The following is a 144,179-nucleotide window of genomic DNA, read 5'->3' as shown; positions in this document are numbered from 1 at the left end:
GTGTTTATTTAAGACACTGACAAACTGTTTTACAAATTATTTGTACCACTTTTCATTCTTGTAAGCAACGTATGAAAGTTGATTTCATCCGCATCCTCAGCAACATTTGGTTTTGTCAGTGTTTTTAATTTTAGCCATTTTAATAGGTGTATAGTGGTACCTCATGGTTTTAATTTGCATTTCCCTAATGACTAATAATGTTAAGCATCTTTTCTTGTGCTTTATTTACCACCATATATCTTCCTTACTGATGTATTTGTTCAACTCCTCTGCCTGTTTTACAAATGATATTTTTGTTTTCTAATTGTGTGTGTTCTTTACATATTCTTGATACAAGTCCTTTATCAGACATGATTTGCAAATATTTTCTCTCAGTCTGTGGCTTGTCTTTCATTCTTTTAAAAGTGTCTTTCAAAGAGAAGTTTTAACTTTGTTAAAGTCCAATTGATCAGTTTTGCCTTTTCTGAACCATGCTTTTGGTGTCATATTTAAGAAATTTTTGCCCAACTCAAGGTCATGACAGTTTTCTCCTAAGTTTTTCTCCTAGGAGTTATATAGTTGTAGATTTTGCATTTGGTTTTATGATCCATTTTAAGTTAATTTTTGTATATGATACAAGGTATGGTTTGAAGTTCTTTTTTTGGTTTGTTTATTTTTTTGTTTTTTTTGGCACATGCCTATCCTGTTATGCCAGCACCACTTGTTGAAAAGGCTATCCTTTATCCACTAAATTGTCTTTACACCTTTGTCAAAAATCAGTTGTCCATATATGTGTGCCATATGTGTGCGGGTTTGTTTCTGGACTTGCTATTCTATTCCACTGATCTATTTGTCTGTCTTTGCACCAGTACCATACTCTCTTGATTACTTAGCTTTACAGAAAGTCCTGAAATCAGGTAATGTTAGTCCTTCAACTTTGTTTTCCTTACTTTTTTTTTTTTTAATTAATTAATTTATTTATTTTTGGCTGTGTTTGGGTCTTTGTTGCTGCACACCGGCTTTCTCTAGTTGCGGCGAGTGGGGGCTACTCTTCATTGCGGTGCGCAGGCTTCTCATTGCAGTGGCTTCTCTTGTTGCAGAGCACAGGCTCTAGGTGCACAGGCTTCAGTAGTTGTGGCACGTGGGCTCAGTAGATGTGGCTCGCGGGCTCTAGAGCTCAGGCTCAGTAGTTGTGGTGCACGGGCTTAGTTGCTCTGCTGCATGTGGGATCTTCCCGGACCAGGGCTCGAACCTGTGTCCCTTGCATTGGCAGGCAGATTCTTAACCACTGCACCACCAGGGAAGCCCTGTTTTCCTTTTTAAAGTTTGATATACAACTTTGGCTATTCTAGGTCCTTTTCCTTTCCATATGAATTTAAAAATCAGATCATCAATGTCTATCCAAAAAAATAAAATCTTGCTGAACTTTTATTGGGATTTCATTAAATCTGTAGATCAATTTTGGAAAAATTTACATCCTAACAATAGTGAGTCTTCCAATCCATAAAAAGAGTATATTTACTTAGGTCTTTAATTTCTTTAATTTGCAGATCTCAGTGTACAGATATCGCATATCTTTTAACATATTTATTCCTAGGTATCATATATTTTTGATGGTATTATAAATAGTATTGCTTACTTAATTTCAATTTCTAATTGTGATCAAAGTATATAGGAATACAACTGGTATTTTATCTTGCATATGAGGTAAAGTTACCTAATAGTTCTACATTTTGGGGTTTTTTAGCTTTCATTAAATTTTTTACTCTCAGAAAACATGGGAATTCTACTTCTTTTTTGCCATTAGGATGTTTTTCTCCCCCTTGCTTTATTGCATTGGCTAGAACCTCTCCTATAATGTTGAATAGAAGTGATGAGAGCACATTCCTTGTCTTTTTGCTGATCTTGCAGAGAAAAAATTCACTCTTATGTTTGATGTTATATGTAAGTTTTTTGGCAGCGCCCTTTATCAGATTAAGGAAATTTTATTTATTCCTGTTTTAGTGAGTTAGCAGAGATGTTAAATTTTATCAAATAATTTTTCTGCATCTATTGAGATAATCATATGGATTTACTTTTCAAATTTGTTAATATGGTAATTTAATTGATTTGGGGATGTTAAACCAACTTTGCATACTAGGATAAACTCACTTGATCATGCATACACTTATGCTACATTTTTTGGATTTAGCTTGTTTTTGTTTAGAATTTTTGCATCTATGTTAATGAGGGATATTAGCCTATAGTTTTCTTTTCTTGTATTGTCCTTATCTTGTTTTGGTACCTAGTTATGATGACCTCATAGAAAGAGTTAGGAAGTACTATCTTTTCAATTTTCTGCATGAGCTTGTGAAAAATTAGTACTATTTCTTCCTTAGAAGTTTTGTAGGATGCATCCATAGAAAAGTAGACAAATAAAAATAAAAATTACTCCAACTCTGTCACCCAGAGACAATCACTGTGCCTACGCCTGTGTAATATTTTGAGATTATACACTATACTATGTTAAAATAATGGAAAATTACAAGTTATCTAAATGTGCAACCATAGAGAAATGATTCCATGAATGTGGTTCATCTATACGATGGAATATTATGCAGTCAATAAAAATATTGTTTCAAGTACTTTCAATTATATCTAAGTTTAGTTAACGGGATGGGAAGGTGGGCTTTCGATTGTTGTTTTAGGGGACTTGTTTTTGTTTTGCTATTGTTGCTTTGTTTGTTTTTGTTTAATAAAACCATAACGATACAATCTAGTAAAATAGCCTTTTAAAGATACAACAGTGTTCTGCCTCCCCAGGATTGAGAATTCAGTTTACCTTTGGATTAAATTTGGGGTTTTTTATGTTGAACATGACCTTCAGTTTCATAAATGTGAAGAAAGTATTCACTGAATAGCCTTGAAGAAAATTGTGACACTGTGACATTACCTGCATTCAGCTGTTTTTTACTTAGAATAATTTTTTTTTTTTATTTTGGTGGCTATGATTGAACCACAGCTGTCTCTATCTCTTTATTGTGTTTATACAAGGAGGAAAGGAAAAAGATTTATCTCTGTATAGCTTCGTCTTATCTCTCTATGTATAACTCAGGTGTTGCAAATTGCTAGCTGCTTTTGTCAGGATGTGTATTGAACAATTTCTTATGAGTGTTGTAGGATAAGAACCACAGGACTGCAGCAAAGACATATATGAATAATATTTGATGCAAGAAAAACAGAAAGTAAAACTAAACTGGACTTTGGATGTCCTTTATGTAGTATTACTGAAGATTAAATCACCCCAGATTAGCTGATGTTTGATATTCTGTTCTAATGTAATTTTCCTACAGTAGTTTTCACACTGTTGTGGATGGGAATAGAGTCTCCTCTGGATGAAGTAGATATTCCCTCTCCAGTCATGCTGGGGAAATGCCACTTAGGATGGAAAGTAAGAATTAGGAACTTAGCTCAGACTGAGACAAGTACCTGAACTTGAAGACACAGATGTTCTCGAAGTTGATGCCTGTCCAATGGAACACACAGTGGGAGGCAGCCTATTAAAGTATTTTCAAGTATATCTAAGTTTAGTTAATGGGATGGGATGGTGGGCTTTCGATTGTTGTTTTAGGGGACTTGTTTTTGTTTTGCTATTGTTGCTTTGTTTGTTTTTGTTTAATAAAACCATAATGATACAATCTAGTAGAATAGCCTTTTAAAGATACAGAGTAGCCTTAGTCAGCAGCCACGGTACATTAGCCCCTGTGTTAGACTAATTATTCCATGATATTATTATTAGTTCATGATATTCAGCAAAGTCTTGCTCCAGGAAGCAGCTGGGTTTACACTGTGAGAAAGGAAGGGAAAGGCCTGGGAGTGAAAAACAAAAGGAAGAGTGGTGCCTGCCTCCTAGAGGCCTGAGCTGAGGGAGCATCCGCAGAAACTGACAGAAGAAAGGAGCGCCCGGAAGAGCACAGAGGCCGCGACACGCTGGGTACAGGTTACTGGAGGGGAAGATGAGGAGCCTGTTACCAAACGTACGTGGAAAAGTAATGGGGAAATCCTTAGAGTGTTGGTGGCTTGAAGAGAAAGAAACAAAGTGTGAGATCATTTGTGGAGGAGAATAGGAAAGAGAATTTAGTTGGGTAACATAGTTGTGTTTAAATCCTGGCTCTGCCACATACTAGCTGAGTGACCTAGGGCAAGTAGTTTAGCCTCTCTGTCCCTTAGTTTCCTCATCTGTAAAATGGGTATAGTAGTAACACTACCATAAATGGATTGTTCTGAGGAGGACGTGAATTAACACACATCAAGGGCTCACCGTAGCATTTATCTATGGAAATATATTCATGATGTATTCAGTGAAAAATGTCACAAAATACTATGTTTATTTTAATTACATTGTCAATATATGTAGATACATAAAGAGAAGTTATAGAAAAATATACATCAATATCTCTGGATTAGGAGATTACAGGCTCTTTTAATTTTTTCCTTTTCACATCTCTACTTCTGAAATTAGCTATAGTTAACTTTTATAATTAAAAAAATTTTTTTTAATATATAATAAAAGAGCAGTATAAAAATTCTGGAAAGTTGACTGATAAAAATCAGATTCTTCAATATGCCCCCAAGAAATTAACTTTAAGTGTAAAATGCCCTAAGAACTCACAGAGGAGGAGTCTCCATTTGCTTGTTTACCGGTATGATGTTTTAAAAGTTATAGTGCCTGCTGTTACCCAGCTATCCCTTTTTAAATGATTCCATCCTTGTCAGCAAAGGAGTCTATGCTAGAATCACTCTCAGTGAATAGGTAGGGAATGGACAGGCCTTTAAAGATGGTCACCTGGTGACACAAAATCAGCTGTATGTTAACCTCACCTTGAAACACTGGATAACACTGACCACTTAGTATTGGACAAAAAATAGAGGTACTCTTTATACACTAACTGCCTAAATTTTCACAACAGTCATGTGGAAGGTACTACTATTGCCAAAATGTTCAGTAGGGCCCAGGAAGGTTAAATAACTTGCCTAAATCACACAGCCAGGAAAGGATCAAACCAGTATCCAAACAAAAGCCTGGGCATATGGAAGCAGGCACCACAGCTGCTCTCAGACTTTCACCTATAGGAACTCAGAAGCACGTGTGCACACACACTCTACACGGGAATTGAAAGAATCCTCGGCACCTGTTATAACCCATTATTCCCAAGGTTTTTCCAGCACTGACCTGCAGACTTCAGAACTCTATATTAGCTTACAATTTTGAAGCTAAATGGCAGAAGAAACGCTGTCAATAAAAACAATGAAACACAAGAACAACAATCACCTTCTGATGCAAAACATCTAAAACCATATATTATAAGTTTAGGAACTAAGTATTACAGCATACCTATTGTCTTGTCCTTAAAAACAAGACAACAGGCCCAAAATGGAGTCACTTCTGCTAGGCCCCATGTCACCAAACTGAGACTTAATTTCAGCTTTGGCTTTCCCAGAAACAGAATCTTAAACCAGTCAGTCAAGAATCACATAATCAGCACCAGTAGGTAATCTGCCTGCTAGACCCCTACCATCCCCTAAAGGAAAGTGACTTTGCCATAACCAACCTTCTTTTTTGTTTAGTGTAACTTCCTCATTCCCACTCACTTCTGACTGTAAAAGTCCTTCATTTTGTACAGCTCCTGGAAGCTCCTTTCTCTCTGCTAGATGGGATACTGCCCGATTCATGAATCATTACATAAAACCAATAAGATCTTTAAAACGTACTCAGTTGAATTTTGTTTTTTAGCATTGTCATTATAGAATGTAGATGCCATTCATTCATTTGCTCATTTATTCCACAAATATTTCCAGAATGCCGTTATATTCCAGACACTGTGTGGTAAGCATTGAGAGTAGTCTCAGTGGTTCACCTGGAAGTGATTTATTTATTATTTCAAACTCCTCGGATCACCACCCACTGAGATTCGGCATTAAGAGAAAGAGAACCACACCTGCATGCACAAGCATCCTTCTGCGGGTATGTTCACATAGGCACGGGTTCTCTCATGTGCCCTAAACAAGGTATGGATTCTGTAGTCTACCTTGTTAACATTCATTAAAATTTTATATCCATCTCTAGGAGTTACGATGAAAGCAATTACACATATATTGATAGGGTTCTGGACATGTTACCCCCAAAATATGGCACCTTGGCATATTGAATATTTTAAGTGGAAGGAGTTTCAGAAAACAGCAGAAGCAAGAAGGTCACGTTGACCTTCCCCCCACAGCCTTCTCCCCTGAAACAGGTCATATAACCCTCATGTGGGAGGTGCCATCCCTATACTCAGAGGAAAGGAGCATCCTTATCTCCAAAGACAAAGGGACACCAAGAAGAACCCGAACAAACAGACCTTGCCAAGTTTCCCCCAGTTCACTGCACTTGCCCTGTACCCTGACCCATCGCATGTCTACACGAGGGCCTGCTTTTCGTCAAATCTTGCGTAAATATTCAGGTGTGTGTCTTAGGGTCTTCATTTACTTAACAAAGGCTCCTAAACCACATAAAACTTACATAAATCTGTACATTTTTCTCCTGTTAATCTCTGTTGGTTTAATTTTCAGACCCAGCCAGGGAGCCTAAGAAGATCCAGAAAAAGTTTTTCCTCCCCTACAATATACAAATGAAGGGGACTGCATGGAAAGACACTGATATCCAGCAGGTATCTGTGTAACTGAGGGCCCATTTATCTCCAATGATTCTTTTAAAAAAGGTCTGTGAAAATTACTATCCTCCGTGAATGGTAAATCCAAGTCCGATTTTACACGTTGAGGGCACTTTGTTTTGAGGGTGATGGTGTCTTTCTCTGTCTTCAAACGCAGGGGAAGTTCCCTTTGAGCACAGCCTGCATCCTTTATTGTGGAGGGCCTGCTTTGTAATGGTGTCATTATCTTGCTGAGGCCCAAGAGAAAGTGTTCCTTCTTTCCTGCATTAAAGTGCCTGCTCCTTGACTCAGTTATTAAAATGAGGGAGCAAATAGCTCCTAGTTCTAATTTTCCTTATCAGTCTCCACAGGGCCCATTTCAGGCTGTCTGTGAAGTGTTAGAATGCGATTGTGTGCTTGAATAAAAAGGAGAAACTGAATTAGAGCCTCTTAAGACCATTATATTGTCTTATTTAGTGACACTGTTTGCCTCACCATTACTAAGCAATGAGCTAAATGTTCTTTCTGAGTAATAATGACACCACATTTAAATAGCACTTTCCTCTTTGCAAAGCACTTTCACATGTTATCTCTCTTGATCCATGCAACAACGCTGGAGCAGATCAGGCCGGTGTTCTAATCATCAATTTACAAAGGAGGGGACTGAATTGGGGTTAAGTTATAGCTTTAAAACTTCAAAGCCAGGATTTGAAAGCAGATGAGCCCAGAATTGGAGCAGAGCTCGTCTCTCCTTTGTTGGGTGCCACAGGTGGCCATCCCAGCTCATCAGAAACTCAACACTGAGCCTCCCTGACACCTCTGGGTAGAAGCCCCCGGCCCTAACTTAAATGATTAGTAAATGATTAGTCCTTGAGAGGACAGAAACGAGGCAAATCAGAAGCACTTCACATTAGTGGGCAAAACATGTTTGTTATTAATCCATACATTATGGAGGACAAGCCATTTTTAAGGGGCTTAAGTTTTTGAACAGCTACTTTAACTATGTGTATTTATGTGAATATTTTCATAATCTGTTTAGATATTGTCATATATCAAGAAAGGTCCACATTTTATAGAACATTTCAATGTCGTCACAAATGATCTTTGATTGCAAATGGCTCTAGCAGGTGCATATGTTTCTTTTAGAAATAAACATGATCCTGGAAATATTTGTGCAAACCAATTTTATGACAAACTAAACTTTATGAGGAGTTTTTCTTATTTTACACAGTTCCTCTAAGATGTTATTTTATAACGCAAATAATTTCTACTTGACTAACTTCACTGATCAATTTGCATTGTAAGTATAAGGTTATTTTCAAGCAGAATGCACATATATGACATTTAGATATTTCAGCTGTTTCATTTAAGTCAGCTATAGCATTTGCTGAGCGCCTCCTGTGTGCCGGGACTCTCTAGAGATTGGGAATTCAAAGACAAAAATACAAATCCTTGTGCTCAGGTTGCCCACAACCCTAGGTGGGAAAGAAACTAACTAGGAAGATGTTCTTATTCCCCATTTGATGGTTCGCAAATCCCCAGCAATTTCTAAAAATATTTGTGTCATTACCAAAAATGGGTTGTATCATTACCAAAGATAGCATCTTATCTAGAAAGCGAAGCTTTGGCAAAGATCGAGATGGTAATATTTTGGTTGGGGGTTGAAAGGCCAAGGCAGAGGGCAAGAGGGGAAGGGAAGGGAAGCAAGGGAAGATGTGATATGATTGATAGAGTCATGCACCACCATGTGGCTCTCCCTTCACAGGGAGCCAGCAAGTTGTCCAGCAAGTGATGAAAGATCCACTGAAGCATATTTATGATTTTAAGAGTTTATCTGAGCAAAAATTCTCTCAAATTGGGCAGCACCAAACTGGAAGTGGTTAGGAGTGTCCCATTGATAAGAGCTAGAGGAAAGACTTTTACAGAGAAGAAGTAGAAGCAAAACAAGGAAATTATTTCCTTGGCTATGTCACAAGCAGTTGTATTATTTGGGAAAATTTAGTTGGTTGTTTGTGATTGGTTGTCCTTAGGTTTTGATTTCTTAATCTGGAGGCATTGCAGGCTAAGGTTTTGGGTCGCTTACATGGGCTGCTAAGGTATCAGTCTAATGGCCTCCTTGTTCAATTAACTTAACACAAACATGTTTATTCTATATGGGAACTTCTCTAGAAAGGGCTATAAGAAGGAGCTAATCCTCAGAGTGGTTCCTGGAAGAGAGAAAGGAAAGAGTTTATGTGCCAGGCTCCCATTTTTTTATTGATCAAGGTTCACCCCCATGGAAATCTAGATTGTGCAAATCAGTCCCTTTTGTTCACTAAGGAAACAAGTTACCACTCCCAGGGGCTGGTGTTGCATTCACATTCAAGCATGGAGGGAATATCTGGTGAGGTGAGGGTGAGGGAGCCACTGAAAGAAAGGGGGGGAGAGAGGAAGGGAGGGATGGAGGGATGGAGGAAGGAAGGAAGGAAAGGAGAGAGAGACTTTGAGAATCATATTTACCTTTGATCCCAATTTAGCATCCCTTCTCATTTCTATGTTTCAGACTCAATACATAAAATAATTACATGAATTTCCCCCCAGAACATGCTAGGTGAGACTGCTTTTTTATATGGTCTTAAAGAATCATGTTTCTCTCCTCAGAACACTTTCCAGTTTATGGTCATTAGCATTATTTATTCATATCTGTAGCTTCCACTAAATAGTAAGTTTTTTATAACAAGGATCATATCTGATTTTTATTTCCATTATACCTCCAGTAGCTGGCACTTAGTAGGAGCTCAGCAAATGAATGAATCAGTGAATGGAAGTGAATGGATGAGATGAGTGCTCCAGGTTTCATCACTGAGGTGTAAGCACTCAGATACGTCTCGGCTGGCTTCTCTGGTGATGCTGTTACACAGGTGTGAAATGTATTTATTCTTTGTCATATTTTTTGAATAGTCTGTTTCAGTGGTGTATAAACATTAAATGATCTTGCTTTTTTCCCTTTGTGTGTTAAGTTCTCCTCTCCTTCTTTTCTGTTTCTAGCCCTTGGCATTTTCTAACAAGGGAAGGAACTCAAGGAGAATGGTTATCTTTTCATCTGGGGCTGCTGCTGTGGTCTCTGTAAGACAAGGACGCCCTCTGGTGGCAGCTGTCTAAATGCTGGCTCTCGTGGGGAGTGAATGTGTGCGTGCTTTTTAATTTATTTTTGGTCAGTTGGGTGTGGGGGTTGTTCTGCCAAGGTCGCTACTCTGCAGAGTTCCTTGAGTGGGAGGTCTGCTCCAGCTCAACTTCCCCAACACCCCCTTAGCTCCCACTTCTGCTGGTCCACCCCTCAGGCCCTTGCTCCTGCAGTCCCCTCTCCCGGCAACTAGACCTTTAGGCAGATGAGGGGAAAGTATTGGCAAGACGGCTCAGGCCAAGCTACCTCTAGTGTATCCACTTGTCAAGGAGAATTTCTTCACACTGTTATGGTGGTGTGAAGGGGTCAGGGATTCCTCTCCATGACAAGAAAGGGAAGGGAAAGAAGAGAAGAGGGAGAGGAAGAGAGAGAGGGGACAGGAGGGGAGGGGAGGGCAGGAGAGGGGAGGAGAGGAAAGGAGAGGACAGAAGGTAAGAGAAGGTATAAAACTGGATAAAATTATCAAAAGCTCCCATTTCAGGGAACTAGACATCCTCACTTGAAGCTATCAATCTTTCCGAATCCTCTCCTCCATCTGATTTTCTGGCCTTTGTCCTTTGCATTCAAATCACTGCCAGGTGATTAGATGCCTAAAGCTAATCTAATTCCTGTGGTGCCGGTATTGATAAGTACGAATGCTGTAATGGCTTAGGCTATCCAGATAACACATTTGCAATTTACTGGGTTCTTCAAAGCCTTATCTGTAAGGAAGAGGGGAAAATGATCATTTTGAGCACTATTGCAAATCATTGAGGGAGATATTTTAGATGAAAACGGAAATGATTCTTTCAGTCCTTCCTAAATTGTATCATTTATCTAAGTTGCTGCCTCCTCTCCCTAAAAGCCTTGCAATCTGTATTTGTAAAGTTAACGAGAATTTTAATAATTTTATAAGATTTTTGTGACACATTTTGAAGTAATTGCAGACCTCCTGATGTCCCATAAAACCAGGGGTTGACATTCTCTGCACTAAATAATTAGATAGTTTGTGGAAAGCTTATACATTAAGGTACTTCCAAAATGAGACCAAATACCAAAATTCTTCCTCCAGAGCCTTGGTTCTAAACCTTAAATTATTCTGATCTGCTTTCACAGGAGCTACACGTGACAACTGAGTATAATCTCTAGAAATACTATAAATTAGTTGGTGTGTTATATCTTTTTCTTTGCTAAAGTTAAACTTTTATCATTAGTTGGAAATTGAGTTGTTTAGATTGCAGGTTCAGAGCTCCACCTGCTGGTATAATATGTAAACTCATGCACCTTTCCTTGATAGCTAATACAGGTCTCCCTCGTATTTTGAAAGTTCGCTTTTCAGAGAAAGACAAATATCATATATCACTTGTATGTGGAATCTTAAAAATTGATACAAATGAACTTATTTACAAAACAGAAATAGACTCACAGACATAGAAAACAAACTTATGGGTACCAAAGGGGAAGGGGGAGAGGGATAAATTGGGAACTTGGGATTAACAGATACACACTACTATATATAAAATAGATAAATAACAAGGACATACTGTATAGCAGAGGGAACTATATTCAATATGTTGTAATAACATAATATAATGGAAAATAATATAATGGAAAAGAAGCTGAAAAGAATATAGATATATATGTATAACTGAATCACTTTGCTGTACATCTGAAACATTGTAAGTCAACTATACTTCAATTTTTTAAAATATCCCAAAAAAAAGAGAAAGTTTGCTTTATACCACTCTGCTTTTATGAAAGACCTACATTAGTACCTGTTGCTATGGGAAAGAAATCTGAAGAGGATTTTCACTTTCATGAAAGAAGGTAAAAAGCAAAAATAGCATTCAGTGTTTGTTTTGCAGTGAGCACTTATAGAGGCAGCTCACACCCCTAGCTGGGAGAGCGGTACCTCCAAGTTCCCTCCTGGGAACTACACACAGCATCCCAGCATCAAGCCACCATAGCTTTGAACTGTGTCTGTGAGCATCTGTGTTTTATCTGGGCTCATTTTGTGTGTCTGTTAGCAAGATGTGTGCTAAGGTAACTGCTGCTTCACTTTATGCCATTTCACCTTAGAAAGGTTTCACAGGAATGCTCTACTTTTCAATAGCAGGGAAACCTGTCCTCTGGTCAGATTTCTATTACCAAAAATCAAAACAATAAAATTTAATTTCAGAACAAAAGTAATTAACATACATAAAAATGTGTTCATCCTTTTCCTGAGATTATTCAAGATCTTCTAAGAAAAAAAAAAAAATCACTGTACTCAGAGCTAGAAAACCTGGCTCTACCAACTTCTAGCCAGGGGACCATGTACGAGTTTTTAACGTCACTGAGCCTCAGGTTTCTAATCCATAAAATTTGGGTTACAAAAACTGTTCTAGATGAATTCCTCCTCCCGTTGCCGGACCCCCAGGTTGGGAAGCCTGACGTGGGGCTCAGAGCCTTCACTGCAATGGGTGGACTTCTGTGGTGTGAGTGTTCTCCAGTCTGTGAGTCACCCACCCAGCAGTTATGGGATTTGATTTTACTGTGATTGCGCCCCTCCTACCGTCTCATTGCGGCTTCTCCTTTGTCTTTGGATGTGGGGGTATCTTTTTTGATGGAGAAATTGAAGCACAAAGAAGTTAAGTAATCTGCTCAGGGTCACATAGCTAGAGATCTACAGAGCCAGATATCAAACGCAGGCAGGCTGACTGCAGAGCTGGTGCTTTTAACCACAACACAAGCTGCATCTGCTCTGGGAGGCTGAGGAAATGGAACTCAGAAGGAAGGAGGAAATGCAAGAACCAGTGTTATCTCTTCTATAGACACTTACCCTGAAGATGCCTCACCTGGTGATTTCTATAATCCATGGTGCGAATCCATGGTGCCCATGACATGATGGGCAGGGAGACACTCAATCAGGGCCAGGAGGCTTCCAGCTTAGAAGGGCACTTTGCCAGAGTATATATACCTGGACTGAGAAAGGAAAACTGCATCTCACCTGGGAATTGGTCGTCTCTTCTTCCTCAGCAAGGTCAAGGAGTTAAGGAGGCAAAGGTGGAAAAGAAAGGAGCCATGAGACAAGCCTGCCTTGCAGCTCCCAGAGTGGCTAGCTGGGACAACTGTTCAGCCTCACCTGAACCATTCCCTCAACCAGCCTGCCCTACGCTGCCTTCTCTTCTCCACACTACAGACTGTTCACCATCTCAGGCCACGCAGCATGGCTTGCAGGATTTTAGTTCGCCAACCGGAGATTGAACCCGAGCCCTCGACGGTGAAAGCGCAGAGTCCTAACCACTGGACCACCAGGGAATTCCCGATTGCAGTCTTAAAAGCCAGAGGATCCAGTGAAGCTATGCCCAGATTCCTGACCCACAGAAATTGTGACAATATAAATGTTTGTTGTTTTAAGCCACTAAGTTCTGAAGTAATTTGCTATGCAGCAGCAGATAACAGATACATTCAAGAGGGTTCCAGAGTGGGGCAACATGGAGCTGAGGCCCCAGCCTGTCCGGCCTGGGCAGGTATTATGGGACAGATTCTTAGAAATGGAATTGCTCATTTAAATGGTATGACAGGGACTTCCCTGGTGGCGCAGTGGTTAAGAATCTGCCTGCCAGTGCAGGGGACACGGGTTCGATCCCTGGTCTGGGAAGATCCCACATGCCACGGAGCAACTAAGCCTGTGCGCCATGACTACTGAGCCTGTGCTCTAGAGCCCACGAGCCACAACTACTGAGCCCACGTGCCACAACTACTGAATCCTGCGCGCCTAGAGCCCGTGCTCCACAACAAGAGAAGCCGCCGCAATGAGAAGCCCGTGCACCACAACAAAGATTACCTTCCGCTCACCGCAACTAGAGAAAGCCCGCATGCAGCAACAAATAAATAAATAAATTTATTTTTTTTAAAAACTGTTCTGGATAAAATAAGATACCACAGCATGCTGCGGAAGGAAGAAAACATGCTGAGAGTTGAGGAGTGAATGCAGAATGAGGAATTTACTCACATTGATCCCAAGTCCTGCAAGATGAGATTTGTAGTTTAGTGGAAAAATAAAAGAAGAAGGTACTGGTAAGAGAATAAAAGACATCATACAATGGCTATACCCTGATGGGAAAAAAACCTAAAACCTAGACTTGGGGAAAAAATGAAAAGGCAAGAAACTAGAGATCATAATGAAGTGAGAGAAAAGGTAAACTGTAAATAGGGAAGTGAGAGGTCCTGAAGGATAGATGATGGTTAGTGACTCATCCCAGAGCATTCCAGAGGATGACAATGTCACAAATGTGAATAGAGGTAAATGTCACAAGATTACAGGTACCACAAGGCTGGGTGTTGGCTATATTGTCCAATGGATGTTGATGGCAGCAGGAAGACAAGATCATCAGCAGTAGTCCTTACGAAATAAAAGGGTGAGACCAATACAAGAAGGAGGAATAGAAAATAATATAGGCAGATTGCATCAGTGCCAAAGCAGGTGAGATTTTTGCTTGAGAATGGCAATTTCCACAATCAATCTCTCACTCCATGTCTCCCTCTCTCAGTCTCTTTCCATATATACATATATATATACACATATATATATATAGTCGAAAAGTCTTCCTGTAGTTTTAAGCTTTAATAATTCCAAAATTATAAATGTTACCAACTTCCAAAACACATCATTTGAGAGTTTAACTATTTAAATTGTATTCACTCTTATTAAGTTTTATGGCTTTTAAATATAAATTTCTCATTTTAATTTGCAGTTTCAGTCAACATTTGCCAGCTTCAATCAGAGGGACTGAATATATTTATTCAGCCAAGTTGATTAAGACCATCCGACCTACTAAGATTCACAAGTGCCCCCAATAATGGCAGGGGCGACTTTGATTCCTACTTCATTGAAAAAATATTTGATACAGGAAGGCTGAGTCTCCTTTCCTTCTCAGTATGACTGAGTTCATTCAGCAACACATATTCACACTTTCACACATATACAAGTATATACAGAGGCCAATTCAAGAGCCTTGACTGAACATGGGAAAGCTTCCAAGTTTGTTCCTGGAGGTGCACAAAACAGCTGGTCAACAATTAAGATGCAGCACCATTTCAATTTCAAAATATAAGGTTCTACTTCTGGGAAAATATTGTTAAATGCCCCAGGTAATAGCTTGGATTCCCTGACTTTTAACTTGTCCTTTCTCCCTTGTAAAAAGAAGTCAATTATGTTAAAAACATATTTTAAGAAAACTGTAGTCAATTTTACTATATATATGGCTTATGTTATATTTTAGATTGTGTCAGTATATTGTTTATTATGTATTATGCTATGTATGAAACAAATTTTCTTATAGAAGTACAAAAACTGAGGCTATGCTATTTTTAGCTTGTGTTCAGGGGTGGGAGAGTAGAATAGCTAAAAGCAAGGACTCTGGACTCAGATTACCTGGGTTCAAAATGTGATTCTACTACTTATTAACGAGGTAATCTTTGGCTAGTTAACCACCACTTTGAGCCTCAGTTTCTTCTACTATAAAATGAGGATGGTAATAATACTCATCTCATAGGTTCATGGGAAGGATTTAAAGAGATAACATAAGGAAAGTCATAGCAATACATCAGAATGTTGCCTTTTATTGTGTAATTAGCTCAACATTCTTTCCATCACCGCTCCCCGCTTCCATCCTCCTTCTCCATTAAGCCTAATAACCTGGCTTGGCTAAACAATAATTTGAAGTGGGAAGTTAAACCTAACTTACTCTTGAATCTTCTTTTTCCAAATTCACTCAAGGAAAGGGTATTCCCTTTTCCCTAATCTCCTCTCCCTATATATGAATTTGGGGCCAGAATGTAAGACACTTAACTTCATTTGAATTTCAGGGAGTATTAGCATATTTGAGCTCTGTGTCTACTCACTGTAATCGACTTTAAATGTTGGATCCTAACATTCTAACGTCAGATTCTTTTTAAACCAAAAAGAAATGTGGATTTATTCTTGGCAAGCCAAATCCTCATTCCTTGGTGTTCCCTGAACACAAATGAAATGGAGACTTTTTTAAAGGTTAAAATATTTTTGGAAACTGTAACTATTATGCCTAGCTTTAACTAATTAACCCTTCCATTGAATTAATGACAGGGTTAATTAGCTCAAACGGTTATATCATTTAGTTTGGAGAAAGAAGAAAGCTTCGGTGATTAGAATCATTCTTTTGCCATCTAGTGGTTTCATTCTCACACTGCAATGTGTTAAATAGATCTCTATAAAAGCTAGATACATTGTTCATCTATATAATTATTGTATCTCCGCATGGTATTTAAAGCTGCCATTTAAAACTACTGGATGATTGATTGCATTTGGTCCTTTTTCTCAGCATGCAAGATACTCAAATGTTAAGCCTCGACATCCTTCTAAAGGGGAGACTGTTTTCATATATAGTTGGTAATAAATGAGACAAGGTGATGTGAGGAACAGCCAAGTTCACAAAGGAAGGCTGAAACATACACAGTTCTATGGGCTTCTTACTAATAAGCTACATTCTCTGCAAGTGCATCATTCCTAGTTTTTATCAGGACAACTAAGGATATCCTTGAAAGACATAACACAAATTAGACTAACTTGCAAAGTATTGTTGTTGTGTTATTGCTGTTGTTGTTGTTAACTTTCCATTCTCACATCGGGATGGCCACTTCCTTCACCTCCCTCACTTCATTCTACCTGCTGACAAGGAGAGAGCCTGGAATTTACCCTCCTCTGCAGAGACTTGCATTAACTAGGAAGACACAGACTCAGGGTACCAGTGGAAGGTCAAGAAAAACATTAAGTTCTCTAATTCCTGGTTGACTTTTATTACCACCACAGGCTTAAAATATCATCTTATTTACATAGCACATATAAAACAAAATTCTCCTGTTTCTAAGACTCCAGAGATAAGCTTTGAAGCTAAAATAGAACCCACAGCTAAAACTAGCAAGTCTATAATTTCCAACTAAAACTCAAAATGAACATTGGACTACAGGCACATCCATCCTTAAATAATGCCTTGCTTTGACTCAGAGATAACATTATAAATGAATTCACTAGAAAAGACTTCCTAACCTGGATTAGTTAGCTACTAAACTAAATGGTTACCTGAGTAATCTGTGTAAATTAGCTGCATAACAAACTACGCCGAAAGTTAGTGGCTCAAAACAAGAGTTCTGCAGGTCAGTAATTTGGGTCAGGCTCAGTTGGGTGATTTATCTGGTCTTCATGGGGTTCACATATGCATATGTGGTCATTTGCTGGGTTGGCTAGAAGGTGGCTTGTCCAGGATGGGCTAAGCTGGGACACCTTGTCTCTGCTACCCATGATCTCTTGCCCTCCAGCAGGCTAGCCCAGGCTTATTCTCATGTGTCTGGGCAGGCTTCCAAGGCCTGTTAAGGCCGAAACTTGGAACTCACCTGTGAAGCATATGAGTACTCTTGAGACCTAGGCTCAGATTTGGTGCAATGTCATTTCTGCTTCATTCTGTTGGCCAAAGCAAGTCACAAGGCCAGCAGACTCACGTTGCAAAGGACATATAAACAAGAAGGCAAGGAGGATTGTGGCTTTTTTTTATTTTTTGCAATCTGCCATTTTTATACCCAGCATATATAATTACACCACCCTTATTTGAATACTTTCATATTTGTTCCCATCCAGTTTAGAACCATGATGTAATGTAGCAGATTCCCAATGTTACCAAGACACTAATAATATTTCCATGGAAACTATTCAAGTCATTTTTACAAATTTTGTACACAATACCTATTTTAACCTGACCATATTGTATATTAACTCCATAGGTTGTAACTGGGGATTGATAATTACCTTCAATGCCACACATAAAATGTTAATGTGTTTCAGTGGGAAAAGTAGGGAACTAGGAATCGAATAAAATAGTTGCGTTTTGCTTCCACCTATGACCCCCTAAGATTGTGTCTTCATGACAAAACCTAAGGACCGTGTAATTATCTGAATTCATAAACTCCACTAAATCAAAATTTAAAAAACTAATGAAGAGAGGAGAGGTAGAGATGGTGATGGAGAGGAAGAAGGCAAATGATTTTCTTGAAATATTCTTATTGAGAGGTAGCATGATAGAACAGAAAGAGCACTAGCTAGAGAAATAGAAAAGCTGGGTTCTGTTACCAGCTCTACCACTTATTTGTTGGTGACCTTGGGAAAGAATTTAATATCTGTAGGGCAGTGTTTGCTCATTTCTGTAAATTAAGGCAATGGATCTCAAAAATCCCTGCCAGCTGTTTTAAAAAAAAGAAAAAAAAATGTGTGCATGACTCAGGAGGGTCCTGAGTTCATGATATAATTACTATGCCTAATTCCCATCTTTCCCCACCCTCCTACTCCCTCCACTCCCCACACATCCTGGAAAAAAATTTCCAAAAATATGTATGTATAAGAATGGCTTCAATCCAGTTGGGCTAAGAGTAGTTGCAATGTAAATGGGAGAATTCAATATGTTAACATTGGTAGTGAGTGAAACTTGTTTACGGTCAGATTACAGAACAGATGAGTCAAGGCTGCCAACAGCAACAGTGTGACTGGGGGTGGAGGTGTGAAGAATGACGGTGACATGAAGGAAATAGAGGGTCTTCTCAGAAAATAGATGATCCAACAGAGAGTAAAACACAAAGAAGGTGGATAAGACTTCTAGATAAACTCCTTGAATAGCTAGATAACCTCCTTGAATAGGGATTGGTGATTAGAAAAGTTTTGAAAGCCAGTTGTCAGAATAGGAAAACAGAGTATATCTCCAGGGAGCTGAACAGGGCTGTGTGCCAGAAAAGAGGTGATTCAGAGAGATTTCTAGGAATGACGTTCCAGGAAAGAACCAATACTCAATTCAACTCAATAAATTCAACAAGGGTGTGTTAAGAGCCTACTTTATGCCAAGCAATATTCTTGCATTAAAAGAAAATTTTAAACACATATCCTTATCCTCATGGAGCATTTTAGTAAGGACAGACCATAAGCAATACAAATTTTAAAATATACATATGAATTAGAAAAGTGCTAAGTGCTATGGGGATAAATAAAGCAGGAAAAGGCTTCTTGGGTGGGATTGGGTAGGTTGCAATTTTAAACAGGGCAGTTAGGACTGGAAGGTTTCAAGGAGAAGATGGCATTTGAACAAAGACTAGAGAGGGTTGGGGGTTCCTATGGGTGAACATCTAGGGAAAGGTGTTCAAAGTGAAAGAGGAGGGAAGGGGGCAGGTCATAACCTTTGAAAGAATGACATAGCCCGAGGACATAAACGGATTAGAACCAAATGGGTCCAAGATGGCAGACAAGTCAACTTCCACTAGAACTTGAGCCTCAGTATACGCTCATTGTAACACATCAGCAAGCTAAATGACACACCCACAGGCGCCATGACAGTTCTAAGGCCAACCATAAGGATCAAAAAGTGGGCACTGGCCCAATTCCTGGAAATCCCCACCCCTCCCCAAAATAGCTGGAATACTCCTCCCACTCATTAGCCTATGAAATTACCCACCCCTATAAAAACTGACAACCCCATACCCTGGTGCCTTTCTCACCTTCTGAGATGGCACACACTCTGTCTGTGGAGTGTGTTTCTCTATAGATAAATCCACTTCTTACCTATCACTTTGTCTCTCACTGAATTCTTTCTGCGATGAGACATCAAGAACCTGAGCTTCATTAAGTCCCGAAACCAGGTGTGTGATCTCAGTTGGAAGACGTGAGTTTTGGCCAGGTTCAAGTCCCGGCTGCGTGGGTTCGAGTCCCAATCTGAGTTTTGGCCAGGTTTGAGTCCCAGCCACGTGGGTTCAAGTCCCAATCAGGGTTCTGGCCAGGTTCGAGTCCTGGCCCTGTGGGTTCAAGTCCCAATCTGAGTTTTGGCCAGGTTCGAGTCCCGGCTGTGTGTGTTCAAGTCCCAATCTGGGTTTAGGCTGGGTTCAAGTCCCGACATGTGGGTTCAAGTCCCAATCTGAGGTGCACAGTTTCAAAAGCAGACATGCCCCATGTATTCTAGGTCCTACAAAGAGGCCAGAGTAGCTGGAATGGGGTGAGCAGAGGGGAGAGATATAGGAGATAAAGCAAAGAGCTGGTGTGGGGGAATGTTGGAAGGTCACTGCAAGGACTTAAACTTTAAAGTTTAAGGAGCACCTGGGAAGCCAGGGGATGGTTTGAGCAGAAGTTTGACTTGATTGCCATAGGGCTTTGGGCTCAGTCTGGCCTGGTTGGTTACATAAACTTATTTGTATATAAGAAGGGCAAACATAAAACAGAACTGAGATCTCCAAATCAGTTCATTCTTCATCCAATTAACAAATAACTGTTGACTGATCAAACATAAGCCTAAACTCTAGGGACACAACTGTGAGTATAATGCAGACCTACTATAAGAACTAAGATTTAGTGCGACAGAGAGAAATAAGAAAAGAGTCATACCTCAGATGTAACTTTCTTTATTCTTCTGTAAGTAAACCTAACTTGCTCATGGGCCTCCATTTCCATGCAACAGAAAAAAAAAAAAGTTGCTTATTCACTTGTACATTAAAAAACAAAAAACAGTTTTTCAATTTAGTTCAGTCTCTTTGGTTCTCCTTGGTTTGGGATCTTCCCCTCTCAGCGGGGTAAGCTTAAGTAACAGGAGAGAGGCAGCTCTTCCCATGTCAATCTGTTGTGTCCCAGAACCTCACCTTGGTCCTGCCTGTGAGTATCTCTCTTTCAGCCTTTTTCGGCTGCAGTGTCTGAGTGCTGGCTGTTCTCTCATTCCTGTCAACATCAGTGGTCCCCCCACCACTGATGACTTGGCTTTGCCCTGGCCCTCATGAATGGTGCTGGTTCTCTGTGACTTTCCCATGACCTCCAACTGGACCCCAGCTTGTGACTATTTACCTGCAAGCAAGTTAGTCCCAAACTCTCAGCCACATTCCACACATCCGTAAAGGACATACACATCTGCATTTACTTCATTCTACTCACAGGCTTCAGGGAATCAAGGAGGGTACACTCGAACAACCACTTCATATTGGAGAGAAGCACTGCAAGACATCTCCACCCAGCCTCTCTGTGGAAAGCCAAGCACAAAGTCACTCTGCTCTGCAATCCCCCAAACCTTTCTGGCTTATCTACTTTACCAAACCAAGGTGCAAACCCTAAGGTGGGGCAGGGAGTAGGCCCTACACTTGTTTCCATTCTTAAACTCTCCTCTCTCTCCCCAACCCAGGCTGCCACCCCAGCTGAAATAAGGGCACTTATCTCCCTCTGTGAGATCAATGCCCTGATATAGTCTGCACACTCTCTACTCAATACCTTGGTCTCAGGATCCCTTTACACTTTTAAAAAAACTGAGGACCCCAAAGAGTTTTACATGGGTTGTATCTATTAATATTTGATGTATTATAAATTAAAACAATTTAAAAATATTCATTTCCATAGGCAAAACATTCTCTGACATAAATTGTAGCAATATTTTCTTAGATCAGTCTCCCAAGGCAAAAGAAATAAAAGCAAAATAAACAAACTGGACCTAATCAAACTTAAAAGCTTTTGCACAGCAAAGGAAACCATCAGCAAAACAAAAAGACAACCTACAGAATGGGAGAAAATATTTGCAAACCATGCAACCGACAAGGGCTTAATTTCCAAAATATGCAAACAGCTCATACAGCTCAATATCAAAAAAACAAACAATCCAATCAAAAAATGGGCAGAAGACCTAAATAGATATTTCTCCAAAGAAGACATACAGATGGCCAACAGGCACATGAAAAGATGCTCAACATCGCTAGTTATTAGAGAAATGCAAATCAAAATCACAATGAGGTATAACCTCACACTGGTCAGAATGTCATCATCAAAAAGTCTACAAATAATGAATGCTGGAGAGGGTGTGGAGAAAAAGGAACCCTCCTACACTGTTGGTGGGAATATAAATTGGTGCAGCCACTATAGAGAACAATATGGTTGTTTCTTAATAAATTAAAAACAGAGCTACCACATGATCCAGCAATTCCACTCCTGGGCATACATCTGGAAAAGACAAAAACTCTAATGTGAAAACATACATGTACCACAAAATTCACAGCAGCACTACTTACAATAGCCAAGACATGGAAACAACCTAAGTGTCCATCAACAGATGAATGTACAAAGATGTGGTATATATATACAATGGAATATTACTCAGCCATAAAAAAAATGAAATTTTGCCATCTGCAACAACATGGATGGACCTAGAGATTGTCACACTAAGTGAAGTAAGTCAGACAAAGAAAGACAATATTATATGATATCACTTACTTAGGAGTATGGGATTAACAGATATGCACTACCATACATAAAATAGATAAGCAACAAGGATTTACTGTATAACACAGGGAACAATATTCAACATAATGGAAAATAATCTGAAAAAATACGTATAAGTGAATCACTTTGCTATACACCTGAAACTAACACAATATTGTAAATCAACTATACTTCAATTTAAAGAAAGACAAAAATAAATAAAAATAAAATATTTATTTCCAAATTATTTTTAAAGTAACAATAAACCCATTACACATTAACATAACATACATAACATATTTCATAAGGAAAAAAAAACCTAAATGGACAAATTCTTAGGAATGCACAACCTTCCGAGACTGAACCAGGAAGAAAGAGAAAATATGAACAGACCAATCACAAGCTCTGAAATTGAAACTGTGATTTAAAATCTTCCAACAAACAAAAGCCCAGGACCAGATGGCTTCACAGGCGAATTCTATCAAACATTTAGAGAACAGCTAACACCTATCCTTCCCAAACTCTTCCAAAATATAGCAGAGGGAGGAACACGCCTAAACTCATTCTACAAGGCCAGCATCACCCTGATACCAAAACCAGACAAAGATGTCACAAAGAAAGAAAACTACAGGCCATTATCACTGATGAACATAGATGCAAAAATCCTCAACAAAATACTAGCAAACAGAATCCAACAGCACATTAAAAGGATCATACACCATGATCAAGTGGAGTTTACTCCAGGAATGCAAGGATTATTCAATATATGCAAATCAAACAATGTGATACACCATATTAAAAAATTGAAGGAGAAAAACCCTATGATCATCTCAATAGATGCAGAGAAGGCTTTCAACAAAATTCAACACCCATTTATGATAAAAACCCTCCAGAAAGTAGGCATAAAGGGAATTTTCCTCAACATAATAAAGACTATATATGACAAACCCACAGCCAACATCATCCTCACTGGTGAAAAACTGAAACCATTTCCACTAAGATCAGGAACAAGACAAGTTTGCCCACTCTCAGCACTATTATTCAACATAGTTTTGGAAGTCCTAGCCACGGCAATCAGAGAAGAAAAATAGATAAAACAACTCCAAATAGGAAAAGAAGAAGTAAAACTGTCACTGTGTGCAGATGACATGATACTATACATAGAGAATCCTAAAGATGCTACCAGAAAAATACTAGAGCTAATCAATGAATTTGGTAAAGTAGCAGGATACAAAATTAATGCACAGAAATCTCTGGCATTCCTATACACTAATGATGAAAAATCTGAAAGTGAAATTAAGAAAACACTCCCATTTACCACTGCAACAAAAAGAATAAAATACCTAGGAATAAACCTACCTAAGGAGACAAAAGACCCGTATGCAGAAAATTATAAGACACTGATGAAAGAAATTAAAGATGATACAAATAGATGGAGAGATATACCATGTTCTTGGATTGGAAGAATCAACATTGTGAAAATGACTCTACTACCCAAAGCAATCTACAGATTCAGTGCAATCCCTATCAAACTACCAATGGCATTTTTCGCAGAACTAGAACAAAAAATTTCACAATTTGTATGGAAACACAAAAGACCCCGAATAGCCAAAGCAATCTTGAGAAAGAAAAACGGAGCTGGAGGAATCAGGCTCCTGGACTTCAGACTATACTACAACGCTACAGTAATCAAGACAGTATGGTACTGGCACAAAAATATAAATATAGATCAATGGAACAGGATAGAAAGCCCAGAGATAAACCCATGCACATATGGTCACCTTATCTTTGATAAAGGAGGCAAGAATATACAGTGGAGAAAAGACAGCCCTTTCAATAAGTGGTGCTGGGAAAGCTGGACAGCTACATGTAAAAGAATGACATTAGAACACTCCCTAACACCATACACAAAAATAAACTCAAAATGGATCAAAGACCTAAATGTAAGGCCAGACACTACCAAACTCTTAGAGGAAAACATAGGCAGAACACTCTATGACATAAATCACAGCAAGATCCTTTTTGACCCACCTCTTAGAGAAATGGAAATAAAAACAAAAATAAACAAATGGGATGTCATAAAACTTAAAAGTTTTTGCACAGCAAAGGAAACCATAAAGAAGACGAAAAGACAACCCTCAGAATGGGAGAAAATATGTGCAAATGAAGGAACTGACAAAGGATTAATCTCCAAAATTTACAAGCAGCTCATGCAGCTCAATATCAAAAAAACAAACAACCCAGTCCAAAAATGGGCAGAAGACCTAAATAGACATTTCTCCAAAGAAGATATACAGATTGCCAACAAACACATGAAAGAATGCTCAACATCATTAATCATTAGAGAAATGCAAATCAAAACTACAATGAGATATCATCTCACACTGGTCACATGGCCATCATCAAAAAATCTACAAACAATAAATGCTAGAGACGGTGTGGAGAAAAGGGAACCCTCTTGCACTGTTGGTCAGAATGTACATTAATACAGCCACTATGGAGAACAGTATGGAGGTTCCTTCAAAAACTAAAAATAGAACTACCATATGACCCAGTTATCCCACTACTGGGCGTATACCCTGAGAAAACCATAATTCAAAAATACTCAAGTACCACAATGTTCATTGCAGCACTATTTATGATAGCCAGGACATGGAAGCAACCTAAGTGCCCATCGACAGATGAATGGATAAATAAGATGTGGCACATATATACAATGGAATATTACTCAGACATAAAAAAAATGAAATTGAGTTATTTGTAGTGAGGTAGATGGATCTAGAGTCTGTCATACAGAGTGAAGTAAGTCAGAAAGAGAAAAACAAATACCGTATGCTAACACATATATATGGAATCTAAAAAAAAAAAAAAATGGTCATGAAGAACCTAGGGGCAAGATGGGAATAAAGACACAGACCTACTAGAGAATGGACTTGAGGATATGGAGAGGGGGAAGGGTAAGCTGGGACAAAGTGAGAGAGTGGCATGGACATATATACACTACCAAACGTAAACTAGATAGCTAGTGGGAAGCAGCTGCATAGCACAGGGAGATCAGCTTGGTGCTTTGTGACCACCTAGAGGGGTGGGATAAGGAGGGTGGGGGGAGGGAGACACAGGAGGGAAGAGATATGGGGATATATGTATATGTATAACTGATTCACTTTGTTATAAAGTAGAAACTAACACACCATTGTAAAGCAATTATACTCCAATAAAGATGTTAAAAAAAAAAAAACAACTAAATTTTTCAAAACAAAAAAATATTGGTAAAAGGAGTGGCATTGTTTCACATTTTTGCAAATCTCTTTCATAGCTACTGAATAGATGTTTTAGTTCAGGCTGCTATAACAAAAATATAGAAAGGATGACTTAAACACCAGAAATTTATTCCTCACAGTTCTGGAAGCTGGGAAGTCCAAGATTAAGGCACCAGTAAATTTGGGGTCTAGTGACCTAGTGTTGGTTTGCAGATGGATGCATGCCTGTTGTGTTCTCACATGGTAGGTGGCGGGAGAGAGCGAGAGAGAGAGAGACACTCCTGTCTCTTCTTTTAAGGACACTAATCTCATCGTGAGGGCTCCACCTTCATAACCTAATTACTTCCCCAAAACTCCATCTTTGGGTTTTAGGGTTTCAACATATGAATTTGCGGGGGACACGGCATGCAGTACCTCAGTGTGACTCCATTTGGAGAAAGAGTCTTTAAAAAGGTAATTAAGTTAAAATGAGGTCACTAAGGTAGGCTCTAATCCAATATAACTGGTATCCTCATAAAAAGAAAAACTTTGGACACAGACACACACAGAGTAAAGACCACATGAAGACACAAGGAGAAGACAGCCATCTACAAGCCAAGAAATCAACCCTGCCAACACATTGATCTTGGACTTTTAGCCTCCAGAACCATGAGGAAATAAATTTATTTTGTTTAGGTCACCCAGTCTTGGTACTTTGTTACGACAGCCCTAGCAAACTAATACATTTATCATTCACTTCTTGTACATCACAGTAAAATCTGATCATATTCAGAATTTTCTCTTTCCTTTTTGTTTTTTATAAATTTATTTTTACATTTCTTTTTATTTTTGGCTGCGTTGGGTCTTCGTTGCTGCATGCGGGCTTTCTCTGATTGCCATGAGCAAGGGCTACTCTTTGTTGCGGTGCGCGGGCTTCTTATTGCGGTGGCTTCTCTTTGTTGCGGAGCATGGGCTCTAGGTGCGTGGGCTTCAGTAATTGTGGCATGTGGGCTCAGTAGTTGTAGCTTGTGGGCTCTAGAGCGCAGGCTCAATAGTTGTGGTGCACGGGCTTAGTTGCTCCACGGCATGTGGGATCTTCCCAGACCAGGGATCAAACCCGTGTCTCCTGCACTGGCAGGTGGATTCTTAACCACTGTGTCACCAGGGAAGTCCTCTTTTTCCTTAAGATCAAGAAGAAGCGTATCATTTTCCACCAACTACTCTCTGTGAATAAGCATTGTGTGGATTATAATGTAAACACAATCTGCATACACAGCTGGTACTTCATTGAGCCCAATTTCATTTCCAAAACAAAGGGAAATTTGCTGTAAAGAAAAATCTAAACCTCTGCCTTTCAGGATATAAAACACTAGCTTTGACTTCTTTTTTCCCCCTCAGTCTTTGTTCACTAAAATTTAAAAAATTCTTAGGTCTAATCTCATGCAGGGTCACCCTATTACATTACTTTGGGGGTTCAGAGAAAGAAGAGTTCACATCTGACCAGGGAATGGGGAGTTTTAGGCGTGGAATTCAAATCAGGTCCCTAAAGGTGAGAAAGACAGGCAGAAATTAACAGGCAGTGTACTCTAGCTCAAAATATAAGATTAAGAAAATCAATGAAGGGACTTCCCTGGTGGCGCAGTGGTTAAGAATCCACCTCCCAAGGTAGGGGACATGGGTTCGATCCCTGGTCCGGGAGGATCCCACATGCCGTGGAGCAGCTAGCCCGTGCACCACAACTGCTGAGCCTGCACTCTAGAGGCCCCGAGCCACAACTATTGAGCCCGCGTGCCTAGAGTCTGTTCTCCACAACAAGAGAAGCCACCGCATTCAGAAGCCGGCGCACCGCAACAAAGAGTAGCCCCTGCTCTCCACAACTAGAGAAAGCCCACACGCAGCCACAAAGCACAACGCAGCCAAAAATAAATAAATAAATTTATTTTTTAAAAAAAGAAAATGAAATCTGGAAAGTTTAGTGTCTAAACCAATGAACGTGGGATTATCTCATTTCATTAAAGCATGTATATGTGTAGGGAGGTGGTGAGTAAAGGCTTAAAAAAAAGTATTCTAGAAACCAGTCACTGAAGATTATTATAGAGCTAAAGAATTTGGATATTAGCCCAAAAGGCAAGTACATTTCCACAACCCACTTGGGTCATTTGTTAAAAATAGAGTTTCCTGAGCCCTATTCACAAATAAATAAATCAGAATCTCTGCCAAATAAGCCTCCAGAATGCACACTTGCAGCTAGATCCCCATGTATTGTTTGCCACACTAAAATTTGAGAACCACTGCATACGTGTTGGAAACTATTAAATGGTCCTGAAAATTTTTGAGCAAGGGAATCACCAAATTATGTCTATACTTTAGGATGACTAATCTAATGACAAAAGGTGGTATACATATAATAAAGGAAACATTATAGACAAGGCAGGAGATAGTTTTAGAAGGCTGATGCAAGAAACAATGAAGGCTGGGATAAGCGAGGATATATAGGGCTCTATCTTGTCATATAAAACACAGGACAAAAGTAGAAATCTAGAACTTTATAACAATAATATCCAAGAGGATGAAAGAAAGGAAGCATCTAGGAAGACTAAGGTTGTAAGCCTAAGAAGCTTAGGTACTTAGAGGTAAGGTAGTCATAAGGAAAATCTTTCTGCGCATTTAACCAGAAGTACATGATGGATTCAGACTGGGACATGTTGAGTTTGAGATTCTGGTAGGACACCCAGAGCAAGATATTCAATGGTTGGTCTGAACTATAGACTGGAGTCCAAGAGTGAAGTAAGAGCTCAAAACACAGATTCAATATTTTTCTGGATAGAGATGATGGTTGAAGCAATGTGGGTGGATAACACTTGGCTGTTGTCTAGCCAACACAGGCCCTAGGGGAAAGTCACACAGAATCAGTGAACTTAATGAGAATATAGAAGTTAGAAATTGAAATTGTATTACTAATGATATCGTTTCTTGCATTGTTAAGTTTATGATAGTTTATATTATGATCTGTAACTAAAATTACACCTCTGGGCCTTTTATATAGATTTATTTTAAAACTAAAAACAAACAGCCCTTAAAATGTAATTGTAATGAATACCATAATTTTCAGTGTAGAATCAAGTAGCATAACAGCCAAAGAAATGTGTGACTTGAGGCATACTGATCCTTACTATCTCCAGTATCTTCTGTGTTCATCTTTGCAATTTTTTTTTTCAGGAGTACATTCTCAATTTTCTTCATATGATGTCCATTGCTCATAAACTTTTTGAGTGTTTTCATCTTGACAGTCTATCTTACCTTCACTTGATTGTGTGGCTGGATATAGATTTTAAGTTCAAAAATCCTTTTATCTCAGACTTGGAAGGAATTCCCTTTGTCTTACACTTCCCAGTAATGCTGATGAACTGTCTGAAGCTGATTCTGTTCCTTTGTAAGGATCTTTTTTTATTTCTCTCTGAAAGCTTTTAGGATATCGCTTTTATCCTTAAGAGTTCAGAAAGTGTTATCAAAATGTTCCTAGATGTTATCTTTAAAAATTTCTTTCTCCTTGGCTCTTAGAGGATTCTTTCAATCTGAAGACTCTTCAGCTCAAGAAAATTGTCTTTATTGTTGTTTTTCTCCCTTCCACTGTCTGTTACATCCTTACAGAATTTCTATTAATGCTGTACTTTCTGAATCTATCTACTATGTCCCTTGTCAATCATATTTCTCATCTCTTTATTATTTACCTCTATCTTTCAAATTGCCAATTGCTTTTTCAACCATGTCCTTTCTAGTATTTATCACACCTACTGAATGTTTAAATTTCTAGTAACTGTCTTATCCTCTGATTGTTTCTTTTTTTTTTTCACTGATAGCCGTGCTTTTGTTTTATAGATTGAATTTCTTCTTTTGTACTTCTAAAGACACTAACTGGATTTTAATTTTTTTTTACTTTTTTAAATATTTTCTTCTCTTATCTGAATTGTTTCTGTCTCTTCCAGGATGGTTGTTGTGTCAGTTCATCCTGATCTATCTTTTTCAGGCTATATTTTTTTCCTCTTTGTATGGGTTTCTTCTGCAGTTTGGTTCTTCTATCTCCCTAAAAATCCTTTCATTTGAAGAGGAGGGTGGGTTTCACATAAGGGCATGGCATTTGTCAATAGGCAGGCTTCTCTGTAGGGTGGATACCCTGGGAACCAACCAACAGGCAGACAGGGCTGCCATTTGACAAAATAAGGACATAAAGTCCTTATATTCTAGCATTTTATACCCATGAATGCAGCTGCCTGTCCTTTAAACTTTCCTCTGTATCTATTTTTGAGGACCCAAGCTCTGTTCTACTTCTTTCTCAGGGTACAATACCCAAACCAGGAACCTGTTCAAGAATTTGCTCCATAATATTGATATACTGTACCTGGCATTTAATAGAAACAATGAAATTACCTTGCTGATTATTATTACTATTATTATTACTATGACAATTTTTAGAGTAGTTTTAGATTTATAGAAAAATGAAGTGGAAAGTACAGAGAATTCCTATATGCCCCCTCCCCTCCTAATACACCAGTGTTTCCTCTATTATTAACATCTTGCATTAGTGTGGTATTTTTATTATCATTGATGAACCATTACCTTGCTTTTCTTTCTTTTTTTATAAATTTATTTATTTTATTTATTTATTTTTGGCTGTGTTGGGTCTTCATTGCTGCGCACAGGCTTTCTCTAGTTGTGGTGAGCGGGGACTACTCTTCTTTGCAGTGCATGGGCTTCTCATTGCAGTGGCTTCTCATTGTGGAGCACGGGCTCTAGGCGCATGGGCTTCAGTAGTTGCAGCACGTGGGCTCAGTAGTTGTGGCTCACGGGCTCTAGAGCACAGGCTCAGTAGTTGTGGTGCACGGGCTTAGTTGCTCCACGGCATGTAGGATCTTCCCGGAGCAGGGCTCGAACCCGTGTCCCCTGCGTTGGCAAGCGGATTCTTAACCACTGTGCCACCAGAGAAGTCCCTATTCAGCCTTTAAAAAGATGGAAATCCTGCCATATGCAACAACACGAATGAACCTGGAAGACATTATGCTAAGTGAAATAAGCCAGTCACAAAAGGACAAATACTGCATGATTCTACTTATATGAGGCATCTAAAATAATCAAGTTTATAGATTCAAAGAATGGGATGGTGGCTGCCAAGGTGTTAGGGGTGAGGGAAACAGGGAGTTGCTGTTCAATGGATATAAGGTTATGCAAGATAAACGTGTTCTAGAGATATAGTGTACAACATAATGCCTATAATTAACAATACTATATTATGCACTTAAAATTCTGTTAAGAGGGTAGATATCATCTTAAATGTTCTTACCACAAAAAAAAAAAAAATGGGCACAGGAAACTTTTGGAGGTGATGGATATTTTTATTATCTTGATTGTTGTGATGAATTAATGGGAATGCATGTATGTCCAAACTCATCAAATTGTATACATTGAATATTGTAGTTTTTTGTATATCAATTACACCTCAATAAAGCTGTTTAAAAAGTGAAAAAGAATTTGTTATTTTAAGAAACAAACTCTCCTTTCATCCAAATTAACCTGGAGTGTCCTATCAACCTATGGTGGTTTAAACTTAAGAGGCAAGGCACTGCAACACCTGATAAGTCATAGGTATTTTAAAGAGGCTCAGATTAATGAATTTATCTAATCTATTGTTATGTGGCAGAAAAAAATGCTGAGGAAAAAGAAAATAATAAATGTAAAAGGCTGTAAAGAATATAAAAGACAGAGACAAAGGAGAATATGTTTCGCATGGGTTGCCAATAGTAAAAGCAACATTAAGACAAAGGGGTTGAGAAAATAAAGGGAAAAATAAGGGCAAGTTGTTTTTACATTGCAAACTGTCCTAGGGAATGGTTTTATAAAACAGCATTTGGCAGTTTTACAAAGTAAGCATAGTTATACCATACAACCCAGGCATCACATTCCTAGGTATTTGACCAACTGAGTTGAAAACTTACGTTCACACAAAACCTGCACACTAATGTTTATAGTAGCTTTATTCATAATTGCCAAAAATTGGCAGCAACCAAATGTCCTTCAGTATGTGAATGGATAAACAAACATGGATGCATCCATACGATGGAGTTTTGTTTACAAGTAAAAAAAATGTATCTATCAAGCCACCAAAAGGCATGTAGGAATCTTAAATGCCTATTGCTAAGTGAAATGAGCCAGTCTAAAAAGGTTACATACTATATGATTCCAACTACATGACATTCTGAAAAAAGCAAAACTATGGAGAACATAAAAATATCATTTTTTGCCAGGGGTTCAGGCAAAGGAGGAGGTGGTTAAATAGGCAAAACACAGGGAATTTTTAGGAAAGTGAAGCTATTCTGCATGATACTGTAATGGTAGGTACATGACACTACGCATTTATAAAAACCTATAGGAATTTACAGTACAAATAGTTAAATTACACAAATTAAATGTATGCAAATTTTTACAGAATTATTTAGGTCAGAGTATCTCTGGATAGAATGCAGAATGTGACAAAACTATCTAACTATATTAGAAATGCATCAAACAACCTCACTGAAGGGGGTGAGAGAGATATGGGTGCTGACCCGAGAATGAGTGGAGTCTATAAGACTAAAGGCAAAAGAAACGGTATATAAGCAGTGTACTCTAGCTGATTGTTTCCTATGAGGATATAAATTAACAACTCTGAAAATGCTATACGTGTTTACTGGAACTGAACAATTGGTGAGAGCCAGGTTCTTCATTGTCCTAATGAGAGCTTATAGATAAGCAAAGGGAGAAGGCTAGAATGATCCATGTGGTAATGGATTAGAGTTGGAGACATCAGTATGAACTCATGTTTAGCTTAATACAATACAAATGGTTATGTATAGAAATATTTGTAGACATGTGTATGTACACAGGTTAGTATACATACATATATTATACTGCTCTATAAGCTGAGAGGGCTTATAAGGAACAACATCTGGTAGTAATGAGCACATCTAGCACCCAGATTTTGTCTTCTACTACCATTCTCTAATAAGAGGAACCAGGGTTCCTTGGAGAAATGGCTAATACTAGGACTAGGACAATACAAGATGAGCCTGGAGCATCTCACAGTGCCAGAAAGTAATAAAGTGCTAAAAAACAAAAACAAACCAACAACAAAAAACCCCATAAAACAAAACTCACAAAGATGTCAAAGGGACACAGGAACAACCTGAAGGATCTCCAAGAGCTGAAGCTAGAGTAATTTGAGCAATAAAATAAAGTAGTATTTGGTTATAACCTAAAGTATAAAATAAATATCCATTGAGTCCATACAGATATATTTGAATAAATGAATAAACATGAGAGAAGGGACAAATCTCCCATGCAGAGGAATTCCAAGTAATTTATGTAGGTATTCCACCCTCAAGGAGGGGAGCATTAACTCCCCACTTCTTAAGTATGGGCAGCCTAGTTACATCATTCCAGAGACTACAGTATGGAAAGGGAAAAAAGGAACTTCAGCTCAGAGAAACACGACATATGCTACCTCAGCCTGGTGATTAGGTCAACATCAACAGTGGTAAGTCATGTTGATAGTATGACTTGAAATGATATGATGAAAATGGCATTTTACCTCTGTGTTTTTCCTCCCAAAACCCCATAACTTCAGTATAACCATGAGAAAAATATCAGACAAACCTCAAGAAGCATTCTACAAAATGTCTTACTAGTACTCCTCAAAACTGTCAGGTTCATCAAAAACAAGGAATGTCTGAGAAACTATCATTGTCATGAGGAGCTTTAAGAAAATCTTACAACTAAATGCAATGTGATATCCTAGAAGGGACCTTTGAAAACAAAAAGGACATTAGGTTAAAATTAAGGAAATCTGAATAAAATTTAGATATTAGTTAATAATAATGCATCAACATTGTTTTATTAATTGTAACAAATACACCAAAATAATAAAGGAAACTCAGTGTGAAGTGAGCACAGAGAACTCTCTGTACTATCTTCATAACTTTCCTGTAAACTGAAAACTTCTAAAATTTTAAAAGTTTATTGAAAAACAGTTAATAAAAGACTATTTCAAATTCCATTGGCCTGTAATACAAAGGGCTCACATTCTTCTCACATGGAAGTTTGATTCCTTACACTAAACAAAGAACTCTCAACTTTTGAGACACTGAAGGCAAAGGGAATATGGAATGGCTAGTGGAGGAGGAAAGTCAAAAAAAATCAGTCATATCCTAATCTCCAGTTGCAGAATCAAGGACAGAATATTTCTTCCTTAATGTATCATTCATGAATTTCATATTAACTGTCATCCCCTCTCTCTGCACTCTTTACCTTCAAAGTACATATATTTGATGCCCTGTTGGTAATTAACATTACCACTTAATCCTTGAATTGCAGAATATTGAGATAGGGTCATTATAGCACTGAAGGAAGAATTGAGATCACCTAATTAGACTGTGTTCCTTTGGAGAGGAAGAGTGTATTTATATTATGAACAATTACATTGATTGGAATAATTTTGGAAGTTTACATCTAGGAAGATGGATATATTTGCCTATTAGGCAGCCAAAAATTAGGTTGTAGTGCACATATATTTGAGTTTTAGCTATTTCCTTGATTTCCAAAAGCCCAAATAATTGTGGTCTCTCTGCCACTGGGTGTGGTCTTGGCAGTTTTGAGCATTCAATGGAAGCTTATGAGAGAGTTGAAGGTAAGATGGATGGAGTAGCAGCAATGGTGGCAGTGGTGGTGGGAGCAGTAGAAGCATCAGTAGTGGAAGAGATTTTATTTAGCTCCACGCTTAGTCCAGGTATTATCCTTTACTGACCCTAGTTCACCAACTCTCTATTATTTCCAAGCACTATCATCTACCCGCTACCCGTCTAATCAATTCCTCTTCTGCTCTATGAGAGTTTCCATTTCTTTTTTTATTATTTTTTATTTTTATTTTTTTAATTTTTTTGGCTGCGTCGGGTCTTATTTATGGCACGCAGGCTCTTCGTTGCCGCGCACGGGCTTCTATCTAGTTGTGGCACACAGGCTTCTCTCTAGTGTGGCATGTGGGTTTCCTCTTCTCTAGTTGTGGCGCATGGGCTCCAGAGCACATGGGCTCTGTAGCTTGTGGCACACGGGCTCTCTAGTTGAGGTGCACAAGCTCAGTAGTTGTGGTGCACAGGCTAAGTTGCCCTGTGGCATGTGGTATCTTAGTTCCCCGACCAGGGATCAAACCTGTGACCCCTGCATTGGAAGGTGGATTCTTTACCACTAGACCACCAGGGAAGTCCCTCCATTTCTTTTAACAAAAAATATATTTTCTATGTTGTTGTAAAATAAATAAAGATGAATGATATATATAGATGTATATTATATATACATCATATACACATGTATGAATATATATGGAAAAAAGAATGCACAAGAAGCATCAAGGAAAGTTATTTAGCTGCAATATGAGTTTCACGTGCGAGTATATTGCATTTTTTTCTAAACCCTAAATATATGTGTTTGTTATACAGCAGATCCTTCTTCTTTTTCCCTTTATCCATCCAGTATCACTTGTCTGTCTGGATTGTGTGCCAGTGTTCCACAGCCCATCCCTGCCAGAAAGGCGTTTGCAGAGATATAAGTTGTCAGCTCTGGGTGCCTCTAAGTATGTGCCTTTCCTCTAAAAATTCTATTTTCAGTTGACGGTATAGCACTTTCATCTTGTTTCCTTTCTGAATTAAAGGGGAAAAGAAGACCTAGATAATCTCAGTTAACATAACCTGTGCTGCTTAACAAATTAGTTTTCAGGAAAATTAATGATGCATCCAGCCATAGGCAAGCTATTTGGATTCCTCCTTTTCCTACAGTGATAAAATAAATGAACAATGGATGTTTTCTAAGCAGTAGCTGACAAATTTATTTGTTTGCAGAACACAGACTTTAAAACACTTACTCATGACGTCCCATTTCCAACATTAGTACCCATATCAACATAGGTTGGTCAAGGTTCAACTAAGTTTAATATTCAGAGGAGATGGCTCATTCACACACATCCATGATAGCTGTTAACACCACAGAACTAGTTACAGTCTTATGTCTAAAACTAGCATAATGTCCTCTCAAGTAAAGCACTGGTGGTAATGTCTTTCACAGACTGATCCAATAAAAATAGAAGAAAAAAAAAAAGTTAAAGTCAAGAATCAGAATTCTTTTCTAATATTTCTTTCCTTTTCTTTCTCCTTTATGTTATAGTTAAGGTACTGTATTTTAAAATTATATTATAGACTATATTATAAATTTTGTTTCAAGGTATTAAAGGAGCAAAACAAAATATTTGTTATGGAAAGGGGGCTTTCGGTCTTATACAGTTTTTTTTTCAGATTTACTGAGATATAATTGACAAATAAAAATTGTATACATTTAAAATATACAACTTGATGTTTTGATAGACTTAATACATTGTGAAATGATCTCTGTAATTAACTAATAAACATGTCTATCATCTCATATAGCTACCATTATCTTTTTTGTGAGAACACTTAAAATCTACCCGCTTAGCAAATTTCCAGTATACAATACAGTATTGTTATAGTCACCATACTGTACATTATCTCTCTAGAAGGAAGGAGGAGGGATGGAGAGAGGTTGGGGGAGGGGAGGAGAAGTGACAGAGACTGTGTGTGCCCCACAAAGCCTAAAATATTTACCATCTGGCCCTTTACAGAAAAAGTCTGCCTACACTGTCCTTGCTGTAAAGTTTCTGATTTCCTTCAATAAAGTTGTTTCTAGACTACTTCTTTTACTCCTACTCAGCAGTTTCAATTTACAATCCTGGAATTTCTTGAAGCTATTTATTTTCATTAATTTGGTTCATATCATAAAAATTATGAGTAAGGATTGATAGAACATACTCTAACATCAGAGAGGTGATACTTTTACTAATGTAAAATTCTCTTAAAGAGAAGAAAAAGCTAAATGTTGAAGAAATAAAGAACAGAACACATGTAAAAAATAACATCATTACCAGTTGCTCAAAAAAATGAAATGCTTACATGAAAATCTAACACAACATGTACGTGACTTGTATGCTGACCATACACAATGCTAATGAAATAAATAAAAAACATCTAAATAGATGGAGATGCAGTGTTCATGGATTGAAAGACTCAACATAGTAAAGATGTCATATTTCCCCAAAATGATGTAAGGTTTAACACAATTCTTATCAAAATCTCAGAAAAATTATTTGTTGATATAGACAAGTTTATTCTAAATATATATATGAAAAGGCAAAGGAACTAGAATAGCTAAAATCATTCTGAGAAAGAAGAACAAAATGGGAAGGGCCACTCTACCTGATTTCAAGACTTATTACGTAGATACATTAACAAAGACCATGTGGTATTAACAGAGGGGTAGATACAATGGATCAATGACACAGAATAGAGAACCCAGATCCATACAAATATGCTGAACTGATCTTTGACAAAGGTGCAAAAGCAATCCAATGGAAGAAAGATAGCCCTTTCAAAAATGGTGCTGGAGCAACTGGATATCTATAGTCAAAAAATGAATTTTGACCTAAACCTTAAATGTAAAATGTAAAACTATAAAACTTTTAGAAGATAACATAGGAGAAAATCTTTCAGAGCTAAGGATTGGTCAAGAGTTTGCGTGAGGAGTGACATTAGCATGAAGTGTGATAAAATAGGAAGTCCCCACTCATAGTCCCTCTCAGCAACAATATTTTGGCAGCCATCCATAGGAAAAAATAAGTGGCTTTGTGGGGGCTTTGAGATCTGGGTAGGAGATTACAAAACCCCGATGGAATCCAAGACCAAAGACGGCTGTCTTGCAAAGTCACACCCAGGTCCAGGTGGTAGACTTGCTCACCTTGGTCCTGGCTACAGGCAAAACTGCCCTGCCCCCTGCAGACCCAGCTACAGCCCTGTTTGGACTTGTTCCTGACACCAACCCATGCCCACCATAAGAGGTCCACCAATCTTGGTCCCGGCTGTGGACCCTGAAGCAAGTGGACCCTGAAACAGTCAGTGACCAGGCTCCAGTGCCTCTTAGCCACGGCCCTCCCTAGGGACCAAGTGGGAGACAAGAGTATCAATGCCCCAAGGCAGGCCCTCCAACACTGGTTCAACTGAAAATCCTAAAACAGCCCTGTAACCCAGCTCCAGCCTTTCTCAGCCACAGGATAAAAGAAATTGAGGAAGACACAAATAAATGGAAAGATATCCCTTGTTCATGGATTGGAAGAATTAATAGTGTTAAGATGTCCATACTACCCAAAGCTATCTACAGATTCAATGAAATCCCTCTCAAAATTTCAATGGCATTTTTCACAGAAATAGAAAAAACGCTAAAATTCATATGAAACCACAAAAGTCCCCAAGTACCCAAAACAATCAGGAGAAAGATGATCAAATCTGGAGGCATCATACTTCCTGATTTTAAACTGTCTTACAAAGCGATACTAATCAAAACAGTATGGTATTGGCATAAAATAGACACATAATCCAATGCAACAGAATAGAGAGCCATACATATACACTAAACTAATCTTTAACAAGGACCCCAAAAATGCACAATGGGAAAAAAGTAGTCTGTTCAATAAAGGGTGTTGGGAAAGCTGGATATCCATATACAGAAGAATGAAGTTGGAACCTTATCTTACACCATACAAAAACATTAACTCAAAATGAATTAAAGACTTAAGTGTAAGACCCGAAACTCTAAACTTTTAGAAGAAACATAGGGGAAAAGCTCCTTGACATTGGTTTTAGTAATGATTTTTTTGGATTTGACAGCAAAAGCACAGGCAAAAAAGCAAAAATAATTAAGTGTGATTACACCAACCTAAAAAGCTTCTGTACCATAGAGGAAAAATTCAACAAAATAAAAAGGTAACCTATGGAAAGGGAAAAAATAAATCTTATACTTGAAAAGAGATTTATGTCCAAAATATATAAAGCACTCATACAATTCAATAGCAAAACAAAAAGGAAGAAAAGAAAATTTAAATTAAAAAATAACCCTATTAAAAAAATGGGCAAAGCACCACAACGGACATCTTTCCAAAGAAGACATACAAATGGCCAACAGATATATGAAAATGTTTTCAACATCATTAATCATCTGGGAAATGCAAATCAAAACCACAATAAGTTACTACCTCACATCTGTTAGGAGAGCTATTATCAAAATGATAAAAGGTAACAAGTGTTGGCAAGGGTGTGGAGAAAAGGCAATCCTTGTGCACTGTTGGGAATGTGAAGAGGTACAGCCTTTATGGAAAACAGTATGGAGCGTTCAAAAAATTAAAAATAGAATTACCACATGATCCAGCAATCCCTCTTCTGAGTATATATCCAAAGGAAATGAAATCAGGATCTCAAAGTGAAATCTGCACTCCGATGGTCATTGCAGCATATTTCCCAATAACCAAGATAAGAACCTAAGGATCCTTGCTGGATTAATGGACAAAAAAATTATAAATTGAGAAATAAATATATATATATGTGTGTGTGTGTGTGTGTGTGTGTGTGTGTGTGTGTGTATAATATATATATATTATATATATAGATATAATATATATATACACATATATACACAGTGGAATATTATTCAGCCATAAAAAAGAAAATCCTGCTATCTGCAGCAACATGAATGAACCTGGGGGACATTATACTAAGAGAAATAAACCAGACACAGAAAGACAAATACTGTATGATCTCAGTTACATGTTGAATCTTTAAAAAAAATAAAGTCAAATTCATAGAACTATACAATGGTAGTTGCCAGGAGCTGGGGGTGGGGTAAAGAGGGAGATGATGGTCAAAGTGTTACAAACTGTCAGTAATAAGATGAGTAAATTCTGGGGATCTAATGTATAGCATGGTGATTATAGCTAATAATATGGTATTGTACACTTGAAATTTGCTGAGAGTAGATCTTAAGTGTTCTCACCATATACACGCAAAATATTAACTGTGTGAGGTAATGGATGTATTAATTAACTTAATTGTGGTAATCATTTCACAATGTATGCTTAAATTATCATGTTGTATACCTTAAAAAATAAAATAGTTTGCTTGACACTGAAAGCATGATCTATAAAGAAAAAAAAAATCCATAAATTAGACTTTACCAAGATTTAAAACTGTGCTCTTCAAAAGACCCGGTTAAGATGATGAAAAAGCATGCCACAGACTAGGAGAAAATATCTGCAAACCATATATCCAAAAATGATTCATATCCAAAATATATTTTTTATCCTTTTCCAGTTTTATTGAGATATAATTGACATATACCATTGTATTAGTTTTAGGTGGATATATTTTTTAAATAATCAAAATTCAACATTTAAAAAAATCCAAATAGAAAATGGTCAAAAGACAAGAAGAGACATTTCACTGAAAAGGATACATGGGTGGCAAATAAGCATATGAAAAGTTTTTCAACATCACTAGTGAAATGCAAATAAAGATTATGATGAGATATCCCTACTTATCTATTAGAACAGCTGAAAAAACACTGACAATAGCAAATGCTGGTAAGGATGCAAAGAAATGGATATTTCATATGTTGATTGTGGGAATGTAAAACAGTACAACCAATCTAGAAAACAGTTTAGCAGATTGACATGGTAGAAATACCATATGTATTTCTGTGCATTTACCCCAGAGAAATGAAAACCTACACTTACAGAACAACCTATACACGATGTTCATATTATCTTTATTTGTGGTACATCCATACCAAGGAATACTACTAAGCAATAAAAAGAAATGAGCTAATGATATACACAACTTGAATGGATTTCAAGGGCATTATGCTGAGTAAGAAAAAGCCAAAGGTCATATACTATATGATTCCATTGATATAACGGTCTCTAAGTGACAGAATTGTAGAGATGGAGAATAAAGTAGTGGTTGCAGGAGGTTAAGATTAGGGGAGTGAAGGGAAGGGGAATCTATGTGATTATAAAGAGGCGGCATGCAGGAAAGCTTTGTGGTGATAGTTCTATATCTTGACTGCAGTGGTGTTTACACAAATTTACACATGATAAAATGACATGCAACCACACAAATACACATTATACCCAGGCAAATTTCCTATTTTGGGCATTGTACTATAGTTACATAATATGTAACCATTGAGGGAAACTGGATGAAAGGTACATCCATTCATCAAGTAAATAGATAAAACTTGGAATACTACTTGACAATTAAAATGAACTATTACAAGCATCATGAAACTTTTGTGGGTGATTGCCATGATGGATGTCTATTGGATTTGCTCTCCCTCCCCAACTATAAACTAGCAAAATATAAAAAGTAACTATGTGCAGGCCTTGGACAACAGTGCAGGGCTGTGATTCTTGAAAGGCATAAGGTTGGCTCCAAAGTCACCTAGTTTTATGTGCTTTTCAAAACTGGATACAAGATAGAGTTCAAACAGAGCAGAAGTCTCGCTGGGCAGAAAAAACAGATTATAATTTGGGGCTGCTGAGACAGCTGGAATTGTGGAGCAGGATATCAGAGAAGAGAAAACTGTATTGAAAACAGAGCTCCAGAAATATGCATGGGGTACCCAAGAGCAATGCTGTGCAGTAGAACTTTCTGCAATGATGGAAATATATATATCTGTGCTGTCCACTATGGTAGCCACCAGCACGGTGTGGCTATTGAGCCATTGTAATGTGGCAAGTGCAACTAAGGAACTAAATATTTTATTTTGTTTAAACTTAAATGTCTACAGCATGTGGTTTCTGGCTATTGTATTAGCCATCACAGACCCAGAGTTTGGATGAGTAACTGGCTGCAAATGTGCAGAGTGAAATTCTGTGGGGCCTTTCTGTGCCTGGCTTATTTTACTTAGCATAATATAGTCCAGGTTCATCTATATTATCACAAATGGCAGGATCTTCTTTTTAAAGACTGAGTAATATTCTACTGTATATACTGAATAGAACATCTCTTTGTCAGAAGAGATCTGATTAATATGTCCATTCATTAAAAAATCTTTTCTAAATATTAGAGTCATTAATCAAAATAATTCAACAGAGAACTACGGTAAAAGGTACATCTATATTACTTTCCTTGGGCTGTGGTAACAAAATAGTACAAACTAAGTGGCTTAAAACAAGAAAAATGTATTGTCTCACAATTCTGGAGGCTAACAGTCTGCAGTCAAAGTGTAGGCAGGGCCATGCCCTCTCTGAAACCTGTAGGTTTCACAGTAATGCTTCTGCTTAGAACCCATCATTCTTAAAAGGAGAGTCAGTGTGAAAGATCATTAGAGAATAACTAAGGCTTTCTTCTTAATGTTACCAGATGTACTAAAAATATGTAGAAAACTAAAGAGTTTTAGGGGAGAAAATAGTTAAATGTCAGAAACGAACTGCTAGCAGCTATTCCTGAAGTTATTTTAAATATCCTCATATGAACCAGAAAATCTTCGTTCCATTTGTCAGAATTATAATTCAACAGTATGCTTTAAATTTTGCTCTTATTTTAAAAATCAATGCAAATGTATTACTTTTCATGTGAAACTTGCTAGGCCATTTTCCACTATATTCTTCAATGTCTCCAAAAGAAGTTATAGAGCTTGGTATATGAATAAATTTTTTTAATCATTAGAGAAACTGGTATACTTACTTTCCCAAGTTAAGAGTTATATGACTGGATGTATTTCCATCTTTACTTAGACTGGCCAGAATTTTGCTCAGTCATCTGCAATGGCTTGATTTTTTTTAAAGTGAAGCATTTATTTTATTGATATAATTTACAGTCAAATGCATAAGTACAGTTCAATGAGTTATTGACAAGTACATCTTACACCTAAGTAACCCACAAAATTTTTGTCACTCCTGTTCTGTTCAAGTCTTTTCCTGTCAACGCCACTTCCATCCCTTGGGCCACTATTCTATTTATCACTGTAGATAGGTTTTATTTGTTCTAGAACTTTATACAAATGGACTCATAAAATCTTTCACTCAGCACAATGGCTAATATTCATGCACCATGGTATGTCTATCAGTTGTTCATTCGTGTTTTATTGTTGAGTGGTATTCCATATGAACATATCACTTTATTTTCCTCTGGATGGACATTTGGGTTGTTTTCTGTTTTGAGCTATTATGAATAGCTACTATGAATATTCTTGTCAAGTTTATAAATGGACATATGCTTTTGTTTCTCTTGGGTTGATACCTATGATGGAATTGCTAGGTTAAAGTATATGGTTAATGTTATGATAAACCGCCAAACACTTTTCCAAAGTCATTTCCCACCAGCAAATTATGTGAATTGCATTTGCTTCACACCCTTGTTGACATTTGGTGTTATCAGTCTTTAATTTTAGCCATTCCAAGTAGGTTTGAAATATCTGTTTATGAAGATAAGCTTTATTTTATGTTATGTTTAGCTTTTATGTTTTATGTTATATGATCCATCTTGAATTAGTTTCTTTTGTATAGTGTCAGGTTGGGGTCAAGATCAGTTTTTATCCTATATGGACATCCAGTTGTCTTTATTAAAAAGACTCTGTGAGTCTTCTAATTTTGTTCAAGATTTTCAAGATTGTTTTGCCAATTGTATTGTAGGTTCTTTGAATTTGCATATAAATTTTAGAATTAGCTTCTCAATATCTACTATGTAAATAGCCTGCTGGGATGTTGATTGGGATTGCATTGATCTTTAGGTCAATTTGGGAAGAATTCTCATCTAAACCAGCATTATGTACACTTCAGTGAACATGATATATCTCTTCATTTATTTATATCTTATATTTCTCTTGGTCTTATTTTATAATTTCAAAATAGAGATGTTCATCTTTTGTTAAATTTATTGGTAAGCACTGCATGTTTTTTGATGCTATGGTAAATTATATTATTTCTCTAATTTCATTTTTCAAAGTTTTTTTTGCTGATATCTAGAAGTACAAGTGATTTTTATATATTTAACTTTTATTCTATGATCTTGCTAAATTCACTAGTTATCACTTCTTTTTTTAAGATTGCTTAAGATTTTCTATGAATGTATTCTATATATACCATCACACCTGTGAATACAGACATTTTGACTTTTCCTTTCAATCTTTATGCTTTATATTTCTTTTTCTTGACTTGTACTGGCTAGGACATCCAGCAAAGTATTGAATAGAAACAGGGAGAATAGCGATCCTGCTTTGTGGCCACCGTTAATGGCATTCATTTCACCTTAAAGTGCAATGTTGGCTGTAAACTTAAAAAAAATTCCTTTATTAGACTGAGGAAGTTCTTTGCATTTCTAGTTTGCTGAGTTCTCTTTTTAAAATCAAGAATCTATTTATCTGTGTCTATTAAAATGATCATATGGTTTTCTCATTTATAATTCAGCACTTGGTGAAGTACAGTTTTTTCAAATTTTGATCTCCCCTGCATTTCTGGAATAAAGCCCACTTTGTCATGATGTACTATTCTATTTATATATTGCTGTATTCAATCTCTTGATATTTTAAGAATTTTTTGTGTATCTAGGTCCCTGAGGGAATATTTATCTGTGGTTTTCTTTATTACAACATTGTCAAGTGGTGGTATCAAGGTATACAGGCCTTATAAAATGAGTTAGAAACTATTCATTCTTTTGGTAATCTCTGGAAGAGTTTATAAAAGATTGATAGTATTTCCTTCTCAAACGGTAGAAAGACGTACCAGTAACATCATCCAGGCCTGGAGTTTGCATTATGGGAAGACGTTTAATTATGGTTTTAACTTCTTTAATAAGTATCACAGTATTCAGATTTCTTATCTCTTTAGTTTTGATAAATTTAGTTTTGAATTTGCCTATATCTAAATGTTCAACTTGATTTGCATAAAGTTTATAATATCTTCTCCTTCAACAATTTTCTTGAGATTTGACATAAAACATGCTTAAGTTAATACAAAAATGCTTAGTACAGTATCTGGAGCACAGATTATGATATATAATTATTTTTCTTTTTTTCTTGTTCATTCTTGCTAAGCTTTTATCAGCTTTGTTGTTCTTTCAAAATGATTAACTTTTGGTTTCACTTATTTTTCTCTACTGTCTTTTTGTTTCTAATATTTCACCGATTTTTGATCTGGTCTTTATAATTTACTGTGTTCTGCATACTTTGGTGTTATTTGCTCTTCTTTATCTAGCTTCTTAAGCTGGATGCTTAGATTATTGTAAAATTTCTTCCTTTCTAATTCAACCATTTAAAGCTGCATCTTAATATGCCATTTTTGGTTTTGCTTAATTTAAGCCATTTTCTAATATCTTAAATTAAATAACCCATTGGTTATTTTGAAGTGTCTCTTATAAACTCCAACTATTTGAGAGTTCCCCAAATTTGTTTCGCTGTGTTGATTACTAAGTCAGAGATTTGCTAAGTTTTTCCACAATTTTAGCCTTTGACAGCCATGTGGTTTCTATTGCAACTTCTCAGTTCTGCTGTTGAAACATGAAAGCAGCCACAGACAATAGGTAAATGAATAAATGTGGTTATGTTTCAATAAAACTTTATATACAAAATGCAGTGAGCTGGATTCAGCCTGTAGGTGTTATTTGCCATCCCCTGATGTGGACACTTTGTACACTTCAATACTTTAACATTTATCTAGATTGTTTGATAATCCACAGTATGATCTTGGAGAATGTTCCATGTGTATTAGAAACAAATATGTTGTCTGTTGTTGGGTAGAATATTCTGTTATCTATTAGAAAGAGTTGGTTGACTGTATTGTTTAAGTCTTCTATATTCTTACTGATTTTCTGTGTAGTTTTTCTTTCCATTATGGATAGAAATATTGATAACTCATTCTGTTGAATATCTATTTCTTTTTTAAATCTGCCAATTTTGACTTCATATATTTTGAGACTGTATTGTTAGGTTCATATTCATTTATTGTTGTTATATTTTATTGCTGTATTGACCCTTTTATCATTATGAAATATCACTTTGTAATATTTTCATATTAATGTCTATTTCTCTGATATTACTATAGCCACTTAAGCTGTCTTTTATTTACTGTTTTTCTGGTACAGGCATACCTCAGAGATATGGTAGGTTCAGTTCCAGACCACCACAATGAAGCAAATTTACAATAAAGCGAGCATGTAAGTCACGTGACTTTTTTGGTTTCCCAGTGCATATAAAAGTCATGTTTTCACCATACTATAGTAGATTAAGTGTGCAATAGCATTATGGTTTTTTTTTAAATTAATTAATTTATTTTATCTATGGCTGTATTGGGTCTTCGTTTCTGTGTGAGGGCTTCCTCTAGTTGCAGCAAGTGGGGGCCACTCTTCATCGTGGTGCGCGGGCCTCTCACTATCGCAGCCTCTCTTGCTGCGGAGCACAGGCTCCAGACGTGCAGGCTCAGCAATTGTGGCTCACGGGCCTAGCCGCTCCGCGGCATGTGGGATCTTCCCAGACCAGGGCTCAAACCCGTGTCCCCTGCATTGGCAGGCAGATTCTCAACCACTGCACCACCAGGGAAGCCCAGCATTATGGTTTTTAAAAATGTACATACCAGGGCTTCCCTGGTGGTGCAGTGGTTGAGAGTCTGCCTGCCAATGCAGGGGACGCGGGTTCGAGCCCTGGTCTGGGAGGGTCCCACATGGCGCGGAGCAACTGGGCCCGTGAGCCACAATTACTGAGCCTGCGCATCTGGAGCCTGTGCTCCGCAGCAAGAGAGGCCGCGATAGTGAGAGGCCCGCGCACTGCGATGAAGAGTGGCCCCGCTCGCCGCAACTGGAGAAAGCCCTCGCACAGAAACGAAGACCCAACACAGCCATAAATAAACAAATAAATAAATTTTTAAAAAAAATGTACATACCTTAGTTTAAAAACAACCTGTTGGGAAAATAATGCTGATAGACTTATTCAACAAAAGGTTGTCACGAACCTTCAATTTGTAAAAAAATGTAACACGCAAAGCACAGTAAAGTGAAGTACAATAAAACATGGTACACCAGTAGATCTTTTTCTGTCATGTTACATTCAACCTATTGTGTCTTTGAATTAAAAATGGCTCTTATACATGCTTGGATCTTGAATTTTAAAAATCCAGTCTAACAGTCTTTGCCTTTTGATTACAGTGTTTAATCCATTCACATTTAATGCAAATATTGGTTAAGATTGGATTCATATCTCCCATTTTCCTTTTTGTTTTCTGTATGTCTCATGGGGTTTTGTTGTTATTCCTTTATTCTTCCCTGCCTTATTTTGGGTTAGACAATCTTTTTAGTGTACCATTTTAAATATTCTGAATTTGTATTTTTTTTCCTGTTACATCATTTTTTTAATTTTAAGAAATATTATTCTTAAAAAAACATTATTAATAAAAGAATAAGTCTATTCCAAGATTTCTTAATATCTTCTGTGACATCCCACTCAGAAGGCAGAAAACCACAAAGTTCTTCACTTAGAAACGGTGCAAATGGAATGTAATATTGCATTACTGCACTGTCTAGAATACAAACTGAAGACAAGGAAACTCAATTCTTTCATCCCTCCCAGATCACTTTTGCTGAAGAAGTGCTCACTTAACATCCTAGGTGTTCTTGTGTTGAGATCTACTCCTATTATCTTGGAGCAATGAACCTTCTCAGGGAGCATAATGAACATGCCATGCCTAGACCTGTCCTGCGGGAGAGCTGAAAGGACAAGCCCTCAGCATCACACATCAGTCCACTAGAGAAATCATGCACACAACTATTTTTCTGCAAGATTCTCCAACTTAACAATTTTAAAAACAGCTACAATATAATTGAGATCACATGGGCACCGCACCTCATAGAGCTATACACAAACATTCCCTGTTCACACACATTCAGCTTCAGAGCAACAACACCCTGGACAGTCAAAGGCACAATCACATTTTAAAAAATTAAGAATGAGAAGTAAGCACAAAAGACATATGCACAATGGCAGAGAATCCTGTTCTTGGTACGATACTTGAAGGAACCATAGCTATCCCAACAATCTAACATTTTACATTAGTAGTTTCCCATACAAAAGTTAAAAAAAAAAACCCTACCAAAAAACAATCCAAACATTATTTCTTTTTTCTTTAATTAACCATAGTACTCTAAGTTTGGTTCGTGATATCATGAGACTTTCTAGCTAATGTTCTTGAGAAATTTTTCTAGTTGCAAGATGCCTCACTATGGAGTCATTAATTAGTAAGCTCAAAGCAAGCCCTGAAATGGATATAGAAATTTGTGAAACAATCACATAGTTCCCAAAATTTGAAAAACAGGAGATTTAAGGCAGATGGTAACACCAAAAAGAGCCAGTCAAGTATTAAAAGGCACTCTGGAAATGGTTCATAGCAAAACCTAATTTTCTATTGGTTTTCATCATATGGGTGAAGCTATTCAGTCCGTAGGCAATAGATGGGGTGCAGCATGATTAGGCCTCACCAAGGCAATTCCTCTCTGATGTGGCCACAGAAGGAAAATGACTTCTGGTGCCACGTGGCTTGTACTCATCCACAGCAAGACAGACTAGTCCCTCAAACCACTTGTATACCTGGGAAAAGATAGTAACAGTACTTCCATAAAAGGTAAAGACTAACAGGAACCTATAAGCTCACTCTGGAAAGATGGGAAAATGTAACGGAAAAGGAGCACCATATGCTGATTTTTACTGGAGGAATTTATTGGTCATGTACACACCATAGGAAAATTACACTACCCCAAAGGTAATGCAGAAAAATTAAATTCATAAGTATACATTCAAAGTAGGCAAAAATATGGTACGTTTTAAAAACAGAAAATACAAAAATAATTTCACTATGAAATATGCTTTGATTTGCATGTGACTTGGTACTTATTTCATATTAACCAGGTCCAACTGCTCTAATAAATCTCTATTATACATATTTTAGAATACCTATTTTTAAAAAATATCTTTTTAAGCCAAAACATAAAATCTACATTTGCGCATCCATATATGTTATCCTCCTTAGTATCTTCATAGATCCAAGATGCTAAAAGATTAATAACAATTTAAAAAAAAAAAATCTCAAGCCACAGATTAACAAATATACTTCAAGTTTTCTGGATTACACTACTAAAATCAACTTGTATTAATGTACACTGGATTTTCAGATATAAATACCAGTCAATGGTTGGTTGGCCATTACACAAGTATAATTATTCTTAGAACTGGGTCATAGTGTACAGAATGCCTTAACTTTTCTTAGTTCAAACCCTGTAATTTGACCCTAAAATTCATAAGCATAACCCTTTCTGTGCTTTAAGCTGACATACTGACTTTGTAGTCTACCCTTTGTAAGAGAGCAGGCAACTCTAGCACAGAAGAAACTATATAATGTGGCATGGGGGATGACTTCAATGGCTCCATTCCATTTTTATCTTTGCAGACTGTTGCCTTCAGCCCTGCATTGAGGCTTTCTTAAATATAGGTTTCTAGTGTGTCACCAACCATCACGCAGTCCCCAGGCTGTACTCCGAGGAGATCACAGGAGTAATAAAATATGGAAGGTGCTGGTTTCTCCTCTTTCTGCTCTCCATCTACAACAATAGCATCAAAATAGGACAGACAGGCACAAGCCTCGATCTCCCTCTGGGTCTGTCTTTCTCCATTTGTTAATAAAAGTAGGCAGACCTCCTTTTGAAGTTCAGTAAACATGGCTTTGACATCTGCTAGTGTCATATGCTGTAAATATGTAGATTTCCACAGAAAATAACATCCTTCAGTCAGTTTCCTATTGGCTGCACCACCTTTGGTTTCCTGGATTGCTTCTTCCCATTGTAAAGTCCTGAGGTCAGTAATGCATGTATTAGAAGGATGAAAACATTCTTTGCTGAGTTTAATTTGAACTTTGTCACAGATGACTTCAGCCTCTTCTTTGAAATGGTATTTTGATTGTAAGAGCTTTATCACCTTCAACATGCCCTTCCGACTCACCCTGGGCATGTCGATAAGTATGTTGTCCAGGTCGAAGAAGACAGCCCACACCTGGCTCAGCCCCATGCCACTGTTGCCTGCATGGCACACCAACTCCTGAATTTGTATCTTTTGAGTTATTACTTTAATGGCTGCTGTAGATATTTCTATATTCATGTTAAATTTATCCTAGTCTCTGTCAGGTCACCGCCAACTTCATTTTGGTAAAAATATAGCAACTTTGCATCTATGTAGCTTCATTTCTTTTCCCCTTTTAATCTGTGCTATCATTGCTGTGTAGATTATAATATGTATATATTTGTGTATTTATATATCCCAACAAGTTGGTGTTACAATTATTGCTTTGAATTATCTTTTCAATTAAGAGAAAACATATAACCAATCTTTTATATTTAATACCTTTGATACTCTTCATTCCACCCTGTGTATCTAACTTATCATCAGGTGTGTTTCTTTTCAGCCTTAAGAACTTCAGTATTTCTTACAGGTTAGGTCTATTAGCAACAAATTCTCTCAATTTTTTTTATACCTATTTTCATTTTGACTTCATTTCTGAATGAATGTTCCACTTGATATACAATTCTGGGTTTAGTTTCTTTTGTTCCAGCACTTTGACTGTGTCATTCCGTTATCTTCTATCCTCCATCATTTCTGATAAGAAGTCCATTGTTAAACATATTATTGTTCCCTTCTATGTGATGAGTCATTTTCTCTGGCTCCTTTGAGGAGTTGTCTTTTATCATTTTGACTATGTTGTTTCTAGTTATGGTGCTCTTTTTACTTACCCTACTAGTGATTGGGTGAGCTATTTGCATCTAAATGTTAATGTTTTTAATCAACTTTGGGAAGTTTGGAGCTATTGTTCAAAAATTTTGTCTCCTCTTCTCTTTCTCTCCTGTCCTTTGCCAACTCCCTTTATACATGTTGGAATGCTTGTCATTGTATCACAGGTCTTTAGGGTTCTGTTCATTTTTTCAATCTTTTAAAATTCTTTGTATACTTTCTATTGATTTATCTTCAAATGATCTCTGCTACCTCAAATTTGCTGAGTCCATCTAATAATTTTTATTTTTAATTCAGTCATGCTTTGTAACTCTAGAATTCAAATTTGGTTATTTTTTATAGTCTATATTTCTCTGTAGATTATATATATAATTTACATATTTTTTTCTGTTGACTCATTTTTTTTTAAATTAATTTATTTTTGGCTGTGTTGGGTCTTTGTTTCTGTGTGAGGGCTTTCTCTAGTTGCGGCAAGTGGGGGCCACTCTTCATCGCGGTGCACGGGCCTCTCACTGTCGCGGCCTCTCCCGTTGCGGAGCACAGGCCTCCAGACGCACAGGCTCAGTAGTTGTGGCTCACGGGCTTAGTTGCTCCACGGCATGTGGGATCTTCCCAGACCAGGGCTCAAACCCGTGTCCCCTGCATTGGCAGGCAGATTCTTAACCACTGCGCCACCAGGGAAGCCCTGTTGACTCATTTTTAACGTTTTTACCTTTAATTCTTTGAGCTTGTCTATTAATTCCTGATTGAAGTATTTGCGAATCTAACATCTAGGCCCATACAGACTCAGTTTCCATTAGCTGCTGATTTTTTCCCTTAGTACGTTTCACACTTTTCTATTTCTTTGCATGTCTAATAATTTTTGGTTGAAAACTGGACATTTTAGGTAATTTATTATAGCAACTCTAGACTGTGTTTTACATCTAAGGAGTGTTTTTTATTTTATCATCTTGCCCGTACTCAAACTGTGGAATCTATTGGCCTGTGATGTGGAGCTACCAGCTGTCTCTGCTCATTTTTTCAAATTCTTTATTTCAATTTTTATCCTGGCTCCCCAGGGGTAGCCTCTGTCTCTGAACAGCTTAATAGTCAGCTAATGATTTGGACAGAAGTTAACATCACACACTTTGAGTCTATAAGCCTTCTACCCTCTGCTAACTGTTCTCTGTGTGAGATGGGGGATATATTCAACATTGCAGCCAGTTCTCAAGTCCCCCTTGGCTTTCACTTTTTGCCATGCTCTCTCAAGTCCACCCTGTGCATGCATCATTTCTGAGTTAGACTGGAATGCTTGGTGTACAGCATGTTTTGATATACTTAGTGAAATGATTACTACAGTCAAGCTAATTAGCATACCCATCTCCTCACACAGTTTTCCATGTGTGTGTGTTGTATGTGGTGCGATCACTTGAAATCTACTCTTAGCAAATTTCCAGTATACAATAGAGTATTAATTATAGTCATCATGTTGTACATTAGGACTCTAGAACTTATTTATCCTACATAACTACAACTTTCTACCCTCTGAGCAACCATCTCCCCATTTCCTCCACCTCCCCACCCCTGGTAACCACTGCTCTATTCTCTGCTTCTATGAATGTGATTTTTTTAGACTTCATATATAACTGAGATCATTTTCCAAAAAAGACATTACAAAGGGCCAGCAGGTAAATGAAAAGATGCTCATCATCACTAATCATCAGGGAAATGCAAATCAAAACCACAATGGCTTATCACCTCAAATCTGTTAGAAAGGCTAGTATCAAAAGGGTTAACGATAACAAGTGCTAGTGAAGATGTGAAGAAATGGAAACTCTTTTACACTGTTGGTGGAAATATAAAGTGGTACAGCCTTTATGGAAAACAGTATGGAAGTTCCTCAAAAAATTAAAAATAGAACTACCATACAATTCAGTAATCCCTCTTTTGCATATATATCCAAAGGAAATGAAATCAGTACCTAGAAGAGATATCTGCACTCCTATGTTCATTACAGCATAACTCACAATAGCCAAGATAAGGAAAAATTCTTGAAGGAAATTAAAAGTGCTACTCTAGTGAACATATGAATGATAAGAAAGTGAAAGAGCCTTATTGACATGGAAGAAGTTTTAGTGTTCTGGACGGAAGATCAAACCAGCCACAGCATCCTCTTAAGACAAAGCCTAGACCAGAGCAAGGCTCTAACACTCTTCAATTCTATGAAGGCTGAGAGAGGTAAGGAAGCTGCAGAAGTCTGAAGCCAGCAGAGGTTGATTCATGAAGTTTAAGGAAAGAAACTGCTTCCATAACATAAAAGTGCAAGGTGAAGCAAGTACTGATGTAGAAGCTGCAGCAAGTTATAAAGAAGATCTAGCTAAGATAATTCATGAAGGTGGCTACACTAAGCCAACAGATTTTCAGTGTAGACAAAAGAGGCTTATATTGGGAAAAATGCCATCTAAGACTCATAGCTAGAGAGGAGAAGTCAATGTCTAGCTTTAGTTTCAGAGGACAGGCTGACTCTCTTTAGGGGGAAAGACAGCTGGTGACTTTAAGTTGAAGCCAATGCTCATTTACCATTCCAAAAATCCTAGGGCCCTTAAGAATTATGCTGAATTTACTCTGCTTGTACTCTCTATATAAATGGAACAACAAAGCCCAGATGACAGCACATCTGTTTACAACATGGTTTTCTGAGTATGTTAAGCCCACTGTTGAGAACTACTGCTCAGAAAAAAAATGATTCCTTTCAAAATATCACAGCTCACTGACAACGCACCTGGTCACCCAAGAGCTCTACTGGACATGCACAATGAGATTAATGTTGTTTTCATGTGCCTCCTAACACAACATCCATTCTGAAGCCCATGGATCAAGGAGTAATTTTGACTTTCAAGTCTATTAGTTAAGAAATATAGTTCAGGAGGCTATAGCTGCCATAGATAGTGATTCCTCCGATGGATCTAGCAAAGTAATTCAAAAACCTTCTGGAAAGGATTCAACATTCTAGATGCCATTAAGAACATTCATGATTTGTGGGAAGCAGTCAAAATATTGACATGAACACAGGAGTCTGGAAGAAGTTGATTACAACCCTTGGATGACTTTGAGTGGTTCAAGACTACAGTGGAGGAAGGAACTTAAGATGTGGTGGAAATAATAAGAGAACTAGAATCAGAAGTGGAGTCTGCAGATGTGACAATTGCTACAATACCCTAATAAAACTTTAACAGATCAGGAGTTGCTTCTTAAGGATGAACAAAGAAAGCTGTTTCTTGAAATGGAATTTATACCTGGTGAAGATGTTGGAAAGACTGTAGAAATGACAAGACTGTTGAAACGATGACAAAGGATTTAGAATTTTATAGTTGATAAAGCAGCAGCAGGGTTTGAGAGGGCTGACTCCAATTTTGAAAGAAGTTCTACTGTACTTAAAATGCTATCAAACAGCATTGCATGCTACAGAGAAATCATTTGTGAAAGGAAGTCAATAGATGCAGCAATTGATCATTGTTGTCTTTTTTTTTTTTTTTTACCGGTGGCAGTATGGTTTATTAAGCTGTGCCTTAGTATAGGTGCTGGGGCTTGCCCATGGTGCTCTTAATGTACAAAGCCTGTACGTTCTGCCAATTTTTCTTGAGCAATGACACCAGGAAGTTAACAGCTAAGTGGATGCTGTACACCAGCTCATCATCTGTCATCTTCACGTGGGCAACAGCCTCTGTCAGATACAGCACTTCCTTCATCTGGAACTTGATCATGGACTTCACCTCATCAACTTTGGTCACCATGTTCTCATTGTGGGTCAGCAAGGAAGGGAACTTGCCAGAATTATTCAGGCCTGGGCCCAGGATTCATGGGATCTGCTTGATCACAGACTCTGGAGCCAAAAAGGCATCATACTTCTTGGCCATCTTCTTGACAAGTTTCTTATTCTTGTTGAGTTTCTTCAACACCTCAATGCCCATGTGGGAGATTATCCACAGCCTTGGCCTCATCACAATGCTGCTGGTCCCCCAAAACACATATGGAGAACTTGGGACAGAGAGTGGACTTAAGCCTGACGGTGCTGAGAAGGGTTTGTCCTTCTGAGGTCATAGTTCTTCAGGCTGATCTTTAGCTCCACCATCTCCAAAACCTTCCGGCGCTTGCACTGGTTCCCGTGCAGGACTTTCCACACTGCCTTGTACAGGGTGTTGCGGGAGACTTTGCTGCTCATGGTGCCTCATACCGCAATAACCAGAAAAAAGCTATTGTCTTATTTTTTTAAATTGCCATAGCCACCCCAACTTTCAGCAACCTCCACCCTGATGAGTCAGCAGCCATCAACCTCAAGGCAAGACCCTCCACCAGCAAAAAGATTATGACTCACTGAAGGTATCAATGATGGTTAGCATTTTTTAGCAATAAAGTATTTCTTAAATGAAGCTATATGCATTAATTTTTAGACATAAAGCTACTGCACACCTAACAGATGACAGTACAGTGTAAACGTAACTTTTATATGCACTGGGAAATCAAAAAATTCTTGACTTACTTTATTGCAATATTCACTTTATTGTGGTGGTCTGGAATCAAACCCACAACCTCTCCAAGGTATGCCTGTATATCACTGGGAGCAGTGATTTTGGTATTCCTTTCATGTTATTAAAATACTATGAATATGGGTATCACTACAGGCTACGTGTATATTCGTGGAAAAATTAGAAGATACATATGGAAGTTTGAAATGTTTATTGAAACAAGTACACAACCCTGAATATTTTAAAACATTACAAATAATTACAACATCTCAACTACACAATGTGTTTTATATGTATGTATGTAAATATATATATACACACATATTTAAACTTTGCTTCATCTTTCAACTTTTTATCTGTGTAAAAAGAAGAACACTTTCCTCATTCAGGAGATTTTTGATGTTGTAATAATTACCTAGAAATAAAGTGATAAGAAAATTAAAAATTATTTCCATAGGAATCATTTCCTTTTGATTAAATGTTTAGTCATCACTAAGACCTATTACAATATATAGTATCAAATTAAAAAAAAATCATCTAATGTCAAATAACTCTTATTTAATTCCATGAACTGAAAAATCCAAGGACCACCTGTGATCCAGATAAAGCTTAAAACAATGTAAGTTTCACATCATTTTGATAATGAATGCAAAAACAAATTAGACAAGGGTGCAGATAGGAAAAAAAATCTCCCTCTGAACCCAATCATGTTTTGGGGTGTTTTTTTTTTTGGTTTTTTTTAATTGAAGTATAGGTGATTTACAATGTTATATTAGTTTCAGGTATACAACAGTGATTCAATTATTTTTATAGATCATACTCCATTTAAAGTTATTATAAAATATTTTCTGTATTCCCTGTGCTATACATTACATCCTTGTATCTTACTTATTTTATACCTTGTAGTTTGTACCTCTATTCCTCTTCCCCTATCTTGCCCCTTCCCTCTACCCCTCTCCCCACTGGTAACCACTAGTTTGTTCTCTGTATCTATGAGTCTGATTCTGTTTTGTTATATTCATTTGTTTGTGTTCACAACAGTGTTGGCATATACAAAGGACTATATAAATACAGCTATTATTATTGTCTCCTTCCATTAGAATGTAAGCTCCATGAGGGCAGGGATTTTTTTATGTATCCCACACTCTTAGAGCAATGCTTGGTAGACTCTCAATCACATTTGTTGAATGAATAAACGAATGAACAAATGAACAAATTAAAATTCCTATCTCCAAAGACTTATGCTCTAATAGCTGACGAAGCACACTATTCTGTATGTTTAAAATAACCAACTAAAAATTGTTTGACTACATAATGTATTTGAGATAACATAGGGGAATAATTTTCTTTCTACTCTGGATACAACGTATCTTCTAGTTTTATATTCAGCAATTAGCAACTCATTCAATTTTCATGTACCAAAACACTGATATACTTATCTAATAAAAAAAATTCAAAGAAAATATGCACCAAACTTCTTTGGCATCAGTCACATCATGCTTCATTTTGACCACTGTGGCTTCCATTTTGATGGTGCTCATGAGCAACTATATAAGTATTCAACTATGCGAAAGAAAAGGTTTTTAATTATTCTTACCTGAAGGAACATAGAATGAATCTCCAGTTGTTATTACATAAGGTGTTTCGTGTAAGGTACATAAAAGGTCACCAAAGTCAACATAAAAAATCTGTAAAATTAAAAATTAAAATCTCATTTCAAATTGTAACACCACAACAACTACACTCCAAAGAAACTTAAAGTAAATGTGGTAGGCAGAATAACAGCCCTCCAAAGATATCCATGCTCTAATCTCCACAATTTGTTATATCACATGGCAAAGGAGACCTCGAGATGGTGAGATTATCCTGGATTACCTAAATGGGCCCAATCTAATTACATAAACCTTACTTGAAAGTGGACAATTTTCCTACTGGAAGCAGACGAGAGATGAAGCAGAGGAGAAGTCAGAGAAATTTGAAGCATGAAAAGGGCTTTCACTGTTGCTGGCACTGAAGATAAGAGAGCCATAAGTCAAGGAGTGTAGACTATTTCTAGACACCCCAGCCAACAGCCAGTGAGGAAACAGGAACCTCAGCCCTACAACCACGTGAAACTGAATTCTGCCAACAACCTGAATGAATTTGAAACAGATTCATTCTAAAAGCCTTCAGAGAGGAATACAGATCTCTCACCTAGATTCCAGCCTAGTGATACTCTAAACAGAGTACTCAGCCAAGCCCACCTGATTTCTAACCTACGTAACTGTGAGATAATAAATGAGAGCTGTTTAAATTTGTGGTAATTTGTTAAAGCAGTAATAGAAAACTAGTACAGGAAAAAATTTCTTTTGTTCTTCCTTATTATTTACCAGTTTATGAAAATTCAGAACCATTGTAAAGAATATCACTTAGCTATACTAGAAAAATAGCTAGGTTTTATGTACACCTCTTTAAAGGTTACATGCTTGGTATATGTAACTTAATCTGACTGATGAATCAAAGAGAGAGCAAAAAGCAAAAAAAAAAGGACATTTAAACAAGCATCAACATTAAGAAAGTAAAAGAGGATAAATATAGTGCTCAGTCATAGAGGCTTCCATATTCAAACACAGCAAATTCTACATTTTATATATAGATAGCACCTGGCAATGACCTGTTTTTTTGACAACTAAATACAAAATGTAGGGTCTTCAAACTTTGAGATTCAAATTCTGAGATTCAGCCATCAAGAATATTTTGTCTCAGAGAATTATGCCTCCTCCTCCTTTTTCTCTTACCACTTTTGTAAAATGAGCCTAAAATACCAGAAAAACGAGAGCAGCTAGCACTTATCCAGCACTTACCCCATGCCAGCCACTGTTCTAAGCACTTCATTTTTACTCATTTAATGTATGCATCTACCAATGAGATAGTACTATTTTAATAGCTTTTCACAGATGAAGAAAATGAGGCACAGAGAAGTGTAACTTTCCAAGGTCACAATGTAAATGGAAGAGCTGGAATTTGAATTCAGGTACTTTGATTCCAGAATCCATGTTCTTAGCCACTACAATATACTCTCTCAATGGAAAAAAAGTTCTTAAAGTGGTTCTAAAGGTATTTTTATAATTTAATAAAATAAATATATTTATTACATCCAAAAAAATTTGCCTAAAAAAAGGAACACACACACTACCCAGAAAGTCAAGCATGTATTTCTAGATGTTTTTTCCTTATCTATTCAGTTTGGCTCTCTACACACACCTCTCCCCATTTCTGCAAACATTTTACTAAGAATGCTTTTGAAATACACAAAAATAGAATGATGAACTCCCACAAATAAATATTGAACCCTTATACCCTGCTCTTTTCAAAGTCTGATTCCCCCATTCTGTATTATTTTGAAATAAATGCCCAGCATCATAAACCATCTGTAAATATTTCAATGTGTACTAAAAGACCAAAGTCCTTTTTTAAAACATGACAACACTGTTGTCACACATAAAAATAAACGAATATTTAGTGTTAAACACCCAGTCAATATTCAAATTTCCAGTTGTCTCTTCAATGTCTTATTTTTAAGGGTTTGTTTGAATTGGGATCCAAATAAGTCACATATGGTCAGTGCTTGATCTATCTTTTAAAGCACTCAATCTATTGAGTGGTTTTCAATTTGGGGGTGATTTTGTCCCTCAGGGGACAACTGGCAATGTCTGGGAACATTTTTAATTCTCACAACTAGAGGGGTACTACTGGAATCTAGTGCGTAGAGGCCAGGATTGCTTCTAAACCTCTTACAGTGCACAGGATAGCCTCCCTACAACAAAGAATTATTGAGTCCAAAATGTCAATAGTGCCATGGTTGAGGACCCTGATCTCTATACATTCCACGTGGTTGTCTTTTTTATTCCTTGCACCTTATTTATTAAAGAAATCAAGCAGGAAAATTTGTTTTAAAAATCTTTACACAGCTGGATTTTGCTTATTACAACACCAGGTTGTCATCTGAAAAGTCTGCTATTCTTTATTTCCTGTAAATTGGTGGTTAGATCTAAGGACTTAACTTCAGGTGGTGTTGTGTGTGGGTTTTGTTTTGTTTTTTTTTAAAGAAGGTGGGGAAGGCAAGACTACTTCATAGACAGTGTTGTATTCTTCCATCAGGAGGCACATAAAGTCTGGTTGTGTTCTTTTTAGATGTTAGTAGACAGTGATGCTAGAACCAATAGTTTATTGGGTGTTGTAAAATGGTAACAGTCCATTCTAACATTCATTCTTCATTTATTAATTGGACTATTTCTAAAAAGGATAAACTTCCCCTCATCTATTATTTGATTACCTAGTAGTACAGTTTATATAAGAACAGCAGAATAAATATTTAATTATTTTCCTTTACTTACCATATTTGTCAAAGTGAGTTGGCTTCCTAGAATTCTCCGACAGTGATGAATTAAGTTTTTCTTTTTGTAGTAGCCTTACAAATTCATGGATTTAGATATAATTGATGTGTATCAATCCAATGAAGTTATTCTTACTGATACTCAAGTTTTCACATCTTTGTGCAGAGAGAGCATCTTCAAGTTGGATCCTGAGACCTTATGACCCAATCCTAATGGTCTTTGATAGTCTGCCATCAGGTATGATAAATATTCCAAGCTCAGTCCCAGGCCTGGAATCAGACATTTCCTAAGGAACTCTGGTTCCTTTAAGTGTGTTGCTATTACTTTTTTGATTTTTTACCTCTGGAACAATTATTGTCTAGTTTTTCATATATTTCTACCTTGTGATCTATTTGGGTTTTTTCTCTCTTCTGGTTTTTGACTGGTCTTCCACATCACTTAACTTTAATATTTTCCATTTCTTTTTTTTAAAAAAAAATTTATTTATTTATTTATTTATTTATTTATTTATTTGGCTGCATCGGGTCTTAGTTGCCGCATGTGGGATCCTTCACTGCAGTGCGCAGGCTCTTCGGTGCAATGCGCAGGCTTCTCTCTAGCTGTGGCGCACGGGCTTAGTTGCCCCGTGGCATGTGGGATCTTAGTTCCCCAACCAGGGATTGAACCTGCATCTGCTGCATTGGAATGCAGATTCTTAACCAATGGATAACCTGGGAAGTCCCAATATTTCCCATTTCTTAATACCCTTTTGTTTTCTAGGAGAGCTCCACAACAAACTCCCATAGTTAATTTGTTCATTCTTCTGTGGTTTGAATTTAACAAATCTACCACTGCTACTTTCTCTCTTACTCATTATCTAGACCTGAGTTTGAAAGAAAGAGTTAATGGCTTATGCTGGTTCTCCATCTTGCCCTTTTGTTTCTCAAAAGCATATATTTAAAAGTGTGCTTCATTTTTTAAAACTGTAAAAATACTCCCCTTGTTATTAAAAAAACCTTTAAGTCTAGTTTTCATTATAAAAAGTTAAAGGCAATATTTAGAAGAAACAAAAATAAACTATAATCACCTACTGACATGTTATTTTCTATAGTTCCTTCAAGGTTCTGTCATTTTCATTTTTAATTTCTACTCAGAAAAAAATAAAAAGAATTTTCTACCTTGCAGTTTCCTTAAATGTTTATCCTAAAGGTGTTCCTATATGGCTCTTCTGCAAAATAATATACTTACATTAATATAAAAATGTTTAGTATAGCACCTGGAACATGTAAGTGCTATATAACTGATTATCATATATAATGGTTTATCTTATTACTAAGTCAAAATATAAATATAACCATTTTTTTCCTGCAGCACACATTTCAGTGGTTTCCAATTTTTGCAATTACTGTCTATGTTAAAATAAAGAGCTACGTATGTTCAGCTTCCCTAGCTTTTATTTTCCTAGGAAAAAATTCTGAAATGACATTCATAGGTGAAAGTCTACAAACAGTTTTCCATTAATTTCTACTAACTCAGTAATTATAAAGTATCCTTTATTTTTAGTATGGATTCCTTTGAATGTTAGACAGGTTAAACACTTCCAAACATTTACTATTCAATATTCCTTTTTTAAAGGAATAAAGGCATTATAGCTTAATGGGTAACTACAGTTAGTTCAATGATATTTCATAATGCTTATTTTCATTATTAATTGTTCCTTAATGATTACACAGGGATTATCTATTACTTTAGTTAGTTTAATATGTTATATTTACTCTTTTAATACCACCTGGAGATTTATGACATTTTAAGATTGGATTAAAGAATATTTTTAAATACTTTAGATCTGGATTCTACATACTATACTGATGTAGCAATAAATTATTCTTTTACTCTTATGTGTATCTTTTCCTTTCCCTGCCTTGATTTGCCCTTCTTAGTTAATATAAACTGAAGGGTCCTGATGCTCTTTCTGTTTCTCCTTTTTGGGCTTACTTTCATTTTATCAGTAAAAAGAACTGTTTTGAACCATGATTTCATAGTTTCCTGAAATGTAACTTCAGCCAATAATACTGCTATATACAGTAATATATTCTTTAATACTTATTGAAGCAACTAGCTCCCAGTCCTCAATCTGCTGTTACACTTAATCTCAATAATCCCCTCCAGCTCTAAAATTCTAATGATTTGTTTGCAAACCTAATTTCAAGGATTCTTTTAAGTAAAGACCATTCCCTAAACTTCTGAATCTCAAGGCTACACTGCTATGCACAGAACAAGTACTTTTAAACAGCCATTGGTTGACTGACTTTAAACAGATGAAAACAACTAAAAAATTATCTGTGCACTATAGTAATCATATATCATTTCTGAGGAAATAGCATTTTTAACGCTTCATCAAGTCCAACAAATCAGAGTTGTGCCAAGAGCAAAACATAAATATATGGAAAAATACACTCACCAATGTGTCTAGGCCTACATGCTGCTTTCCCTTTTCTTGATGTGGTCCTAATATCAATTTTCCAGTAGAAAAAAATGGTGTATCCAATGTTTTATATACTTTCAACTCACCATGTTCAACACAAAATTGGTATGTATCTCGTGGCCTTACAAGATCTAAGGGAAAAAAATTAATATAAGTACAAAGTAATAGCAATGACATTTCTCTTATACAGCATATACACACATATATAGACATAAACCTGCCTCAGAAAGATAGATGTGATTAATATCACTGACTCTGGAGCTAGAATGCCACAGGTCAGATCCTATCTCTGTCTTACAAGCTGTGTGACCATAGCCAAGTTGCTTATCCTCTCTATTTGTGCCTACATTTTCTTTTCTATAAAATGGGATAATAATACTTCAACTATGTTAGAGTTGTGAATATCAAATGACTTAAAGTGTGTAAAGTATTTAAAACACTGGCACAAAGTAAGCATTAGGTAAGTTTTGGCTATTAATAATAACAATGGTAGTATTACTATTTTTCCCATAATAGCTCAGACAGAAAACAAAATCAGCTAAGAGACAAGAAAGGATTCCTATCTTTAAAAAGTTTAACATAGCCACAATACAAATGTATCATCATCATGTCAATAAATTCCTTTGTGCTTGCTTGACTGATTATTAAATAACAAGATTTTTATTTATCAGGTAAAGCCTCTAAGTAACCAGAGTTCTAACTGTAGCTCACAAATTACTATATCACTTTTTAATTTCCCTTTTACTTACAATCTTTTCCAGACCTATAATTAATACATTTTTCTATCATCAGCTTCTGACTGTACTCCCACAGACTACAGGATATAGAAAATACATAGGCTCAAGAAACAAAAAGTGATGAATTCTTGACAACACTCACAACTTTTTTAACCTGATACAGTATAGCAATGTTTTTAGTTAAGACACTTCACTAAACAAAATTCTCTGTGCTTCTACCTCTGTTGCCAAATAAACAATCTGGAATATAGAAATAACTCTGCTACTTAAGATATCAAATGGAACCTATGCCACAGTCAAAATTTTAAGTGTAAATACTGCCTCTCTGGTTTGAGATATCTGTCCTCTCACTTGGGATAAATAGTCCCAAGTACTCACTGGTACAGTCATAACAGTTGTTAAAACATTTAAATATTTCCTGTATGTATATACTCCCTGGTTGGTAAATAGCTGAGTGTCCCCTACTTAACCCCACCACTCTATAGCCCATCCCTTGGGACCTCCCATGTTGTCCTAGACACTAAATGTTTAATGCCTATTAAGTACAGGAGGAGGCTTCTAGGACCCTGTACCAGCCTTAAGGTTCAGCGTGGCATTTGTTTGGCTGACTGATGCCCTTGCTAGTCATCTCCAGAAAGGTTTTATGCCCCAGATACCAATATTGGCATCTCACAGCACCAAAGGCTGTCTAAATCCTGCCACAATCCCCATCTGGTCTCACAGTAAGAGTGTATCCGGGAGTCTGCCAGTTAACTTGCTACAGTTCCCCATGAACAGCCCCTGTCTGCTTGTGTCCTCCTGGTCAAAGAAGGCCTGGACCCTATTGGTGGAGGCAACACTCCTGATGGTAGCACTTGTATCACAGAGGACAAATGCATGGTACTGTATGTACCCTGGAGGTTGTCTGCCATCAATTCCCCTAGTGTAGTCCTCATACAGGCTGCTTATTTGAATTAGACTCTCTACTAGACTTTGGCTCTGAAAGATCTGGGGAGAGAAAGGGAAAGCAGACAAGCCAGACTTCAAACAAACAGTCTGTCCTTACTAGTTGTTAAATTAAGTATTCTCAATATCAACCCTGATCTTACCCATAAGAATAATCTCTCGTGTTTCTGGGTCCTTTACCCTCGTTGGCTGCAAAGGATCTCCCAGAGGTGTATTCAGATTTACCATGAATTTATTCTCTGTAAAAGAAATACCACTGAAATACTAACTACTTAGTTAAAATTCTTTTCCATTAAAAAAAATCTAGTATGAAATAGAGCTATCGACAAGTTGTAAAGGAAAACTGCCAGAGGCATATCTTTTTTCCTGTTTATCAATGACCACTTTGATAAACAAAAATTCAAAAATCACAATGATTTACCACAGAGGCAAACATCCTAAACTTCTTATTTTCTGACAACTTTTGAACTCTTGCATCATCAAGAAGTTAAATGGTGTTTTTCATATTCTCTAAGAGAGCTGAAGTATATAATACCCTTTAAAAAGAATTCTTTAAAATGTTTATTTTAACCATAATTCGAGCATGGAAAAGATAAGCTTCATTTGACAGGGCAATTTACTCAGGTGGAAATGTTTTACACGCTGCTATTAATGATTTTTTTAAAAGAATAAAATTAGTTTACTTTCAAAATCTGAAAAAAAAAGGGGACGTTAAAAAGATAATTCACCCTGAAGTAGTAGTATATCTGAAGCTTTTAGAGATATATTTCAAAATTTGCAAAGAGCTATTTCTCAAAGCACTGTTATTTAAAATAAGGAATAAGTTCATACTTCTTTCATCATTATCAAGACAGATCCTTTTCCTATTAACTATTGTATTGACTCTTCCCAAGTTTCCTTTTGCTTTCCTTTTAGATGATACTTTGTCTGGGGACAGTATTCCACCAATCACAAATCCTCCTGAAATTTAACCAAAAAAAAAAAAAAAGGTAAATTATCATACCTGGCAAAGTGAAAATCTTGAAACAAAACTCATTAAATTAATACAGCACATTTCCTTTCAAAGTACCAAAGAATACTAGTTTTACCACACTCTACAGTTAAAAATTCAAACAACACAAATAGCAACCAATTTCACTTATGTCTCTAACTGTCCTAAATCTAGAAGCACTGATGAAACACGACTGAATGATCTCTGTTGCTTGAAATCAAGTCATCAGTGGAAGTGTAAAAAACAAAGACCACAAAGATCAGCAATGAACTATTTATAGTAATCCACATCAGTTTAGTCCTTTGGCTCAGAAATATACATCAAGAGAAAGGAAATAACTTTAAGATAACACTCACTATACTTTCTTACCCACCCTCTACAATTTTTGTAGAAAAATATAAGAAAACGGAATGAGAATAATAATGGGGAATACTTAATCTTTGACAGTTATAATTTTCTCATGTTCTGATCTAATGCTTCATTTTATGCAATTAAAAACCTTGCTAGGTAGTATAAAAATAATAACACTCTATCAAGCCACATGCTCACCTCAAATTGCTACCAAAAAGAAAACAAATCAGCATCTCTATAGTAATCAGAGAAATCTGGACTTGAATCTATTCTTGTCACATTTTTGGAGGATGATGATTAAATAAGGTAATGTATGTAAATACATAAGACAGTACTTGGCACGTAATGTACCTAAATAAATTGTAGCAATTATCATTATTATTATTTTGAGACACTAAAGCATAAATTTTACCAGATGGCCTTCCTTGATAATCTATTCGCTCCCCTCGCCAGTATTCCAAAGGTTTTGATCGTGTTCTCACGGTCCTGCGAACATTTGGTGTGTTGGAGGGCAATACTGTAAAAAGACATCAGACAAAAAATGCACATATATGTTTAGTTGGATGATACTCTGCAGTGAAAAGATTGATATTACTTTCTAGAGCACAAATGCTTCTAGACAAAACACTAGAAAAACAAATTTTAAGACATATTTGTGCTATTAAAGAAATGCCAAGCTACTAGATTGGAAAAGATTTAAAAACATGGTAACATTCATGGTTAATGATGTTAAAGGTACACTGGAATTCTCATATATTGTAGGTGGAAATGTAAACTGATTGATGACAATTTGACAATACCTATAATTGTAATACTCTTTGACGTAGAAATTTCATTTTTAGAAAATGAGTTTGCAAAATATTCACAAAAATGGGCAAAGATATAGGTGTTAAGAACATTCATGGCAGTACTGTTCATAATAGAAACAGACAAGAAAAAGCAAAAAGCAAACTGAAAACCTCCTAAATGTTCCACAATAGGAAATTTATAAATCAGGGGTGGTTATGTATACATGTGTTTGTGTGTATACACACATATCTACTCATTTTATCTGAACAATGCAAAGTTCTATATACTAAGTTTGTTGGCTACATAATCAACTTCCTATGTTCTTACTTACTTCTGGTTTGCTGGAGTTGTCCAATTCTGAAAGTGGTTTAACAAAATCTCCCAGTCTAACTCTATTGTTAAAATTAAAATCTCCTTGCTTTTTCTTAGTTTTTTTCCTTTATACATTTTAGTTGCTAGGTTGTTTGGTACATAATAGTTTATGATTTTTCTATCTTCTTCATAAAGTGCTAATTTTATTATTACAAGTCCTTCATCCTGTTCGTACTTTTAACCTTAAATTTCAATTCACCTAATATTAAAAATACACTACTATTTTCTTTCTGTTTATATTAGCCTACTTAATTCTTTGATAATCTTCTATTTTAAAACCTGTTTTAAGTGTTTCTTATAAACACATAGGTAAGTTTGTATTGTTTACCCAAATCTGATAGTCTCTATCTTACTAGAGGAATTCAATCCATTCACACTTATTTAGTATAACAAGTAATATACATCTATTTATTTCTTCCATTTTACTTTATATTTACAGGTTATTTTACATCAGTGATTCTTTTTTTCTCTCATTCTCACTGGTTTAGTCAGAATACCATTTCTTCCCCCACACCCCAAACCTTGGTCATTTCAAAGTTTACTGTGCTTTTTCACTCTAATATTGGTTACCTTCCCATTCCTGACACTCAACAGTCATACTCATTTCTCCATCATTATATTAAAAACTATATCCCCTACCAAGATGTTATCTTCTCCTTTTTCTCATTTAGTAAAATGAAACTTTTAGACTACTTTTATTACCCCTCTTCCACTCCTACTCTCCTCCCCACCACACCAAGTTTTGTTAAGATAGTGTGGATTTCAAGCTATCATTGCAAAAATCCTTACTTAGTACTTATAAATCCCCAATCATATTAGCACTAAGTAGTAGACACATCCTAAGGTGTGAGCAATGAGACACACCTTTATATAATCCCCTTCCCTAGGATACATGTGGAACCTATGACACACTCAACAGAATATGGCAAAAGCAATGGGAAGTCACTTCTGTGATTACATCATGATTATACATATAAGACACTATCTAGCAGAAGGAGAGAAAAATTCTTCCTTGCTCACTTTGGAGAAGCAAGCTGCCATACTGTTAAGGGTCTACGAAAAGGGTCATGCGACAAGGAACTGCAGGTGACCCCTAGAAGTCAAGAGTAGTGGCCCATGGCTCACAGCCACCAAGAAAACATGTACCTCAGTCCTACAATTCCAAGGAACTGAATTCTGCTAATAACTACATGAGCTTGTGGTGGTTAACAGGACCTAGAGCCTCCGGTAAGACCATGGCCCAGGCTGAAACTTTCAACTGCAGCCTGTGAAACCCTTGAACAGAGGACCCAGCTAATTTGTGCCTGAGCTCCTGACCCACGGAAACCAAGGGATAATAATGTGTGTTGTCTAAACAACTAAATTTGTAGTAATCTGGTACACAGCAACAGAAAACAAATATACATTGTTTAAATTTAACCACATATATTGAGAATCATTCCTCAGCACTGTTTCCTCTCTTTGAACTCAGTTCTGACTTATATGATACTTGGTTAGATTACCTTACATGGATATTTTACAGAGGATGCTAAACTTAATCTTGCATTATCTGCAAAATAAATTCAATTATCAGAAAGATATCCTGGCTAGTTAAAACAAAGGATTTTAATACATTTCTTTTTTTTTTTACCATCTTTATTGGAGTATAACTGCTTTACAATGTTGTGTTAGTACCTACTGTATAACAAGGTGAATTAGCTATAAGTATACATATATCCCCATATCCCCTCCCTCTTGCGCCTCCCTCCCACCCTCCCTATCCCACCCATCAAGGTGGTCACAAAGCACTGAGCTGATCTCGCTGTGCTATGCAGCTGCTTCCCACTAGCTATCTATTTTACATTTCATAGTGTATATATGTTAATGTTACTCTCTCACTTCGTCCCAGCTTACCCTTCTCCCTCCCCGTGTCCTCAAGTCCATTCTCTATGTCTGTGTCAATATTCCTGTCCTGCCTCTAGGTTCATCAAAATCATTTTTTTTTTAGATTCAATATATGTGTGTTAGCATACGGTATTTTTCTCTTTCTGACTTACTTCATTCTGTATGACAGACTCTAAGTCCATCCACCTCACTACAAATAACTCAATTTCATTTCTTTTTATGGCTGAGTAATATTCCATTGTGTGTGTATATATATATATATATATGCCACATCTTCTTTACCCGTTCATCTCTTGATGGACACTTAGGTTGCTTCCATATCCTGGCTATTGTAAATAGTGCAGCAATGAACACTGTGGTACATGACTCTTTTTGAATTGTGGTTTTCTCAGGTATGTGACCAGTAGTGGGATTGCTGGGTCATATGGTAGTTCTGTTTTTAGTTTTTTAAGGAACCTCCATTCTGTTCACGATAGTGGCTGTATCAATTTACGCTCCCACCAACAGTGCAAGAGGGTTCCCTTTTCTCCACACCCTCTCCAGCATTTTATGTTTGTAGATTTTGTGATGATGGCCATTCTGACTGGTGTGAGGTGATATCTCATTGTAGTTTTGATTTGCATTTCTCTAATGATTAGTGATGTTGGGCATCTTTCCACGTGTTTGTTGGCAATCTGTATATCTTATTTGGAGAAATATCCATTTAGGTCTTCTGCCCATTTTTGGACTGGGTTTTTTGTTGATATTGAGCTGCATGAGCTGCTTGTATATTTTGGAGATTAATCCTTTGTCAGTTGCTTCGTTTGCAAATATTTTCTCCCATTCTTAGGATTGTCTTTTCGTCTGGTTTATGGTTTCCTTTGCTGTGCAAAAGCTTTTAAGTTTCATTAGGTCCAATTGTTTATTTTTGTTTTCATTCCCTTTACTCTAGGAGGTGGGTCAAAAAGGATCTTGCTGTGATTTTTGTCATGGAATGTTCTGCCTATGTTTTCCTCTAAGAGTTTTACAGTGTCTGGCCTTACATTTAGGCCTGTAATCCATTTTGAGTTTATTTTTGTGTATGGTGTTAGGAAGTGTTCTAATATCATTCTTTTACACGTAGCTGTCCAGTTTTCCCAGCACCACTTATTGAAGAGGCTGTCTTTTCTCCACTGTATATTCTTGCCTCCTTTATCAAAGATAAGGTGACCATATGTGCATGGCTTTACCTCTGGGCCTTCTATCCTGTTCCATTGATCTATATTTCTGTTTTTGTGCCAGTACCATACTGCCTGGATTACTGTACCTTTGTAGTGCGGTCTGAAGTCCGGGAGCCTGATTCCTCCAGCTCTGTTTTTCTTTCTCTAGATTGCTTTGGCTATTCGGGGTCTTTTGTGTTTCCATACAAATTGTGAAATATTTTGTTCTGGTTCTGTGAAAAATGCCATTGGTAGTTTCACAAGGATTGCACTGAATCTGTAGACTGCTTTGCGTAGTAGAGTCATTTTCACAATGTTGATTCTTCCGACCCAAGAACATGATATATCTCTCCATCTGTTTGTATCATCTTTAATTTCTTTCATTAGTGTCTTATATTTTTCTGCATACAGGTCTTTTGTATCCTTAGGTAGGTTTATTCCTAGGTATTTTATTCTTTTTGTTGCAACAGTAAATTGGAGTGTTTCCTTAACTTCTCTTTCAGATTTTTCATCATCAGTGTTTAGGAAAACAGGAGATTTCTGTGCATTAATTTTGTATCTTGCTACTCTACCAAATTCATTGATTAGCTCTAGTAGTTTTCTGGTAGCATCTTTAGGATTCTCTGTGTATAGTATCATATCATCTGCAAACAGTGACAGTTTTACTACTTCTTTTCCGCTTTGGATTCCTTTTATTTCTTTTTCTTCTCTGATGGCTGTGGCTAAAGCTTACAAAACTACGTTGAATAACAGTGGTGAGAGTGGGCAACCTTGTCTTGTTCCTGATCTTAGAGGACATGTTTTCAGTTTTTCACCATTGAGAACGATGTTGGCTGTGGATTTGTCATATATAGCTTTTATTATGTTGAGGTAGGTTCCCTCTATGCCTACTTTCCGGAGAGTTTTTGCATAAATGGGTGTTTAATTTTGTCAAAAGCTTTTTCTTCATCTATTGAGATGATCACATGCTTTTATCATTCAGTTTGTTAATATGGTGTATCACATTGATTGATTTGCGTATACTGAAGAATCCTTGCATTCCTGGGGTAAACCCCACTTGATCACAGTGTATGATCCTTTTAATATGCTGTTGGATTCTGTTTGCTAGTATTTTGTTGAGGATCTTTGCATCTATGTTCATCAGAGATATTGGCCTGTAGTTTTCTTTTTTTGTGACATCTTTGGTTTTGGCATCAGGGTGACGGTAGCTTTGCAGAATGAGTTTGGGAGTATTCCTCCCTCTGCTATATTTTGGAAGAGTCTGAGAAGGATGGGTGTTAGCTCTTATCTAAATGATTGATATAATTTGCCTGTGAATCCATCTGGTCCTGGGCTGTTTATTGGAAGATTGTTAATCACAGTTTCAATTTCAGTGCTTGTGATTGGTCTGTTTATATTTTCTATTTCTTCCTGGTTCAGTTTTGGAAGGTTGTACTTTTCTAAGAATGTGTCCATTTCTTCCAGGTTGTCCATTTTATTGGCATAGAGTTGCTTGTAGTAATCTCTCATGATCCTTTGTATTTCTGCAGTGTCAGCTGTTACTTCTCCGTTTTCATTCCTAATTCTGTTGACTTGAGTCTTCTCCCTTTTTTCTTCGTAAGTCTGGCTAATAGTTTATCAATTTTGTTTATCTTCTCAAAGAACCAGCTTTTAGTTTTATTGATCTTTGCTATCGTTTCTTTCATTTCTTTTTCACTTATTTCTGATCTGATCTTTATGAATTCTTTCTTTCTGCTAACTTTGGGTTTTTTTGTCCTTCTTTCTCTAATTGCTTTAGGTGTAAGGTTAGGTTGTTTATTTGAGATGTTTCTTGTTTCTTGAGGTAGGATTGTATTGCTATAAACTTCCCTCGTAGAACTGCTTTTACTGCATCCCACAGGTTTTGGGTCGTCGTGTTTCCATTGTCATTTGTTTCTAGGTATTTTTTGATTTCCTCTTTGATTTCTTCAGTGACCTCTTGGTTATTTAGCGTATTGTTTAGCCTCCATGTGTTTGTATATTTTACAGTTTTTTTTCCTGTAAATGATATCTAGTCTCACAGCCTTGTGATGAGAAAAGATACTTGATACAATTTCAATTTTCTTAAATTTACCAAGGCTTGATTTGTGACCCAACATATGGTCTATCGTGGAGAATGTTCCATGAGCACTTGAGAAGAAAGTGTATTCTGTTGTTTTTGGATGGAATGTCCTATAAATATCAATTAAGTCAATCTTGTTTATTGTGTCATTTAAAGCTTCTGTTTCCTTATTTATCTTCATTTTGGATAATCTGTCCATTGGTGAAAGTGGGGTGTTAAAGTCCCCTACTATGATTGTGTTACTGTCAATTTCCCCTTTTATGGCTGTTAGCATTTGCCTTATGTATTGAGGAGCTCCTATGTTGGGTGCCTATATAGTTACAACTGTTTTATCTTCTTCTTGGATTGATGCCTTGATCATTCTGTAGTGTCCTTCTTTGTCTCCTGTAATAGTCTTTATTTTGAAGTCTATTTTGATATGAGAATTGCTACTCCAGCTTTCTTTTGATTTCCATTTGCATGGAATATCTTTTTCCATCCCCTCACTTTGTCTGTATGTGTCCATAGGTCTGAAGTGGGTCTCTTGTAGACAGCATATATATGGGTATTGTTTTTGTATCCATTCAGCCAGTCTGTGTCTTTTGGTGGGAGCATTTAATCCATTTACATTTAAGGTAATTATCGATATGTATGTTCCTATGACCATTTTCTTAATTGTTGTGGGTTTGTTTTTGTAGGTCTTTTCCTTCTCTTGTGTTTCCTGCCTAGAGAAGTTCCTTTAGCATTTGTTGTAAAGCTGGTTTGGTGGTGCTGAATTCTCATAACTTTTGCTTAGCTGTAAAGGTTTTAATTTCTCCATCGAATCTGAATTAGATCCTTGCTGGGTAGAGTAATCTTGGTTGTAGGTTTTTCCCTTTCATCACTTTAAATATGTCCTGCCACTCCCTTCTGGCTTGCAGAGTTTCTGCTGAAAGATCAGCTATTAACTTTATGGGGATTCCCTTGTATGTTATTTGCTGCTTTTCCCTTGCTGCTTTTAATACTTTTTCTTTGTATTTAATTTTTGATAGTTTGATTAATATGTGTCTTGGCGTGTTTCTCTTTGGGTTTATCCTGTATGGTACTCTCTGTGCTTCCTGGACTTGATTGACTATTTCCTTTCTCATGTTAGGGAAGTTTTCAACTATAATCTCTTCAAATATTGTCTCAGACCCTTTCTTTTTCTCTTCTTCTTCTGGGACCCCTATAATTTGAATGTTGGTGTGTTTAATGTTGTCCCAGAGGTCTCTGAGACTGTCCTCAATTCTTTTCATTCTGTTTTCTTTATTATGCTCCCTGACAGTTATTTCCACCATTTTATCTTCTAGCTCACTTGTCTGTTTTTCTGTCTCAGTTATTCTGCTACTGATTCCTTCTACAGTATTTTTAATTTCAGTAATTGTGTTGTTCGTCACTGTTTGTTTGCTCTTTAGTTCTTCTAGATCCTTGTTAAATGTTTCTTGCATTTTCTCCATTCTGTTTCCAAGATTTTAGATCATCTTTACTATCATTACTCTGAATTCTTTTTCAGGTAGACTGCCTATTTCCTCTTCATTTGTTTGGTTTGGTGGGTTTTTACCTTGCTCCTACATCTGTAACATACTTTTTTGTCATTTTTTTTTTTTTTTGATGGGTGGGGCTGTATTCCTGTCTTACTGGTTGTTTGGCCTGATACGTCCAGCACTGGAGTTTGCAGGCAGTTGGATAGAGCCAGGTCTTGGTGCTGAGATGAGGACCTCTGGGATGCCTCACTCCGACTGATATTCCGTGGGGGCTGAGGTTCTCTGTTAGTCCAGCGATTTTGACTTGCAGCTCCCACCACAGGAGCTCGGGCATGACCTCTGGCCTGATGACCAAGATTCCACAAGCTTCCTGGTGCATATAAAAAAAAAAGAAAGAAAGAAAAAAGGAGCAGTACAATATCAAAGAATAAAAAACAGAATAAAATTAGAAAGATAAAAAATATATCAGGAAAAATAAAACTATAATCGAAACAACCAGTCGCTGGGGGTTCATCCTGTCCCCTTAGGTGTCCGTGGTCCCCCACCGGTGCCTGGTAGGTGCCCTAGTTGTGAGGAGACATGAATTCCACATGCTCCTAGTATGCCATCTTGACCACGCCCGCCTCTGTAATACATTTCTGAAAGTAGGCTATATATATTATTTTATTCTTCCAGAGTTACATACATGAGTTGTGGTAGTCAGGTTTTGTTTTGTTTTTTTCTCCTTTATATGTAACTTTTCTGTCTGGAAGCTTTCCTCTATCCTTGAAATTCAGGAATTTTATTCACTTATGTTTAGAGATGTATCTTTTTCATTAATTCTCTCTGGCAGTTGGTAAACTTTCTCAAATTGCAGATCAAGCCTATCTTTACTCCAGGGAAGTTTTAACTAGTACTTTCTTTAACTGTTTTCATTCCTCCATCTGTTTCTTTTTTCTGGAAATCCTGTTATTTGCATGTTTTATCTGCTGTCTCCATGTTATTTCCACTGTGTATTTTTTTCTTCATCGTTTCCATCTTTTTTTATATTTCTGTTCTGATGAATTTCTTCAATGTCAATACCAGCTACTAATTCAGCTCTCAACAGAAAATATCTTTACTTTCAGTTCATGTACTGACTTTTTAAACTGAAAAATTATGCTTTAGCAACCAGAAAGGCTTCTATGATATAACTAGATCTCTGACAGTACTCATATTTCCTTCATTGTTAAAATTGTTATCCATCTACTACAATGGTTCTAGCACACCAGAAGCTGCCTACTGTTGCTAGGCATAATTCTTGATTTTGTTCTCTTGGGTTGCTGGAGCCCCTGCTCAGGGACACTTTTATTTCTCTTTGCCTACTCTGACTCTAGGCATATTCCACTCCAAGACAAGCATTAAGCACCAAGAAGTATAGCAGTCTCTCTTCACATGGGTCTACAGAGTACTAACTGACAAGATGTGAGGTTTTGGTTGAAGCAATTAGAAAAAGCTTCATTCCTACAGGTTCTCTTCAGGTACAAGTGTAGAAGCCTCAAGTATAGGGAGAGAAATAAAAAGTCACTCCAGTTCCACAAAGGTGAGAGGTCCCATGAATCTTGACCGGCAAACATCTTTTTGAAAACCATAGTTTTAATCCTCATGTGAGCCTCTCCGTGGGTTCCTTAGCTCCCAGCTTACTTATCCTAGTTACTGCTTTGTTTAGGTGTGAACTGGACAAAACGGGAGAAGTTGTCAGGGATGCCATCTACCTAGCAGTTACATTTTATAGAATTCTCCACCCTAGGTTCTTAGCTTATCAGCTCCCTACTATAGAGCAATGAGTGAGAGGATTACAGGCTTCATAAATGGACAATAAAGAAACTCAGTGGCCTGTGATGATTTACCATGAAATTCATGAAAACTAAATACAAGTTTTACTTTCTCTAACAATTAATCCAAATAATATTTTCCCCCTGCCTGAGAAAAAATTAAGTTATATTTAGAAATAAAGGTTTTATAATATGAAAATATTAAGAGAAAAGTAATCTTACCTAATTTGTGATGCACCTTGTTCTCTGGTGTTGAGTTAGACCTTTTTACTCTTGAATCATCTGCAAATTGCAGAAGCAATATCATGAGCAATGGCCGCTAATTTCATGTTGAGTTAAAGTGTGTTACTCGGTCAACTTCAGTATAAATATTTTAATAAAATTCAACCAGACAATACATTTTTTTTTCGTAGAAAATAATAGTTCTTTACTTGGATACATACTCCTTTTTTTTTTTTTTATAACATCTTTATTGGAGCATAATTGCTTTACAATGTTGTGTTAGTTTCTGCTATATAACAAAGTGAGTCAGCTATATGCATACATATATCCCCATATCCCCTCCCTCTTGTGTCTGCCTCCCACCCTCCTTATCCCACCCATCTAGGTGGTCAAAAAGCACTGAGCTGATCTCGCTGTGCTATGCAGCTGCTTCCCACTAGCTATCTATTTTACATTTCGTAGTATATATATGTCAATGTTACTCTCTCACTTCGTCCCAGCTTACCCTTCTCCCTCCCTATGTCCTCAAGTCCATTCTCTACGTCTGTGTCTTTATTCCTGTCCTGCCCCTAGGTTTATCAGAAGCATTTTTTTTTTTTAGATTCAATGTATATGTGTTAGCATACGGTATTTGTTTCTCTCTTTCTGACTTACTTCACTCTGTAGGACAGACTCTAGGTCCATCCACCTCACCACAAATAACTCAATTTCGTTTCTTTTTATGGCTGAGTAATATTCCATTGTATACATGTGCCACATCTTCTTTATCCATTCATGTCAACCTGACAATACATTTTATTACTCCCTTTGCTTTTCACTGCTGAGAAATGAAGGCTAGTGAAAAACAGTATGTCTCTAGATTTTGCTACAGTGAGTATAACTGACGACAATAACAGTTACAAGTAACAAAAAACAAACAGGTTTTCTATTGCTTGTGAACTTTAAGTGAAATAAGCCACTGGTGGATAAAAATGCAAGGTGTGATAATGAATAATTACTGTGTTGATAATGTAATCTATGATTCTTAAAGTTGTAAATAGTGCAACTGTACTGAATTTACTTAGCAGTGTGACAATTAGGTCAAGAGTTCTCAACTTTAGTGTGATAAATAGCATCTAAACATAGCAACCATCAATTCTTTCCCTTCCTATGCACAAACGCTGTTCTTTATCAAGAGGCAAAGTTTAATTGCCTTCTCCTTGAATCACCACTGGCCTTAGTGAGTTGCTTGACTAATGGAATGCGCAGAAATGACATTCTGGGACTTTGAAAGCTAATTCCTCAGAAGACATGCAGGTGCCACCTGGATCTCTTGGAACTTCAGTCTGAGGAAAGAAAGCCATCATTATGAAGACTGATTACCCCAAGACTGCCATGCTGTGAGGAAACCCAAGATAACCAAGTGGAAAGGCCATGTGGAGGAAAAGAGATGCCTGGCCAGCCCCCAATTATTTCAGCCACCCTGGCAGGGTACCAATTATATGAGTAAATAAGTCACCGTGGATTTCCAGTCCAGCTGATATTTCAAAAGACTCCAGCCCCAGCGGCTTGCATCTAACTACAAATGCATGAGAAAGCCAAAATGAGAACTGCCCAGCTAATAAGCTAAGTCAACCCACAGAACCATAAGAGATAAATCGACTGTTGTATTAAACCACTAAGTTTGGGATGGTAAGTCATGCAGCAATATGAAACTAGAACACTTAATATCCATGAACCACCTTAGATTTTTGATAGAATTTTGTGTGTAATATACATTTCCTGAAAAGCAGGTCTAAGTTTTCATTACATTCTCAGCTAAGGAGTAGAAGGTTTCTTTTTTGGGATCATGAAAGTATTCTAAAGTTTACTGTGGTGATAATTATAAACTACTGAATTATATACTATAAATGGGTTAATTTTATGGTATGTGAAGTACATCCCAATAAAGCTATTCCAAAAAAAAAAAAAATACAATTTCACTTGTACTTCCCACTGTAACAAGTAGAGGGCTAGTCGTTCTTGGAAACTTTCCTATAGCAGTGGGCTCTGGAGGGAACTGTTGGAGCCGAGAGAAGGAACAAAGCAAATGAGTAAATAGACTGAGGATAATGGGAGCCAGGCTTCTCACTATCCTTGAGAAAGGGTTTATTAAAATGAAAAAGGGAAAGTCGAACATGTTGGACTGGAGTTGGAGGTACCGATGTGAACTCATGGTTTCTAAATACAGACACAACTCAGAGATATTGCGAGTTTGGTTCCAGACCACTGCAATAAAACAAGTTTGGCAATAAAGTGAGTCACATGAATATTTTTGTTTCCCAATACATATAAAAGTTATGTTTACACTATAGTCTGTTAAGTGTGCAAAAGCATTATGCCTAAAAATCAATGTATCTTAAACACTTTATTGCTAAAAAATGTTACATATCATCTGTGCCTTCTGCAAGTCGTAATTTTTTTTTTACAATAGTAACAAAGATCACTGATCACAGATTACCATAATATAATAATAATGAAATATTGTGTGAATTACCAAAATGTGACACAGAGATACTAAGTGAGCAAATGCCATTGGAAAATGGTGCCAAGTGACTTGTTTGATCAGGGCTGCCTGCCACAAAACTTCAATTTGTAAAAAATGCAAAATCTGTGACACACATTAAAGCAAAGAGCAATAAAGCAAGGGATGCCTGAATAAATACAGAAAGAAGATACAGATGCTTGTGTATGTACAGTGCACATATATATGTATGTGTGTGTTTATCTATTTCCTATCTCAGCCCACTGAGAGAACCTAAAAGCAGTGATATCCCAGTAACAATGAGTACACCAAGCACCCGGATCTAAGTTTCTAAATGTCATCCCTCCACTAGGTTCCTTTGGAGAAATAACTGATTCCAGAGTAGGGGCAGGGGAAGGAGCCTGGAACATCTTCTGCCAAAAAATAAGACAGTATTCAAAAAATGACAGAAACATGACAAAAGGTCTCAGGAACCAGTTGAAAGGATATCTCCTCCTGGCCAAATCTGGCACAATTTGAGTATCAGAATAAATGATAAAGATTATAACCCAGTGAATAAAATAGGAACCCAGTAGTAGTCCATAATAATATAGATAAATGAATAATGAATAAATAAATGGGGAAGGAGTAAGTAAAAGTATTTCTTATAGAATGCCAACTAATTAATAGAGAAGAAATTAGGGAAATAGAAAATAGTAATTTGGTACCACCATTAGTGGATTCAGGTGGGAATATTCAAAAGATGCTAATATTGGTGCAGAGGTTTGAAAAGGAACAAGTTATTAAAATAGGATATCGTTCCACAAAATACTTATCAATTACCAAAGAGAAAAACCCTGAGTGGAGAAACCTGGCAGACAATAACTTGAACAGGTGATGAAGATTAAAATCACTAGTAGAGGGGCTTCCCTGGTGACACAGTGGTTAAGAATCCACCTGCCAATGCAGGGGACACTGGTTCGAGCCCTGGTCTGGGAAGATCCCACATGCCGCGGGGCAACTAAGCCCATGTGCCACAGCTACTGAAGCCCGCACACCTAGAGCCCATGCTCTGAAACAAGAGAAGCCACCGCAATGAGAAGCCTGCACACCGCAATGAAGAGTAGCTTCCACTCGCTGCAACTAGAGAAAGCTAGCACGCAGCAACAAAGACCCAACACAGCCAAAAATAAATAAATAAATTTATTTTAAAATTAAATAAATAAATAAATAAAATCACTAGTAGAAGATGAGTCAGCACTGTGTGCCTCCTAATGTGATGCACAAAGAACACAGCATCATCTCTGTAGTATTTCTGTCAAATATGCACGGCTCGCATCTGATCATGAGGAAATATTACAGACACCCAGGCTGAAGGTCATTCTAAAGAATGAAAAGCTTGTACTCTTTAAAAAAGTGTCAAGGTCAGGAAAGTTAGAAGAAGACTAAAGAACTATTCCTTACTGAAGGAAACTGAAGGGACATGAGACCCAAACACAATCCATGATCCTAGATTGGATCCTGAACCAGAGAGAAAAAGGAACACTGATGGAACTGCTGGTGAAATCTGCATGGAGTCAGTGAAGGAAGACTAGTGTTATATTAATGCTGATTTCCTGACGTGGATGGATGAAGAGTGATTATGTTCTTGTCTTGCATCATGTCTGCACATACTCACACATAATAATATGTATGTGACTTCCACTCGAACAGTCCAAAAAAAAGACTAACAAACATGTATAAACATTTATGTAGAGACGGCAGGGAGGGAAATGAAACAAATATTGTAAAATGTTGACAATTATGGAAACTGGATGAAGGGGATATGGTATTTGAGTAAATTTAAAATTATTTCCCAGAAAAGTATAAAACAAAACAAAGCAAAACACAGAGACAACTCCAGAATTTCAAAGACTAACAAAGCCTAATAAGCATGAAAATGGAAGAAACAGGTTATTTACAAAGGAAAAAAGAAGTAAGGCTGGCTTACAGTATCTACTCATAAGCATTAGCTACCATGAGATAAAAGAGCAATAGCCAAATAGTTTAAAGGAAAAAAAGATTGTGACTCAAAAGACTTTTACTATTTGACTAGTTGGTTCATTGTGATAAAAAAGAAAGTTCCTGAGTCCTTGCTAGCATATGTGAGACTATCTACCAACTTTACAAAGAAGTAACAAAGCATATCTGTTAAACATTTATTAAAGGAAAAAAATACTAACAGAGCAAATCAAAAATAAAAATTCAATCATGCTGTTTGAAGCCACTCTGCTTTAGTTTGGTAAAAAAAGGTTAAGTAAAAGGAAGAAAAGAAATATAAGAAACAACAACAAACCAAAAGAAAGCAGGGAGTCACAATGTTAATATTAGACAAAAAAAGACTACAAAGTAAAAGCGCTGTAACATGATCAAGAAGGTAAATTTGACCAAAACAGGTACATTCCATATGCAAACTTACATGCTCAGTAAGAGCGCTGAAATGTACATAGTAAAGACTGCAGGAAATAGGAGAGACAGACCACTGCAAAGCAAACACTTTACTTCAACTCCGGCAGTCCTTAACAGACCTCACAAACGATAAGGATACAAAGGATAAGAATAATATGAAACACAGAATGTCCAAATCTAAGATTCTGTTCTTTTCCCCCAAATCTGCCCTTCTCTAGTAGTCTCCAAATCAAGAAATGACAACGCCATTCTTCCAGGTGCTCAGGCCAAAAACTTTAAAGTCCATTATCCTTGACACCTCACTTTCTTTTACACCCTACATCCCATCCATCAGGAAATCATGTTGACTCTACCAACAAAAAAAAACACAAAATCCTACTACTGCTCTCCACCTTCCGCTGCTAACCCCCTAGTCCAAGCTACCACCTCACAAAGGGATTACTAATGTCTCGCCAACTGGTCTCCCTGCTTCCAACCGTACACCTGCCCCCTTCAAACTTACCAGTCCACCCCTAATGTGTATTCTACAGCAGCCGCAATGATTCTGTTTATAGGTTAGTCATGTCTCTCCTCTGCTCAAAATCCTCCAATGGCTTCCCATCTCTCTCAGTAAAGCCCGAAATCCTTATAGTAGCCTTTAACATCCTATATGATCTTTCATTCTTGTTAGCTCTGTGACATCATCTCCTACTACCCTCTCCCTCTCTTCCTCAACTCCAGCCTTCCCAGCCTCCTTGGTGTTTCCTGATCAAAACCTTTGCCCTTATCTTCCCTCTGCATGAGGCACTATTTCCCCATACAACTGCATGATTTGATTTCTCACCTCTCTCATATCTTTGCTCAAATTATCACTTCTTCAGTAAGACCTTTTCTGCCCATCTACCTAAAAATGTAACTCCCATTTCCCACTCTAAAAATCCCTGCTTTATTTTTCTACTCTCAACATCCAACAAACCACAAGTTTTGATATCTTTTTCCCTTAGAAGAATGCACAGTAAGTATTCCATAATATTCCATAAATATTTAAGAATTTCATAAATATTCAAAGTATATTAAAAACATATACCCACTTACATTAACAAAATGAGTGTATATATATTTTTAATCCATATCTGTACACAAAAAGTAATATTCTCTTTTTCAAGCATCCATGGAAGAATTATAAAATTCTTCCATGAATTTTATGTGTTCTAAGCATACTCTAGAACACAAAGAAAATTCAAAGAATTAATAATACAGGGCAAAGTTATCAAGAACAATGAAATGAAACTATAAATTATTAACAAAAGAACAAAACAAAACACAACTTCTTAGGATAACAGCCAACAGTGCATAACAGTGCATATACCGGGTATTAAAACTAAGCAAAGAATGTGTATTCATCTTTGTATCAATCTATGCAATTAGAATTGATATCGCCAGTTTACCAATAAGGAAGTTGAAGCTAAGAACACTGAAATTTCTTACTCAAGATAACATAGCTAATAAGTGGTAAAGCTAGATTCAATCCCAGGTTCCTGACTCTGGAGACCAAACTCTTGACTAATGTACTCTTTTAAATAACACCTGGGTCAAAGAAAAATCACCAATATAATTCAGAGTGTACAACAATAAGAACACTCTATTGAAAAAAAAAACCTTTAATTTTAAACTAAAACTATACTCCAGAAAATTCAGCTTTTTCTTTACCAAATAAAAAGCAGAAAAATAAATATAAAAAGCATTCCACTTACAGGAGAAAAATAATAAAGTAAATCTAAACACAAGGGGAAGAAACTATTTAAATGGAAAAAGAATTAGTGAATTAGGAAAGAAAAAAACAGTATAAGAGATTATATTTCAAGCACATTCTTCAGGGACATAAAAAATTATAAAACTCTCTATTAAGAGGCATTTTAAAAACTTCAACACTTAGCTTCAGTAATCATCAATATATGTCTAATCTTGCTTCATTTATACCCTTATCAGCTTTAAAATACTGCAGTATGTGTCTTAAGTGCCAATTATATTATTATGCCCTACTTCAAAGAAAGGACGGTCATTCATCTCTCTCATTCTTTCTCCCTCTCTCTCTTCTCCCTCCCTCCCTCTCTCACCCAGGTATAAGGTCTTAGAAATCTCTAACCAGAAAGTAAGGCTCTTAAGGGTAGGTACTCAATACATATTTGCCACAAAAATGTCACTGGTGATAATTTAAATAAAACATAGCACACCTTACTCCACATGCATAACACTATAAAAATCAAGACAGTAGAAAATAAATCATAACTTACTCGAACTTTCCTGAACTTCATTATCATCCACATCTGAATTACTCATTTCAGACGTTAAATAATTCTTGAGCCTAGAAGGTCCACTTAAGAAAAAAAGATAAACCACAAAATTTGTGCATTTATATCTAATATATCTACCTTAATGGTCATTTTTATCCTAAAACTGCCAAAAGTTTTTTTCTTACAAAATATTAATAGTATACTTATTTGCTGCATAAAACAAAAAATCTACAATTTAATCCCACATTTGACTTGTCAAACATGATAATACTGAATTTTATAACCTTTTAAACTAACTCATGAATCAGAGTTACAAATTTAAGTCAACTCAAATAACACTCTTTGATAAAAATCAAATCATAAGAAATAAAATTAGAAATAAATCAGCTTATCTTAATTTTTTTTTAAACTACAGGCAAAAACAAGCAATTTAAAATATAGTTCAGAAATTGTTCAGAGATGATTCAGTTTATCCCAGTCCTAGATCCTCTTCCTCCTATTATGAGCCCAAGACAGGCCTAGTGGTCACACGTTCCCAAAGAGTAAAGAAATCCTAGCCATCCCTTCAAAGTCTGAGAATCTGCTATAATTTACCATTCCTTCATTTTGAAAAAGGGTGTATGACTTCAGATATTATGAGACTAGGTTAATTTGGTTTGCTCACTGAGTATGCTCTCTTTAAACTTATATCCACAAATTCTTAGATGATGCCCCTTTCAAAAGGTACAGGCTAATTCTAACTCCCCTATTCTGAGTGTGGTATGGACTTAGTGACTTGTTTCTAGTGAACAGAATAAAGTGGAATACTTCAAAGACTATGTCATCAAAAGACACTATGGCCTCCATCATAGTCACACTTTCTCTTGGATCACCTGCTTTGTGGGAAGCCAGCTAGCTACCATACTGAATACCCCTATGGGGAGAGCAACATGACAAGAAACTGTGGCCTCCAGCTACCTTATAAGTGGATCCTCCAAGTTCTAGTCAAGCCTTCAAAGGACTGCAAACCAGACGGATATCTTGACTGCTATACCTCATGAGATTCCCTGAGCCAGAACTAGCCAGCTAATTCTCTCCCAGATTTCTACCCACAGAAACTGTGAAATAATGTTTGCAAGGCACTAACAAAATTAAAATTAAGCTTTGAGAGTAATTTGTTACATGGCAATTGGTAACAAGTACAGTGAGTAAATCCTATTATCCTTAGAACACATGCATACCTTCTTTCCAAAACTGAACTCCCAGGCTCTCTAGAATCCAAGTTTGACTCTGCTGGTGTCTTGCATGTATATCCACTGATCTGAGACTTTTGATGAACATTCTGTACAGCCATACTATCTTGATTCTTTGAGCTTCCTGTACCTCTATGAAAATGAAAAGTTTGTAATTGTTTACATTTCTTCAAAAAATATTTCTTCTAGAAACATTACATAAGGTGGGTAGACAATATAACATTGGCTATAACAAATATCAGATAACCTTGTTCAGGTCCTAATAAAACTTACAACTAGTCCAGGAAGGAAATTTGACTTTAGAACCTACCAAGAGCTCTAATTTGAAAAATTCTGATAAAAGAAATGGTACAGACCTGGCCTAACTAAGATAGACATAATGACAGGAGGGCACTGGGAGACATTACCTACAGGCAGCTTATGATGTATACTACACAGTTAAATCTATCACAGTTTTTGTTGAAAATCCACAAACTGAAATTGTTTTATATGATACCTCTACTCAGCCTACTAAGGAACAGCAGAGTGCTCAGAAGGACCTAGGCTCATCTCTATGGTAGCTGCCAGCTAACTAGCTTACCCCAAATATATGCAAACAAGATACATTATTTCTAGACTGCATAATTCTCTCTCCACTCTCACATCTTACAAGTCCTATGTTTTAATTTGTTTCTTGACTCAGTCTACCAGCCTATTCTTATCATTCGTGAAAAAAAAATGTTATGTTTGCAACATAACTAAAGAGCATCCAAACTTCTTAGTATTCTTTGATAGTTCTGGAGTTTCTAGTCTCCCTCTAGGTCCTACCATCAGAGTCAAAAGAAAAAAAAAAGGATTATTAGAGAATATTATAAACAACTGTATGCCAACAAATTAGATAACCTAGATGGAATGGACAAATTCCTAGAACACACAAATTACCAAAACTGATTCAAGAGAAAAATAAACAATTTCAAAAGACTTATAACGAGAATAAATCAGTAATCAAAAAACTACCCAGAAAGAAAAGCCCAGGCCCAGATGGTTTCACCACTGAATTCTACCGTCATTCAAAGACTTAATACGAATGCTTCACAAACTCTTCCAAAAAAGAAAAGAGCACTTCCCAACTCATTTTATGAAGTCAGTGTTACTCTGATAACAAAACTAGACAAAGACATCACGAGAAAACTACAGCCAAAAAAAAAAAAACCCAAAACAAAAAACCCTCACAAAAACTAGCAACATTTTATCAACAACAAAAAAAATGTATCACATGATCACCTCAATAGATGCAAAACAAACAAAAAAAAAGCATTTGACAAAACGCATCTTTTCACTACAAAAACACTCAACAAACTAGGAATAAAAAGGAACTTTCTCAACCTGATAAAAGGACATCTATGAAAAACCCACAGCTAATAACATACTGAATGGTGAAAAGACTCGATGCTTTCCCCCTAAAATTAAGAACAAGACAAGGAAGTCTGCTATTGTCACTTCTACTCAGCATAGTACTAAAGATTTCAGCCAGGGCAATAGTGCAAGAAAAAGAAAGAAAAAGCATCCAGATTGGAAAGGGAGAAATAAAACTATCACTATTCACAAATGACATGATCTTGTACTTAGAAAGTCCTACAAATACATGAGTTCAACAAGACTGCAGGATAAAGATCAAAATACAAAGATCAACTGTATGTCTATACATTTGCAATGATCAATCGAAAAAATTTAAAAAGCAATTCCATTCACAACAGCATCAAAAGGGATACTTAGGAATGAACTTAACAAAAGAAGTGTAAAACATATTCTGAAAATACTGTTGAGAGAAATTAAAGATCTAAATAATAGGACAAACACCCCTGTTCATGGATCAATAGACACTGTTAAGATGGAAATATTCCTCAAACCAATAGATTCAATGCAATCCACTTCAGAATTCTAACTGACAGCTTTGCAGAAATTGACATACTGATTCTAAAACTTATATGGAATTGTAAGGGACTTAGAATAGCCAAAATATTCCTGAAAAAGAAAAATCACACTTCCTGACTTCAAAACTTACCTCTAAGCAATGGTAATCAAGACAGTGTGGTTCTAGAACAACAACTGATATATAGACAACAGAATAAAACTGAGAATCCAGAAATAAGCTTATACATCTATGGTCAGCTGATTTTCAAAAATGGTGCTAAGATCATTCAACAAACAGTTATGGGAAAACTGGATAGTCACATGCAAAAGAATGAAGTTGGACTTTTCACAGCATACACAAAAATTAACTCAAAATGGATCAAAGAATTAAATTTAAGAGCTAAAACTACAAAACTCCTAGGAAAAAAACATAGGAGTAAATCTTCATGAACTTGGATTGGGCAAAGGATTCTCAGATATGACACCAAAAGTACAAGCAACAATGGACAAAACAGATCAATGGGACTTTATCAAAATTAAAAACTTTTGTGCTTCAAAGGACACCATCAAGAAAGTGAGACAATCCAAAGAATGAGAGAGAAGATTATCAAATATCATTTATTTGATGAGACTTGTATCTAGAATATATTAAAACCTCATACAATTCAATTAAAGAAAAAGACAATCCCAAAAATATCAGGCAAAGGATCTGAGTAAATCTTTCTCTAAAGATTGGCAAATGGCCAATAAGCACATGAAAAGATGCTCAACATCATTAGTCTTTAAAGAAATGAAAATAAAAACCACAATGAGATGCCATTTCATACCAACCAGGATGGCTAGAATCAAAAAATCAGATAAAAACAAATGTTGGCAAGGATGTGGAGACACTGGAAGCCTTAAACACTGCTGGTAGGAATATAAAATGGTGCAGATGCTTTGGAAAACAGTCTTGCAGCTCCTCAAAGGATTAATGTAAAGTTACCATATGACACAGCAATTCCATTTGTACACAAATGTTTATACCAGCATTATTCATAATAGCCAAAAGGTAGAAACAACCCAAATGTCCGGCAATGGATGAATGATAAACAAAACATAATGTAACAGAATGAAATAGCACTCAATCATAAAAAGGGATGATTTACTGATACATGGTACAACATGGATAAAACTTGAAAATACACAAACTGAAAGAAGTCAATGCAAAAAAACTCGTACTATATGATTTCACTCATATGAAAGTCCAGGACAGAGAAATCTGTAGACAGAAAGTAGGTTAGTGGTTCCTTAGAGTTGCTGTAGACGGGAACAGGGAGATGATAGCTAAAGGACCCTAATGATGAAAATTTTCTAAAATTGACTATTTTGACGGTTTGTACTATCTGTGAATACAATAAAAACCAAAGAATTCTATACATGTCATGAGTAAACTGTATATGAGTTATACCTCAATAAAGCTGTTAAAAAATCTAATGTAGTAAACTTCTGTTCCAAATGGCTTATAGAAATAATATAAAAATTAAGTGCTTATACAAATTTAAAATGAGAGAAATTCAAAGATTTCTAGAGAGTAATTGTTTCTTAATACTTTAAATGCACTAGCTCTTTAAGATTTTTTTTTTTCCTAAACGCTTTAAGAGGGGAATAAGGGTGTTAGCTTGTAGTTTAATTAATGACCATGGTTACTAGGTTATAAGAAGCAAAAAATATCACTTTAGACAAGTTAAAATTTTAATATCTGTTACTTGTATAAAGGAGAAGTTCACGTAATATTTTTTTCCACGTAATATTTCTAATCAGGAAGACTCCTTAGACAAATTAGACATATTCATATTTTAATGTAATAATGTCTCTTTTTTTTGCCTTTCCTAAATACAGAACAATAATACTGTTAACATGCTTTTTAAATCTAAATTATCTTTGAGGTTTCCATGAGAGCCACTGAGTAACCACAAAGATTTATCTTCCCACCTTATGGCAAGTAGAATACCAAAATAATTACATATTTGATCTTTTATTTATAGTAAGTAGCTTAATGACTATACAGGTTAACTAAACAAATGTCTCAAAGATCTTCCTTTCTATGAATCCAGATACCCAACAGGCTTTCTTAAGCAGATATTGTAGCAACTATCAACTTGGAATATTTCTCATTAGACTAACTCCTTCTCACTGTGCATAAGATAAGATTTGTTTTAGGGGTACTAGCTCAAATTCAGAAACTCAACATAAAAACTCAATTTTTATACCTTAGTATTTCTCTCAACCCATAGCTAAGGCTTATCTGCTTTGTTTAATAAAACAGTGATTTATTATTATTAATACATTCAAGTAAAAACAGTTGGACTAAAAAAAGACCTACATATCCAATGACACACTATTTATTTAACCTAAGTGTACCTTCTTCATATGTAAAAATAGAGCTAACACCTGTCCTATCGACCTCTTAAGATTCTTAATGAAAACCAAATGATATTAAGGAACAAGCTAATATAAATATGGAAGTCTGATATAAGACAGAGAGGGCATTACAAATCAGTGGGGGGAAATTCACTACTCAATGAACTGTTTAGATAGTATGAACTATAATGACATACACTAACGTATTTTAGAGCACTCTATCATTTATTTCAATACATCCCCACCACCTGCAGTTTCTCACAAATATGTATTAAGTATTTTTTTAATGAATGAATGAGTGAATGCTCTATCAAAAGGCAAAAATGCATAAGAACAATACTTACCTCAGTAGATTGTCAGGACTGATGAGAATTCATTGAAAGCATCTAGTGAATACTTGATACATAGTAAGCACTAAAATATGTTAACTATTATCATCTCATGGGGAAAAGAATTAAGATGTATTCCTGATTATTGTAATTATATTAACCTCATTTAAAAGAAAGCAACTCAAATGATACACTTAAAAATGATTAAGACGATAAATTTTATGTTATATGTTTTTATCACAATTTTAAAAAAGGAAGGGATTGTTAGGCGACAATAATGTTTACCTTATTAAATTTATCACTCACACCCCATGTGCTATATATTATTCCCCATTTTAATATGAGGAAACATTCAGAGTACTATTTTGCCTGAGGTGTCACCCCTCTAATGGCAGAGCGTGGATTTACTAGCAGGTCTGTCAGACTGCAGACTCGTTTATGCTAACATTGCCTCTATATACATGATTAAACAACATAGACAAATTATTAAATGCCAAACAAAAATAACTACATTGTACACATAAGAGACATTATTACCCAGAAGGATTAAGGTTTTTCTTCTCAGCTGGGTCTGCCTCACCACTTTCCAATGGCTCATTCTGGGAACAACCGGAATCTTTAGCATTTAAAACCTTCTGTGCTCTTGAGCTGCCTTCATTAGCTCTCTTCTGCCTTTTAAATGGAATAGTTTTTTTCCCAGTATTCTGAGATGATTGGTTTGTTTTTTCAGCAGGTTTTTGTCTACTGTTATGATACAATGACAATTCATTTCTTACTGAAGAATTGCTAGAAACAGGACCTAAAGGATTAAATGATAACCTAAAGTTAGTATAATGTTTGATTATTTGGCTCACTAAAATACCAACATGATTTATATTTTACATGTAAACACACACACCCCAATCTCATAGGCTATATTTGTTTTCTTTTTTTTAAGATTTTTTTTGATGTGGACCATTTTTAAAGTCTTTATTGAATTTGTTACAATATTGCTTCTGTTTTATGTTTTGGTTTTTTTGGCCCCGAGGCATGTGGGATCTTAGCTCCCCGACCAGGGATCGAACCTGCACCCCCTACGCTGGAAGGCAAAGTCTCAACCACTGGACTGCCAGGGAAGTCCCTCACAGGCTATATTTGTTTTCAAGTTAAATTCATAAACTATGCAGCTCTTCAGTTTATAGATACATGTACCAAACCTTTTAAATTTATCACGAGTTTCCAAAACCATCCTCTCTGGCTCTGCCCACTACTCTTCTAGTCATCCTTAAGATCCTGGTATTTCCCCAGGGTCCCAGCTTCATCTTCTCACTCTATGTACCTTCTCTGAGGGACCTATCAATCCATAACTTTAATTACTATCTACATGCTGATATCTATAATATTCACCTACCACTCTCCCCCACATCTGCCACTCTGGTTTTATTTCCTATCTTAATGAAAAGTATAACTAACTACCCAGATGCCTAAATCAGAAATCTGAGTCATCCAAGACTCCTGTCCCTATCCACAAGCAATCCCTAAATCCTGTCATTTTACTTTTTTTAAATGTCTCTCAAATCCTCTTCTTTTAAGCTCTGCTGCCTGTCATTAGCAGGGACTTTTATCATTTCTTATCTGGATCATTAAAACAGCCTCTTGGATCATTAAAACAGCCTCTTAACTGATCTCCTTTCTCTAGCCTTGCCATTCTTCAATCCATCCTTCACACTGCTTCAAGAATCATCCTTGGAAAACACAAACTGAATCATTACAATCCTGGTTAAAATCTTTTCGTGATTACCTATAGTTTAAGGATCAAGTCTAAATATTTTCAATTCTAATTTATTACTACATCTAGAGTGCTTATTTCATTAATCATAACTCTCAACACTCTCCTCCAAACAGACAAATCAAAAAAAAGGCAGCAGTACTGAACTATCTGCATTTCTCCAAAACACTGATCTTAAATAGTCCAGCAGATCACCATCACTTGGGAATTTGTTTGAAATGCAAGTTCTCAGGCCTTACCTCAGACCTACTAACTCAAAACTTTCAGAGTAGGGTCCTATAATTTGTGTTTTAACAACTCCTCCAGATAATTCTAATGAAACAACTTAAAAGATCAAGCTCTCAGCTCCAGATCTCTACACATGCTATTTCTGCTTGAAACATTCCATCTTTTTTCCTCACCACACCCAATCACTTAGCTGACTCCTAATCCAATCTTCAGGAAGCCTTCGCTAATTCCCAAGGTTAAATTAGGTAGCTTTCTCTCAGTCCTTTGACAATGTTTATCATACATCTGATTGTTTACTTATCACTCTCTTCCAGCAAACTGGCAATCCTTAAGACCAAGATTGATGTTTTACCTACCTTTATATTCCTCATGCCTAACAGCAAGGGCAGGATTATGGTGAAGCAAGAGTAGCCTAGGGTAGAAAAAAATTTTTTCCCAGTCTTACTGGGAAAAAATTGACATATAACACTGTACAAGTTTAACGTACAGAATACAATAATTAATATATGTATATATTGCAAAATGATTATCAGAGAGTATATCTTAAAAGTTCTCATAAGGAAAAAATAAAAATTCTAACTAGGGTGTAAAATTTAAAAAGGTGTTTACTCCAAGTCACTCACACAACCCTAAGACCAACTGTCTCCTTAAATTTCCCATTCTAGGTTGCTCGTTTGCCTCATCTAGACCTGGCCCAGCCTAACACCATTCCTGCCTCACAGTGGAAACTCAATAAATGTTTCTCGACATATATGAAAAAGCAGGAGGGTCACATGTACACTACAGGTAGTAGATCAAGAGTCAAGAAATCTGGGTTCCATTATTTTCCAATTCTAGCACAAAGGTCTATAACCTTAGGGGGAACTTAAGTTGCTTTTCTATGCTTCAGACTTAGTTTCTTCTTCCATCAGATGAAGGAGTTTGGTGATCTGTAAGCATTCCTCCACTTTTGTGACTCCCTACTTGATCAGCAACCCAACACGTCTCAGGACTGATACATTTCAGGTCTTTTTTGGTAAATTTTGGAGTTCCAGCATGCTTATCCAAGCTCTGTAAGATTTTTATTAATCCATATATTTACACGTTCACTGACCACAGTAGTTTCCAGCAACGTGGGGCAAAAAGATGAGTTCTCCACAGGAGTAACAGTAGTAGTTAACATTTTAATACTAAGTATATGCCATTTAATACTTATAACAACTTAATGAGGTGGAAGTATTGGTAATCACATTTTACAGAGTGAGAAACTGAAAAAAGTAATCTCCTCAAAGAGGAGGAATCATAATTTGAACTCAGATCTAACTCAAAAATCCAAGAAGAGCTGCACCAGAATAAACATTTCTTACTGGATTACAATTCAATAATTCGTAGCAACAAGACCTCACAGATACAGTGCCACATATGTACTAGTCTCTCACTTACTGATCTAAATGCCCCAGTCGACAGTATCTGCATATGTAAACGTTACCTTACCATATACCAATCTTTCCATGATCATCTCCTTTAAAAAATTCTACCAAAACAATAAATGTTTCATATTATACAGAAAAGAGCTGGCATAGCAGGCCTAAGAATGCTATCCTTTGAAAGGCCTGCTTGCAAAGTTAGCCCTTAGCCCTTGGGTAGCGTGTAGGCACTTGAATTTCAGGAGGGTTGCCATCATTTCATAACTGGTAAATGTGGTTTAGTGTGCCTAAACTGCTTGTGCAAAAAATATGGTTTATGACGAATACTTGCTTTTTCTTCAGGGAGCCTGGAATTTTAGGACATGCTAGGCAGGGGGTACCTAGGTGACCATCGCCAATAAAAATCTTGGGAACTAAATCTCTAATGAGCTTCCCTGATAAACATTTTACACACTTGTCAAAACTCATCGCTAGAGGAACTAAGTGCCTCCTGTATGAATGCACTGGGAGAAGACTCTTGGAAGCTTGCACACGATTTCCTTCAGACTTTGTCCATGTAACTTTTTCTCTGCTGATTTTGCTTTGTATCCTATCACTACAAGGTAACTTCAGACTTCCATTATCACCTTTCCCACTTCACTTTTACCTGATGACCCTGCTTACTATTCCACTGAGAAAACAAAAATGTTCAGAAGAGTACATCTTCACTGTGTGGCTGAACTACACTGACTCCATTTTGTCAGCTCCTTCTTAGTCCCACCCCCTTCCCCTCAGTGTGACTGAGCTTTAGCCTCCTCAAAAGGAATGTGCCCAAGCCAGATATATTCCCTATCAACTTTTATCCTTGCCTTAATCTGATATGAAAACTGGAAGAATGCCTTTACTGACTCAGATGGTTAACGGTCATGAGACCCGCGGAGGGGAGGAAAAGCCCTGGTTCCTATCTGTGCAGATGTGCTTCTTGCTAGTAGTCAGAATCTATTTTTAGCTTTGGCCCCTTTAAACCCCCCTGTACCCCTTTTGGCTGTGCGGAGTGCAGCTGCGAATGCCTCTGGATCATCAACCACCTGATCCTGCCTTTACACCCAAAATAAACTTCATAATTGCACTTTATGGAGTTGCCTGGTTTTTCAGTCTCAAAGTTCCTTCTCAGTTCGGAGGATATTATTCAAAGTCTCCACTGCCCAACATTTACCTTCGCACCATCAACTCTACCAACCTACTTCTAAGTGTCGCCATATACCCTGCCTTTCCTCTTTTATATGATATACTGTCCTTGCTCCTGTCTAGAGCTAACCCTTTTACGATGGACTGGACCACACCCTACTCCTTGCCTACACAAGGACTGTGATCCTATATTTATCCTCTACCCTTCTACAAGGTCGTTTTAATGAGCAGATAAGCTGATGTAGTATCTTGCATATTAAAAGAGAGACACCTTCCCTTGACCCCGTATCTGCTGTGTCCCTTTATCTTACTGTCTTTCCTACCTCACTTCCTACACTCCCTTGAACCCCACCTCCAAATCAGGCTTTTGGTCTCATCATTCTACAGAAACAATTTTTATCAAGGTGACCAACAAACTCCAGTTGCCCAAACCATACTGTCAAGTCTTAGCTCTCATCTAATTCAGGCCATGAGCAGTATTTAAAATAGTTCATCACCCAATACTTAAAATGTTTTCATTACTTCACTTCCATAACCCTAAGTTCTCCTCATTTTCCTTTAATCTCACTAACTGCTCCTTTTCAGTCCTTTTGATGGATCTTCCTTTCTCTTCCCTACTCCTAACATTGGAGTCTCCCAGGACTCAATTATTAGCTTTCTTTCTTCTCCAAGTATAGTCTATTACTAGATGATTTCAAGTAGTCCTGAAGTTTTAACGATCACCTCTATATTGATAACTCCCTAATTACATGTCCTCCCAGATCTTTCCCCCCAACTTTAGACTCATTTTATCAAGCTATCTCCTCAGTGTATCTACTTCGATATCTAATTAACATATTACAACCTAAAATCTTGATATTCTTCCCAAATCTGCCTCTCTCATCTCAGTAAACCTTTCCTCACCTCAGCAAACAGTAGATCCATTCTTCTGCTTGTCCAGGCAGAAAAATCTGAATCATCCTTGATGCCAGCTCTCACTCCAATTCATCAGTACTTTCTGTGAGTTACCTTCAAAAATATCCTGAATCCAACCATTTCCATTCTCTTCCCTCCAACCACCTCCTAACTACCCTCCATGCTTCCACTTTTGCCCAGTCCTAGTTCCCTCCCTACATTGCAGTAAAAATAATCCTTTTAAAAGATAAGTCAATCAGGTCACTTTATTGCTTAAAATTGTCCAGTAGCTTCCCAATACACTTTGTCTAAACTCATTATCACAGCCTGCTTCTCTGACTTCATCTGCCCTGGCTTACTCTCTTCTTCAGCCATACTGACTTTTTGACATTCCTCAAGCTTTTCCAGCATGGTCCATCAGTACTTTTATTATACTAATACTGTTCCCTTGGTCTGGAATGCTCCACACCAAATTATTTACATGGCTCCCTCCTTCACTTTATTCATATATGTGCTCTGAAAGATCCTAATCAACTCTTACTTCTACCTTTTACAAAAACAATATTCTGCTCCATTCTCCTATCTACTCCCAGTTCTGCCATTTACTTCCCAACTCTAATCTTTATGTGCCTTGTTTTTCTCAATTACCCATCATTGAATGAATTATATATCTATATTGTTGATCTTCCTCCAGTAGAATGTAAGTCCTATAAGAGCAGCAATTTTTCATTTTTGGTTTTATTCTTCCACAGCTGTATCCCTGTATCTAGAATACTGTATATGGTAAAGCCTCATAAATATCTTTATAATTAATTGATTTAATATTTCTATTGATGATCCAATTTAAATTTTTCCTCATGAGATTTTTCTCAAGAGAATGGGAGTATAAATCAAACACAGAGGCTCTTATAGAATGAACATAATTTAAATAAAAATACTTACTCTGCTCTGATTTTACCACCCACCAATTAGATGGATGTCTGGAAATTCTTCGACTTCTTGTGACAGTTGAAGTCAATTCTTCAGGTACAATTTTGTTCTTCTTGGACCCATCTGAAAAACGCTTCTTTTTGAATTTCTTATCTTTCTTCTGATTCTCTGCATGAGGAACATTGGTGCTACCTTTCTTGCTTCCTAAAATAAAGAATAAAAACAATTCAAAATCTACCACACCAAAGAATATTCAGAAAACCAGAGCAGATTATAAAAAAAACCCTCTCAATTATAGGAACTTCTTGAATTTATTCTGTGGGCTTCTTTTCATCTCTATTTTTTAAAAGTCACATGTTCTCAATAAAATCTACAACTTTCTGTCAGTTAAATGCAAACTTTTCACCTTGCTTGATAACTAACATATACTCCTGAATCAAAAAAAAAAGTATACTCTGAAAAGGAAAAATGAAATATATGACTCCTTCCACTACTAAAGTCCCATGTAAAAAAAGGTTAACTACTGCTTTTCTTTTTTAAAATAATTCATGATTTTTGTCAATCTAATTTATGGAAGAGAATATTTTAAGGAAGTTTTCAATAAAGAGATCTTTCCTATATGAAGGAAAAAAGATTGTTTCTTTAAACAGAATTTAAAGAGGAAAAAGAATTTTTAAAACAATGAATATGGCAAGCAACAAAAAGCTAATGAAAAGGTTTGGCGCCAGTAGTAACTTCATTTTACTACAAAAGCAGGTAGATAAGAAAAGATCTAAGAAAAGGGACAGGTAAATTCTAGTTTTGTTTTTGAGACTGACAACCAGGAAGAAAGGGAAATCAGAGAAATAGAAGCTATTTTAATACAAATATTGCATCTAAAAGATGTACAACCACCAAAATGAGTTTAAAAATGGAAATTTTCTTTTTTTCAGAAGGAGATTTAAACATTAGATGTTAGTAGATGTAATGAAAAATTTTCTTGACCAACGAGTAAATCAAGAAACCAGCATTTTTAAGTTTCTGACACAAAGATTTCTATGAGATCCAAAGAAGGAGTTAAAATCATATCAAGTAGGAAACTCAGAGTAAATGAACTGCATAAAAGTATATAAGACCAGGGGCAGTGGCCAAGATGGTGGAGTAGGAAGACCCTGAGCTCACCTCCTCCCACAGGCACACTAAAATTACAACTATTTACAGAGCAACTATTGATGAGAACAATGTGAAGGCTAGCAGAAAAGACCTTCCACAACAAAAGATATAAAGAAGGAACCACAATAAGACAGGCAGAGATAAGGGAGAGTCAAGACCCAGGGTGGGCAACCTACAAACAGGAGGATAATTACAATTGCATGGTTTTTTCCAGGCAGCCAGAGGCCTGAGCCCCACACTGGGCTCCCCTGACTAGGGTTCCTGTACCAGGAAGACAAGCCCCCCAAAGTTTGGCTTTGAAGGCCAGTGAGGCTTACTTTCACAAGAACCTGAGGGCTACAGGAAATACATACTCCACTCTTAACAGGCAAAGGCACTGTAATTAAAATGGCAAAATCTCAAATACTCCAAGGCCCAGGGCAGAAGCAGTAATTTGAAAGAAGCCTGTGTCAGAACCACCCGCTGATCTTGGAGACCCTCCCAGAGAGGCAGGAGGCAACTGGAGCTCACCCTGGGGACACAGACACTGGTTGCAGTCATTTTGGGGAGCTTGTTCTATCACAAGGACACTGCTGTTGGCAAGCACAATTTTGGAATCCTCTCTCTAGCTTATTAGTGCCAGAACCCAGATCCTCCCACCAGCTGGTTGGCACCGGTCCTGGGATGCCCGAGGCCAAGAAGCTAGCCTAGTGGGGACCCAGCCCTACTCACCAGTGAGCCAGCACTATCCCCTGGACCCCTGGGACCCCACAGCCAACCACCAGGACTCAGCCCTACCCACCATCAGGCTGACACCAGCTCCAGGAATCCCAGGGCCCTACAGCCAAAAATCCCAGGACCCAGATCTGCTCACCAGTGAATTTACACCAGCTCCAGGACACCCTGGGCCTCATAGCCACCCATGTCAGGAACAGGTCCTGCCCACCAGCAGACAACATCAACCCCAGGAACCACCTCCCCAGGCCACAGCCCTGCACACCAGCAGGCCAACACTAGCTCCAAGACCGCCAGCACCACATCCAGCCACCCCAGGACCTGGCTCCGCCCACCAGCAGCCAGCAGCCTCCACATTATGCAGGGCCAGAAAACCAACCAGATGGGGGCAAGCCTGCCTACCAGTGCACCCACAGTAATCAACCTGCCACAACTGAAGGGCCAACTCAGCCCACACAGGGCACCCCGAGAGCATATAGCTTTGATGACCAGAGGGCAGGTCACTGCTGGGCACCCACTGGACACCTCATAAGGAAGGCCACTTCCCCAAGATTGGAACTGTAACCAACCTACTAAACACATAGAAATAAAAAGAGAATTAGGCAAAATGAGGTGACAGAGGAATATGTTCCAAACAAAGGAACAAGATAAAGCCCTAGAAGAACTAAATGAAATGGAGTTAACCCATTTACCCAATAAAAAGTTCAAGATAATGATCTTAATAAAGATGCTCAAAGAACTAGGGAGAATGGATGAACACAGTGAGAAATTAGAAGTTTCTAACAAAGACTTAGAAATTATAAAGAAGAACCAAACAGAGCTGAAGAAATACAATAACTAAAACTAAAAATACCCTGGAAAGAATCAACAGCAGATAGATGCTACAGAGGTATGGATCAGTGAACTGTAAGACAGAGTAGTGGAAATCATTCAAGCTGAAGAGAAAAAAGAAAAAATAAAAAGAAATGAGAACAGTTTAAGAGATATGTGGGACAAAAACATCAAGCGTACTACCATTCACATTATAAAGGTCCCAGAAAAAGAGAGAGAAAAGGGGCGGAGAACATATTTGAAGACATAATAATTGAAAAGTTCCCTAATGAGGTAAAAGAAACAAACAGTCAGGTTCAGGAAGCACAGAGAGTCCCAAACAAGATCAACCCAAAGAGGACCACAGTAACACACAATGAAATTAAAATGGCATATGACCCAGCAATCCCACTCCTGGGCATATACCCAAACAATTATAGTTTAATTAGAAAAGATACATGAACCCCTATGTTCACAGCAGCACTATTTACAATAGCCAAGGCATGGAAACAACCTAAATGTTCACTGAAAGATGAATGGATAAAGGTGTTATATATATATGGAATAGAATATTAGTCATAAAAAAGAATGAAATAATGCCATCTGCAGCAACATGGATGGACCTAGAAATTATCATACTAAGTGAAGTCAGAAAGAGAAAGGCAAATACCACATGATATCACTTCTATGTGAATCTAAAATACAACACAAATGAACTATCTATGAAACAGAAATAGACTCACAGACATAGCGAACAGACTTGTGGTTGCCAAGGGGGAGGGGGAGGGGGAGTGGGGAGGGAAGGACTGGGAGCTTGGGATTAGCAGATGCAACCTATTATATATAGGATTGATAAACAAGGACCTACTGTATAGCACAGGGAAACTATATTCAATATCCTGTGATAAACCATAATAGAAAAGAATATGAAAAGAATGTATATACGTATAACTGAGTCACTGTGCTGTACAGCAGAAAGTAACACAACATTGTAAATCAACTATACGTTAATAAATTTTTTTTTAAAATAAGTTAAAATGGCAAAAAAAAAAAAAAGATTAAAAAGAGAATATTAAGAGCAGCAAGGGAAAAGCAACTCGTTACATACAAGGGCACTTCCATAAGGCTACTGGCTGACTTTTCAGCAGAAATTCTGCAGGCCAAAAGGGAGTAGCACAATATATTTAAAGCGACAAAAGGGAAAAAACCTACAAACAAGACTATCCGGCAAGGCTATCATTCAGATTTGAAAGAGAGATCAAAAGTTTTATAGACAAGCAAAATCTAAAAGAGTTCAGCACCATGAAACCAGGTTTATAAAAAGTGTTAAAGGGACTTTAAGGAGAAAAGGCCACAACTAGGAATATAAAAATCATGAAAGGAAAAATCTCATTGGTAAAGGCAAATATACAGCAAAGGTAGTAGATCAACCACGTATAAACTTAGTAGAAAGGTTAAAGGACAAAAGTAGTAAGTCGTCTATATCCACAACGAGTAGTTAAGGGATAAATAAAACATGATGTATATACAATGTCAAAAAATTTTAAGCATGGTAAATAGGGGGTAAAATGCAGGGTTGTTAACATGCGTTCAAACTTAAGAGATGAGCAACTTAAAATAATCATGTAATACATATAGATTGCTATATATAAACTCCATGCTAACCACAAGCCAAAAAGCCATAACAGACATATACACAAAAAGGAAAAAAGAATCCAAACATAACACTAAAGGTAGACATCAAATCACAAGGAAAGAGAGCAAAAGAAGGAACAAAAAATACAAAACTATTAACAGAATGGCAATAAATAAATACCTATTAATAATTACTTTAAATGTAAATAGACTAAATGCTCCAATCAAAAGAAATAAGAGTGACTGAAAAATAAGACCCATATAGATGCTACCTACAAGAGACTCACTTCAGATCTAAAGACACACACAGACTGAAAGTGAGGGAATGGATTCCATGCAAATCAAAAGGAAGCTGGGGTAGCAATACTTATTTCAGACAAAACAGACTTTAAAACAAAAACTCTAACAAGAAACAAAGAAGGACATTATATAATAATTAAGGGATCAATCCAAGGAGAAGATATAACAATTGTAAATATATATGCATCCAACATTGGAGCACTTAAATATATAAAGCAAATACTAACAGATATAAAGGGAGAAACTGACAGTAAAAATAATAGTAGGGAACTGTAAACCCCACTTACATCAATGGACAGATCATCCAGACAGAAAATCAACAAGAAAACACTGGCCTTAAATGACATATTAAATCAGATGGAATTAAAAGATATATACAGAACATTCCATCCAAATTTTGCGTGCCCATGGAACATTCTGCAGGCTGGATCACACAGTAGGCCACAAAACAAGTCTCAGTAAATGTAAGAAGACTGCAATCATATTAAGCAACATTTCTGACCACAGTGCTATGAGACTAGAAAACAAGTATAAAAACACAAACATGTGGAGGGGATATGGAAGAAAAGAAATAGGGGAGGGAAATTAAGAGGTACAAAGTTCCAGCTGCAAATAAATAAGTCATGGGTATGAAACATATGGTGTTGGAATATAATCAATAACTATGTAACATCTTTGTATGGTGACAGATCTTAACTAGATGTGTCATGGCAATCAGCTTGAAATGTACAGAAATACTAAATCACTATGTTGTGTGACAAGAACACAGTGTTGTAGTCAATTATACTTCAAAAACAAATAACCTCAAAGAAAAATAGATCAGATCTGTGGTTATCAGAGGTTGCGGGGGTGGAAGGAGAATTGTATGAAGGTAGTCAAAAGGTACAAACTTCCAATTATAACAGAAATAATTACTAGGAATGTAATGTACAACATGATAAATATAATTAAGACTGCTGTACATTATGTATGACAGTTGTTAAGAGAGTAAATCCAAAGAGTTCTCATCACAAGGAAAATAATTTTTTTCTACTTCCTTAATTCTGTATCTGTATGAGATGATAGATGTTCACTAAACTTGTTGTGGTAATCATTTCATGATGTATGTAAGTGAAATCATTATACTGTATACTTTAAACTTATATAGTGTTGTATGTCAATGATATCTCAATAAAACTGGAAGAAAAAAACAAACAGAAAATAGTATATAAGGCCAACAGAGCAGGCTATATATATAACCACATAATTAAGTATTAAATTATACAGAATAAAAAGAAGGACAGCATAATAGGGGTTGAAATCTGGACATACAAGACTAGAGCTATCACTAAGAAGGTAAATTTGGGGAACTAATTCAGACAGAGCTGATATCTAATGCAAAGAAAAAATGTTCTCAAGGTATGAATGTAACGGAAGAACAGAAAGAAAACTATTAAACTTGGGAAATATAGAGACAGTCATCAAAATTTATAGATGAACTGAGAAAAAGTAATCAATAAAAAGACACAGAAGGAAATCAAACAAAGAACATGCAGAACCAGAATATTATAGTATCAGAAGTTAGCTAGTGCTTAATTAGGCTAGAATGAAAACTACACCTTAGTCATCTGTATTACCTATAACATATAACATTATGTTTGGTACACAGGCTCTCAATAAATAGGCATCAAAATAATGAATTCAGGTTGAAGCCTATATTTCACTAGGCAGTGATACTGGCAAAACTGCTACCCAGCATGAGCTATTTTAGATATTATCTAAATTTTGATACTCAAAATGTGGTTCACAAACCAGCTACACCAGCATCACCTGGAATAGACTGTTTAGAAATACAGAATCTTGGGTCCCACCCCAGACCTACTAAATCAGTTTATTAATCAGTATTTTAACAAGACCCTCAGTGAATTCAAATGCACATGCAAATATGAAAAGCACTGTTCTAGGTGCTTTAGTCATTCTCCCAGTTAAATCTGACTGGGGAGTAGAGGGATAAGGATAAAATGAGCCAAATTCTGTCATGAACCCTTACAGCAGTATCACTCTCTGATTCTACTTTAAGAATAAGTTACAGGATTTGGCAATACTTTAAATTTGGGATAAAATGCTGATAAGAGAGAACTGATTCATGCTTATAAGGTATATTCACCTTAATTATACTGAACCAGGCACAAAAATTTTAATTAAAAAAAGAAAATAATCTATTTTACCAATATTATGCTTAATAGTATCAACCAATACTTTTGAAGTGATGAGAACGGAAAACATTAGAAGAGTTACCACAAAGTAAACCTTGTCAGTAAATAAGATCTTTTAGGGAGTAGATATAGAAAATAATAAAGAGTCAATTTACAAAACACTAAAGCAAGAATGAGAACTTTCAACATGGTTGACAGTGATTAGTAGTTTAAGGAATTATTTGTACAAACAGCAAGAATCCTCACTGATGAGCATCATTTTCCAGCCCCTCTCCAATCTCATCTCTCTTCTCCAGCTTCTTTTCTTCTATTTCTTCCCTTCTTGTTCTTCCCTTACGCTTCTCAAAAATATCCTCAGGAACTGCTCTAACAAATGAGAGGTGCTTATGATGTCAGAGATTATGGTCCATGTTCATGAATTGACTCAAACAAACACTAATGTGAATAATGATTTAAAGCAAAAGAATGTGAGGGGGAAAATGCTATCATCAAAGATTTATTCAGACAGTGATACAGGAAAAAAAAAATCATACAAAGTAAAAAACAAACCAATTAAGAACATCATTTCAGAATCCAGTTCCAGATCAGGAAAGGTTAAAAACTGAATGACAACAAATTTAGAAAACTAATAAAAAGGAACATATACAGAAAATAAAGCTGATATATGAAACAGCTGGTAACGTGAAGAGAGATGACTTAGAACTGAGGAGATATATGTCATAAGCAGGGAAACAACTAGAAAAGAGGTGACTACTGTAGAAAATTTTGCATATTTACATGTACAGGAATAGTATTCTGAAGGTGGGCATTTTTAAATAAACACTGCAAAAAAACAGAATAATACTTCTGTCACTGTTGATAATATATTCCAGTGACCCACAGAAATGCTAAGGCTAAGATATGGGGGCTTTTTAGGAATAGGATAGATATAGTCCCTGTTCTCATGGAGCTTTCAGTCCAGACTCTAGAGTACAAGACAAATTCAGCAAGTAATTATATGTCTGAAAATGAAGAGTGCTATTAGAGCAAATATAGGAACATACTGGGTTGAGGGATAATTATCAAGGAAAGTGATATTTAAACTGAGTACAAAGCTTGGTAAGGAACCCAGAGTATATTTAGGAAAAATTGTCTAAGTAAAAGGAAGAGGGCTTCCCTGGTGGTGCAGTGGTTAAGAATCCGCCTGCCAATGCAGGGGAAACGGGTTCGAGCCCTGGTCCGGGAAGATCCCACATGCCACAGAGCAACTAAGCCCATGTGCCACAACTACTGAGCCTGCACTCTAGACCCCGTGAGCCACAACTACTGAAGCCTATGCACCTAGAGCCCATGCTCCACAACAAGAAGCCACAGCAGTGAGAAGCCCATGCACTACAACGAAGAGTAGCTCCCGCTCGCCACAACTAGAGAAAGCGCGTGCACAGCAACGAAGACCCAGTGCAGCCAAAAATTAATTAATTAATTAATTTTTTTTAAAAAAAGGAAGAGCATATTTAAAGGCCCACAGTTGTGAAAGTGGTCTGTTCATGGAACTGGAAAAATAAATAAAATAAATTACTCTAGCTTCGCTAAGGGGAGTAGCAGGAGCAATGGAGAGAAATAACAGATTTGAAAGCTACTTAGGAAGAAGTCAAAAGACTTACTGACTTTATATGGTTTGCTAGGTAAAGAAAACAGGAGCTAAAGATGAATCAGATTTCTTTCTTGAGCTAATAGATTTATTATGGCTCCATTTATGAAGATACTGAAAACGAGAGGAGGAAGAAGTTTGAAGGAATTTAGTTCCCAGCATGTTCAGCTTGAGAAGCCTGTGAGACAACAAAAGTAGAAGAGTTAATTTGCTCAATCCAGGTCATCAGTTTAGGCATTACAAGAGTATGTCAAGTGCTTGTGAACTAAAGGAAAATTATCTTCTGAGTAAAATATCTTTGGAATTAAATTATCTCAATATTTTTAGTCTTTGAAAACTGATGTGGTTGGCAGAATAATAGCCTCCCTAAAGATGCACCCACCCTAATCACAAAATCTGTGAAAATATTATCTTACATGGCAAGAGACTTTAGAGATATGATTAAGGTTATAAACCTTAAAATAGTGAGATTATCCTGGATTATCCAGGTTGGCCCAATCTAATGACATGTGTCCCCAAAAGCTGTGGTAAGAGGGAGAGAGATGGGATGATGGAAGAGAGGCAAGAGAAATTTGAAACAATAAAAAGGCTGGCATTGCGGGTTTTGAGGATATAAAAGGAGAACCATGATTTAAGGAACACAGGCGATTTCAAGAAGGCAGAAAAAGCAAGGAAACAGATCCTCTCCTAGAACCACCAAAAAGGAACAAAAAACCTTGTCAACACCTGGATTTTGCCCCAGTAAAATCCATTTCAGACTCCTGACTCACAGAATGGTAAGATAATAAATGTGTGTTGTTTTAAGCCACTAAGTATGTAGTAAGTTGTTATGAGAGCAAAAGAAAAGTAATACAGAATGCTATATTCACTAATGAACCTAGATAAGAAAATTTTAATATACATGGAAATTAGTGTACAACATATAGCAGGTACTCAATAAGTCTTTAACATTTATAATTTCAGAGAGTATCTTGCAAGTACACTTTCTTGATGTAATGTTTTTTCCTAAGAAATTACAGATAAATCAAAATTTTGTACCTTCAAATTTTGTGAATTCATATTCTACTTAAAGAACTAGTAAGAAAAATGCTTTCTTGTAATGTTAACTATCACCTTCAGTTTAGTCAGATTCTCCATGTTGTATTTCCTTAAAATGGACAACTGCTAACAAGAAACTGAAATAAGCAAAAAAATAAAGAATAATTCCAATAAAAAAGATGTGGTACACATCTGACATTTATAAGAGGAGCACAAAATAGGTCACTTTTCCTTCTATTCTAAGCAGAATTTTTCAAATATGCAAAGGCACATACAGGCAAAATTGAAGTCTGACAACTATTATTTCAGGTGATATAAAGTCTATGTTATAGACTATACAAAAAGAAAGCTAAAATAACTGAGTGGTAACTATATTAAAGTGAAACTTTTTATATTAAAAACTAGCTTAAATATTATGCTTTAATATACTCTCTCTTCCCTTTATATCCACAATAGAGTATAGTATATTTAGAACCTTCAGGCGCAAAACCATTTTTGGTCAAGAAAATTTCCCCATTAAATAACAGTTTTTCCATTTGAACATCAAAAACGTTTTCACTTATTTCAAAACTTCTTGACACAGCTGAGAAAATATGGGCTCTATGTTGGGACAGATCCTGGACCAATATTTAACTTCTTTTGAGTGTTATCTCCTACCATATAGGATTGTCGAGAAGGATTAAATTATATTATGCACACATAAAGTGCAATTACATTTGGTAAGTGTTTTCTATTCCATTAACTAGTCCGGAGAAAATTCTTTCTGTAAGAAATACCTTTTCTCTCTATTACTTAAAAAGTGATATACTTCAACACCATTTATGATAAAAACTCTCCAGAAAGTGGGCACAGAGGGAACATTCCTCAACATAACAAAGGCCATATATGACAAACCCACAGCCAACACCATACTCAACAGTGAAAAGCTGACAGCACTTCCTCTAAAATCAGGAACAAGACAAGGATGCCAATTCTCACCACTTTTATTCAACATAGTTTTGGAAGTCATAGCCACAGCAATCAGGAAACAAAAAGAAATAAAAGGAATCCAAATTGGAAAGAAAGAAAGAAAACTGTCACTGTCTGCAGATGACATGATACTATATATAGAAAATCCTAAAGATGCTACCAGAAAACTACTAGAGCTCATCAATGAATTCAGTAAAGTTGCAGGATACAAAATTAAAACACAAACCTGTTGCATTTCTATACATTAACAACAAAAGATCAGAAAGAGAAATTAAGGAAACAATCCCATTTACCATTGCATCAAAAAGAATAAAATACCTAGCAATAAACCACCTAAGGAGACAGAAGACCTGTACTCCAAAAACTATAAGATGCTGACGAAAGAAATCGAAGATGACACAAACAGATGGAAAGATATACCATGTTCTTGGATTGGAAGAATCAGTATTGTCAAAATGACTATCCTACCCAAGGCAATCTACAGAGTCAATGCAATCCCTATCAAATTACCAATGGCATTTTTCACAGAACCAGAACAAAAAATTTTATAATTTGTATGGAAACACAGAAGACCCCGAATAGCCAAAGCAATCTTGAGAAAGAAAAACAGAGCTGGAGGAATCAGGCTCCTTGACTTCAGACTATACTACAAAGCTACAGTAATCAAAACAGTATGGTACTGGAACAAAAACAGACATACAGATAAATGGAACAAGACAAAAATCCCAGAAATAAACCCACGCACCTATGGTCAATTAATTTTACAAAGAAGGCAAGAATATACAATAGAGAAAAGACAATCTCTTCAATAAGTGGTGCTGGGAAAACTCGTCAGCCACAGATAGAGAATGTTCTAATTTCATTCTTTTAACACTATACACAAAAATAAACTCAAAAGAGATTACAGACCTAAATGTAAGACTGGATACTATGAAACTCCTAGAGGAAAACATAGGCAGGCACTCTTTGACATAAATCATAGCAATATCTTTTTGGATCCACCTCCTAGAGTAATGAAAATAAAAACAAAAATAAACAAATAGGACCTAATTAAACTTAAAAGCTTTTGCACAGTAAAGGAAACCATAAACAAAACAAAAAGACAACCCACAGAATGGAAGAAAATATTTCCCCATTGGAAATATTTGGTTGGAAACGAAGCAACCAACAAGAGATTAATCTCCAAAATATACAAACACTTCATGAAGCTCAGTATCAAAAAAACAAACAACTTCAATCAAAAAATGGGCAGAAGATCTAAACAGACGTTTCTCCAAGGAAGACATACAGATGGCCAAGAGGCACATGAAAAGATGTTCAACACTGTTAATTATCAGAGAAATGCAAATCAAAACTACAATGAGGTATCACCTCACACCAGTGTGAATGGCCATCATCAAAAAGTCTACAAATAGCAAATGCTGGAGAGGGTGTGGAGGAAAAGGAACCCTCCTATCCTGTTGGTGGGAATGTAAATTGGTGCAGCCACTGTGGAGTACAGTATGGAAGTTCCTTAAAAAACTAAAGACAGCAATAATACTCCAATAAAGATGTTAAAAAAAAAAAAAAAACTAAAGATAGTGTTACCATATGATCTGCAATCCCACTCTTGGGCATATATCCAGAGAAAACTGTAATTGGAAAAGATACATGCACCCCAGTGTTCACTGCAGCACTATTTACTATAGCCAAGACATGGAAGCAACCTAAATGTCCATCCACAGATGAATGGATAAAGAAGGTGTGATGTATAAATATGCGTGTGTGTGTGTATTATATATATATATACATATATATATATATATATACACAACACACACACACACATATACATACACACATACACTATGGAATATTACTCAGCCATAAAAAAAGAATGAAATAATGCCATTTGCAGCAACATGGATGGACCTAGAGATTATCATACTAAGCAAAGTAAGCCAGACAAAGACAAATATCATATAACATCCCTTATACGTGGATCTACAAAAAAAAAAAAAAAAGATACAAATGAACTTATTTTCAAAACAGAAATAGACTCACAGACATACAAAACAAACTTATGGTTATCAAAGGGGAAAGGTGGGGGGAAGGGTGGATAAATTAGGAGTTTGGAATTAACATATACACACTACTATATATGAAATAGATAACCAACAAGTACCTATTATATAGCACAGGGAACTATACTCAATATTTTGTAATATTTTGTAATAACCTATAAGGGAAAAGAACATGAAAAAGAATATATATGTGTGTGTGTGTGCATGTATAACTGATTCACTTTGCTGTACACCTGAAACACGACTATACTTCAATAAAAAAAAGTGATACAAAAAGCACAAATTGATCTTTTCTTCATGATAATGTCACCATTAAAAATCTTAATCACTATATACAGTGATGACATAAGGAGAATGGCCATATTTCAGGTTTGACGGGACAATCCCAGTTTATGCTTACTGTCCTGACCTCCTCTCCCATTCTCAAATGTCCCAGTTTGTATAATAAATAAATAATGAGTAAATAATGGAATAGAAGAGTATTAATTTTTATCTACAAGAACTAGCCCCACTAGCTTAATTTTTTCCCAATTTATATTTTAATAAGCCTCAAGAATATATGATGCTGTCTTATTTGTGTTCTGGTAACTACCTGGTTTACTAAGCCTTTACCTTTTACTTTTCCCTTTATATATGCTGCCATTTTAGAAGCTACACAAAAGTCAAGTGACCTGGAGTTGACCTGGAGTTGAATTATATGTAAAATAAAGAGATTCTAGAAAAGAGTTTGTAGGCTTTTGAGGCCCTGTATACATTTAAGTTTACTTTGCCTACTTCCCAAAGCTAAATAGGAGTATCACAAAAACACAAAGTGGTAGAATAATATTCTACCACTTTACATTACATATAAATACTCACATTATAAGTATTTATACATATAAATTAAATATAAACACTTACCCAGAGGTAGCAACTGTTTTTTGGAAGTGTGAACACTTATCTCTTCACCCTCATCCATATTTCGGTCTGAATTTCTTTGTAACCTGTCTTGGGCAATATGTGATATATTTATATTTTTACCTTTAGATTGTTCCATGTCAACTTCTTCTTCAACTACACTGGCCTTAAATTTTGTTCCCCGTTTTTGTTTTATAGTCCTTTTGTTTCCAGATGACTTTTTTGCATTCTCAGAATACATTTCATATTTTGAAGATTTACAATTATTTTCCATTTCATCTGTCAAAGCACAACTCCCACCCAGTATTTTTTGTTCAGAGGACTGAGATTTCTCTACTGGGTGAGCTTTGCCAGGATGTTTGTCACTTTTCAAACTTGTAGATGATACACTGTCATGTTTTTCTCTGGACTTCTTCCTTTGAAGGAGTACAGTGCTCTCATTAGGAGATACTGTGCATTGTTTCAGAGGCCCAGTCTTTCTTGGTATAGTAATCCATGGTTGATTGGCGAAACTTTTATCTGATTCATCAATTATAAATTCATCTTCTAATAACTTCATATTATTTGCAGGAGATAAATGAGGTGGAGCAGTTGCTATATGCCTAACAACAGAACTAAAACAGAATGTTACAATAAATAACAGCTCAAAAAGTAAAGCTTTTACCTTTGCTTTAAATAGCAGTTCACATGTCTCCTCAATTTTTCCTTCTCCATTAAAATCCTTCCTGGGACTTCCCCGGTGGTCCAGTGGTTAAGAATCCGCCTTTCAACGCAGGGGATGTGGGTTCGGTCCCTGGTTGGGAAACTAAGATCTCACATGCCATGGGGCAACTAAGCCTGCATGCCACAACTACTGAGCCCATGTGCTGCAACTACTGAGCCCGCACGCCACAACTAGAGAGAAGCCCATGCACCACAATGAAGAGCCCGCGCGCCACAACAAATGATCCCGTGTGCCGCAACTAAGACCCAACTCAGCTAAATATAAATAAGTAAATAAATATATTTTTTAAAAACCCTTCCCTCCTTTTACATTTCTATAATATCTGAGCATACTCATTTATTACACTAATGGGATCATAGAAATTTAGAGCTGGAAGGAATCTCTACTGCATCAACTAATTTGATGTTCCCCCATTCATTACATACATTAAACAGATAAAACCCAGAGATGTATAAATACAGCCCAGATACATTGACTTACAGTACAAAAATGCATGCCATTATTATATATAATGTTATATTAAATTTTGTTTATATAGATGTCTCTTGGGGCCTGAATCTCTTAACATCCAAAACAAGATTATTTCTGAGATACCTTCTAGTCTAATAGTCTAAGAAAATGCTACAAAATTACAGACTAAATTATATTATGTAAAAATTCACTCCAAGTTGGATAATTCACACATTTTCATATGTGTTTTAATACTGTAATCAGAGTATAGAAATAAATGAAGTGTATCTAAAAAGGTAAGCACACTGGGATTACACAGCATCTCTTCCAATTAGTTGGAAAAGTTTTCTAAAGAAGGATGGAATTATTCAAAAGATGGTAATCTGATGGAGTCATTTTGCATTTCCCTCCTTTTTATGACAACAGCCTTGAGCAAACCACATATTGGAGTGAATATGCAAAAATAAACACCTAGGGTAAACATCCAAATTCCAAAGCCAGCATATACACTCCTGTTTCTGCCTTTTTCACTTGAGTAAGGATGCTTAACTATTTTTATACACAGTAGAAGAAAAGGAAGAATGGAAAAACTGGATTATCATGTCTAGTTTTTTTCTCATTTTTAAGATATAAAAAAAGATTATAAAATGAAAATGCCTTCTCTACTTCTCTAATCTCAAACCCCTGATAAATCTTATAATGTAAAAAATATATACACATATATGCTAAGAAATATACTGTCTTCTAATAGGTAGAGTCTTACAAGTATATATAATTAGAAAACTCTAGAAAATCTAATAAAAAAGCAAAGTCAATATAAATAGACCACATAATATATAAATAGAAGACCATGTTTAAACAGAAATATTATTTTTCAGCACTTAAAGAAAAAGCCAATCTGATATAAATATGTTTAATTTGCTTTATTGTATGTTATCTGTAATATCTATTAATTCTATATATTAAAGAAGTAATGCTAAGTATTTAAAAATAAAGCCTTCCCAAACCGCCAACAAGAACTCTCTAAATCTACTCCTCTATTCAAGAGACTTCCATAACTTCAAGGTTATTCAAACCAAAGATATCCTTAGGAAACAACTTTGATACTTACTATAGATCAAATGTTTATATTCTTCAAAAATTCATAAATTGAAACCTAATCCCCAATGTGATGGTATTTGAGGGTGGGGACTTTAAGAAGTGATTAGGTCATTAGGGTGGAATGGCTCATGAATGAATTAGTATCTTTATAAAAGAGACCCCAGAAAGTCCCCTCACTACCTTCTACCATTTGAGGTTATAGCAATAAGATAGACATACATGAACCAGGAAGCAAGTCTCACCAGACAGTGAATCTACCTGAGCCATGATCTTGGACTTCCCAGCCTCCAGCACTGTAAAATGTAAGTTTCTGTTGTTTGTAAGCCACCCAGACTGTGATGGTCTGTTTAGCAGCCCAAATGGACTAAGACAACACTTTGAGACTAGAGAAAGATGACTTCTGGCTAGGTGGAAAAAATCAAGACTCTGTGGCATTTGAGTTGGATCTTGAAGAATGGATATGATTTGGTCATGAGGAAATACAAGAAAGACAATCATAAGGAAGAGCATAAGCAAAGAAAAGGAGCAGGAAAGCACAAGTAATAGTGAGTAGTTACATCTGGCTACATCAATTAAACATACACTTTACTCACTAGTTTATCAAAAAAAAAAAAACCCAGCACATTAAAAAATACTTAATTACTTTTTTGGACATAGATATAATTAGCCCCTAAGTGTAACATATTTCTATCAGATTATGGGGACAACAGCCATACAAGGGATAAAAGATGCCACATATATATATGTATATATATACTGTATATATATATACACACACACACAGAAAGGCGAGGGGAGAGGGAGGAAGACTGGAGGGGTGGGGGGAGGGAGGAGTCAACTATGGAACACAGACTGAACCAAAGAGGAATTTCATTCATTCAATATGTTTTTTATAAAACCTTCCTAATATATTCACTAGCATTCTGATAGATCTCACAGAAAATACAAAAGAAACTAAACTCCTGGAAAGAAGGGCTTATGTCTTAACCTACTAAGAAAGATATATAAAATAGCTAAACTATAATACAAGGCAAGAAACTATTTTAAAAAACACTGGAGTGGGACTTGGAAAAAATCAGAAGCCTACCATGGACCTTAGAAGAAAATATAAATTGGCATACGACAAGGGGAAAAGGTGTGCCAAAGCCAGGACAACTACAAATATGTATGACAAGTTAGTAGAAACAGTTCACTAGTGACAGTGAAGGCCTTAAATACCAGCTGACAAATCTCAAGTTTATTCTATAGACCAGTGGTTCTCAACCCTATCTGCTATTAATTCTAGTTAACTCTAATGTGCAGCCAGTTCAGAATCACTGTATGGATATTGTAGAACCACTGAAGGTTTTTAAGTAGGCAAGAACAGATTAAAACTTATTTTAGGACTATCCTTTTACTAACACAATCAAAAGAAATAGAACAAATATTTAAAACACTTAATATTGAAATACAGGCACCCTGACATAATTTTATTTCTAAATACGGTCTTTATTCTTTGATCTCATACATACTAGAAAGTGCTGATGAACAGAAGCAATGAAAGCTGAATAAACTTTTCTTTCACATCTAATTCAATATCCCTTAAATGATGGCTTTGGGATTAATTTACTGGTAAGAAACTACTCTCTCCTTATGGGTTAGACATAATTTCAATTAAAAATTGTGTCAATTAAGATTAACTTCTAGTTAAATATCATTAAGAATCCTTAGATACTATTCAAAGAATGTGAAAGAAAAATGTGGACCATTTCTTAATAACTCACCTGGATTCACTTTTTCTTTTTACAGTTTCTAAAAACAATGTTGAAAAACTCTTTCTAGCTTGTGGGTGATCTTCACATTCTGAATCTTGTATTCTTTTTTGAGATGTTCCTAACTGTTTCCTCTCTTGTGGTCCTTCTGATACTTTATCCTCTATTTCTGATACTTTATTCGTTACTTCTACTTTCTTCAAATCATCTTTATCTTCAAAGTTTAACCTAAAAGGTTAAAAGGAAGACATGATGAATGTTCCCACCATTTGTTGAGTTATGAGTATTCCTGAACTCCCTTACAGTGACAATACAACTGCTTACAAAATTTTCCAGTGGGCCTTTATTTAAAATTTATAAATGCTGATGTGTTTCTCTTACACAAAATACACAAGGCAAATTGCTCAGAAAAATTAAATTTTATATTTGTTGATAGAAAAAAATGAGAGAAAAAGAATGGCTAAATCATATAACAAGGAAATGTGTAGCTTAGAACACTAGTTCTCAAACATTTAATATGAATTTGAATCATCTGGAGAATCTTATTAAAATGTAGATTCTGATTCAGTAGGTCTAGCATAGGGTTTGAGATTCTATATTTCTAACAGGCTTCCAGATAATGCCACTGCTCTCGATCCTGAGCTGCAGAGCACACTGTGAATAGCAAAATCTTAGAAGGTACTTAACTCCTCAGCTCCAAGAACCACACAAGACCCTAGAAAGATATTACACTCATGGCAGAGGTTCCCAATAGCAAAGGACCTTGAACAATCTGTTTTGCTTCTTAAAGGCCAAAGGGAAAGCCCCAAGAAATGGATGTGGGTTTACCACAACTCATCCTCAACAAAACTTACTCTTTGCTACCCTCAGATGACCTGATATATACCTACCCTTATAATTAGAAATAACATAGAGAAAATACAAATTGTTTCTCTTAGGAAGTTATAGAAAACTTATTATAAGGAAAAAAAACACATCCTGTGATAAACCATAAAGGAAAAGAATATGAAAAAGAATGTATATATGTATAACTGAGACACTATGCTGTACAGCAGTAATTAACACAACATTGTAATTCAACTATACTTCAATTAAAAAAATTTGTTTAAAAAGAGAAAGATCTGAATATAACAAAATATTCACATATGTCAAATCTGAATACGTGAGTGCCTATTGTGTTATCTTCTGTATGTCTACAGTATTTTAAAATATAAATCTTAAAGAAAAGAAAAAAGAAAAAAACATGCTTTTCCATAGACCATAGAAAAGTTTACCCCCAAACTTCTCTGAAGAACACTTTAAGGCCTTCCATATTAAATATAAACTGAATGTATACTGAATGCATGTTATGTTTTTCTCAAAACATGTTAATATTCCTCAATACTTACTATAAAATACCTAAAAGACTAAATTACCCACTTTTTAACATAAAAGATAAAATAGCTATAGTAAGATTAATATCTTTTAAATAAACAAAAATTCACCTTTTTTTGGTTTTATGAGAAATCTCTGTACTTGAAGGCAGCATATTTACTGAATTTTCAGAAGTATAGGTTTCTCTCTTTTGGGCAACAGATGGAATAGTCTTTTGCAATGAAGATGCTTTTGCATCCAGAAGATCAGAAGGTAAGCCAATAGATAAGTAAAATTCCTCATCAGCTTCATTGTGATGATCTTTTAGTTTTTTACTTGACATTTTTCTCGAGTCAGATGTATTGTTAGAATGAACGTCAGGTGCCAAAATTTTCTGATGAACCTCATGGGCCTGAACTAGAAGAAAATTACATGAAGATATTAAAAACTCTTTAAATAATAATACTAGAACGAAATGTGCTTTTTAAAATTCAGCAACAATTTAATTAGAAAGTTTCCAGAAGACTCACAGGTCATTAAGTTTATAATCAAAGATCCAGGATTAAAATATACAAGTACTTTAAGAGTTCTAATTTATGAAATTAATAAACTGAAAGGTGTATTTGGTCCATGCTCCACAGTTCTAAAATGAATAAAATCCTCAAACAGAAAATTCACAGTTTTATTGATATAGTAAATTTATTCAAGATTTGAATATAGTCAAACTCAGAGAAGGAGAGATTTGAATAATGGTTGCCAGGGACTAGGAGAAGGGAGAAATTCGGAGTTGTTAATTAACAGGTATAAAGTTTCAGTTATACAAGATAAATAAGTTTTAGAGATCTAGAGTACAACATTGTGCCTATACATAACAATACTCTATTGTACACTTAAAAATCTGTTGAGAGGGAAGATCTCATGTAAAAATGTTCTTACTGGGACTTCCCAGGTGGTGCAGTGGTTAAGAGTCCACCTGCCAATGCAGAGGACACGGGTTCGAGCCCTGGTCTAGGAAGATCCCACATGCCGCAGAGCAACTAAGCCCATGCACCACAACTAGAGCCCACAAGCCACAACTACTGAGGCCATGTGCCACAACTCCTGAGCCCACGTGCTGCAACTACTGAAGCCCGTGAGCTCTAAGGCCCATGCGCCACAACTACTGAGCCCACATGCTGCAACTACTGAAGCCCACGTGCCTAGAGCCCATGCTCTGCAACAAGAGAAGCCACCGCAATGAGAACACTGCAACGAAGAGTAGCCCCCGCCTGCCGCAACTAGAGAAAGCCCGTGCACAGCAACAAAGACCCAATGCAGCCAAAAATAAATAAAATTTTAAAAAATAAATAAATAAAGTAAAATGTTCTTAGCACAATAAAGTAAAAATTCTTTTAAAGATTTAAATAAATCTTTACATAGCTAAAATAAGTAACAGGTAATCCTAGAGAAATTATGAGATTCAATCTTTAGGTTAAGAGTTGGGTAAACTAGGGCAGCTAGATGAGCACACTTTTATACATATACATACACATATACATATAGAACAGATACATATATAGATATATAAAATATATGTATATATAGGGAGAATATTTATATACACATACATCTTTATATCTATACAAAGAGAATATATATCATACATATTTGTCTTTATATCTATATAAAGAGAAATATATATTCTTTTAACCCTTGACCTTTAAATATCAAAGAAAAAGTAGAATGGCTGGGTAGTAATCATACTGATTCATACTCTCAAAAAGAAAAGATTAAAAATTTAAAATAAGTCAAAATGGGCTTTTGGTTCTGGAACAAAATTACATAGACTCACTTTTTCCTGCTTCTCCCTTTAAGTACAACTTAAACAAACAATAATAACAGAACTCTGAAAGCTGGAAGAAGGTATATTTGCTAGGAACCTCAAACCTTAAGCAACAACGGATAATGTGGTGAATCCCCTGTAGCATCAGATAATGAAACAAACCAAAATACCACTGCTAGAACTCTAAACACTTAAATGTCATTGGAAATAAACTCCACAAAAATAGGCAAGAGCCTTCACATTAAACCAAAACAGGGCAACTATAACAAAAGACTGAAATACAATGAAGAGTCCCTTAACATAATAACCAAAATGTTGAGGATACAATCAAAATGACTCATCATAATAAAAATTTTAAAAAAAGAAAAAACACAATCTGAAGAAGAAAATACGATCAATGGATGCAAATGGACAAGATGAATCAGATGCTGGAATTATTTAACAAGAATTTATTTAAAGCAACCACCATAAAAATGTCTTAACGTTCAATTATAAATTCTCTTGAAACAAATGAAAAGACAGAAACTCAAAGAAATAGGAGTTACAAAAAGAGACCCAGCATTTGGATCTTAGCCATTATAGTTGTGTAGTGGTATCTAACTGTTGTTTTAATTTAAAATTCCCTAATGACGATAACGATGAACAAATCAAAACCACAATGAGATACTACTTCATACCCATTAGTATGGGAAGGGAGGGAGGGAGGGAGGGAGAAAATAACAAGTTAACAAGTGTTGGTGAGGATATAGAAAAACTGGAACCCTTGCGCACAGCTGGTGGGAATGTAAAATGATGCAGCCACTATGGAAGATAGCTTGGTCATTCCTCAAGAAATTAAAAATGCAATTACTATATGATCTAGTAATTCCTTTTTTGCCTATATATCCAAAAAGATTGAAAGCAGGGGCTGCAAGAGGTACTTGTACATCTGTGCTCACAGCAACATTATTCACAAAAGACAAAAGGTGGAAACCACCTAAATGTCCATCAATGGATAAATGGACAAAGCAAAATATTGTATACATACAGTGAAATATTATTCAGCTTTATAAAGGAAGGAAAACGTGACACACGCTACAAGCTGGCTGACACTTGAGGACATTATGCTAAGTGAAATAAGCCAGTTGCAAAAGGACAAAAACTGCACAATTCCACTCATATGAGGTATTTAGAGTAGTCAAATTCAAAAACAGAATGTAGAAGCGTGGTTACCAGAGGCTGGGGGGTAGAGGGAGATTGTTTAATGGGTTCAGTTTTGCAAGATGAATAAGTTCTGTGGATGGATGGTGGTGACAGTTGGACAACCTGACTGTCCTTAATGCCAAAGAACTGTACACTTGAAAATGTTTAAAATGGTAAATTTTATGTTATATTATTTTACCGTAATTTTTTTAAATCATTTTTTAAAAAGGAATAAAGAGCACAAACAGTGATGTATGTGTAAATATAAACACTGACTGATTAAAGCAAAAATAAAGTCTTATAGAGATAAAAGATACCAAAATACACAGCAGAATTACAATAGAGGATAACAGGAATAAAATATATGACAACAGTATGTCAGTTGGGAATTAGGGAGTTGTTCTAGTTACTCTGTCTGCATAATAAGTAACTCCATGCCTTGGCTGCATAAAACAACCATATATTATGTTCATGAATTCTGTGGGGCCGGAATTTGGCAGGGCACAGCAGGGATGACTTGTCTCTACTCCATGAAGTCTGGGGCCTGGAATGATTTGAAAACTTGCTTACTCGCATGTCTAACATCTGAGGCTGGCTGCAGGCCGAAGGAATATTGCTGTCTATGTATGTCTGCAAGTAGGCTAGTTTGGGCTTTCTCACAGCATGATGTCTGGGTTATAAGGTAGAGTATCCTAAGAGGGAAACAAGGAGAAAGGGAGGGAGCCAAGCAGAAGCCTTTTATGTCCTAACCTTGGAAGTCACACAGTATTACATATACCACATTCTATGATATATCATATGATACAATATATGATGTGATATGATATGATATATGATATGATATGATATGATATGTACAAACAACCTCACTTATGGGGGTGAGGAAAAATGCTGACCTAAGTAAGGTTAGAAATGAATGGAGTCTGTAAAACTAAAAGCTAAAGAAATTGTACATTACATTGTCATACTAAGTGAAGTAAGTCAGATAGACAAAGACAAATATTATATGATATCACTTATATGTGAAATCTGAAAAATAAAACAAAACAGAAACAGACTCACAGACACAGAAAACAAACTTATGGTTACTGAAGAGGCAGGAGGGTGAGGGATAAATTAGGAGTACGGGATTAACAGATATACATTACCATATATAAAATAGATAAACAACAAGGATTTATTGTATAGCACAGGGACTATATTCAATATCTTATAATAACCTATAATGGAAAAGAATCAAGAAAAAAGTATATGTATGTGTACATATATACATATTTATATAACCAAATCACTTTGCTGTACACCTGAAACTAACACAATATTGTAAATTAAGTACAATAAAGAAATTGTACATAAGCACTGTACTCCAGTAGATAAAATTGTTTTCCACGGGTTTAAGTCAACAATTCTGATACTGTTATACATGTATATAGGAATAAAAAGTTAAGTAGGTGGATGGTGAATGGTAAGTGCCAAGTTTCTTACACACAGAGTGGACGTTTACAGATAAGCAAGGCAAAGAAACAAGAGTAATCCATGTGGTAATAAATTACAGTTGGAAACATCAATATGAATTCATGTTTAACTTAATACAGATACAGTTACACAGAAAAATATTTATAGATATGTGTATATATACCGGTTACCATACACACATATATTTCCTTGCTCTGTCAGTTGAGACAGTCTTGAAGCATTAACACCCCAGGAGTAACAGCGCACCTAGCACCCAGATCTTGGTTCCTAATACCATTCTCCAGTAAAAGGAACCACTGGTTCTTTGGAGAAATGGCTGATTCTAGGGTAAGTTGAGCCTGGAGCATCCTGTAGTTCCAGAAGGTAAGGAAGTGTTCAAAAACAACAGCAATAACAACAAAGATGGGGTCCATCAAAGGGGCACAGGAGCCAGTGAAAGAGCTTTCTAATGGCCAAAGCTGGAACAGTTTGAGTAACAAATTTAATAAAATAGTACTGGATTATAAACCAAAGTATAAAATAAAGTTTCTACCTCAAAAACTAAAAAAAAGAGCAAAATAAACCCAAACCAAGGACAAGAATGGAAAAAATAGAGCAGAAATCAATGAAACTAAAAACAGGAAAACAACACAAAAACTTACTGAAACAAGAAGCTAGTTCTTTTAAAACAGTGAATAAAAATGATAATCCTGTAACAAAATTAACAAAGGCAAAAAGACAAGACACAAATCAACAATATCCAGAATAAAATGGTATATCACAACAGATCCTGCAGCCATTAAAAGGATAACAAAGTAATACTATGTACAACTTTATGCTGATAAACTCAACAACTTAGAAGAAATGGACCAATTCTTCAAAAACCATAAACAAAAATGTGCCAAGATAAAATAAATAACCTAAATAGTCCTATAACTATTAAAGAATTGAATTTGTAACTTAAAAGCTCTTGAAAAAGAAATGCCACAGACCAGATGATATCACTGGAGAATATTATACCAAAAAATCAGAGAATTAAAATCAATTTTACATAATCCCTTCTAGGAATTAGAAGGGGGAATAATTTCCAACTCATTTTATAAGGTTGGTGAGCATTACCTTGATATCAAAACCATACAAATACAGCATAAAAAAGAAAACTACAGATCACTATCTCTCATTAACTTAGATGCAAAAAATTCTCAAAATTTTAGCAAACTGCATCAAACAATGTATAAAAATTAGTAATACAACATAATTGACATTTATGGTCAACTGCACTCAACAACGGAATACTTGTTTTTCAAGTGCCCATGAAGCATGCATAAAGGCAGACAATATCTTGGGTCATAAAACAAATAAAACAAATCTTCACAAATTTAAAAGAACTAAAATGACATAGTGTATATATGCTATGCCATAAAGAAATCAAGACTAGAAATCACTAAGGGAAAGACAACAGGAAAGTCCAGAAGTATATTCATTTAGCATAATGTTTCTAAGGTTCTTTCATGTTGTAGCATGTATCAGAACTTCATTCCTTTTTTTGGTTGAATAATATTCCACTCTACACGTGTACCACATGTTGTTTGTCCATTCACTTGTTCATGGGACACTTTGGTTGTTTCCACCTTTTGGGTATTATGAATCATACTGCTATGAACATTGGGGTATAAGTATCTGTTTGAGTCCCTGTTTTCAATTCTTTTGAATATAAACCTAGGAGTAGAAATGCTACTTAATACCTAATTTTTTGAGGAACCACCAAACTGTTTTCCACTGGCTGCATAATACATGTGGGTTTCTATAAATTCCACATCCTCAACATGTTTTATTTTATTTAAAAAATAATAATATCCATCCTAATATGCATAAAGTGGTATCTCTGTGGGGTTTTGATTTGTATTTCTCTAATGACTAACAATGTTGAACAACTTTTCATGCAGTTGTTATCAGCTTGCCAGATGCATAGCAAGCCAAATCGCTCGCATTACCACCTGAGCCCCACCTCCTGTCAGATCATCGGTGGCATTAGATTCTCATAGGAGCACAAACCCTACTGTGAACTGCACATGCAAGGGATCTAGCCTGCATGCTCCTTATGAGAATCTAATGTGAGGTAGAACAGAGGTAGTGACTCTAGTGCTGGGGAGCAGATGCAAATACAGATTATCATTAGCAGAGAGGTCTGACTGCACAGAGACCATAATAAATCAATTGCTTGCAGACTCATATCAAAACCCTATTAGTGACTGGCAAGTGAAAGCAAGCTCAGGGCTCCCACTGATGCTGCATTATGGTGAGTTGTATAATTATTTCATTATATCTGACAATGTAATAATAACAGAAATAAAGTGCACAATGAATGTAATGCGCTTGAATCATACCAAAACCACCCGCCCCCCCCCGCCCCCGGTCCATGGTAAAATTGTCTTCCACAAAACCTCTCCATGGTACCAAAAAGGTTGGAGCCCACTGCCTTATGAGATATACTATATGCAATTATTTTCCCCCATTTTGTGGGTTATCCTTTCATGCTCTTGATAGTACCCTTCACACACTTTTGAAGGACATAAATATGTAAGACATATTTGTTCTTAAGTAGAAAACCTAAATGATGCAAAAATATGAATTTTCACAAAATTACTATACAAATTAAATGCAACTTTAGTTAAAATCACAACAAAATTTTATTGGAAACTGAACAAACAAAATTCATAGAAATTAAAAAGGTCTAAGAACAGCAGAATAGTGGCATGTATCAGAACTAGATATATAAATAGATACCTTTATATCAGCATATGCTATAAAACTACAATTAGTAAAAAACAGTATTGTGTTGACATTAAGAATAAACAAATAGACCAAAATTCAAAAGCATATTGAATGATATATGAGATTTAATACATGATAAAAGTAGCACATTCATATGAGAATGGATTATATAATTAATAAAAGGAACTAGCACAACTGACCATAAGGAAGAAAATAAAATTATAACATTATGCCACATTATACACCGAAGCACATTCCAGATGGATTAAAAATTTAAAATAAAAAGAAAAAAAGATGTTAAGATGAAAATCTAAGATATTACATATACCATTAGGATAAAACAGACCTTTTAACCAAAACAGGACACTCAAAAGCTATTTTAAAAAAAAACCACACACACATTTGACAATTAAAATAAAAAATGTTATCCATCATATAAGATACTATAACCAAAATCTGTAATAGTCTAGGGATCATTTGGAAAAATATCTGATAAATGACAGATAAATTACACAAATTACAGATAAACAGTTACAGATACTCAATTTAAAGATCTCTCATAAACTAGAAAAAACAAATGTGCAAAGGATATGAAAAGATAAAAAACGAATTTCAAATAGCCAGTAAACTTATGAAAAGGTGTTCAAACTCAGTGGTAATCACTAAAGTAACACTGAGATCATTTAATACTGATCAAATTGGCAAAAAGTTCAATAGAATAGTAAATACTCTATCAGGTGAAAGGCACTTTCTTACATTGCTGGTATAAAAGGAAATTGTAAAAGCCTCTTCTGAAAACATGTGCACACACACACACGTTTATATATGTGTTCATTCAGGAGCACCAATGAAGATATGGAAGGATTCAAGGCTACCTCAGCAGGATGAGGGGAGTAATGATTAGTAGCTTTTTCTTTTAAATCTTTGACTCACCTCAAATGAAGGACTTTTCTAATTTGAAAAATGCAAAAAAATTTAAAAACTGGCAGCACATATAAAATGACTGAAGGAAATGCAACAAAATGCAACAGAGAGAAAAAGAACACTGACCACATATATTCAAATATCAAATCATTATGCTGTATTCCTGAAACTAATATTATGTAAATTATACCTTAGTTAAAAAAAAAATGCTCAAGGAGTCCATGGAGGGGCACACATGGGAGGAAATTAAGGCTTCCTGCCAGCAACCAGACCCACATGAGTGTCAACTTGGAAATACATCCTTAGCCCCAGTCAAGCCTTCAGATGACTGCAACCCTGGCCATCATCTTGACTACCACCTCATGAGAGATTACAAGCCAGCACCACCTAACTAAGCTGCTTCTGAATTCCTGACCCATAGAAACTGTATGAGATAATAAATATTTTTTTTAAAAAAAGAAGAAAGAAAAGAAAAGAAAAGAAGAAAAATGTATTTGAAAACTCTTAAAGCTATGGTCCCTATAATAATTCTTAAGTTAATGTCTCTTACCACATCCTATTAACAACGCTCCTACCACTAAAACAAAAAACCATATAATAATCAGATAAAACTTATTATTCCACAAATCAAAACAACCATGAGGTACCACCTCACACCGGTCGGAATGGCCATCATTAAAAAGTCTACAAATAATAAATGCTGGAGAGGGTGTGGAGAAAGGGAACCCTCTTACACTGTTGGTAGGAATGTAAATTGGTGAAGCCACTATAGAAAACAGTATGAAGGTTCCTCAAAAAACTAAAAATAGAGTTGCCAAATGATCCAGCAATCCCACTCCTGGTCATATACCCAGACAAAAAGATAATTCGAAAAGATACATGCACCCCTATGTTCATAGCAGCACTATTTACAATAGCCAAGACACGGAAACAACCTAAATGTCCACTGTCGGATGAATGGATAAAGAAGATGTGCCACATATATACAATGGAATATTACTCAGCCATTAAGAAGAAAGAAGTAATGCCACTTGCAGCAACATGGATAGACCTAGAGATTATCAGACTAAGTGAAGTAAGTCAGAAAGACAAATACCATATATCACTTATATGTGGAATCTAAAATACAACACAAATGAACATATCTATGAAACAAAAATGAACTCACAGATATAAAGAACACACTTGTGGTTGCCGGGGGGCGGGGGGGTAGGGAAGGATTGGGAGCTTGGGATTAGCAGATGCAAACTATTATATATGGAACGGATAAACAACGAGGTCCTACTATATAGCACAGGGAACTATATTCAATATCCTATGATAAACCATAATGGAAAAGAATATATATGTATAACTGAGTCACTCTGCTGTGCAGCAGAAATTAAACACAACATTGTAAATCAACTATACTTCAATAAAATTTAAAAAAAAAAAACTTATTCATGTTTTGTTAAAAAAAAATACACTGACAGTGGACTTGAGAGGGACTCAAAAACAACTTCATCCATTTCACAATTCTGCCTAGGCTGACCCTGACCTTGTCACTCAAGCCGACATATGTGCTACCTTCAGCATTTCTAACTCTTTAAATATATGTAGGCAAATATCACCCATGGGGATGCTACCAACCTGATTTGTTGACAGCTTCACTTGGTTCCACAATTAACTGCCCAGGGGTTTCTTTCTTCCTTGAAGAAACTGTACCTGACTTTGGATGTGATTTCTGGCACTGAGTCTAAAAGAGATAAAACATTAGATCTATTCTATTAAATTACCAATTTTGATTAAACACATTTGTTTTTAAATTGAAAAAAAAAAGTATCTTTAAAAACAATAAACCAGCTGGTAAAGTTGCATACTTAACTCCTTAGAAACCAATTTCATATTATCTAGCAAAGCTGAAATTTCATATAACCTACCACAGAAACACTGCTGCTCTGAACAGCTTTTAAAAGCCTATTCTCCCAGAAGATTGGATAAGTAAATTACCGTATAGTCATATATCACAATATCACAAATACAACAGTGAAAGGAATAAACTACAGCATACATGAATGATTATGTTAATAAAAGCAAGTCACACAAGTATATAATCTCATTTATGTAAAGTTCAGAATACATGCAAAAACATGTAAAACACTAAATACATATAGTATTTAGAGATTCACTCTATGCAGGAAAGAGTTAATGCACCAGGCCTGATCACTTAAAAACCTGCTTACAGGGCTTCCCTGGTGGCGCAGTGGTTGAGAATCTGCCTGCTAATGCAGGGGACATGGGTTCAAGCCCTGGTCTGGGAAGATCCCACATGCCGCGGAGCAACTAGGCCCGTGAGCCACAACTGCTGAGCTTGCGCGTCTGGAGCCTGTGCTCCGCAACAAGAGAGGCCGTGACAGTGAGAGGCCCGCGCACCACGATGAAGAGTGGCCCCCGCTTGCCACAACTAGAGAAAGCCCTCGCACAGAAACGAAGACCCAACACAGCCAAAAATAAATAAATAAAATTTAAAAAAAAAAAAAAAAACCTGCTTACAAGACTAGCCCTTGGCTGGCACACAGAGTCTTGGCTTTCAGAATGTTTCCTCCATTACCAACTGGAACCTGCTATGCCAGCCTGCCTAGACTGTTTGTATAAACAATGTGATTTATGGTGAACATCTTCCTTCTTTCCTTCAGGGAATACAGAATTTTGGTGGGCAGAGGGTACCAATATAACCAGCTCCCAATAAAAACAGGCTAAATCTCAAAAGGCTTCCCGGGGCAGAAAGACTGTACATGTTTTATAGCATTTTACTGCTGGATGCAAAGAGTGCACTCTGTGTGGCCCCTCTGGAGAGCCTGACATGGATTCCACCATACTCTGCCTGATGCGTACTTCTCTCTTACTGATCTGGCTGTGTATCCTGACTATACGCCTATAACAAATCTCAGTCATGAGTACAACTAACTACAAGTGGAGTCTCATGAGTCCTATCTAGTGAAGCACCCAACATGTGAATGGTAGTAGGACCTATGTCTTAAGTAGTGAAAGAAATACTGACACAAATGTCAGCACACACCCACATGTGGTAAAGCTATAAAGCAAAGGATGGGAATGATGAACGTGAAATTCAACACAGTGGTTACCTCTGTGCAGGGAGGAGAGGCAAAAGAATAAGATCACAAAGGGGCACAATAGGTGCTTCAAAGGTACTGGTATTTCTGACATTGAGAAATGGGCACATGGGTGTTCCTTTATGTTATTTTTAATACCTTATGTACATAACATGCTTTCTTTTGAAAATTTGAAATATATCAAGTCGTAATTTTTTAATTCTAGAAAAGAGAAAACTCATTCACACATTACAGGTGGGAAAGTGAACTAATAGACCATTCTGCAGAAAAGATTGACAATACTTAACAATTTCGTTTCAAAAATACATATCCTAGAGAAATTCAATTTACAAATGCAAACAAGGAGGCATAAACAAAGGTTGTTCACTACATCACTGTTATAATGAATAGAGGGAAAAAAATCTAAAAATCTACCAATAGGGAAATATGTAAATAATGGAGCCACTACATTGCTAGTTCAGCGGATACACTATGGAACTCAATTACGTGAAGTAACAAAAGCAAGTTTTCATTATATTCTACTCCCTCTTGAAACCTCACCAAGGATTTTTTTAATGCATTCTTTTTTTTTTAATTTTTTTTTTTTAATTTTTATTTATTATTTATTTATTATGTTTATTTTTGGCTGTGTTGGGTCTTCGTTTCTGTGTGAGGGCCTTCTCCAGTTGCGGCAAGTGGGGGCCACTCTTCATCGCGGTGCGCGGGCCTCTCACTATCGCGGCCTCTCTTGCTGCGGCGCAGAGGCTCCAGACGCTCAGGCTCAGTAGTTGTGGCTCACGGGCCCAGTTGCTCCGCGGCATGTGGGATCTTCCCAGACCAGGGCTCGAACCCGTGTCCCCTGCATTGGCAGGCAGATTCTCAACCACTGCGCCACCAGGGAAGCCCCCTAATTTATTTTTTTTATTTATTTATTTTTGTCTGCATTGGGTCTTTGCTGCTGTGCGCAGGCTTTCTCTAGTTGTGGCAAGCGGGGGCTACTCTTCATTGCAGTGTGCAGGCTTCTCATTGAAGTGGTTCTCTTGTTGTGGAGCACAAGCTCTAGGCGCACAGGCTTCAGTAGTTGTGGCTTGCGGGATCTAGAGTGCAGGTTCAGTAGCTGTGGCACACAGGCTTAGTTGCTCCACGGCATGTGGGATCTTCCCGGACCAGGGATCACACTCGTGTCCCCTGCACTGGCAGGCAGATTCTTAAGCAATGCATCACCAGGGAAGTCCCACTAAGGATTTTTTTAAATGTATAAACCCAGAAGGATGAAAAGAAAGAGAAGAGAGTAGATGAGAGACATCAATAAACTTTTTTAGGTTGGAAAGCAGATCAGTAGCAACTAAGCAGCCCAGAAAGACCAGAAACATGCTAACGATGAAATAAGCCCAGAAGCAGACAGATTTATGTTTAAGGAGAAACCCATAAGTTCAGTTTTTCAAGGTACAACGCACCTCTAAAAGAGGGGCTCCAGGTAGGGCCTGCCAACAGAAGAGTTGTTAAAGGATGTATGGGGGGAGCAGAGTCAAGATGGCGGAGTAGGAGAACGTGGAATTCGTGTCTCCACACAGCTAGAGCACCTACCAGGCACTAGTGGGGGACCTCAGACACCTATGGGGACAGGAGGAACCCCCAAGTGACCCAGTAGGACATGTGGGGAGGAAAAGTAGAGGCTAGACGGGACCAGTGCCCCTGAGGCGTGGCTGTGGGAGGGGAGGAGTTCCAATGCTCAGGAGGGGCCCACCCACAGTGAGGGGATTGGCGGGACAGGGAGAGACCTTCAGGGGACTGGGGAATCAGAGGGGAACATGGCCAGAGTTTCCCCCAACCTCTCAGCCCCCAGCTAGTCTGCTGGGGTCCCAGGCTAAAACCTCTACGCTCAAGGTCCCCTCAGGGACTTTTCCAGCCGCATGGGTCTTGAACCTAGGTCCTGCCACCCCACAGCAAAGGCCTTCTCTGGTTTGTTTGTTTTTTCTTTTTTCCTGTTCTGGTTCTGTTTTACCTTGTTGTTGCTGTTTCATTTATATATATTTTTTCTAATAAATTTTTTACTTTTCTAATTTTATTTTATTTTTTATTCTTTGTTATACTTTTGCCTTTTGGGTTTTTTTTTTTTGTTTTTCTGCCACACCGTGCAGCTTGCAGGATCTTGGCTCCCAAGCTGGGGGTCAGGCATGAGCTCCTGTAGTGGGAGCACCAAGTCCAAACTGCTAGACTAACAGAGAACCTCATACCCCAGGGATTATTAATCAGAGTGAGGTTTCCCAGAAGTCCTCATCTTGGCACCAAGACCCAGCTCCACCCAACTGCTTGCAAGCTCCAGTGCTGGACGCCTCAGGCCAAACAACCAGTAAGACAGGAACACAGCCCCACCCACCAAAAAAATAAAAAGATGAGACAACAAAAAAAAAATGTTACAGATGAAGAAGCAAGGTAAAAACCTACAAGACCAAATAAATGAAGAAGAAATAGGCAACCAACCTGAAAAAGAATTCAGAGTAATGATGGTAAAGATGTTCCAAAATCTCAGAAATAGGATGGAGGCATGGATCAAGAAAATACAAGAAATATATAACAAAGACCTAGAAGAACTAAAAAACAAACAGTGATGAACAACACAATAACTAGAATGAAAAATACTCTAGAAGGAATCAACAGCGGAATAGCTGAGGCAGACGAACAAATAAATGAGCTGAAAGATAGAATGGTGGAAATAACTGCCGAAGAGCAGAATAAAGAAAAAAGAAAGAAGAGAATTGAGAAGCGGCTCAGAGACCTCTGGGACAACATTAACTGCACCAACATCTGAATTATAGGGGTCCCAGAAGAAGAAAACAAAGAGAAAGGGTCGGAAAAAATATTTGAAGAGATTATAGTTAAAAACTTCCCTAACATGGGAAAGGAAATAGCCACCCAAGTCCAGGAAGCACAGAGAGTCCTATACAGGATAAACCCTAGGAGAAACACACCAAGACACATGTTAATCAAACTAACAAAAATTAAATTCAAAGAAAAAATACTAAAAGCAGCAAGGGTAAAGCAACAAATAACATACAAAGGAATCCCCATACAGTTATCAGCTTATTTTTCAGCAGAAACTCTGCAGGCCAGAAGGGAGTGGCAGGATATATTTCAAGTGATAAAAGGGAAAAACCTACAACCAAGATTACTCTACCCAGCAAGGATCTCATTCAAATTTGATGGACAAATCAAAAGCTTTATAGATAAGCAAAAGTTACGAGAATTCAGCACCACCAAACCAGCTTTATGACAAATGTGAAACGAACTTCTCTAGGAGGAAAAGAAAAAGACTCACAAAAACAAACCAGGACAATTAAGAAAATGGTAATAGAAACATAGGTATCAATAATTACCTTGAATGTAAATGGTTAAATGCTCCAACCAAAATACACAGACTGGCTGAATGGATACAAAAACAAGACCCATATATATGCTGTCTACAAGAGACCCACTTCAGACCTAGGGACACATACAGACTGAAAGTGAGGGGATGAAAAAAGACATTCCATGAAGATGGAAGTCAAAAGAAAGCTGGAGTAGCAATACTCATATAAGACAAAACAGACTTTAAAATGAAGACTGTTGGGGCTTCCCTGGTGGCGCAGTGGTTGAGAATCTGCCTGCTAATGCAGGGGACACGGGTTCGAGCCCTGGTCTGGGAAAATCCCACATGCCGCGGAGCAACTGGGCCCATGAGCCACAACTACTGAGCCTGCGTGTCTGGAGCCTGTGCTCCGCAATGACAGAGGCCATGATAGTGAGAGGCCCACACACCGCGATGAAGAGTGGCCCCTGCTTGCTGCAGCTAGAGGAAGCCCTCGCACAGAAACGAAGACCCAACACAGCCAAAAAAATAAATAAATAAGTAAATAATAATTTAAAAAAAAAATGAAGACTGTTACAAGAGATAAGGAAGGAAACTACATAATGATCAAGAGATCAATCCAAGAAAAAGATATAACAATTATAAATATTTATGTACCCAACATAGGAGCACCTCAAAACATAAGGCAGGGCTTCCCTGGTGGTGCAGTGGTTGAGAGTCTGCCTGCCAATGCAGGGGACACAGGTTTGGGACCTGGTCTGGGAGGATCCCACATGCCGCGGAGCAACTGGGCCCGTGAGCCACAACTACTGAGCCTGCGCGTCTGGAGCCTGTGCTCCGCAACAAGAGAGGCCGCGACAGTGAGAGGCCCGCGCACTGCGATGAGGAGTGGCCCCCGCTTGCCGCAACTGGAGGAAGCCCTCGCACAGAAACGAAGACCCAACACAGCCATAAATAAATAAATTAATTAATTAATTTAAAAAAAAACAGAAACCTTATTTAAAATACAGTCAGGAGGAGGGCTTCCCTGCTGGCGCAGTGGTTGGGAATCTGCCTGCTAATGCAGGGGACACGGGTTCGAGCCCTGGTCTGGGAAGATCCCACATGCCGCGGAGCAACTGGGCCCGTGATCCACAACTACTGAGACTGCGCGTCTGGAGCCTGTGCTCCGCAACAAGAGAGGCCGCGATAGTGAGAGGCCCGCGCACCGCGATGAAGAGTGGCCCCCACTTGCCGCAACTAGAGAAAGCCCTCGCACAGAAACAAAGACCCAACACAGCCAAAAATAAATAAATTAATTAATTAATTAAAAAAAAAAAATACAGTCAGGAGGCCACAAGGGGGAGACCTCACCCCCTACTGTGCAGCCTCAATAAAAAAAAATAAATAAATAAGGCAAATGCTAACAGCCATAAAAGGGGAAAACAACAGTAACACAATAATAGTGGGGGACTTAAAACACCCCACTCACACCAGAGGACAGATCGTCCAGACAGAAAATAAGTAATGAAATACCAGCTTTAAATGACACAATAGAACAGACAGATTTAACTGATATTTATAGGACATTCCACCCAAAAGCAGCAGAATACACTTTCTTCTCAAGTGCACATGGAACATTCTCCAGGATAGATCACATCTTGGGTCACAAATCAAGCCTCAGATTATTTAAGAAAATTGAAATCGTATCAAGCATCTTTTCCGACCACAATGCTATGAGATTAGAAATCAATTACAGGAAAAAAACTGTAAAAAAAAAAACCAAAAAACATATGGAAGATAAACAGTGTGCTGCTAAATAACCAACAGATCACTGAAGAAATGAAAGAGAAAATAAAAAATACATAGAAACAAATGACAATGAAAACACAATGGCCCCAAACCTATGGGACACAGCAAAAGCAGTTCCAAGAGGGAAGTTTATACCAATTCAATGTCATCTCAAGAAACAAAAAAACTCTCAACTAAATGATCTAATCTTACACCTAAAGCAACAAGAGAAAGAAGAACAAAGAAAACCCAAAATTAGTAGAAGTCATAAAGATCAGACCAGAAATAAATGAAATAGAAATGAAGAAAACAATAGCAAAGATCAATAAAACTAAAAGTTGGTTCTTTAAGAAGATAAACAAAATTGATAAACCTTTAGCCAGGATCATCAAGAAAAAAAGGGAGAGAACTCAAATCAATAAAATTAGAAACGAGGGACTTCTCTGGTGGCACAGTGGTTAAGAATCACGCCTGCCAACGCAGGGGACACAGGTACAAGCCCTGGTCCAGGAATATCCCACATGCTGCGGAGCAACTAAGCCCGTGCGCCACAGCTACTGAGCCTGCGCTCCAGAGCTCGTGAGCCACAACTACTGAGCCCGTGAATCACAACTACTGAAGCCACTCATTCTAGGGCTTGTGCTTCGCAACAAAAGAAGCCATCGCAATGAAAAGCATGTGCAGCGCGACGAAGAGTAGCCCCCGCTCACCAAAACTAGAGAAAGCCCACGTGCAGCAACGAAGACCCAATGCAGACAAAAATAAATAAATTAAATAAATAAATTTGTAAAAAAAAAATGAGAAATGAAAAAGGAGCAATTACAACTGACACCACAGAAATACAAAGAATCATAAGACACTACTACAAGCAACTATATGCCAATAAAATGGAAAACCCAGAAGAAATGGACAAATGCTTGGACAGGTGCAAACTTCCAAGACTGAACCAAGAAGAAATAGAAAATATAAACAGACCAATCACAAGTAATGAAATCAAAACTGTAATTAAAAATCTTCCAACAAACAAAAGTCCAGGACAAGATGGCTTCACAGGTGAATTCTACCAAGCGTTTACAGAAGAGTTAACACCTATCATTCTCAAACTCTTCCAAAAAATTGCACACAGATGAACACTCCCAAACTCATTCTGTGAGGTCACCATCACCCTGATACCAAAACCAGACAAAGATATCGCAAAAAAAGAAAATTACAGACCAATATCACTGCTGAACATAGACGCAAAAATCCTCAACAAAATACTAGCAAACAGAATCTAACAACACATTAAAAGGATCATACACCATGACCAAGTGGGATTTATCCCAGGGATGCAAGGATTCTTCAATATATGCAAATCAATCAAGGTGATACACCACATTAACAAATTGAAGAATAAAAACCATATGGTCATCTCAATAGATGAAGAAAAAGCTTTTGACAAAATTCAACACCCATTTATGGTAAAAACTCTCCAGAAAGTGGGCTTAGAGGGAACCTACCTCTACATAATAAAGGCCATATACAACAAACCCACAGCAAACATCACTCTCAGTGGTGAAAAACTGAAAGCATTTCCTCTGAGATCAGGAATAAGACAAGGATGTCCACTCTCACCACTATTATTCAACATAGTTTTGGAAGTCCTAGCCACAGAAATCAGAGAAGAAAAATAAATAAAAGGAATCCAAATTGGAAAAGAAGTAAAACTGTCACTGTTTGCAGATGACATGATACTATACATAGAGAATCCTAAAGAGGCCACCAGAAAACTACTAGAGCTAATCAATGAATTTGGTAAAGTTGCAGGATACAAAGGTAAGGCACAGAAATCTCTTGCATTCCTATACACTAACAACGAAAGATCAGAAAGAGAAATTAAGGAAACAACCCCATTCAGCATTGCAACAAAAGAATAAAATACCTAGGAATAAACCTACCTAAGGAGGCAAAAGACCTGTATGCAGAAAACTGTAAAACACTGATGAAAGAAATCAAAGATGACACAAACAGATGGAGATATATACCATGTTCTTGGATGGGAAGCATCAATACTGTGAAAATGACTGTACTACACAAAGCAATCTACAGATTCAATGCAATCCCTATCAAATTACCAATGACATTTTTCACAGAACTAGAACAAAAAGATTTTTAATTTGTATGGAAGCACAAAAGACCCCAAATAGCCAAAGCAATCTTGAGAAAGAAAGATGGAGATGGAGGAATCAGGCTCCCTGACTTCAGACTGTACTACATAGCTAGAGTCATCAAGACAGTATGGTACTGGCACAAAAACAGAAATATAGATCAATGGTACACGATAGAAAACTCAGAGATAAACCCACGCACTTATGGTCAACTAATTAATGACAAAGGAGGCAAGAATATACAATGGAGAAAAGACAGCCTCTTCAATAAGTGGTGTTGGGAAAACTGGACAGCTACATATAAAAGAATGAAATTAGAACACTCCCTAACACCATACACAAAAATAAACTCAAAATGGATTACAGACCTAAACGTAAGGCCAGACACTATAAAACTCTTAGAGGAAAACATAGTAAGAACACTCTATGACATAAATCACAGCAAGGTCCTTTTTGACCCACCTCCTAGAGTAATGAAAATAAAAACAAAAATAAACAAATGGTACCTAATTAAACTTAAAAGCTTTTACACAGCAAAGGAAACCATAAACAAGATGAAAAGACAACCCTCAGAATGGGAGAAAATATTTGCAATGAAACAACAGACAAAGGATTAATCTCCAAAATATACAAATAGCTCAGGCAGCTCAATATCAAAAAAACCCCAACCCAATCAAAAAATGAGCAGAAGACCTAAATAGACATTTCTCAGAAGAAGATATACAGATAGCCAACAAACATTATGAAAAGATGCTCAACATCACTAATCATTAGAGAAATGCACATCAAAACTATAATGAGGTATCATCTCACACCAGTCAGAATGGCCATCATCAAAAAATCTACAAACACTAAATGCTGGAAAGGGTGAGGAGAAAAGGGAACCCTCCTGCACTGTTGGTGGGAATGTAAATTGATACAGCCACTGTGGAGAACAGTATGGAGGTTCCTTAAAAAACTAAAAATAGAACTACCATAGAACCCAGCAATCCCACTACCGGGCATATACCCTGAGAACCCATAATTCAAAAAGACACATGTACCCCAATGTTCACTGCAGCACTATTTACAATAGCCAGGTCATGGAAACAACCTAAATGTCCACTGACAGATGAATGGATAAAGAAGATGTGGTACATATATATACATACAATGGAATATTACTTGGCCATAAAAAGGAATGAAATTGGGTCATTTGTGGAAATGTGGATGGAACTAGAATCTGTCATACAGAGTGAAGTAAGTCAGAAAGAGAAAAACAAATTTCATATATTAATGCATATATGTGGAATCTAGAAAAAATACTACAGATGAACCTATTTCCAGGGCAGGAATAGAGACGAAGATGTAGAGGATGGACGTGTAACATAGAGGCGGAAGGGGAGGGTGGGATGAATTGGGAGATTAGGTTTGATATAAATACACTACCACGTGTAAAATAGACAGCTAGTGGGAACCTGCAGTATAGCACAGGGAGGACAGCTTGGTGCTCTGTGATGACCTAGAAGGGCGGGATGGTGGGGGATGCGAGGGAGGTCCAAGAGGCAGGGGATACATGTATACATATAGCTGATTCACTTTGTTGTACAGCAGAAACTAACACTAACACAACATTGTAAAGCAATTATACTCCAATAGGAACTTGCCTGGTGGCGCAGTGGTTAAGAATCCGCCTGCCAATGCAGGGGACACGGGTTTAAGCCCTGGTCCGGGAAAATCCCACATGCCGCAGAGCAACTAAGCCCGTGCACCACAACTACTGAGCCTGAGCTCTAGAGCCCGCAAGCCACAACTACTGAAGCCCACGTGCCTAGAGCTCATGCTCTGCAACAAGAAAAGCCACCGCAATGAGAAGGCTGCACACTGCAATGAAGAGTAACCCCAGCTCGCCACAACTAGAGAAAGCCCGCACACAGCAATGAAGACCCAACGCAGCCAAAAATAAAAATAATAAAATTAAATAAATAAAAATTTTAAAAATTATACTCCAATAAAAAAAATTTCTGTAATAAAAATTTTTTTAAATGTAAGTATAGGAAGCAGTCAGTCACTGAGTCCCTCCTCTTCCTACCCAAAGAGAAGATGAGATGTTTACTCCCTTGAGTTTTGAATCAGAGAGACTGTGAGCTCAAAGTCAGGAAACATAACTGAAGGTAAGAGTAACACATTGAAAACAGAAATATTAAGTGCAAGTATTCAAATTGCACCTTTCCCCTTGCCCACCTGGCTGAGAACACTCACAGTTAGAATCAGACCCCTAAGCAGGAAAGAAGATTTCTTTGTCAGAAAAACTTATCAAGTCAAGAGAAAAAAACCTGCAGATATTAACAACTGGACATCCACAATGATGTGGCCCAGACAAATCATACCATGGTGAAATCTACCAATGTACAACTCTAACTCTGCAAATACAGCTTCCAATCACCATTTTAGTTTTTCATCCTTAAAAGTGAGACCGATAAGGATCACTGGACCACTGGACATTTGACAAAAAGCTCTAGTGTAAAAGGTAATGAGCAAAGTAAGCAAAAAAGGTACTTGTATGAAACAGAAACTCTAAGAAGAAATCTTAATTAAAAGAATTAGAAGAACCTAACATTGAGGAATATCATGAAATTTCAAATCAATAAAGACAGATGACAAGATTCTAAAAGCTTGCAAACATGAAAAAATAGTGGCTCACAAAGGATCAAGGAATCAGAGCAATATTCTCAACAACACAAGAAGCTTTAAAAAAAATAGAGCATGTCTTTAGAAGTCTGAAAGAGAATCATTTCCAGCCTAGAATTCTATACACATAATTACCCATCATGAGGGTAAAGTCATGGTATTTTCAAACATTTAAGGTCTTAAATTCTCAGGAAGCTACTAAAGGATGAGCCCCACCAAAAAAAAAAAAAAGAGCGCAAGAAATATGAGCTACAGAACAGGACAAAAGAGAAGGGACTTCCCTGGATGATAAAGGGAAATCACATTGGCAACACGTGACAGGCCTAAAGGTGGACAGAAACAAAAAATAGAGAAGAGAGATCTAGGAAGGATAGTTCCAGAAAAAAACTGAAAATGATAAATTACTTGATGTGTCTACATACACTGAGAAAACATTGATAACTCTGTCACAGAAATTGGTGATAAATTAGTCAGAGGTGCACAGAATATCAACAAATTTAAAAACCAAGACAACTAAATCAAGAGAAAACTAAGAGATAAGCAAATGGCTAAGCAAACTGTGGTATATCCATACCATGAAATACCACTCAGCAATAAAAAGAAACAAATTATTGATACACACAAAAACCTGGATGAATCACCAGAGAATTATCCTGAGTGAAAAAGACAATTCCAAAAAGTTATATACTATATGACTCCATTTAAACAACATTCTTGAAATGACAAAACTGTAAAAATGAAGAACAGTTAGGGGTTTTAGGAGTTGAGGGAGTAAGGGTGAGAGAGAAGTAACTTGTTATAAAAGGATAAGAGGGATCCTATAGTGGTGGAATTTTTCTGTATCCTGTCTGTATCAATGTCAGTATCCTGGTTGTAATGTTGTACTATAGTTTTGTGAGATGTTACCTTTAGAGGAAACTAGGTAAATCATACACAGTCCTGAACTCTATTTGTTACAGCTGCTATAAATCTACAATTATCTCAAAACAAAAGGCTTGATTTAAAAAAAAAAAAGTAGAAGCTCCCAGTAATATCTCTCTATAGAGAAGGTTCTCCTTTTCTCCTTTTAAACAGATTGGATTGAAATGATTAGATCCTCACTCTCAAGGACTCAGCTGGGTCTGATATGACATTTTAGTAAGACTCAGTCCACTCGTAACCTGCCCTGTTCTTCAGAATGCCCTCTCCTGGGTTACTGAGAGCCTAGTGAGCCTATTTAGCCCTTAAAGATTGTGAGATATTCAATTCAGCCCTTTAGAGATTTTTGCTCAACTTTTTAGCCTCTGGCCTCAAATTGTTCAAAATGTGTCAAATGCCTATTTGTGGTGGGCCACTTTCCTGCAGTAGGACTTTACCTTCTTAGCATAGCAAGACTACATGTTTCACTCCACCATTCTGGCCTAAAGTTCTTCACTACCTCAGAATTTACAAATGTTCTTTAAGGAAAAGTGGCTATCCATTTGAGGCGCCTCCAGAATTCCAATTTGTCATGCCATCCCTGCACAAGTGACAAAATCTCTGCTTTCCCTCAGTGGACTCACACTGTCTGGACCAACCTAAAATCCTCAGCTTTTGCCCAAAATTAACAGATACTCTCAGGGAAGAAAATGACCAACAGTCATCAACTCATATTCTAAGGATTCCACTCTTTGAAATTTTAGTTCATCTAGTCCTTGTTGCTTCCACAGCTCCACATGTCTCTAAAAACATGATTTGTTTGCATTTTATTATTTTGTTTTTAACCAGCTCTTCAGCAGGAGTGTTGACCTAATGCAATCTGTTACATCCTTCCTAAAAGTGGAACCTCTACCATAACCTTGATACCAAAGCTCAACAAGAACATTTTGAGAAAAGAAAAAAAAAGACAATATTGTTCATGAACACAGATGCAAACATCTTAAATACTGGCAAACCAAATCAAAACAGGTTAATACTTTTTGACCAAGTCAGGATTATCCCAGGAAACTTAGTTGATTTAACTTTCAAAAATCAATATAATTTATCACATTAAAGAAGGTCTCTCAATTCTGACAGAAATGGATGTCTTTATTTCTTGGAACAAAAAGGCTGTATGTGTTTATTTGTTTATACAAGTTTCTAGTGAATGTTATTTCTATAACTACAGGTATTCCTCAGAGATGTTGCAGGGTCAGTTCCAGACCACCCCAATAAAGCGAGTACTGCAATAAAGCAAGTCACATGAATTTTTTGATTTCCCAGTGCATATAAAAGTTATGTTTACACTATACTGTAGTATATTAAGTGTACAATAGCATTATGTCTAAAAAAAAGTACATACCTTAATTAAAAAATATTTAATGTTAACCATCATTTGAGCCTTCTGGAAGTCATAATTTTTTTGCAATGGTAACATCAAAGATCTCTGATCACAGATCATCATAACAAATATAATTATAATGAAAATGTCTGAAATATTGTAAGAATTACCAAAATATGACATAGAAACATGAAGTGAGCAAATGCTGTCGGAATAATGGCGCTGACAGAATTGCTTGACACAGGGTTGCCACAAACCTTCAATTTGTAAAAAATGCACTATCTGTGAAGGGCAATAAAGCAAAGCACAATAAAACAAGGTATGTCTATATACAATTCTTCTCTCCAATTAGTATTGTGCTTTTGAATAATTTGTCTTTAATCATTAGCTTCAAAAACTCTATTCCAAAGTCTGCTATTTTGTAGAGTTAGATCAACCTATCCTCTTAAGATACATAATCAATAAAAGATTGATTCCCCTGTTTAGCAAATTGCCTTCAGTTTTCAGAAAATAACCAAACTTGCCAACCTGGATTAGGAACTTCAGTAGTTGCCCACTTTCCTAAAAACCTAATTTAGGCATCATTTAAGTAAGAGTGAAAAATAATTGTGTTAAAATTTGATAATTCTAATTCCCAGACCTCCAATTTCAAACACAGGAAATGTCAGACCAAAATTTTCACCAAGTACCTCTAAATTTTATATAAACTCAATGGGAATATAGGGTTCCTTTTTAAGAATAAGACTTACAAACAACTAAAATATATCTAACTATATATTGTGTATTGTTCACTCACTAAACTATTAAATTTGTACCATTTCTCCTTTTTGACTTACCTCTTCACTTGGAGACTGAACACAAATGTCTTTTATTGTAGGTGTTGAATAAAGCACTGATTTTGTGGAATTTGTGCTAAAATCATTGGCAAGACCTAAAAAAAGTTAAAACAAAACATGTATAAAATTTTTTGGTTACAATTAAGAGAAGCCCCACATGATATGTGAAGAAGTCTTTTGACTCTTTTAAGCGCAATTAGTTTAACTGAAGTACAGACATCAATTCAATATTCAAATGTTCCTAGAAGGCATCAGGACTGAAAAAGACAAACAAGATTCCTGAAGAAATATGTGCCAGTTCTTCTTTCAGAACTTGTAAAGAAAAGATACTTTTCCACTATCTGTGTTTTTCTTTGGTTGGCCTATTCTTTTATTCCAATACCTTCTGACGCCAACCAGCACTAGGAAAAGTTTTTGCCATTATACATCTTTTCTTTAGAAAGGGGTGCAAATCACCAAACATTATCTCAAGCTCTCCAGTGATCCCAAGAATTCTGCACATTTATTTCCATTAATGAAATACTTTCTCTTGTGTATGATAATTATTTATGGAATTCCAGACTATAGGAATCTAGTGTGAACTAAAGGGAATAACAAATTATTCTCATTTTTGCCAGTATTATCTTCAGTATACCAGAAGGTACATGAAGGACTGCACTTGTACTCAAAATTCCTGGGAAAATATTTTATATATTGAAATGCTAGAACAAATTTGCTGAATTTGGTATTAATGGACAAATTTACATTTTCATCCATCCCAACCCTCAAAGTCCATCTATAAATGAAACCTTACTTTTTTCTTCAAAACAGTCTAGTAAGATTTCCAGTATATTCTGGCCTTGATCCGTATTAATGTCAGGTGCCCTAATAAGAAGGAAAGAAGGGAAAATGTTAACTTATCATCTCCAAAAGATATTTGCTACTTATTAACATCCACCTTGAAAATTCCATATTTCTTTATTATAAAATCTTAATTTTTACTTAATGGGAAAAATATCACCTTTACTATCTGAGAACAAAACAAGTATTTGACAGTCCAAGAGTTCCCAGAAAAGTATGTGAAGTAGTATGTCATTGTCTACATTAACAATTATATACCCTGCCTGAATAGCCACGTCTAAAGCTGTTTTAGACTACTACTCTATCTAAACAAGAACATACACTTTTTTGAAGATATTCAATCAATCCTGAAATGCTTCTTTAATAAAGACTCTATGGTCACAAGTCCTATCAGCTCCAAGTAACACAGTCTTCCCTACAAGATCTCAAATGCACTTCTGATTCAATACCTTTAATCTTAAGGAGCTAATGAATCAGTAAAAATTTTTTAATTAATATTTGTATTGAGATAATTGTAGATTCACATACAGTTGTAAGAAATAATATAGAAGAGACCCCTTGTTCACTTTATCCAGTTTCCTGCAATGGTAACATTTCACAAAGCCATATAGTATACTATCACAACCAGGATACTGATGTTGACAGAATCCACTAATCCTATTCAGATTCCTCCAGTCCTACATGTACTCATTTGCGTGTTTATGTTTGTGTATATAGTTAGTTCTATACACTTTATTACATTTGAAGGTTCAGATATGACCACCATAGTCAAAATACTGAACAGTTCCATCACCACAAAGATCCTTCTATTGCCCTTTTTGAACCACACCCACCTTTTCTTTTAGCCCCATGGAATAAACTGCATCTTTCTATTATTTCCATTCAATCCACTCTAGAGTGCTTTCCCCATAGCCGTCATTTAGTCAGAATTGAAACTGCCTCTTCCTGGTCCATCATTTATCAGGCGAATTTCTTTTCTCACTTCCATTAAGTCAATGAACTGTCTGCATTAATATTTCTCTGTTAATATAAAATAACTAAGATGACTATACTTAACCAGTGGGTATATAAATCATTATTTTAGTCAGAGGTAATAGTTCTTCCTTTCTTCATTTAAAAATTCCACTTTCCAAAGAAGCAAATAAAAATCATCTTAAAAGTTTAAGTACATAAATCACCTGGAAGGTCGGCAAAATCTTCTTCTATAGTCATTTTTGAGATGATCCTGAAAGAAAAGTAAATCATCAATTTGGTGAAAGTTTAAGTTCTTTATTTATTCATTCAGCAAGTATTTGCTGACTGCCTATTATAATATTACAAAGAGGAATATCTTCTGGATCAAGTGAAAAAGAACTTGTCTCATAGCCATTATTTCCAAATGTTTGTTTATACTATTCCTTACTCTGGATTTATTCCATCTTCTTCCTCCTCTTCTTCCTCCTCCTCCACCTCCCCCCATACCTCTTCCGTCATCAAAATCACACTATCTGGGCTTCCAATAATTCAAGTTGGTTGACCAACAATATCTATTTATCTCCTTTTCCTGCAAGGAGATCCCTCTGAAGTAATAGTAAAGGACTAAACTGGCATAAAACGACAATGAAAAAAGAGAATGGAAAAAAGGGCCATCTGTGGACAAATAAATATAACAGATTTCTGGAAGATGGAAAACAAATGAAACATGATAATTGATGAAACAGAAGAAAAGCAGCAGCCTAAAGTAAGCTCAGAGGATATTGTCCTGGATGAGGAGTGAATGGCCAGTATAAGATAAATACCTAGGAAGTTAAGAATGAAATATCAGAAAAACTGAGGATAAAAAGATGTTAGAATGTTTCCAGAAAGAGAAAAGAGGTAACCCCAACAAAGAAGCAGCCCCAATAAATGGAAGCAACAGGAAAAATAAAACACACAAACATGCTGAAATTGGAGGTGGAGAGCATATTTGAGATACTTTGGGTCCTATCTTTTAATTGTAAAACCTATAAAGTTAAATTTTCTAGTTGAAAATTTGGTGGTAATAGGAAGAACAGTATGCTTTTTAAAATAGATAAATTACTATCAATACAAAATGTTTAGTAAGCTGCACTCTTCCTTGGCCCAATGGGATATAAATGACCCCACCCCATGTGAACACTCTCTTTACCCCACTCATGCTCTGACATCCTGAGCTGAGCCTCGCTCCTGACTCTACTAAGGCTCCTACACACAACTTTGGACCACTGTAGTTTCCCACCCACGTGGACTGCTGCTACCTTGCTTCACTTTTGGATTGAATTATTCAGAAAGATGAAGACCTCTATTAGATTTTAAGAAACTTGAGAGCAGAAACTTTGTCTTAAGCTAGCTTATATTCTTCCCAGAGCCTTGCCTAGTGCATTGTATACCACACAAACACCATTTTTTGTTATCTTTTTGACGTGCCAAATAAATAAGACCAAAAATTTATGAGATAAAAGTGTCTTTCTTTAAAGAAGGTGAGAGTGTTTCACATAGCCTGTTATCTTCAGGAGGTACCTAAGGAGCAAAAGATTAAATCTATTTTATAGATAGCAAACTAAGGAACAAAGACACCTAACAAGTCTGCATTTTATCACAAGTCATTTGATGGAAAATTAACTCAAGCACTTAGGTCTCTCATCAGTACTCAGCATTCTGAAACACTTAGGTAAACCCCTGAGAATGTTAGTTAATTCCCTTCTAAGACCTCATTTAAGGTCACTCTTCTCCTAATTTAATACAATAAAATGATAGAGTCATCATATTTTCACACTAAATGTTTTTGAACATTAAATAACACCTGTAAAGTACTCTGTTCCTCTTTTAAATAGAAAAATTTTAAGGCTAAGACAGTTCTTTCCTTCAGCAAACATGAAATTGAGCACCTACTACAAGGCCAAATGCTATTTAGGCACACCAGAAAACAAGTAGTGAATAAGACAAAAGAGGTCTCTTAATTCTAAAAAGTTAGAACACAAAATTTTTTGATTTTCAAAATAAATATACATTCAAAAACTTGCCATTTCAACTCATTTTTCACTCAATTTCAATTTTAGTTTCTTCCATTCACTGTGAGATTCTTCTTCTCAAAGAAAATAATATACAATACAGCAGGGTTTCTCAACCCTAGCACTAATGACATTTTGGGCTGAGTGACTCTCTTTGTTGTGAGGGCCTGTCCTGTGCATTGGGAGGATGCTTGCAGCATCCCTGGCCTCCACCTAGATGCCCTTAGCACCCCCTCATCCATGCTTTCTCAGGACAACCAGAAATTTTTCCAGACAACACCAAACGTCTCCTACAGGGCAAAATCACACCCAGTTAGAAACCACTTAAGTACAGGAATGACTGAGGATAATCTTTCAACTCCCTTCTCCCCTTGTCTTTTAAGTGAGTTATGACGCAAAGTCAGATGTTAGAACTAAAAGGCTCAAAACAATTCTAAGGTTATGATAGGTATTTTAAAAGTGAACTGTGGGAATTTGCTCCTAGCCATGTCTTCTCACCAGACTTTAAAGATCAAGTGATTCCTGGCCAAGGAACAAAAGCAGAATCGTCCCATTCCCCAGTGGATCTGAATGAAAACTGGTAATAAAATCAGGTACAACTCCAAGAGAAGACACCGGAGAAGAACCAAGCTGGGTCTATAAGGAGCCTTGCACATGAGGTGGCACACATATTTATGCTGTGTCAAGGACACTTGCACCTTACCATATCACTCTGAAGAATCACTACTATCTGAACAGCTGGATGTGTTTTATCGGGAAAATGATTTTTCTCTTTGTGTCAGTGTGTCTGCACTAGTGCTCTGGTGAGACCTTTTGTTGTAAAATAAAATAAAATAAAAGTGAACTGTGGTCAAAAGAATGAGAACACAGCAGAGTGGACCAGCAGCTGCTCTTCCAGCTTCAGTTTTGTCTATCTCTCTCCTGCTCAGTCTGAAAAGCCAAGTGCAATAGCCCGGGAGAAGGAAAGAGAACTTTGAAATAAGGAGACACAAGGGCAATGATTACAGAAGGTTGACTGGAGGCATGAAAAGCAGGAAAAGCAGTCAATGTGAGAACTAAGACAAGCTTCAACCAGTCTAAGCTTCCCATATTCTGAAGGGCATCATCTTAAAGACAGGAGAAATTCATAACAGAAAGGTAGAGATCACAGTGAGAAAATAAGTTGTTTATTAATAATATCATTAATATTATTATTATTAATCATATATTTTAAACACATACCAACACTGATACAAATAAAACACAGATCATGGTTTTAAAAAAGAAAGAGAAAGATAAAGAATGAGAAGACAAGCCACAGACCAGGAGAAAATAGTTGCAAAAGGCACATCTGATAAGGACTGTTATCCAAAATATAAAAGAACACTTAAAACTCAACAAAAAGAAAACCCAATTAAAAAATAAATGGTTCAAAGACCTTAACAGACACCTCACTTAAGAAAATATACAGATGACAAATAAGCATAAGAAAAGATGCTCCACATCGTATGTCAAGCAGTAATGCAAATTAAAACCAGATACCACTACCCATCTGGCTGTGTGACCAAACTCTGGAACAATGACAACTCCAAACGTGGAACAACGGGAACTCTCATGTTAGAAGGCAAAACAGTACAGCCACTTTGGAGGACAGCTTGGTGGTTTCTTACAAAAGTAAACATACTCTTACCATATGACCCAGCAATCATGCATTTTTCTTTAGTCAACAGTATGAAAGGGTGGTATAGGAGTCCTTTTTACTATGAGCACCTGCATTGTTTACATTATATATAACTGTCAACTGAAAAAAAATGGACAACTTAAAATTTGCAAGTTAAGTTTTATTCGGGGACCTTACTTAGGACTACAGCCCAGGAGACAGGCTCTCAGCGAGCTCTGAGGAACTGCTCCAAAGAGGTAAGGGGGGGGACCAGGATATACAGGAGTTTGGGCTGGGAAAAAAAAGGTAGTCAAACATCAAAATCAGACACCTCAAGTTAATGATTTTTAGTGCTGCTCTATAAATGGGAAGATGCAAGAGTCTCGGCTCACTGAAGTTATTCCTTATATAAGTCTCTTAACTATCTAGGGCCAGTGTCCTGTTTTTCTCCATTCTGAATTCCCCTTAGGCACACCCTGCAGGCAGCTGCAGTTGCTGGTGGCTTGAAGGTGGGTAACATTCGTTGTTTACTGAAATGGCAGGTAACAGTTTTTCTCCACAATACATCTTTTTATGCACACAAGCATACATATATAACTTTATTATAACTGGGAAGATCTTATTCATCCATGCTGAAGATCTTAAAAGGGGAGATAAAGTAGAAAACACAAGTTTAGGATAGGGGCTGCTATGGGTTGTATAAGGTATAGTAACCATAAGCGAAGTCTGAAATCTACAACAGTGAATACCAAGGAAGTCCAGAAATAGGCCAACAAAAAAATGAGTTCCCGCCCCCTTCAGCGATTCACAGCTTGCACTTTTAACTAGTAGCTGCCTCTCAGAAAACTATCTGTCAATAACAGACGTCTCTCTACACTAGCAACTCTGAAGCAAAGGCACACTTTCAAGGCGTTTCAATACTTCTAAGGACAGAAAATTATTTGGAGGACTAGGAACTGGAGTTAGGCTAAAAAGTAGAAATCACAAGATTCTCTGAAGAGAAAGACGAGTTAGGCTAAAAAGTAGAAATCACAAGATTCTCTGAAGAGAAAGACGCCGTCACGCCCGGGATTACAAAAAGCCTTGAGGAAACACGACAAGTAAATTAACTCTAGCTATCGGCACCCAATCACTCCCGAGCTCAAAAAACTCGCGCGGCTTCCCCACTGAAACCCCCCAGAAGCCACAACACCGGCCCAACGCTTCACTCTCCCCGCCTCGCGGGGTCCGCGGCCTGCACTTACCAGCCCCCACGCGGCCATGTTCCGGCCCGGCTCAGCCCGCGCAGGGGTTGGGGACGGAAGTCCACACGGGCCGCAGCTCCAGGCAGCCCAGCGAGGACGGAGTCACCCGAAGAGCAGCCAGGCGGAAACCCAGTAGCACCTTAAGCGAAAGACAGCGGGAGATGGCGGGAAGTAAGGAGCCGCGACCCAGCGAGCGCGCCCAGGAGCGCGCCCACTCGCGCGCATCCACCTACGCAATTTAAAAAGGGCTGCACATGCGCAAAATGGGCCCTTCGACTCCACAGGAAGAAAGCCGTTAGGGGCCCGCCCCCTCACTGGTACTCTCCCACAGTCCGGCCTTCCTCCTCCCAAGAGCCCCGCCCCATCACGTGGTAGCCCTGCCCCCATCTCACGTGTCCCCTAGTCCCTTACTCCCACAGCTTCATAGTCTCTCCCTCCCTCCCTCCCTCCCTCTCTCCCTCCCTCCCTCCCTCCCTCTCTCCCTCCCTCTCTCCCTCCCACAGCTTCATTCTTTCCCTCTCTCTCTCTCTCTCTCTCCTTCCCACGCAGAGAAGGTGTAAAACTTCCTGACGGTTCTCTTATAAAGTAAAAAGTAACACTTGGAAGGATAAGAGGCAGAAATTGCAGAAGACGTTTGAAGAGTAATGTTTTACTGTGTAGGCTCGTCACCCACACCCCAGCCCGTTTATGCACCATCTCTGAAAGCAA

General features: G+C 36.7%; 1 protein-coding gene and 2 pseudogenes across 7 annotated transcripts; all 3 read right to left on the bottom strand.

Annotated features, from left to right (window-relative positions):
* Positions 1 to 46,145: 46,145 nt before the first annotated feature.
* Positions 46,146 to 49,424, bottom strand: LOC309661829 (N-acylneuraminate-9-phosphatase pseudogene; annotated as a pseudogene). Its single transcript has one exon. The product of its transcript is annotated as an N-acylneuraminate-9-phosphatase pseudogene (transcript).
* A 5-nt stretch (positions 49,425 to 49,429) lies between these two features.
* On the bottom strand, positions 49,430 to 54,628 carry LOC309661831 (large ribosomal subunit protein uL1 pseudogene; annotated as a pseudogene). The gene has a single exon. The product of its transcript is annotated as a large ribosomal subunit protein uL1 pseudogene (transcript).
* Positions 54,629 to 54,738: 110 nt separating this feature from the next.
* On the bottom strand, positions 54,739 to 143,750 carry CENPC (centromere protein C). 5 transcript variants are annotated; one of them, XM_082463758.1, is made up of 19 exons: positions 143,472 to 143,750; positions 138,759 to 138,805; positions 137,534 to 137,604; positions 136,741 to 136,835; positions 122,228 to 122,333; positions 112,572 to 112,857; positions 111,100 to 111,315; positions 107,065 to 107,675; positions 93,671 to 93,862; positions 87,803 to 88,064; positions 82,629 to 82,772; positions 81,409 to 81,491; positions 74,206 to 74,265; positions 64,819 to 64,923; positions 63,896 to 64,024; positions 63,208 to 63,303; positions 61,359 to 61,513; positions 56,140 to 56,230; positions 54,739 to 54,957 (listed from the first exon to the last, which is right to left on the bottom strand). In XM_082463758.1, exons 1-19 carry the CDS (start codon positions 143,487 to 143,489, stop codon positions 54,887 to 54,889), a joined length of 2,838 nt encoding a protein of 945 aa, XP_082319884.1. In that variant the 5' UTR covers positions 143,490 to 143,750; the 3' UTR covers positions 54,739 to 54,886. The 5 variants fall into 5 exon arrangements, with proteins under 5 accessions (XP_082319884.1, XP_082319887.1, XP_082319888.1 ...); XM_082463761.1 differs by having other exon boundaries at positions 107,185 to 107,675; positions 143,472 to 143,735; XM_082463762.1 differs by lacking the exon at positions 56,140 to 56,230 and having other exon boundaries at positions 143,472 to 143,737.
* Positions 143,751 to 144,179: the final 429 nt, after the last annotated feature.

The sequence above is a fragment of the Balaenoptera physalus genome, assembly GCF_965194825.1.
Source record: "Balaenoptera physalus genome assembly, chromosome: 5".
NCBI lineage: Eukaryota > Metazoa > Chordata > Mammalia > Artiodactyla > Balaenopteridae > Balaenoptera > Balaenoptera physalus.
The sequence above is the reverse complement of the archived record's forward strand: the minus strand, read 5'-3'. Positions and strand labels throughout refer to the sequence as shown.

Bases quoted from the DNA above. Each gene is read 5' to 3' on its own strand.
- CENPC (XM_082463758.1), bottom strand. The intron at 64,924-74,205 runs GTAAGATTACTT...GTCTTTTTACAG, and splicing joins CAAGGTGCATCACAAATTAG to TATTGCCCTCCAACACACCA. The intron at 61,514-63,207 runs GTAAGATCAGGG...TTTTTCCCTTAG, and splicing joins ACGAGAGATTATTCTTATGG to ATCTTGTAAGGCCACGAGAT.